This window comes from Sarcophilus harrisii, chromosome 1, assembly GCF_902635505.1.
Source record: "Sarcophilus harrisii chromosome 1, mSarHar1.11, whole genome shotgun sequence".
In the NCBI taxonomy this organism is placed as follows: domain Eukaryota; kingdom Metazoa; phylum Chordata; class Mammalia; order Dasyuromorphia; family Dasyuridae; genus Sarcophilus; species Sarcophilus harrisii.
In genome coordinates this window covers 648,100,402-648,230,318 of record NC_045426.1, presented here as the reverse complement: position 1 = coordinate 648,230,318, position 129,917 = coordinate 648,100,402, and the positions used below count along the sequence as shown (strand labels likewise).

Sequence of the window (129,917 nt, the reverse complement as noted above, 5' to 3'; positions counted from 1 at the left end):
ATTTGTCAAATATATATGAAGCCGTGTCAAACTAATAAAATTAAGAGCCATTCTCTAATTGATAAATGGTCAAAGGATATGAAATTTTTTGCAAATGATGCAATTTTCAGAAGAAACTAAAGCTATCAATAGTCATATGAAAAAATGCTCTAAATTAATAATAATAAAAATGGAAAGTGAAGCAACTCCAAGGCAGTATCTCATATCAATAAGATTGGTGAGAATGACAGAAAAGGAAAATGACAATATCTGGAGACATGTGAAAAAAAATAGGTACACTAAGAATGCTTGGTGGAGTTGTGAACTGGTTCAACTATTTTGAAGAACAATTTAGAACTATGCTCAAGGGGCTATAAAACTGCTTATCTTTTGACCCAGAAATATCACTACTAGTTTTGTATCCCAGAGAGATAAAAAAAAAAAAGGAAAAAGACCTTAATAAACAAAAAATATTTATAGCAGCTCCTCTTTGTAGTGGCCAAGAATTGAAAATTGAGAGGATACCCATTGTTTGGGGAGTGCCTTGAACAAACTGTGGAATATTATTGTGGTGGTTTGCCATTGTGCTATAAGAGATGATGGGAGAAAGGGGAAAAACTTGAAAAAAACATATGAACACATGCAAAGCAAATTGAGCAAAACCAGGAGAATAGTGTAAATAGTTACAACAAAATGATAAGGATGATCAGTTGTGAAAGACTTAGCCATTCTCATCAATACAATGATCCACAATTTCAAAGACCTCATGATGAAAAAAATGCTAGTCATCTCCAAAAAGAGAACTGATAAACTCTGAGTGCATATTAAAGCATCTGTTTTTCACTTTACTTTTCTTGCCTTTTTTGCAATCTAGCTAATATGAAAATGTTTTATAATATATAACTTCACAAGTATACTATGTATCAAATAACTGGAAGAGGGAATTTGATGGAGGAAGAGAATTTGGAACTCAAAATTTTTAAATGAATGCTTTAAAAAGGAATTTTAAAAAGCAGTGGTTTCAGAGAAATCTAAGAAGACATATATGAACTGATATAAATTAAAGTGACCAGAATTAAAAGAACAATAACAACAACATTGTAAAGACAATTTTGAAAGACTTAAGAACTCTGATCAGCACAATGACCAATCACAATTCTAAAGGACTCATAATGAAGCATGCTACTCACCTATTAACAGAGAAGTGATGGTCTCAGAGTGCATAACAGGACAAATTTATATATTAAAGCATATATATATATATATATATATATATATATATTCATACATATTTACATAACTAATAGCAGAATTTGCTTTAATTGACTATGCATATTTTAACAAGGGTTTTCTTTTTCTTTTCAAGAGGAAAAAACTAAAAGGAGAGAAAATAGATTTTTTCAATTGAAAAAAATTAAATTTTTAAGAAATCAGCAGCAGGCCAAAGAATCTCTGCCTTTGCTCTGCATACAGCAGGTATGACAGTGAGAAGACATCTAGATTTGAATCTTATCTTTAACACTTTTGATCTATATGGATATCAGCCACTTTTCCCTCTCAGTCTCAGAAGAATAGCTCTTTCCAGAATTCAACATTCTCTTGTCTCCCTACCTTACACATCCATCCTCCATTATTAAATTATATTCCCTATTATTGTTCTGTAAGAAATGACCAAAGGGATGATTTCAGAAAGGCCTAGAGAGACTTACATGAACTGATGCTGAGTGAAATGAGCAGGACCAGGAGATCATTATATACTTCAACAACAATACTATATGATGATCTATTCTGATGGATGTGGCTCTCTTCAACAATGAGATGAACCAAATTAGTTCCATTTGTTCAATAATGAATAGAACCAACCACACCCAGTGAAAAAATTTTGGGAAATGAGTGTGAACCACTACATAGCATTTCCAATCCCTCTGTTTTTGTCTGCCTGCATTTTTGATTTCCTTCTCAGGTTATTTTTACCTTATTTCAAAATCCTATTCTTCTTGTGCAGTAAAATAACTGTATGGACATGTATACATATATTGGTTTTAACATTTACTTTAACATATTTACCATGTATTGGTCTGACCTGCCATCTGGGGGAGGGGATGGGGGGAAGGAGGGAAAAGTTGGAACAGAAGGTTTTGCAAGGATCAATCCTGAAAAAATGACCCATGCATATATCTTGTAAATAAAAAGCTATAATTAAAAAAAAAAAAAGTATATCCCTTCTCCTTCCTGCCTCTTGAAACTCTGGTTTGCTTCTAGAATCAGTTCAAGGGCCATGTCTTTTATGAAGCTTTCTTTGATTCCTTCTCTAGCTATCACTTCTTTCTCACTAACTTTTATCACTGATTGAATATTGCTTCAGTCCAACCTGTTGAAGTCAAAGGCCTCCCATTGCCTTCAGGACCATCTCTAGTTATCTTGATCTATATCTGGCCACTGGACCCAGATGGCTCTGGAGGAGAAAGTGAGGCAGGTGACCTTGCCCAGTCCTCCCTCACTTCAAATCCAATTTATTTGCATGTCATGGTATCCCCTCTTTGATGTCACTTTGAGAATGAAGGTCAAACAACAACAATAGAAAACAACTGTGTCCTAGTTTTCTTTCCTTTCTCAAATGACCTTGTCCCTACTTATTTATTATCCTCCTTCCCTCAAAAGAAGGGAATGAAGATAATTGTTTTTGTGTCTGACTTTGTATACCTGAAACCTAAGAGTTATAGAAAGCATTTCCTTTGCAAGCTTTAAAATACTAAATAAATGTATTTTTTGACAGCTCCAACACTACTTTATGTTTTAAATAGAAATAAACATTCTGGATATGAATTTATTACTCACTTTAGAACTCTTATTTATTCTTATTGTTCTATAAGAAAAGATCAGAAGGGTCTGGAGAGGCTTACATGAACTTATGCTAAGTGAAGTGAGCAGAACCAAGAGAACGTTGTACACAGCAACAAGAAGATTTTGTGATGATCAATTCTGATGAACTTGGCTCTTTTCAACAATGAGGTGATTCAGGCTAATTCCAATGGTCTTGCGATAAGAGTCATCTACATCCAGAGAGAGGAATAAGTGTGGATCACAATATAGTATTTTCATATTTTTGTTGTTTGCTTGCTTTTTGTTTTCTTTCTCATTTTTTTCCCTTTTTGAGATGATTTTTCTTGTACAGCAAGATAACTGTATAAATATGCACACATATATTGGATTACTTGCTGTCCAGGGGAAGGAGTAAAAGAAAAGTAGGGAGAAAAAATCTGGAACAAAGGTTTTACAAGGGTGAATGTTGAAAACTATCTTTGTATATATTTTGAAAACAAAAAGCTATTATTAAAAAAAATAACTCCATTTATAATTATAGAGTCACATTTATTCATTGATGTGCTAATAGCCTGGGGCCCGCATTTTGTGTATCTGTCTCAATGTAACTTGCAAGCCTTGATGTGTCATAGAAATGTCATCATTATTATCTATAGAGGAGAAAATAGCCGGTTTCTATTTTCTTTAGATCTTGTCTAGCTCTAAATTCCACGTTCCTGTGTAATGGGCACTCTGAGAGGTTCTGTAAGGTTTTTGCTTGTTTGTTTTGGTTGATTTCATATGTATTTTAAAGTGTCCAAAATCCTACTGAGAAGTAATTCACTAGCTCAATTTGGGGTATCCTCTGGGTCCCCATAAGTAAGCTGTAAATGAAAAGATGGTATTTTCATAAACAGGGGCCCAGCAAAAGCATCTCTTACACCCCCTGCCAGCTCAAGTCTACATACGTCCAATACACTAGGGGTTGTTCTGTACGGAACTCCCTTCACTGATGCTGATTGCAGCACGTCTCTAATTCATAGACGCAGAAAGTTCCCTGAAGTTCAGAGGGGTTAAGTGGCTTAACCTATAATGGTGCTAGTAAGTTAGCAAGTATCAAAGGCAGCATCTGAATCCGGGTCTCCCTGATTTCCACTCGAGCACCTCTGACCACTACCTGTTGTCTCTGTCTTACAGCATAGAAAGGGTTTAATAAACGTCTGTGGGGTCGAATTTCTGAAGCGGGTGTAACAAATAGGGAGGTTTAAGGCCTTAGGTCACTCTGCAGCTCTGACGGCGGCATCCGGCTGTAGACAGCAGATAAGGTCGGTCATTTTCTGCAGTTAATTAGCCTCAGGCCTATTCCGGGCCGGAGCCCAAAGCCGCTGAGCCAGCGCCGCAGCAGCTCTGCCCCTCGGCCCACGCCGGCCCCTCCAGGTCCCTCTCAGGCCTCCATTGCCCCTGGAAGTCCCGCCGCCCCCGGCCCGGGGCCTCTCTCCCCCCCCCCCCCCCCCCCCCCCCCCCCAGCTCCCACAAGCCTCAGCCTCCCCGTGTTTCACATTTCCAAGATTAGTTCTCCCCGCTCGGAGAACAGCCGCAGGGCTCAGCGGGGCCGGGGTCAGGCGAGGAGCCCAAACGGGGAGGGGGCTTCCTAGGAGGGGCCGCAGAGACCGGAGAGGAAGCGCAGAAGCGGCCCGCCGCCGCGGCCGTTCCTGTGTCTCGGAAGAGCCATTGTCATGTGGAAGAGATCCCCGAGAGCCTGGGGGCTCGCCCGTCCCTCCGCGGGAACGCGGAGCGCTCTCCCATCCCCCAGCTCAGGGACGGGCCTTCAGCACCAGGAGGGGCTTTGGACCCTGTGGCCGAAGCCTTAGCACTGGCGCGGCCATTCCCAGCTCGGACACCAGAGGGTGCCATGGCCTTACAGGTAATGGCCTCCCGACTCCACGAGAAAGGGGGGGGGCTTCCTCTCAAATCGGACCCGCAGAGTCCGGTCTCTCCTGCTCACAGCGTACGCCCAGTCTGCGGCCCGGTCCCGTTGTGTGTGTACACCCTGGGGCGCCCTCATCTCAGGCAGCCGGGAGGACTCCTCCCCATCACACACTCACATACACACACTCACACACATGCACACATACACTCACAGTCTCACACACACACACTCACACACAATCAGTCACACAAATTCACACATGCATACATACACTCACAGTCACACACACACACTCTCACACACAGTCACACAAATTCACACACATGCACACATACACTCACAGTCACACACACAGTCACACAAATTCACACACATGCACACATACACTCACAGTCACACACACACACACACAGTCACACAAATTCACACACATGCACACATACACTCAGTCTCACACACACACTCTCACACAATCAGTCACACAAATTCACACACATACACTCACAGTCACACACACACATTCACAATCACAGTCACTCACACAGTCTCACACACACACACAATCTCACACACACAGTCACTCACATTCACACACATGCACACATACACTCACAGTCACACACACATTCACAATCAGTCACACACATGCACACACACATACACACAGTCACATAGAGTCACACACATACACACACACTCACACACACATACCCTCACACACATTCACAATTACATACACACGCGGACATCCCCTCATCACACCTGCACACATCTCTTCCCTCCTGCCAGTGCCCTGCCATTGTCTTCTCCCTTAGGGCTTCCCCGCTCCGGTCACCCGCTGACAAAGGGAAGCAGATGTGCTGCCCGCTGAGATTTCAGGCCGGCCACCGGCTCCCACCCCGTGTCTGCACGGCCGAAGAGAATGGGGACCGGAGAGGGAAAGGGAGAAGGGGGCGCAGACCTGAAAACCAAGCAAAGCTAAGGGAGGAAAGAGCAGTGCCATCAGAGTGGGATGGGAGACCGGTTTGTCAAGCTGGACTTTTCTGAATTCTCCCAACGCTAGAGTTGCATGATTAGGAGTCTAGGTTCCATTTGTTCTTGATGCGGGGAGGACCTACAGCAGGACCGGAGCCGGAGACCATCTCATCCAACCATGGAGCAAACAACAGGGGACTCGGACAGCTTAGGGCTTAGGAGTTGTCCAGGTGACCCTTGAGACACTGTCAGACCATTAGAATCTCATGTTTACTTCCCAAAAGCTGCTAGGAAAAAAAGTCACCATATGAATTAGCTAAACAGCAAGGGATCTCTGTGTGTGTGTATATATATGTATAAGTATACACATGTGTGTATAACAAGGGGATGTTTGGATTCTGGGTCTGATTGTCACTAACAAGGAGGAATCAGCTGCTATTTGGGGATAGAAAGAATGAAAATCCTTTGGGAAGACTATAGTCTGTGATAGAAAAGAAGAGAAAATTCAAATTTGGTCTCACATTCATCTAGATTTTAGGGAAGCGTTTTCAGAAAGAAAAAAAAAGGGAGCTTTCATGAACTTTAGCCTCCATCCCTGTTCTCTGAGGTATTTACTTTCCTCCAACCAACTCTGTATACTTATTTCACAAACAGCTCATTCTATGAATGCACACATTTTACTGGACATACTTCAGTAAAAATGGAAACAAACTTCCTCCTGAAATCATTATCCCACAACTTCCTCCCAGCTGGCAAATTGTGGGAAAGAATCAGGGAAGGGACTTTGTGTCTGGAACCCTCTGGGATCAGCCCTAGGAACAATCGGAGGAAGCTGGGGAGAAGCACAGGGTGGGGGAAGGGGAGTGAGCCTCTGGTGCAGCCTAGATGGAGGGTAAGGCTGCACAAGCCCGGCTCCACTGTAGCCTCTGCTGCTGGTTGTCTCACCACCCCCTGCCTTCAGCCCATTGTCCCCGACGAGCATCCAAACTCCTCAGGAGCCGTCCCAGCTCTGTCTTTGCCAAACAAAGGTAGCAATCAAAAGCTGGTCAGTCTCTGGATCCTCAGTTCTGGCTCTCCATCTCTCCGATTCAGTTTCTCTGCCCCTCCAGGGGTCCTCAAACTTTTAAAATAGGGGGCCAGTTCACTGTCCCTCAGACTGTTGGAGGCCGGGATTATAGTAAAAAACAAAAACTTTGTTTTGTGGGCCTTTAAATAAAGAAACTTCATAGCCCTGGGTGAGGGGGATAATCGTCCTCAGCTGCAGCATCTGGCCCGCGGGCCGTAGTTTGAGAACCCCTGAGAATCATAGAAGGGATGGTGGTGGATTGGCAGTCTCTCTCCAGCCTGGGAACTCTCCAACACCCTCCCCCTAAAAAAGGAGAGCAGAACTGAGGGGCACATGTGCACATCTGTCTCCTGTCGGCTCCCAAAGCTTTATCCCGGTTCTAAGCCCAGGCTTAGTGTTTTTCAATGTCCTCTGGACTCAAGTTTTCGCTCTTGCAGCCTTCAGCGGTCCAGAGAGGAACCAAGTTGTAGACTTCCCTACGATAGAGACAGGTAAACTGAGGCCCTGGAAGGTGACATTCATTCATAGCCCTTAACACAGGCAAAGATACTGAAGTAGTTTGCTATTTCCTTCAACAGCAAACAAGGTTAAGTGATTTGCCCAGCTAGTAAGTGTCTAAGGCTGGACTTGAACTCAGGCCCTCCTGACTCCAGACCCCGTGCTCTACTCTCTGCTCCATCTAGCTGCCAAATACCAGGCCCAGTGCTGCCAAATCTGACTACCCAGTTATTGACTGAGCTGTGACGACAGTCCAGGTCTCCTGCCTTCTAGAACAGTCAGTGCTCTTTAAACTGGAAGAGGGGAGGGGGTGGAATCAGAAAGGAGAAGAGAAGGGAGGAGGGAAAGAGAAGGTGAAGAGGGAAGGGAATGGTGAATCAGAAAGGAGGAGGAGGAACTGGGTGTGCCGGTGGTTAAATTTTCAGTGAGAATATACACATCATAGCTCGATTAGTTGTTTTGTTGATTGGACTTATGAAAGTGATGAGGGGGGAATGTTAATAATGCAGGTTAAATATAAGGCTTTCTCAGGGATTTAGTTGTTAAACATTTACATTTACAAAATAATGAAAGTAACTAAAAGTATAAAATTACTTTATAAAATAAAATAAGTATCAAAAGTAAAGTAAAAAATAAATATCAAAAAAGTTTAAGAGAGAAGGGGAAGAGGGATGGAAGGGAAGGGAAAGGAAGGGAAGGAAAGGATGGAAAAAATGAAGTGAACAAAGAACAACAGAAGAAAGGGGGGAGATCAAATTGAGAAGAGAGAGGGATGGAAGTAGAGAAACCCATGGGAGGGAAGCCAGGAAAGGCAAATCAGAGAGGAAAGGAGGTAAAGGACAGAAAGCCAGGTTGAGGAAAGTAAGAGAAAAGAGAAAGGGGTTGGGGGAGATGCAGAAGTGGAACAAAGACAAAGGAGAGGAGGAGAAGTAAATCTCTGCTATCCAGATCTCTTCCAAGGCTTAATCAAAGTCCAGGTGACATAGAAACCTCTTGGGCCTTAAGGAAGCAGCCACACCTATGGCCCCGGCACCTGGCTCTCTGTACTTCAAACCTTTCCAGAGGAAGCTCTTCCCAAACCACACCTGCCCCACTTCAGGCCCTGGCAGGGGCCACACCCATGCATGGAAGGAAACAGGCTCTTCTTCTTCTTCTTCTAGTGTGTCCTCCCACCTCCTCCTCCTTCCCATCAGATGCCCAGGCTTCCCCCAGAATTTGGCTCCTAGGGGCATGTGCCCATTCTGCCCTGTAGGTTTCCTCCCCAGCCAGCCAGACTGACCACCCTCTAGAGATGTGCGCTTGCTTCCCCCACCCCCATTCTAGATTTGACTTTAAATAAACTGTTCATTTGGAGGCTCAGGTCCAAAAATTCTGTCCAGTTTAAAGCAGTCTTTTAATTTAGCCTCCCAGGCTCCAGTTTTTTAACTTATGTTGGACTGTTTTCCAGGGTCCCTGTCTGAATATTGCCATTCTGCATTGAATTCTGCAGCTGGATCCCCCAAACCATCCCAATATCTCCGGGCATACTATGGTATTGCTCTGGTGTACATGAAATATTCAGAGAATCAGAGAAAGGTCTTCAGTACATTTGAGGAAACTCGGTGGAAATATTACACAGAATGTCTCAGTAGTAGTCAGAATTGGAGCATTTTGCACACAACCTGGCACATAATAGACCCTAAAAAAAAAAAAAAAAGAAAGAAAGAAAGAAAGAAAGAAAAGAAAAAATAAATCTTTGTTCCCTCCTCCTTCTTCCATAATAGGAATGAGGATCACTCTAGCCTTTTTGTTGGTTGGCCTTATCACTGCTGATTTATAGTGAACTTGTAGTCCACTAAAACCGTCAGATCTTTTTCAGATAATCTGCTACCATAACAATGAAGCCCCACCCTCAAGCTTCCAGCAAAAAATCCTGTGACTCGCAGAGGAAGTGAGTCTCTGAGGTTTTATGTTTCACGATGCATATAAACAAGGACACCACTCCTAGAAAGCACTGCCCGGCACACAGTAGGTGCTCAATAAATGCTTTTCGTTTCCTTTCACCTCCCAATATATTTCAAGGGCAGAACTTGGGACTTTCCCATCTCCAAGGGAGTTAGTAGCAAAGGGGGAAAAGACCGGAGGAAAAAGTCCCTCCCCAGGAAGGCAGAGATTGGACGGTTCTGTGGTTTTACCACGCCCCTTTCTGGTTGGGAGGGGCGGGAGTGCAGTGGTTGTTACAGTGCCACCTAGGGGTTAAGAACCGATATTGTCCAGTTCAAAGAACCTCCTAGTTGGGAGAAGTCTCAGCTGTCGATGAATCCTAGAATGAGCACAGATGTACAGCCCCACCCCGGGCTTCCACCTCCTCTCCCCTGTACAGATGGGGAATTTGAGACTGAAACAGAGAGGAAATTATCCAACCGCAAACTTCCCGACCACCAGTCAGCCAGTAGACATTTATTAAAGAAAAAAAAGAAGCAAAAGACGGGGTCTTAGCCGCAAAGAGCTCCCAGTCCCGCGGGGAACTTAACTTGCAGACAAATAGATACAAACTGTTACTGTGTGTCCTTCCTTCTCCGAGAAGTGCCGTGACATGGGGGGAGGGGGTGATGCGGTGACATGCAAGGGAACGGGATTTGCGTGACAGAGGCTGTGCAAAGTCACCTGCAGAGCCAGCCGCGCCCAGGGCCTGTTGTACACACAAGCTACATACAGATAAATAGGAAAGTCACTGGGATTAAGAGGAGTCGAGAAAGGCTTTCTATAGAAGGTGGGATTTTAGCTGGGACTTGAAGTTAAGGTTTTTCCCTCCACACTAGGTCTAGCGATGGAATCTAATTCTAGAAGGCTAGTGCTGGAGAATTTAAAGGGTGAAATTGTATCTTTGGAGCAGAGAGGAGGAAGAGGCTTTGGGGGGATCGGGAGAAAGCAAAAACACCGGGCTCTGGAGCCAGTCCATCAGAGCTCATCCCAGGGCGAAGTGGTTGGGTCAGTTCGGGGTGTGTCACTCGGCTCACATGTGTGTGTGTTACAAGCCCAAATGTAAACAGACCTGCTGGGTTAGCCAAGTAAGAAGCCAGAAGGACTGTAGCATCAGGTTCTCTTAAGCTCCGGACTATCGTTAAGTGTGAAGCATTTAAGACTTTGTGGTCCCTGAGTGACACCATCAGATCCTTGTCCCTACTGCCAAACTTTCTCAGGTGTGTCTGAATTGAGAGGAGAATCACGTAAACTAGACTAGATTTCACCTATAAATACCTGGTGATTTCTGGGATGCCTTGTGATCTCGGAATGAGTTATTCTGATAATGACATATAGGATCCTCACTAAAGTATCCTAGAACAGTAGTGCTCCAGTGAAAACAACCTTTCAAAAATTATTGATATCTTTTGTTTTCATATTTCTTTCATTTCTGAATATATCTCTCTTCCTCTCTCATCCCCTTACAAACATCCCTTAATATGTAAAATAAAAAAGAGAAGAAAAACAAAGTAACTCAGGGAAACTGACCAACACAACAACCAAGTGTACTTGTATGTGAGTCCCCCAGTTGTACAAAGGAGGGAATTGTATGATCTCTCTTTGTAGGGTAAAAGCTTAGTTATTAAAAATTTTTGTGTTTTTTTTTTTTTCACACAATATAGGAATTGTAATCTGGGTTGCCTCGTAGCAGCCTTTGAGAGGCTGCTTCAAGATCCCAGCCCACCTGAAGAACTCATCCAGCACTGATCCAAACTAGGGATGTGAATTTGGAAGATCCAATGTTATATAAGAGAATTCCCCCAAAGACAAAAATGGTAAAAGGAAGAGTATGCCCTGGAAGTACCAGTAGAAATGTTTGTTTGTTTGTTCTTGCTATATATTTGAAACAAATATTTCTTTGTAGAAGGTATCTGTTATTGTTGTTAAATGGAATTTGATTGCAAGTCACTGGTCACTGGCTCTAAGAAATAGGAGGAATGTAGCTTGTAGGGGCATGAGCTTTAAGTCAGGACACACTCAGTACATATATATTCTTTGTCTCTTGAAACACAGTGATATTCCATTACATTCCCATGCCATAATTTGCTTAGTTATTATTCAACTGATGGTCATCTATTTTAAGTTTTTTGAGAAGGAAACATTTAATTCCTACCATTCGGAGATTTGGAGTCTTTCCTGTCCCATCTTGGTCTTTTGGTGGTCTACTCCCTGTCTCATAGCCAATATGACTTGCAATTTCCTTTTATTTTTTCATCTTAATTGATTTTTCATTTTTGTGGCATTTTTTACATTGTAGTAATTTCTGATCTACCCTAATGCCCACAATGAACTCTTATTTGTAACAAAATAATTAAGCAAAACCAAATACTCTCATCCAACAAACACCTATTATTGTGCAAGGCTTAGGGGTTAAATAAAAATAATGCCTGCCTTGAAGAGGTTTATATTCTGCCACAGATTTCCTGGGCCAAGTGACTCAAGGCCATTCCCAGCCACCATCCCATCCAGATGGCATCAACCACAGCTCAGGACCCCTTTTGGCTATCTTTGAGAACTCCCAAAGGATCTACTGCACATAACTCAGATCTGAATCCCTTCTAAGGAGTCAAGACCTACTAGGACCACCATGTATAACCTAGGACCCTCTCAAACACACCAGAAAAGCTCACCCACCTCTTCAAAACCACTAGACATATTAAGGCAACCCCAGCTAATTCAGCACAAAGCACCAACCCTCCCAGCTTTAACCATTAGATAAGAATTGATATAAGACATCACCTGTAATTGTATGCAATGTTCTTCATCTGTAGTTCTCTCCCCATCCCCACCTCCATTGTCTTGCTGTTGATGGCGTTAAAGGAAGTATGTTTCATCTACTATCTCTTGAAACCAAAATTGGTCATTGACTTTCATTTGAATTCAGCTGTCTTTCATTGTTTCCATCCACACTGTTCACAGAGCTTCTTTAGTTCTGCTTTCTTTATTCTGATTCAATTCACATACATACTCATATTTCTCCCAGTTCCTCTTATATAGCTAGGAAACTGCTTTTGTTCTCTAATATTTGGAGTACCACAGTAATGGCAACAAAACCAATTGGTTCCTGTGCTTATTAGAGCACTGGGCCTGGACAGGAAGACCCGAATTCAGATCTGGTCTCAGATACATACTTAGCTGCATGAAACTGGGCAATTCACTTTACCCTGTCAGCCTCAATTTCTTCATCAGTAAAATGAGCTAGAGAAGGAAATGGAAGATCACTCCATTTCTTTGCCCTATATATATATATATATATACTCAAATTGGATCACAAAAATTCGGACACAACACAAGCTTCCTTCCAACATGTCACTATAGTAATTATCCAGTGAGGGAGTATAATATCTAATTTGCCCACCAGGTGTTGCTCCCACTTAAGAACACCAACGAGTAGTCATATGAATCTCAGATACACTGAAATAAGAATGCAGCATTTCCTCTGCCCACTAAAGGGCCTTCCATATTACTATCTACTACAGCTTCAAATGACACTAATGCTAAGTACATAAAAACCCACACTGACTAGATTTGGATATTGGAAAGAAGATGATTTAGAACATTGCTTAAAATATTTACTCTCCCACTTTACATCTAGAATCTCTTCCCTCCATCAATGACTTCCCCTAATCAGAGGACACAGGTATTTCACAGTGTGATCATAGTTTATTTCCCATCATAGGCTCTGATTGGTTTCAACTCCACCAGGAGAAGCTCATTCCTCAAAATCTCATCAACATAAAAAAAAATCATTTTTAAAATTTTTATAATTTTATTAAAAATTTTAATTTTTTAACTTTAATAATCAAGATCTTCTCATAACCTAAGTTTCTTCTCCCCTCCAATCAGAGGAAAGAGCAATAAACTCCTCCCAAAGAATTTTCCAGCTAATTTAATTTCCTATCAGTTCTTCTGCTTGCTTTCAAACTCCCACCCCCACCCCCAGCACTGGGTACTTTCTGATGCTAGATCCCAGCTTTTGAGCTTCCTTTTCTGTATAGTCTTCCCCTATTAGATTGTAAATTTTTTGATAGCAAGGATTGCCTTTCTTTTTCTGATTGTATCTCCAGCACTTAACATAATTCCTGGCACATATTAGGCACATAATAAATGTTTATTGACTATTAAACAGTGAAAGTGAAAAAGAAAAAAAAGATCAAATCCTCCTATATACAGCCACCTACTTCCTATTCCTGTTCACCCTCTCAGTTATTCAGGGGAATTGGAGAAGTTCCCAAACCACTCTCCCCTACAGATTCATGGAAAGGGATTGCCTAGGACCCCAATTTGGCTCTTGCTGTCTCCCAGTAAAAATCAAGGGAAACATGGCTAGAAAACCAATTTTTCCTTACAGACTCACAACTTCACCAACAATCATAGTAACTGTCTCACATGTTCTGCAACACTGATCTATCTCCTCCATCTTGACCTCCAGCTGACCCAGATTTAGGGGAGATCTAGTCACGATTTTAGTTCTTCCTCCTCTGGTGCTCGTCCTAAGGAAGGATCTTGACTTTAGCAGTTTATGACCCCCCAAAATCAGAAGATCCAATCTCAAAGTCAGCTGTCACTCACCTGCATGGGAATCAGAAACCCAAAACCCAAAGCAGTTATTCAAAGCTGTAATCCTTTACATACAAGCAGGTAGTTTGAATCTCATAATTCAAACCCAAACCTGTACACCTGTGTATATACCAAATTATTTCATGGTGTTTCCCAAATCTGCTTATCCCTGTGGTAACTTTTTTTTTCTTTTTCCAATTACATGTAGAGATAATTTTACACATTCATTTTTGTAAGATTTTGAATTCCAAATTTTTTCTCCTTCCTTCCCTTTCCTCCTCCTCCCCAAGACAGTAAGCAATCTGATATACATTATAGATGTTCAATCATTTTAAACATTTTTCCATATTAGTCATGCTGTGAAAGAAATATCAGAACAAAAGGGAAAAACCTCTCTGTGGTGACTTCTGGGTGTCTCAGGTTCCCTCAGAGATGAAACGGTCCTGCAGAAACACTCACTTTCCATCATTTCTTAGGTATACAATTTCTCAACCCTGTATTTTTGCTTAAATACTATCCTAATCTATAACCTGTTACCCATACCTAAAGGAGATCTTCTCCGCAAAGGAGTATTTACCCTGGGGGGTAGCCTGATCTCAAAAGGAATTGGTCTTTTCTCACCCTCTAAGACTACAACCAGCTAGAATCAGGTCAGGAGAGCTGGTTGTTAAATTTTCACGCTGAGCATTTGCCCCTCCAAAATTGGCAAGAATTACAAATCAGAGCTTAATTTTTTTGTTTTGCTGATTTCTAGACTTCAAAAAATGATGGAGAAAGTGTAAGTAACACAGAGTAAACGTTAGAAAACATGAAGGGCTCATTTTTGGAGAGCCAGTTAAGCATTCATCCTCACAACTCTGTTCCCTTCTCAGGACTGAACCTCAAGAAAAATCTTTTTTTTTTTTTTTTTAAATTATAACTTTTATTGACAGAGCCCATGCCTGGGTAATTTTTTTACAACATTATCCCTTGCACTCACTTCTATTCCGACTTTTCCCCTCCCTCCCTTTGCCCCCTTCCCCAGATGGCAAGCAGTCCTATACAAGTAAGAAAAATCTTTTATGCCAAATTTAGATATAGTATTTATATCAGAAGGGTAGAGAGCAGCTAGATAAGGCAGCAGGTAGAGATTTAGGGCTGGGGTCAAGAAGACTTATTTTCATGAATTCAAATCTGACCTCAGAGACTTACTAGCTTTCTATTTGCCTTAGTTTCCTCATCTGTACAATGAGCTGGAAAAAGAATTTTTTCTTTTTTTGCTAAGAAAACTCCAAATGAGATTATGAAGAATTGGACACAACTGAACAATAACAACAACAAAAAAAGGAGGTGTGGTTATGAAGGGTTTTCTAAGCCAAACCTAGAACTTTATATTCAATCCTATGTAAGCAATAGGAAGCAACTTGAGCAGATTGAAAGGGACATGGTCAGATCTGAACTTTTTGACAGATGAGGAAGGGATGAACTTGAGAAGGAAGACCAATCAACAGGTCATTGCAATAATCTAGGTATGAGATGAAGTGAGTTGTACTAGGTTGGTAGCAATGCCAGAGGAGAATATATATATATATATATATATATATATATATATATAGTGAAAATATTGTAAATATATATCATGAAAGTAGCATCAACAGAACCAATTGCATGGGGTAGGAGGGAAAGTAGTCAAGGATGACCCCTAGGTTTCAACCAGAAATAGGATGATGCCCTTAATAGTAAAAGAGAGTGTTTGAGGAGGGGGAATAAGGAGGTCAGTTTTGAACATGATTAGTTTGAGATGTCGGTAGAAGGTCAAATCGGACATTCTTAAACTTCAGTTTCAAACTTACCTAGGCTCATGTTCTCTTGTCATGTGCTGGTTGGGGAGCAGGAGTTGGAGAGAAATCTTCTGACTCACTTTAATGTAAAGTGTAGCCTTAGATACTTGACACTGTGTGACCCTGAATAAGTCACTTAATTCTGAGTGCTTCGCCAAAAATTAATAAATAGTAGAAGTCCCAGGGAGATCTAGCAGTCTCAAAATAATCAAAGGCTCCTCCACAAAAGTCAATCCCCATGATGATCTGTAGATAATTTTCTTTAACGTGACCCATAGACAGGAGTTTTGGCTCCAAGAGCTCCTACTACAAATCAATCCATCAGTATTTTTTTTTTCCTTCTTTTTTTAAATAGTAGCTTTTTATTTTCAAAATACATGTAAAAATAGTTTTCAGCATTCATCCTTGCAAAACTTTGTGTTTTGAATTTTTCTCCCTCCCTTTACCCCTAGCCATTCACCTAGACAGCAAGTATATATAAGTTAAATATGTGCAATTCTTCTAAACATATTTACACATTTATCATTCTGCACAAGAAAAATCAGATCAAAAAGGGGAAAAAATGAGAAAAAAAAGGAAGCAAAAAAGGTGAAAATACTATGTTGTGATCCACATTCAGTCCCCATATTCCTCTCTCTGGATACAGATGGCTCTCCCCATCATAAGTCCATTGGAATTGGCCTGAATCACTTTAATGTTGAAAAGAGTCAAGTTCATTACAGTTGATCATTACATAATCTTGTTGCTTGGTTCTACTCACTTCACTTAGCATCATTTCATGTAAGTCTCTCTAGGCCTTTCTGAAATCAGTTTCTTACAGAACAGTAATATTCCATTATATTCACATCCCCTCCATCAGTAAGTATTTATTATCAGTCTATTGTCAGTATTATCAGTAAGTATCTTCTCTGGGCCAGGTACTCTTCCAAGCAGGAGGTTTACAAAAACAGAACTAAAGCAGTATCTGCCTTCAGAGAAGGCTGACACAACTTGTACACATGGAAGCAGGTGCTTCCATGACCCAAGATCAGGTCATTTCTTTGGAGCATGGGAGGTGAGGAAAAGCTTCTCTTTTGTTCAGCTTTGAGGGGATTCTAAGAATGAAAGGTAAAGAGGGAGTGTATTCCAGGCACAAGCACAGCCTGTGCCAAGGCACTGAGACTGAAGATGGGATGCTGTACACGAGGAACAGCTAGAGTGTGAAGGGGAGTAATGTATGACAAGTCTGGCCCAGCTGGGAATGTTTGTATCAGATGCTGAGAGAGCAAATGGAGCTTGTTAAGCAGAAAAGTAACCATGTTACCTCCCCCCACAAGTGAGGGTCAGTGACTCCCCATGATCTCTGTGTTCTTTTCAGCACTTAAAGTCCTTTTCAGTCTAGCTGAGCCTACTTTCCCAGGCTGATTTCACATAACTCTGAGTCAAGAGCATTCTGAGTTCCAGTACTCTTTGTCTCAGAGCCTTTCCATTCCCAATCTCCAGCCTTTGCAAAGGCCATCTCCCATTCCAGAACACCCTCCCTCTTCCCCTCCTTAGGTGCCTTTAAGGATTACTTCTAAAAGACCTTTCTTTGTATCTCTATAGCTTGGGATAGTGTCTTACATACAGTAAGTGCTTAATAAATGCTTGTTGAGTTGACCTGACCTTTACAAAATGACTTCGTATTTATTGATTTGTAAACATGTTTACTGTCAATGAAATGAATGCAGCTAGGTGGAGCAATGGATACAGAGCTGAGACTAGAATCTGAAAACCTAGGTATGGATCCTCTCTCAGATGTTTACTGAGCCTGGGCAAGTCCTTTAACTGTTGTCTGCCCCAGTTTTCTCAACTGTAAAATGGGGATAAAAATACCAGCTTTCTCCTAATGTTGTTGTGACTTTTAGACAAGATAATATTTGTAAAGTGCACAGCGCCCAGCAAATAAAAGGTGCTTAATTAATGCTTTTTTCCTTTCTTGAGGGCAGGATTTTGTCTTTGCAATCTCAGGGCCTGGCATGTAGTAGACACTAAATATTTGTGAAATTGAACTCATTGACAATGGAAAATTGCATTTTAGTTATTTCTTTTATGTGTGTATCTTACTCACTACTAAACTTGAGCTTCGTGAAGATGACTGTAAGTACAGTAAGTGCCTAATCAATGCATTGTTAATGAATTCATTCATTCAACCATAAACTAAGTGGTTTAGTGGATATAGAGGAAGTGGGGAGGGAAGGAAGGAGTCAGAAAGATAATGGGTTCAAATCTTACCTCAGATATTTATTAGCTGTGTGAGCCTAGGCTAATCACCTAATCTGTTTACTTCAATTTCTGCATCTGTAAAATGGGATAATAATAGTACCTATCTGCTAGAATTGTTGTGAGGGTCAAATGAGATAAGTTTTTAGTTAGTTATTATTAAGCACCTACTATGTGCCTGGCACTAGGCAAGTCTCTGGATTTGCAAAAACAAAAGGTTGTATTTTATCCTAGAGTCAATTAAGAACCACTTGAAATTCTTGGGATGGGTGGGTAAGTGGAGTCAGTTAATCTATAAGCATTTATTAAGAGATTATGCTGAGTCAAGCTCCGTGCTAAAAGCCTGGGATAAAATAAAGGTAAATTTTTAATCTGACTTTTCTTGTGCAGCATGATAAATGAGGAAATTTGTTTAGAAGAATTGCACATGATTAACCTCTGTTGGATTAATTACTGTTTAGGGGAGGAGGTGGGGGGAAAGGAGGGAGAAAAAAAATTGGAACACAAGGTTTTGCAAGATTGAATGTTGAAAATTATCTTTGCATTATTTTGAAAATAAAAAAGCTATTATTAAAAAATAAAAGGAAGGTAAAAACATGGTCTTGCCTCAAGGAACTCTCAGTCTAATGGGGAAGAAACATACATAATTCTGATGTAGCTAGGACCACTCCAGGGAAAAGATCTGGAGGTGGGGGTGGGGGGGGGGGAGGAGTATCGATTTGTCCGCTGTAGAGAAGGGACCAGAACCCAGTTACGTCTAGAAATATTTATTTCTGAGGATGGATGGATGAAAAGTTTTAAATGAATGCCCATCGTGGGTAGGACGGTGCGTTAGAAACACCGGCTGGGATCGGGATAGCTGGATCCGAACCTCAGGCCTTTGGAAAGCCCGCTGCCTTCCTCTCCGGGGCCTCAGTTTCCTCTGTAGAATGCACTGATTGGACAAGCACGGGCTGGACTCCCGGGTGGAGGGCTTCGGAGCTGGGGCGGGGGTCTGCAGGGGGCAGCACGGAGCCGGCCTCGGGCACCCGGAAGGGCCCCGCCTCCGGCCCGCCCCGGCCCGCCCCGTCCAGCCCAGGGTGGCCGGTAGGCAGGCAGGCAGGCAGGCAGCCGCAGGGAGCTGTGCAGCAGCTGGGGCGGCTGCGAGCGCAGAGCTGCGGGCGCACTGACGGACCGACGAACGGCGCCTCCCCCCGCGCCCCCATGGCGGCCTCCGAGCGCCGCGCCTTCGCGCACAAGATCAACAGGTAACCGCCGGGCCCCCGGGCCCCTTCGGACGAGGGGCGGGGCGGTGGCCGAGCCCCCGCCACGTGCCCGGAGCCCCGCCTCCCTCGCGTGGGGGTCCACGGCCGTGCGCCCTTTCTTGGGTTTCTGGAGACTGGCGGGCGGCCGGAGTTGGGGGTCCGTGCGATCGCGCCCTAGCCTTTCCTTCACGCCGTCCGGTTCCAGGGGCCGGGAAGCCTCCGCCCTCCCCCCTTCACGGCCCCCAAATGTCCCCAGAGGCTGGAGGAAACCGACCAGTTTCTCCGTGGGTCCGCCAGTCCGACCAGTCGCGCGCCCTCCCCCGGGTCCATCCCTCGGACCAGCCTCCCCCGCTCTCCTGCTCCCATTTCCTGCTCCCTTTCCTCCCGAGCCTGTCCTGGAGGGAGGGACGGAGGAGGGGAGCTTCTGCACCGCCCGAGCCCGGGGACCAGCTGGGAGTGGGGGGAAGGGACGGCGTCTCCAGTGCCTACTTTTGCCCCTCTCTGCGCCCTCCTCGGGTCAGGAATGAGCCCCGCTGTTCCCCTGAGATTCAGAGGCAGCTTAGCCCAGCGCGCACACACACTGGGGAGGGGCTGGGGCTCCGTGGGCCCGGGACGCTGGAAGAAAGTGGAGAGAGTGACAGTTTGGGAAGTGGCTGCAGCTGGGCAAACAGGCATGGCCCCTTCCGAGTCCCTTTATCTGCCTCTCGGTGGATCTCCCTTTCTTTTCCCTTTTGCTTTCGGTCTCAAGTCGCCCAACCCAGCCTGGAGGAGGGGGAAGGTGGAGTCTTGTGATTCCAAAAGTTGCCGGGCCCTTGATAGTGGTGATGGGCTAATCGCTAACCCGGGCTGGGATAAGATGGGCCAAACTTCCCAGGCCAGACTGGGGCCCTGAGCCAGGACTTGGCAGCGCCGCCCCACGCCCTTCATCCTCAGAGATGCATCTTTTGGCTTCCTTCCACCCCACCCAGCACTAGTACTGATGGAAAGGGTGATAGATAAAGGTCCTCAGCTAATGTCCCAGAGTCACCCCCCCCAACCGGCGCTGATGGGGCAGGGGCTGAGTCGGGCCCACCTATTAGGGACAGGCTGGGGTTCACAGGGAACCGGCCTTGCCCTTGCAGAATTCAGCTTGGGAAAGAGCCGGCCTGGGCCTTGGCCCCCTGGAAAGACACAAGTCGGAGACAGAAGCAGCAACTTGGGTGAGCTCCTGCTCCTAGTCTGAGGGAAGAGATCGCCTCTGAAACAGGATGCTGTGATCTAGCAGTCCCAATGAGGCTCAGACAGTGAGGGGGATGGGGAGGGAGGCCGTGTCAGGCCCAGCTGGCCAACATAGGGAGTGGGGGCTGGGGGAGGGGGGAAGCGGGGAAGCGCAGGCTCCAGTCACCAGCTGCCTCCCAGGGGGATCTGGGCACCAGGCACCACAGGGTACGAGAAGCCCACACTACAGTGTACGGGTACCCATGGATACAGGGGCTCATGTCTCCAGTATCTCTGGGGGCCGAGGCAGGGGACAGACAAAAGTATGAGCACATGGGGAATGGTATTTCACTTGCCTTGACTCTTCTCTGTCCCTCTTGGTCTCAAGTGCTTTCTGCTCCACCCCAAAGAATATACAGCTGGGGCTTGGATTAGTTAAGGAAGCCTTTTCTACTCCTGAAGCTTAATAGAAAATGCCAATGTAAAGGTGGTCAAAAAAAATCTTGGGGGTCAGAAGGGACAGCAAGCCATGGAACATGAAAATCAGACCGTGTTGACTCTCTCCATTGGCCTGTCCCACGCTTGGGGCCCCCAGAAATCTATTTTCCTTCAGATCCTAGGATAGACCCCAAAGCTGTGTAGTTTAAGCCTTTAAGTTAACTGACTTGTCCAGAGATACACAGCTAGCAAATAGCAGAAATGCACAGGTGGTTATTCAGCTCCCTCTGCCCCCAGTCTCTGGAACTGGGTAAAGAGATCAGAAAAAAGCATCAGAAAACAGTTATTAAGAATCTGTTTATGTGCCAGGCACTGGGGGTACAAAGACCGAAATAAAGTCATCCCTGCCCTCAAGGGGCTTGTGTTTTATCTGGGAAAACAAAGTGTACTTATGTAGAAAATGAAATGTTTTAGAATAGAATGGAAATAGAAAACAAATCTAAAATCCTTTGGCTTCAGAAAGCCCTGGCAGCCTTGGTGATGGAGAAAGGGCTCGTGCAGGGAGGGATACCTGATTTTGGAAGGAAGCTGGCTAGTCTAAATCCAGGGAGGAGAGGGTTAACCTTAACCCTATCCAGCATGGGGCATCAATTGTGTCAAGATGACAGAAACTGGGGATAGAATATCTTAAATGAGAGACACACTGTGGGAGGGCCAGTTTGACTGAAACAGTGTATGAAGGAGAGCCATGAGCAATAAATTTGGAGCCAGTTTGTGAAACGCTTTAAATGCCATCAGAGGAGTTTGAATGTGATCCCAGAGATAATAGGGAGCCACTGCAGTTTATTGATCAGGGGAGTGATGTGTTCTAAGAGTGGAGAATAGATTGCAAAGGAGAGAGTGGAGGTAGGGAGATCAATTAAGGCAGTTACTGAAATCCAGGGGAGAGCTGATGAGGGACTGGATTAGAATCTAGGAGTCATCTGCGTAGATCATTGAAGTAGCTGATAAGCTTTACTTTAGAGAGTATGGGAAGAGAAGACTGAGCCTTGGGGCTAGAAGCCACACTTGGATGGTAGGAGGTGGGAGAGATGTGTATGATGGGCCAGCAAAGGATTAGCAAGAGAACTGGTTAGGGGCAGTGCCACAGAAACACAGAGAGAAAGAAGCAGCACGAAAGGAAGGGGTGAATGCTGCCGACGCGACATAATAACAGCTAGCACTTAGGTGGGGCTTTAAGGTTGCTCAAACGATTTCTGTTAACCCAGCCTGAGACACTTGGCAGCTATTGGAGTTTAGAGGAATTATAATCATATTTAAATAGCATTTACTGTGTGCCAGGCACTTTACAAATACTATCTCTTTTGACCCTCATAACAACCCGAAAGGAGGTGTTATTATTTATCTCCATTTTACAGAAGTGGGAACTGAGACAGAAAGGTTAAGTGATTGAGGCCAGATCTGAAGTTAGATACTCTTGACTCCAGAGTTAAATGTGCTTTGGGCTATACCATCTAGCTGCCCTCTTCACCACTGAGCTCTATAATTAGTCCTTTCTTTTTCTTTTCAAATTATTTTTTATTCTGAATTCAGTCATCAGTAAACATGAAACAGCAACTTCCAGTGGTTCTCCATTAGCTCAAGAATAAAATACAAACTCCTTAGTCTAGCATTTTCAGGCCCTCCATGACAAACATGAAAAATCGAATATTCAAAGAACAAAAAAGAATATTATAATATCTAAACCATGTGAACCTCTATGGCATATAGGGTTTTTTTTAAAGTATATATTAAGTTTTACATTGAAGTAATGAAATTCTCCTATTTGGGTCTCCTTCTTACCTTTTATGTATTTTTAAAAATGTAATTGATGTTCTTCTTTTTCTCTCCTATCTTTTCTTTCTTCCTTCCCTCTCTCTTTTCATCCTTTCTTGCTTCTTCATCTCTCTCCTTCTTTCCTTTATCTTCCTTTCTCTCTTTTTTCCTTTCCCTTTCTTTTCACTCTTTTGCTTTCTTTCTTCCTCCTATCTCTTTTTCCTTTCTTTCCTTTCCTTCCCTCTCTTCTTTTCTTCCTTCCTTCCCTTCCTCATTTCACTTTCTTTCCTTTCCTTTTTTCTACCCTTCTCTTCCTTTTTTTATTTCATTCTTTCTCTTTCCCTTCCTTTTCTTTTCCTTTCTCCCTTCCTTCCCTCTTTTTTCTTCCTTTCTCTCTTCTTTCCTTTATTTTCCTTTTTCTCCCTCTTTCTCTTTCCCTTTCTTCCCTTTCTTCCATCCACCTCTACCATTACCCACTATACTCCTTCTTTCCGAGTACATAGCTCCTCATCCTCTGCCTTCTATAAGAACCTCCTGCTCAGTCTCCCAGTTCCCAGCCTGTCCCCCCCACCAATCCAGCCTCCACAAAGCTGTCAGAATTCTCTTGCTGGGGCTCACTACTGTATCATTCCCTTTCTCAGAACCTTCTAGTGGTTCCCCACTGGCTCCAGAATAAACTACAATCAATTAGTATGACCTGGCTCTCACCCATCTTTCTAGCCTTGCTACGACTCCCTCCCAAAGGCCTGCCTTTTCTCAGTCTCCCTCCCACCCCCAGGTAGTCACCCTTCTTCCCCCACCTTGTAAATTACTTTGTATCCACTTACTGAGTGCATGGTGTACCTCTACTTCAACATCCAGCAAACTGTACAGAATCAGGAGTTACAGTTTCAGGTACAATCTTCTTTTTCTGTTCTACTGTAAATATAGAAATGTCCATTTTATTGAGTATTTAAGTTTAGATTTAAAAAAAATATATTAAAGCTTTTTATTTCCAAAACATATACATGGGTAAATTTTCAATACTGAGCCTTGCATAACCTTCTGTTCCAACTTTTCCCTTCCTTCCCCCCACCCGCTCCCCTAGATAGCAGGTAGTCCAATACATGTTAAATATGTTAAAGTATATGTTAAATCCAATAGATGTATACATAGTTTTTATGTTATCTTGCTGCGCAAGAAAAATCAGATCAGAAGGAAAAAAACTTAAGTTTAGATTTTTAAAAATTAAAAATAAATAAATCAAAGGAAGAACATAAACTTAAGAATAGGTGCAGTTTTCAGTTTTGTCCTTGTGGAAGAGTGGATAAGGGGGCTGCCCTTGGCTCCCAGGACCAAAAAGCCCTGAATTCAAATGCTTCCTCAGACACATTTGACCTTGTGACCTTGGACAAATCTGTGAACTTCTAGGTGATTTTGCATCTCTTTAAGATCAAGTTTTAGAGAACGTGCGTCTCCATTGGTAGAGAGTATCTTCCTTGGGAAATTACTAAATCATTGAAATTGCAGGTCTGAGACCTATCCCTAGCACCATGCCTGGTGCAGAGTGGGCGCTTTAATCATATTTATTGAATTTCTGAACTTGTTCTCCCAGTGCTGCTGGAGTGTGAACATCCCCTGAAGTGGAGACTCCATGGGCATTTCTGTGGGAGGTTCCCCCAGCTGAATGAGTCTCTAGCTCATCTCTACCTCTCAGAAACCTTAGGAGCCTCTACGGCTGAATTCTGCTGCCAGTTCCTCCATATCCCTGATTTTACCCAGTTATGTGCACTACGACTCACCTCCATTTCCCTTATATCCTTATATCCATTTCCCTTCTATCATACTGATTTCCAGGCTTAAGGCCAGGGATTGTTTCAGTCCTTGCACTTGTGTCCCTAACTCCTAGCCCCAGTGTCTGGGACACAGTAGGCACTTGATTTGGGGAATAGAATTGACATAAGGAAATAAGGCTGAGGGTTAGGTTTTTTAACAGACAGATCGGTAGATGCTACTACGTAGTTTACTTAGATTCTTTATTTTCCCTCTCTCTTTTTTTTTTTTTTAATTTCCCTTTATTTTATTTATAAGGCTACTGTTTGTTAAAGTGGCTCATGCTATTTTAGTGGAAAAGATGGAGATAGGAGCCAGGTGGTGAGGTGCACCTGTTTGGACATCCAGACCCACAGAGTAGGTAGGAGGTAATCTTCAAGGGAGTGCTCCCAGAAATCTGCTTTTAACCCAAATTTTTTAAACGCTATTGTTATTACATCAGTGATGTGGGTGAAGGTGTTGCTGGCATTAACCCCAGATTTACAGGTGACAAAGCTAAGGGTGATGGCTGCCATGTTGGATGAGAATTAGGATCTAAAAACATCTTAGTCAAATGGAAGAAAAGGAAATGCAGTTGAGAAATATAGAAATATATCATCTTTTAATAGGATTAAAAAAAAAGACTCCCCAAGTACAAGATGTGTGGAGTATGGCTATACTGCATGAAGGTTGGGGGGTTTTAGTGGACCAGAACTCACTGAAAGTGACTATAGCATGATAGGCTAGCTGAAAGATAAAATAAATCTCAGGCCTTTTCAGGCCACATTGAGCTTTCTGGAACATGGAAGTGATCATCCTCTGACCAGACCCACGTCTGAGCTGTTGTGGCCAATCCTGTGTGCCACATGTTAGGGGGGTCGTTGGTCCTTTGGTGCACGTCCAGAAGAAGGTACCAAGATGGCGAAGGCTCTTGAGTTCAGTAAGGATTGAGTAAAAGAGTTGGGAATGTTTAGTGTGAGAAGAGAAGATTTGGGGGACATAAACAAGTGTCTTTCAAAGTATTTGAAAAATCGAGGTCCCAAAAGGCAGCATTAGCAGCAGCCGGGAAAGCCGCGGACTCTGGGCGGATTCGGGCATCGGGGAAACCTTCCCTAGGAGTCTCCTTTCTTTGGAGGGCTTCATGTGAGGCTTTGGGCGCCTGGTTGGGGAGGTTGGTTTTTAGTGCTTCTGAGGCCCCGGGGCTCTGTGAAATCTATGGTCAGGGAAGAGGAAGAGGAGGACCCAGTGAAAGAGATGGAGAAGAGTAAATGGGAATTCTGAGAACCCCACAGAAAGCAGGGAGAGGAAGAAAGGTGGAGGACTGGGAAAAGGTCGTTCATTAGGCAGTTCAGAAGTCCCGGGGGGCCTTAATGGGACCAGCAGCGTCTGAATTCTCTTGCCAGTCGGTCCCAGGGCCCATTGTCATCCATCAGTCAGTCATGGGCGAGGAGTCCCCGAAGCCCTAGCTCTTTCCCAGGATCTGGCCATGGGGGGCAGAGAGCTGCGTCTGCAGGGGGAGACAGTGCTAAGAGGCCAGCCCTAGGAGAGCCACAGCGGGAGGCGGCAGCCTCTGTCCTGGAGCACCAAGCCTGCTGCTCCCCCATCCTGTCAGGCCCACCCCCAGCTCAGCTCTGGGGAAAGAACTGGAGCAGCTGGGAGCAGCCCAGGGAGCTGGGAGCCCGGGGAAGGGTCCAAAGGGGGCACAGAGGTCACTAGGCCAGAGAAGCAGTTCTCAGGCCCCAGTGGAGGGCGGGGCCGGCCTGATGTTTCCTGAAAGCCTCATCCTGGTGATGGGATCTTGGAAACCCCTCCCACTGTCCTGTCCTGCTTGTGTTTGGATAACAGCGTGTGTGTCTGTGTGTCTGTGTGTGTGTGTGTCTGTCTATGTCCAAGTTCCTATTTATCCCTCCTCTGCTGGGTAGACAAGAGAAGACACCTTTGATTAATTCACCAGTTAGTAAAAGTTCCCAGTCCTCCCCTTTTCTCTCCCCTTCACCCCACCAGTGTCCGACCTGGGAACGCTCAGGAAGAAGGGCCCGTTTCCTTGGGGTCCCAGGGGGCTCTCACAGCCTGGCCCCCAGGACCGTTAGGAGCGGCGCGGGGCTGTGGAATACCAGGCCCAGGGCCGGCTGGAGCTGGCCAGGGGAGGAGGGTGGCAGGTGTGACCACGAGCCCCCTCAGGCTCAGGGTCGGGGTCCCACACTCAGGCGCAGGCAGCGCTTCCGTGGCCCCGGGACGACCTGGCAGGGAGGATGCTTTCAGAAAGCGCCACACGGGTGAGAGCCCGGCCGCTAGTCCTTGCACGGCTGAGCCCGGAGACTTGGCTTCCCGGACTGCTCCCCTTAACTTTCTGGGAGAGGGCCTGGCCTGGGGAGCTGTGCCATCCTAGCCTCCCTGGGGCCGGCAGGAAGGAAGCCTTGGGGCCATCCGTCTCCTCCTGGTCTCAGTCTGCGTGTGAGGTCAGAGCAGGACTCGCAGGGCTGGGGCCGGGTTGGCTGGAGCTTCAGAGGGAGGGCTGGGTAACTGTCTGCATCGGAGATGTTTTGTCTGAGACCACCCGGGGCTACAGTCATTAATCCCCCTCGACCAGCCCCCCCTCTTTATGTCATTCTTTTGTTGCTGTTGCTCAGTTGCGCTGAATTCCTCATGGCCCTGTTTGGAGTTTTCTTGGTGGAGATGCTGGAGGGCGCCATTTCCTTCTCCATTTTACAGATGAGGAAACTGAGGCACACAGGGTTAAGTGACTGGCTGGGCCACCCAGCAGGGAAGCATCTGAGTCTGGATGTGAACTCCAGGCCAGTGCTCCAGCCGCTGCCCCCCCAGCTGCCCCTTTGCCCCATTTAACAGCCCACCAAAATGTAGGGCCTCTTGGTTCCTGTCTGACGGCCTTGTTTGTCCCTGCACTTTCCCACCTTTCCCCAGGAGTGACAGGGTCTGGGCCCGCTGAGCCTGGTGTCAGCTGGCAGGGGCAGTAGCCCCCCTGCTGGTGGGGTTCCCATGCTTCTCTGCCCTCTGAGCCCCATCGCCGCCCCCAGAAAGTATTCTTCCCGACCCCAAGGGGCTATAGAATGATCCACGGGAACGGGGCGGCCGAGGGGAACCTGAGGCCTTCTGCGGGGCGGCCGAGGGCAGAGCTGCAGTCCCAGCCCCACCAATCCGGCCCCCGGGTTGGCACACGTTGGAGTTGAAGTGCGCTGGGCCTGCTGACTCTCTGAGCTGTCTTGGCCCTCAGGATCCCAGCCTCTCGGCCTCCTGCTGGTTCCTCCAAGCAGAACGTGCCGGGGAAGCCAAGATGCCCCCCTCGAGCATGGGCCGACGCAGGTGTGGCCCCCCCGCAGGGCTGCTTGGGCACGAGATGGGCCAGTGGCTCCCTTCTCCTGTCACCGGGCTCCGGGGCCGGGCCCCAAAGCCAGCAGCGTGGGAGAGGGCTGGCCTGACTTCCTCTGCAGCCGGCCTGGTGGCTTTCTAAGGGTCCTGTGCTTGGAGCTCTTCCTGGTGCTTGGCCCACCCCCTTCCCCTCTGCCCCGGGCCCAGCCCTTTGCCTTCCCCTGGGACTCCCCTGGGGAAGCCGAGCCTGGAATGCCGAGCCCCTCCCTTCCCAGCCTGGCAGCTGCCGGGCGAGGGCAGGGGGAAGAAGGAGGAGGAGGAGGTATGCTCTGTTTCCATTGTTTCGGAAAGGCCGCAGCTCAGCCAGGCCCTGAAAGCCCCTGTCAGGCTCCTTTCCTCAGAAATCTCTCAGAGGGATCGCTGGGCCAGGGAGCCCCGCCAATCCCATCCCTGAACCCTTAGGCCTGTGGGATTCCCAGGCCCTCAGGGGGCAGGCTCAGGGCACGATAGGGACAGGGAGAAGGGAGCCCAGAATCCTGCTTGGGAAAGGGGGGCTCCAGAATGAGAGAAGGGCTTCCTAGGGTCAGCTCTGAGGTCAGAGAACCTGGGATTGAAGTTCCACTCCCTTATCTTCTCTCTGCACAGCTTGGGGCAAATTGAGAGAGAAATGACGATAGGGAGAGGAGAAGGAGATGTGAGAGACAGAGACAGAGAGACATGAAGAAAAGAGGGAGAGGGAAGAAAGGGAGTGAGAGAGAAAGAGGGATGGAGATGAAGAGAGGGAAGGGAAGGAAAGGGATGAGAGAGAAATGGAGAGATGAAGAGAAAAAGGGAGAGAGAGAGACAGAAAGAGGGGGGGAGGAGGGGGAGGGAAGGAAGGGATGGGAGAAAGTGAGACGTAGAGAGAGAAGGAAACGGAAAAGAATAGAAGAAAGGAGTCAGAGAAAGGAGGTGGTGGAGGAGAAAAGTCCCTGATGGGGACTCAGAGCTATTGGCCACAGAACCAGCCTGGCCCAGAGATCAAAGGAGCTCTTTGCTCTCCAGACACTGCTGACCCTTTCCAAAAGCATCATCTCGGTTCTGAAGCCTCCAGGAAGTGACTTCCGGACCAAATGGTGTGAGATGTTATCTCCCCTCACCAAATACAGGCACACACAAGCCTGGTTGTATATACATAGACTTACACACACACTCTTTTGCGCTCTCTCTCTCTCTGTCTGTCTCTCTCTGTCTCCGTCTCTCTTCCTCTCTCTCTCTGTCTCTCTCTCTCTCTCTCTCTCTCTCTCTCTGTCTCTCCCTGTCTCTGTCTCTGTCTCTCTCTCTCTGTGTCTCTCTGTCTCTCTCTCTCTCTCTCTCTGTTTCTCTGTCTCTGTCTCTGTCTCTGTCTCTCTCTCTCTCTCTCTCTCTCTCTCTCTCTCTGTTTCTCTGTCTCTGTCTCCCTCGTGCTTGTGGGTAGAGCAGAGGACCTGAGATCTGAAGGCTGGGCAGTTTCAGACCCGGCCTCGCCAGTGCTCTGGGGGCTCAGTCACTGTTCGGCCCCGGGGCCACAGCGATGCTCTGTGAGTGAGCTGGGCAGTGCTGCCCATAACCCGGCGACGGGGACTCTAGCCACAGCCGCCCGTGACGCGCCCAAAGAAATAGTGGCTCTGTTGTTTCCTCACCCACCCCCCACCTGGGAGGAGGCCGTTGCAGCTGAGGGTGCTGAGGGACCAGCGGCTCCCTGGGAGCTTGTGCGAGATCCTGGGCAGAGCCCACCTCTGAGCACAGAGCAGCGGGGGGAGGGGGGAGCAGCCCCTGAGCGCTGGGCCAAGGGGACGGGCCTTCACTTTACTCTGCTTCTCCACATGGGGAAACTGAGGCTCAGAGAGGGCAGGAAATAGCCGCCAGTCACATAGCAGTCTGGCAGAGTGGGGAGGAGCTGCCCACGACTGGCACACAGTGGGTGTTCCTTATCCCCAGGGTAGGGAGGACTAGAGCACAGAGCCCCTGCCCACCTTCCCCGTCTGCCATGTCGGAAGGAAGCAGAGCCCGGGCTGTTGGCTGGTCCCTGCTGGGCTCAAGGAGCCAAGGGCCCGGCCTTCCCACCCACCGCAGCTCCCAAAGCGCTGGCAAGCTGCTCTGCATCCCCAGTCTGGGCTGGGGCCAGGGGCTGTGGAGAATTCCTGTGCTTTATCTTCTGTCCCCACCTTTTCCTCTGAGTGTAAATAACGTGTGAGGACCCAGGGCGTTTCTCACAGTGCTCCCGGCCCCTCGTGCCGGCCCCGCCAGCAGGAGCCCCCCACCTCCCCCAGCCCTCTGTCCTTCTGAGCCCAGCTTGTACCCTGCAGGACGGTGGCGGCCGAGGTCAGGAAGCAGGTGTCCCGCGAGTACAGCGGCTCCCCTCAGCTCTGCAAGAGGAGAAGCGGCTCCCAGCAGGTTGTGAGTGGGGCCCGGGGGGAGGGAGAACAGCTGAGACCCCGCCTGGGGCCCGGCTGGGGGGTGGGGTGGTACTGGCCACTGCTGCCGGCCCTCCTGGGCAGTCAGGGGGCCCCCACAGCCCAGGCCCTTGGGGGGCTCGTGCGCCTGGCTGGCCGCTTCTGCGTGCCCAGGCTCAGGCAGGCTGCGGCTACTCCAATCCCTGACAACAGCCGGAACGGCCACTGCCCAGACACAGCCGCCCAGACCTCAGACAGCCCTTGGCAACCTGCCCCCTACCCATATCACAGATGGGGAGACTGAGGCAGCTGTGTGGGCCCCGTCTCAGAGCGGTGCTGTCCCTTGGGAGGGGAGGGGCATATCTAAGGCCTAAAAGAAGGGGAGGCTCAGAGTCCAAGGAGGTATCCAGAGGAATTCTCATCCTGAGAGCTGGTTCCATGGCCCCTGGGGGAGGGGGGAGAGGGGGGGAGAGGGGTTGTACATGGGAGGTAGCATTTTGGCCCACACATCCCCTCCGGCGTTTCTCTGCTGGGGACCAGTTGGGAAAAGGGGGGAGGGTCAGCAGTCTGACCGGAATAGCCTCTTAGCCGGCCGGGAAAGGCTGGAGAAAAGGGAAAGGAGGCCGGTGTGGACACTTGCTGCCTCAGCCAGGTCTGGTCTAGGGCTGAGGGCCCTCCCTGCCTCCCCAGTCCCCTGTGGTTGTTGCGGTCCCCTCCCACACTTCCTCCTGTGGCCGGGTATCTCCGCCTGTGGCTGAGGAAAGGGAACCCCGGAGGTCCGGCTCATTTCGTTGAGTTCTCAGGCTTTTGGCTTTGGGCAGGGATGGCCTTGGCTCCCATGGTCCTTCCCGCCCCACTGGGCTCTCCTCTCCCAATGAATGCGTGGGGTCTTCCTTCGATCTTCAGGCTTCTTCCCATTCAGTCAGGGCTGGATTTCCGTCTTTTCTGCCCTTCCTGTTTCCACACCCTCCTCCTCCCCCTGCCCTTTATTCTTCTCTTCTTTCCCCTCCCTCCTCTTCCTTCTCCTATCTTCCCCACACCTCCCCCTCTTTCCTCTCTCCCCCTTTCCTTCCTCTCCTTTTCCCTTTTCTCCTCCTTTTCTCTCCCTCCTCCTCCTTCCATCTCTCACTTTTCCTCCTCTTCTTCCTCCTGCCCTTCTCCATCTTTTTTCTCTTCCCCTTCCCCCTCTCTCTTCCCCTCCTTCCCTCTGCTCCCCTTTTTTCTCCTTTTCCCCTTCTCCACCTCCGCTCCCATCCCTCCCTTGCTCCTGCCGGCCTCCCTCCTTTTTCTCCCTCTTCTCCTCCTTCCCCCTTTTCTCCTCCCCGCTCCTTCCCCACTTAGTCATTATCAGCACTGCCCCCTGCTGTTTGGGTTGGCCTTGACAAGTGATGAGGCCCTCTGGGCCAGAAGCCGGGCTTGGGCAGGGGACCGGGAGCCTGGGAATGACCCACCTGGAAAGGCCCTTCGGCCGCTTCCAGAGGAAGCCCTCGGGACCAGGTGGCTTCGGGCCTGTGGGGGAAGAAGTGGCTGTTTTCTGTTGCCCCCGAGGGCATGACCCGGAGCAGTGAGGGAGGTCACAGAGGGCAGGATGTGGTCTGACTTGAGGAAAAGAGCTTGTGAGCGGTCAGCAGCGGCCGCGGGCCGGAAAGCTGATGGTCCCTGCCAACTGCAGGGCAGAGGGCTCGATCCCTGCCGGGACAGTCCGGGAGAGCCAAGCCCGACCCCTCTGCTCTTGGGGCCGCCCTCCTCCCGCTCTGGGGAGGAGCTGATCCTACATTGGGGGGGCTGCCCTCAGGTCCCCCTGACGGAGGTTGTGGAGCCCCTGGACCTGGAGGAGTTCCTGCTGAACCACCCTTTGGATGCAGAGCCCGGCCCGCTGCGAGACCTCATGGAGTTCCCGGCCGATGACCTGGAGCTGGTGCTGCAGACGCGCGAGTGCCGGACCACAGAGCCAGGGATCCCGGAAGAGGGGTGGGTGCCCCCCCCGTCCCACCCTTGGGCCTGGGCCTCCATTCTCAGCCCCTGACACCCCAATTCTCCTATCTCCTCCAAAAGGAAACTGGACGCTCGGGTGAGAGATGCAGTTGAAATCTATACTGAGGATTGGGTCATCGTCCGCAGAAAGTGAGTAATCTCAGAAGCGGGTCCTATTGGCTGGGTCTCTGGGCCGGTGTTCTAGAGGCCCGGACACTAGGACACTAGGCAGGCATTGAACCTGGCTCAGTTTCCCTCTCTGCAAAATGGGCCTTATCCATGGTCGCTGAAAACCAAGGTGGGCACTTGCCACTGCTGCTTGGGTGGAGAGCTGCGGCATTTTGGCAGTATTCGGGGGGTTTTACCTGGCCCCCAGCCACATTTTGGCAGTATTCGGGGGGTTTTAGCTGATTCCCCCAGCCAGGGTGGGTCTCTCTAAATCAGGCAGAGAAAAGTCCTTCACGGCTGAGCCTGATTTTGAGCTAAGCTGCTCTTCTGACCAGAGTTCCTGCTGACTTCCCTGCCTGTGATGTCGCCTCCCACCCCCGGGAAACTTCCTGTCTTTCTGTTGATCTTCCCCCTAGCTCCTAAAGGGAAGAGGACATGGGGACATTCCATTCCTTCTCCTTCCTCTTTAACTGAGGAAGAGGGTGAAGGCCCAGAGAGAGAATGGGCAGCCTGGCCCCGGTCACCCCAGGTCCCTGCCCTGAGCCGATGCCCTCTTGTGTACCGACATCTGGTACAAGAGGAGACCTACCTACCCTCAAAAGCTGGGCCATGTGGCCTTTGTGGGCAAAGCTGGCAGCTCCCTGGCATGGAACCTAACCCTCTCCCACTGCCCCTGCCCTCACCTCTGCCAGGTACCAGAACCTGAGTTCATCATACAGTCCCAATACCTCCGAGAGGCACCGAGAGCGGCAGAAAAGCCTGAGTCGACAAGTCTTTGAGATGGATTCAGCTGCAGATGAGAGGCTGGGCTCTGAGGACTTGGTAAGATCCAGCTGGAAACTCTGCCCTGGTCCCTCTCCTTCTAAGCTGTCCATACCAACTTTGTTTTTGCTTTTTATAATAATTGTTTTTTTATTTTTCAAAATACATACCAAGATAGTTTTCAAATTTCTCCTTTAAAAAACCTTGCATTCCAAATTTTTTCCCTCCCTTTCTCCTAGACAGCAAGTAATCCAATATAAGTTAAAACATCTGCATTCTTCTAAACATATTTCCATATTTATCATGCTGCACAAAAAAATCACATTGAATAGGGGAAAAAATGAGAAAGAAAAAAAAAGCAAGCAAACAGATACCATGAAAAAATGTTATGAACGACATTCAGTTCCCATAGTTCTTTCTCTGGATGTGGATGGTTCTCTCCATTTCAAGTCTATTGAAATTGTTCCAAATTAGCTCATTGTTGAAAAGAACCATATCTATCACAATTGATCATCTTCTTGTTGCCATGTACAATGATCTCCTGGTTCTACTCACTTCACTTAGCATCATTTCATGTAAGTCTCTCCAGGCCTCTCTGAAATCATCCTGTTGGTCATCTCTTACAGAACAATAGTTTTCTGTAGCATTCATACACCACAATTTACCCAACCATTCTCCAGTTCCCAGTTTATGGCCACTACAAACAGGGCTGCCACAAACATTTTTGCACATGTGGGTCCCTTTCCCTCTTTTAAGATCTCTTTGGGGTATAAGCCCAGTAGAAACACTGCTGGATCAGAGAGCTTGCCCAATTTGATAGCCCTTTGAGCATAGTTCCAAATTGCTCTCCAGAATGGGTGGATGTAGTCACAACTCCACCAACAATGTATCAGTGTCCCAGTTTTCCCACATCCCCTCCAACATTCAGCAGTATCTTTTCCTGTCATTCTACCCAGTCTGACAGGTATGTAATGGTAACTCAGAGCTGTCTTACGTTGCATTTCTCTAACAGTGATTTAAGCATTTTTTCATATGACTAGAAATGGCTTCAGTTTCTTTGTCTGAAAATTGTTCATATCCTTTGACCATTTCATCAATTAGAGAATGGCTTATACATACCTAACTTGATTCTGCAGGTAACACTTGAAATTAGGAAGGCCTGAGTTCAAATCCAGCCTCAGACACTTAATAGCTGTGTGACCCTTGGCAGGACACTTAATACTCTGTTTCCCTTTATTATTATTTAATTAGTTTTATTGTATTTTACTACTATTAATACTAGCCCCAAACTCCCAGGGTTGTTGTGAGGATAAAAGAGATAATATTTGTAAAGCACTCTAAACACTGGCTGTCACTATTTAGCCCTTTCCCTTCTGGGCTAACCACGCTCACTGATCCTTCAGGACTGGACACGCCTGCGTGGACCACCCCCTTCTCCAGTGCCCTAGGGTCAGTGCAGCTGCTCCGGGCTCAGGATTCTATTTCTGCCTGTCTCTGGTTGTCCAGTTTGGGAATGGAGTTTAGTGACTCCTCCTCCAGGGCCTGGCTGACCAGCAGGGTCTCTGGGCGTATAAACTTATTTAATGTTAACCACTGAATGCAGTGAAACACACGGAAGGAGAAGGGCCTGCCGGGGCGCGGGCAGCTCCCTCACTGACCTCCTCCTTGCCCCCCAGGATGACCTGAAGCACTGCTCGGCCTCCCTGGACGACACACCCCGGGGGAGCTGGGCTTCCAACATCTTCGACCTGAAAAACTCTGCTGCGGACTCACTGCTGCCGTCCCTGCTGGAGCACACAGCCCCCGAGGAGATCGACCGCAGGAACGAGGAGCTCCGGAGTCAGAACCGGCCCCGCAATCTCTTGGCCCTGTACCCCGCCCCGGATGAGGTGAACCCCGCCAGAGCTCCGCTCGCAAAGTCTTGGGACTCTGGGCTCAAGGGCCTTGGGGGGGGGGGCCGCGGGGGCGAGCTTGGGCGCCAATCTGTGGCCTTGGAAGAGAGGGATCCCCTCCCTAGCGGGACGGACGGTGCTGCAGGCGCAGACCTGGCCACAGAATCCCACTTTAATGCCCTTGTCAGAGCTCCGGCCCCCTGCGCAGCCCCTGCCAGTCCACGTCTCTGGGGCGTGCAAGAGTCACCCGCTCTGCGTTCTCCCGCAGGATGAGGCTGTTGAGCGTTGCAGTGTCCCAGAGCCCCCCAAAGAACACTTTGGGCAGAGAATCCTGGTCAAATGTCTGTCTCTCAAGTGAGTGTGGACTTTACCTTGCTCTCCCCACCCACGCCCTGCCCCTGCCCTGGGTCCCTGGAGGATGTCTCGGGTAACCAACCCCGTGCCCCCACAGCAGACGCTGAGGGCAAACACGAGGGGCGAGGTGGGGGGCAGAGAGACCTTGCTGGGAGAGTGGGCCCTGGGAGAAGGCCGCGGGAATGTCTGAACTCAGAAGAGACCGAGACCACCGAGGTGGGGAGTGCAGGGGCCTTTCTGGCAGAAAGCAGATGTGACGCGGTGCCCTCCCAAGGATGTGCTTGTTCAGAAAGAAGCTGCAGTTCCATTAGTGTAGCCCTGCCCTCCCGTGCCCCACCCGCCCAGTCTTGTACTCTGGGTCTGGGAGCTGTGAGTATTCTTGTGGGCCAGCCCCGGACTTGAGAATCAAGAATCCGGCCTCAGATGCTTGCGTTTATGAGCCGGGCCAGGCAATTTCCCGCTTTCTGCCTGTCTCCTCATCGGCCAGCACGAGGCTTGGCCAGCTGTGCTGCCCCCGGGGCAGGCCTGGTGATGGGGAGCCTCAGCAGCCAGGGAACAATCACATTTTGGGCACAGTAGCTGGCACATAATCCATGAGGGCAGAGGGAGGGCCGTGCTCTGAGCAGGTCCAAGCAATCCCCACCAAGAAACTCCAGATGTTAGAAATGCAAAGGGCGATCGGATCGGGGCACAGTGAATGGAGTACGAGTCCTAGAGTCAGGAAGGCCCAAATTCAGAGGTGACTTCAGACACTGGCTGTGTAACCTTATGCAAGTTCCTTAACTGTGATTGCTGGTCCTCTCCCCCCCCCCCCTGAAAAAAAAAAAAAAGACTCAGGATTTTTTTAAAGCTTTTTTTATTTTTTATTTTCAAAATATATACATGGATTTTTCGACAATGACCCTTGCAAAACTTTGTGTTCCAAATCCCCTCCCCATCCTCTCCCCTAGATGGCAAGTAATCCAATATATGTTAAACATGGGAAAAAAAAGTTAAATCCAGTATATGTATACCTATTTATATAATTATGCTGCATAGGAAAAATCAGATCAAAAAGTTTAAAAAATGAGAAAGAAAATAAAATGCAAGCAAACAACGACTAAAAGAGTGAAAATGCTGTGTTGGGAACTACCTCCAGTTCCCACACTCCTCTCTCTAGGTGCAGATGGCTCTCTTCACAAGATCATTGAAAATGGTCTGAATCCTCTCATTGCTGGAAAGAGCCACGTCCGTCAGAACTGATCCTCATATAGTCTTGTTGCCGCGTACAATGATCTTGGGGATTTTTTTTTAAACCGCTTTTAGAAATAAAAACAAAATCTCTTTATTGACCCATCCATCTGCTGGAGTTTTATAACCTGCTGAACCAAAGGGTTCCAAGAGCACTTACTATAAAAAACAAACAAGCAAAACAACCTTTGAACATTATTTTGTATCTAAGATACAGCAAAACACAAACAAGTTTTAAACATTTAGGGGGATAATTCCCCACAGGATCCTTCTTGCTTTGTGCCCTATTTTAGGAGTTTGTAGAATCTTTTTATACACATATAGATATAAACATATATAAGACTCAGGAAGTAAACATCAACTTTATCAGTGGGAGAGGTAAAAGAAAGGCCTCAAGCAAGCAACTCTTACCTATCCAAGCCTTCGCTTTCTCATCCATAAAATGGGCATTTGCTTTCTAGCTCTTAGGATGTTATGAGGAGAGCCACAAGTAAATGGGGGTGCTCATTATTCTTAGGACTTTGTGCCTGAAGTCTTCAGGGAGGGCTGCCGGGCTTGCTCAGGGCCAAGGGGCCGAGCCTGCGGGTGCAATGGGATGGGGGGGAACTTCTTCCATGTGATTCTTCCCATCCAGGTTTGAGATAGAAATCGAGCCCATCTTTGGAATCCTTGCCCTGTATGACATCAAGGAAAAGAAGAAGGTAGGCAGCTGCCCGTCCTCCTGGGCCTAATGGCCCTGTGGGGCTCCCTGGGAGGCCCTGCTGTCCTGGGACAGCTCACACCTGGAGACCTGCTATGTAGTAGGGGAAAGATCAGTAACAGCCCCTCTGCCTTCCCTTGCATGGAACCCTCCTCTGATTCCTGGCCGCCAAACCCCCCAGCTGTCACACTGTTCTCTCAGAATATATTCCGACTATTTCTATACATGGGGGAGTATGGAATGAGTTTGGGGCTTGGAGTCAAGAAATCCTAAATTTAAGCTTCCTAGCTGTGTGATTCTGAACAAATCATTTAACCTAGAAAAGCTTCTGTTTTCTTTCTTTTTTTTTTAATTTTCTTTTAAAAAATTTCCCCCTCTTTATAGTATTATATTTTTTCCAGTTACATGTAAATATAGTTTTCAACATTTTTTTCTCCCTCCATCTCCTCTACTCCTCTCCCTAAGATGGGAAGTAGTCTGATATAGGTTATACATGTACAATTATGTTAAATATATTTCCATATTAGTCATGTTGTGAAAGAAGAATCAGAACAAAAGGGAAAAATCACAAGAAGAAAAAAGTTACAATCCTGTGCTATTCTATTCAGACTCCATAGTTCTTTCTCTGGATATGGATGAAGTGTTAGTTTTCTTGAAAATAAAGCACTGTTTGGAATAAGGCCTGTCGGCCCTACTAGAGGTAGTTATCGAGAGGTACATATTGTACAAAGCTGGAAGCACCTTGTATTATTAACTGTGATCATTGCTGAGAGGCAGTAGCACAGTGGGCAGAGAAGTGGTCTCAGAGCCGGAGCAGGGCACTTGTGGAGTCATACCCTGAATGAATCTGCCTTAGAGCTCCCTATCCCAACAACATCACAGGTCTGGTCAGAAATTAATAAATATTAAACAACAAAACCACCTATTCCCAGAGGTTCTAAAATATAATCTCCTTGAGGTCAGAGAGCTGTTTTTTTCCCAAGGTCATGTCTCCAGCACCTAGCATAGAGCCTCGTATATAAGTTTTTTAAATGTTCAGATTGACCTGGCCCTGGGCGAGGGTCCAGAGGACTCCCTGGAAGCTGCCGCTGCTCTCCCATAATGTTTCCCCCCTACAGATCTCAGAAAATTTCTACTTTGACCTGAATTCTGACCACATGAAGGGACTGCTCCGGGCCCATGTGGCACACCCAGCCATCTCCACCCTGGCGCGCTCTGCCATATTTTCCATCACCTACCCCTCCCCAGACATCTTCCTGGTCATTAAGGTGAGCAAGTACTTGCTTGGGACCTTCTTCAGGCTCCTGGTCCCCCGGCCCCCAGCTGGCGTTGTTCTCTCCTTAGAATACTTTGTATTTACCTATTTCTGTACCCCAGGTGAACTAAAACGAGAATTGGGCCTGGGATGAGAGGTCTGATATCCCAGGCACTCCTGGTTGTGGGATAGTCATGGAACGGAGGGAAGGAGCAAAGGATGGATGGGACCGAGGGGCTGGCTGGGCAGCCTGGACTCTGGGAAGAGGCGGTCCTTCTGGGCTGGGCAGTCCAAGAATCCTTCCCATAAGAAGGGCGCCTTAACTTGGGCCTTTGGGGAACGGCTGAGACTTGGGTGGGGTAGATGGCAGCGGGGGTGCCATTGTGTACCAGAATGATGGCAGAGGAAGGAAGGAGGCGCGTCTTAAAGCCAGACCCTGCAGAGTTCTGAATTCCAGGACAGAATGGAGAGCCTCCGGGCAGTGAGCTCCGGTAGGAAGCCTGACTTTCGGTCAGGGGGCATCTTTTAAGTATTTGCTCTATAAGTCCTAGGATTAAAGACAGGCCCTACCCTAAGGAGTTCACAGTCTAAAAGGAAATATAATGTGTAAGTAACTATATCCATGTAGAATAAAAGCACTTTGCATGGAAGTTAGTCTCAGAGAACAGGTACTAGTGATTGGGGAAGAGGGGCAGTGTCAGGACCAGGAAAGGCTTCTCTTGGAAGATATGATTTAAGTCTTCAGTGAACCAATGAAAGTGCATGGAGTCAAGAGGGAGAACGCTACATCAGGCCAGTGTCACTCAATTGCAGAATCCATGGAGGAGAGTAATGTGTAAGAGGACTGGAAAGGTAGGAAGGGACTTTCAGAGTCAGGCCAAGGATTTTATATTTAGTTATGGAGGAGATAGGGAATCACTGATGTTCACTGAGTAGTTAGGAGATGGAGGAGTGGTATAATTTCCTCATACTTTAGGAAAATTATTTTGGTAGCTGAGTGAAGGTTGGACTCAGCAGGAAGAGAGATGAGGCAGAGAAATCATTAGGATATGACATGAAGTGATGCACGCCTGTCCCAGGGCATTGTGTATGACAGGAGAGAGGAGGACTTATAAGGGAGCTGTTCTGGGTAGAAATGGTGAGACTTGAACGTAGGTTAGCTTTATAAAGAATGTTGACTTGGGTCACAGGTGAGACTTGTCAGAAATGGGAGATTATTGGCGTAACTGGGAAAAGAGTTCAGGGGAAAGGTAGTGAATTCTGTTTTGGACTTGTGGAATTTGAAAAACCTACAAGACACCCAGTTTTAGATGTTCACAAGACAATTGGTGATGTTAAGACTAGAGCTCAAGAGACACAGTAGGACTGGATGTATAATTTTGGGAGAGATGATCATTGAACCTATAGGAGTTGATGAGATCACCAGATAGGATAAAGAAAGAGGGCCGGGACCGAACCTTGAGGGGTGCCCACAATGGGCATCCAGATGGAAATCCACAAGCTACTAACAGTTATTGATTTGGAGACACTGAATTACATGGTCAGAACTCTGAGTTGGGAGGTACATTAGCTGATCAGAACTTTGATTTAAAGGGCAACTAGATGGTTCAGTGGAGAGGGCATCAGCCTTGGAGTCAGGAGGACTGGGATACTCACTAGCTGTGTGACCTTGGACAAATCACGTAATCCCTCCAAAACTAAAACTCAGAACCTTGCTTTAGAAAGATCAGTTTGATAGATAGTCTAGTTGTCGGATGGATAGTCTAGTTGTTGGATGGACCCAAACAGGGAGAGATTTGAATTGGGAGACTGACTGTAAGATGGTCACACTGGTCTGGGACGGTGAGGGCCTGGTACCAGAGTGAGTGGGGAGGAGACTCGGATAGGAGGGGCTGTGAAGGGAGTGGATACGTGAGATGGGGTCTCAGTTCTCTTGCACACAACTTGCAGGCCTTGGTTTCCTGACTGAGGAAGAGAGGGAGCCAGATTTCATTCTCTCTGAGGTCTCTTCTAGCTCTCAGCCTCAGCTCTGTTTCTGAGAGGCCAGGAAGCAGTGGTCACCCTTCCCAGCAGCATCTCCCAGCTGAGGGACATCCCCAGGCTCCCTCTCCATGACCCCCTGGAGGGCTTTGCCTTAGGCGTGGGTGAGCAGCTGCAGGGACCAAGCGGGCTAGGAGAGATCTTGCCCAGGACCAGACCCAGCTCCATACTGGGTCTACTGCCTCACCTGCTCCCTTCTTGTTCTTTCTGAACCAAAGAGGCCTTGCGTCCTGCCCTGCCTCCTACCCCTTGAGCTAACTCATGCTATTCTCAACCCTCCCTTCTCCCACAGCTGGAGAAAGTCTTGCAGCAAGGGGACATCGCTGAGTGCTGTGAGCCTTACATGGTCATGAAGGAGTCGGATGCTGTGAAGGTGGGAGCCTGGCAGGTGGAGACTGTGGGCGGGGGTGGGGAATCCCCTGGGACGTCCCAGCCCCAAAGCAACCATCGCTAGCATTCTCTAGCCTGGGCCATGAGGGGATCCTCACTTTAGATAGAAAGATGGAGGCCCGGAATGACCCAGCTAGTGTTTCACAGCCAGGCCCTGGGAGAGCTGGAGCCAAGAACCCCAGCTTTGTAACCCCCAGCCCAACTGGGCTGTTCTACGGTGAGGAGGTGGGGACCAGGTTAGGATTCTAAGGGGAAACCATGTCTCGGGGGGGACAGAACAAGGAGAAGCTGGAGAAGTTACGTCACGCAGCCGAACAGTTTTGCAGCCGTCTGGGCTGCTACCGCATGCCCTTTGCCTGGACTGCCGTGCACCTGGCCAACATTATCAACAGTGCTGGCTCCACGGACCGAGATTCCTCTGACTCTGAGAGTGGTGAGCGGGGGGGGAAACCATGGAGCCCAAGGTGTGACCGCTGGGGGAAGCTGAGAGGGGGGCTCCTGGGCGCAGATGCTCCGGGGAGAAGCCTTATGAGGTGGGGGTGCTGGTCCCGGCCCCTGGGGGTCCTTCTCTGAGCCAGAGGGATGCTTTCGGTGATTCCTTCTTCAATAATCTTTCTTCTCTAATCCTTAATTGTGCAAAAGTCTTCCCTTTGCACAGCCCTCCCTCACAAAGGACAACAACAAGGAGGCTCTATAGATTTTGAGATTTCCTGCCCCAAGTCATGGAAGGTAGTGAGGAGCCAGGTAGCCACGCCTTTGAGGGGTTTCCCCCTCTCGAGCAGTAGAGAAAAACAGAGCGAGACAGTCTCTCCCCATCCTGCTCTTTGCTACTTTCTCTAGTCAGACCCCAGCTTCAGAACTTTTCCTCTTCAGGTCAGCTCCTAACGTCAAGGGCAGAGCTCTCTGGGTTCTAGGCAACTGGGCTCAGCTTTCATTATTTCCTCTCCTCCATCAGGTTCTGTCACCTCCCAGGTTCTTTGGCTACTTTTATTTGTCCTTTCATTCTGTGACTTCTCATTGACTCAGTCAAGGCCTCCTCAGGCCCACCTTACACTGAGAAAGTCAAAAATCTACCCTTCTTTCTAGTATGACACAGGTAATAGTACGATTTTCTCATGTCCCCAAACACTTTTTTGATTAGGTTTCCAGCATTTTCAAAATCCTTACAGTAATCATATTCAAGTTAATTGCTGGGAAACGATTTATTACAGCCAAATCTACTGTCAGTGGAGACCTTTCTTTCTAGGAGACATACTTTCTCTTGGCTTTTTTCAGAATTTTTGTCTGAGGTGCTTCAATTTCTCTCAGAATGGCTCACAATTTTCCTCAAGTAATTTTTTTTCTGTTTCTTACCAAAAAAAGCCCTTTTCCTGCCCCTTTCAATAAATAAAATATTCACATAAGAAAGATACAGTAACTATCTGAAGTAACTTTCCAGCTTTGATGTTTTATTTAGGATTTCTATGCCTCTTTGCCTGAGTTTTACTCCAAATACTGCTAACACTACCACTGGGAGAGGGGTGTGTGTGTGTGTGTGTGTGTGTGCACGCACGTGCCCATGTGCATATGGTCAGGACTGGGGTAGAACAGAAAATGTAGTGGATTTTTGGCCAAATGATTCCTCTTTCTCACTATATTTCCGTTTCTGTTTCAGTTTCTTTATTTCTATGTGTGTGTGTCCATTTCCATCTGTTTCTTTAGTTCTACATCTCTCTCCCATTTCTTTCTCACCCTATCTCTTGTTTTCTCTTCTACCTCTCTTTACAAATTTCTTCTTTTCTTCTTATTTCTTTCTTTGTCCATCTCTTCATTTCTTTTTTGTTTCCATCTTTTGTTCTCTTCTATTTCTCCTTTTCATCTTCCTTCCCATCTATCTTTCTTACCCATTTCTCTTTTTCTCCTCATCTCTCCAAATCTGTTCTTTCTTATCTCTCTCTTTCCCTCTGAGAGTCTCCTCTTGCACCACTTTCTCTCCCTTCCATCTTTCTCTCCTTCCCTTCTCATTCTCCTCCTCCTCGCTCTCTCTCTTTCCTGTCTCTTTCTCCATCTCACTGTCTCCTGAATCTCTTCCCCTGCCAGCCCCTCTTTTTACTTCCCACTCCTCTCTATTTCAGAGCGGAAGTCCACTTGGAATGAGAGGAAGAGGAAGGCCTTTGAGCGGGCCAGCCTCGGGGACGATTCCTGCAGCTTCTCTAACTTTCGCCCAGCTACCCTGACCGTTACTAACTTCTTCAAACAGGTAGGGGTGATCCTTAGGCTGAAGTGAAGCCTGGAGCCTCTGGAGGTGTGTAGGACAGATTCTCCAGTCTGAGGTTGATGGGAGGGCTAGAATGAGAGTCCAGAGAAGACGGGGTGGGCCTGGGGTCTTGCAGCAGGGCAGCAGCCAAGGCAGCCTGTTATTGGCCCACGTTGCAGGAGGGAGACCGCCTGAGCGATGAGGATTTGTACAAGTTCCTGGCAGATATGAAGAGACCGTCCTCTGTGCTACGGAGGCTTCGGCCTGTCACAGGTACTACTTGCCTCGTTATTTCCCCTACTATCCCCTGCCTCCTTTCTCATTTCTAGATCTGCTTAATTTCCCATCTTCAGACACCTTTATCCTTATCTTCTCATTGGCAGATACTGTCCCCTGTCCCCCTATTCCCAAGCTCCTCTTTCTCTCTCTTCATCCCCTGACATCCCAGTCCCCAGCAGTCTCAATCCCAGTGACTTTTGTCCCTAACTCTCTATTGTGAAACCCTCCCCCCCACATACACGCACATATTCCCATGACATCAGCTGGACTGCTGCAAGCGGAGTTGTTTCTGACGCAGATTCGCGCCTTCTGGTTAACTCTGATCCCCTCAGTCCCCCAAGGTTCTCGGATCTGTTGTGCTCTCGTTGGGCCAAAAGAGTATAAAAGCAATTTTGAAGATTTTATTGGGGGAGCTCCTGAAAACTACTGCTAACTATCCCTATGCCGACTGTTTTTCTCCCCATTCTATTACTTTTTTGTATATATTTTATTTTTTAAAAAATTGTTACTTGTTTTTTTGGGTTTTTTGCAAACCAGTCAGGGTTAAGTGACTTGCTGAGGTGACGTAGCCAGTGTCAAGTTTCTGAGGCCGAATTTGAATTCTGGTGCTCCTGACTCTGGAGCTGATGCTCTATCTACTGCACCACGTTACTGCCCCTATGTTTATTATTCTTTAACATTCTTTTCTTTTAAATTTCAACGTCCAGGTTTATTTTCTCCCTGCTTTTAACCTCGTTGCCAAGTGCTTATTTATCTTTATCTTTCTGGACTGATTTTTGGCTCCTGGAGAATTGCTTCTTTCTGCAGATAAACCAGGGTTTATGATTGTAGTAAAATGTAAACCAGAATTTTTTGGGTCTGGATCATTCATGATGCTAACCCTGACTGCTTTGCAAAAAAATAAAAATAAAAAACAAAAGTAATATTTTAAAAAGTAATAGAATGGGAAGCGAAATAGTCAGCAGTAGTTTTCAGGAGCTTCCCCAACAAAATCTTATCCCCCTATTCTCTCCCTCTCTCATATCTTTTGTTCCACAGAGAACACAATAGGTCCCAAAGCCTATCACTGACCCTCTTTCTCAGATACCTCTGTCCCTGGGCCTTCACCCCAGGAATCAGGACATGCAGATACCCTGTCCCCAAGCTTGGTTTGAGGCAGCTCAAGTAGAGCCATTAGCATCCAGAGAAAGCCCTCTGTGGGGCAAGGTGGTCAGGGAAAGCTTCCTTGGACAGGTGGAACTCGGAAGGCCTTCCCTGATGAAGGTAAAATGTTGGCGAAGACCTAACCCTTCCCTCTCCCTTGTTCCCTGCAGCCCAGCTTAAGATCGACATCTCTCCAGCCCCTGAGAACCCCCACTTCTGTCTGTCCCCGGAGCTGCTGCATGTGAAGCCATACCCCGACCCCCGTGGCCGCCCCACCAAAGAGATCCTGGAGTTTCCAGCCCGGGAGGTCTATGCCCCCTTCACCAGCTACAGGTGGGTTCCAGTGGTGAGTCCTGAGCTGTGCTTTATTCTGGGGGTGTTTCCTATCCCAGGACTTTCCATCCCCTTCTTGGACAGGGCTCAGAAGCAGGTTTGGGGCATTCAGGCGAGCATGGGCTAAGAGGTCCCAGTGAGAGCCTTGGGATCGCACAAGTCCCCCTCCCATCCCCAAGAAATAGGTCCAGGCGGCTACAGACCAAAACAATGGTTTAATGTCAGCTTTGCAGCCTGCCCGAGGGCCTAGCCCCCCAGCAACCTCTCCTCTGGCCGGCTTCTCCGCACCCGGCTCCTCAGCCTCCCGAGCTCTTCAGCCGGGCCCCTGCCATAGCGGCCCCTCAGGGAGGGAGCTCCGGGGGCCGTGCGGTCCGTCCCCCCATCCTGAGGTCCCGGGAAGTTGTGACTTGACCAAGATTACACAGACAGTCAGTGGCGTCCGGCCTCCAAACTCGGGTCCCCCGAGCGCGCTCTCCAGCCGTCCGGTCAGCCAGGACCCGAATGCTCTCCCATGCTGGGCCCTTGTCCAGGGTCGTCCTACTTGGGCTCAGTCTTCCTCCTGAGGCAAGCTCAGGATGGGAGTGCTACAGCTTGGAGCCTGGGAGGGGAGGGAGCCATCGGTCACTGGGGCTCTTGGGGGAGGCCTCCAGGCTGCCCCACTCCCCTTGCCCAACCCGGCCCCTTCCTCACCTGGCCCGAATGTGAGACAGCTGCTGCTGCTGCTGGGTCAGCTCTCGCTGCTGCCGCTGGACATGACCCATCAGGGACCAGATGATCTGGCTTTGTTTGTCCGCATAGAGCTGTGGGGGTGAGGTTGGCTGTTGGCTCCCCCAGCCCTGGCAGCCGACCTCGGCCGGCAGCCGCCCGCCCTCCCTCCCTCCATCTCCCCTTCTCTGGAGTCAGCTACGGCTGCAGGGGGAGATCAGTGCCCCCCCTCCTCCCGCCTCCGTGGGCCCCTCCAAACTGCCTTGTCCTAGTGGGGGACCCCGTTGTCCAGGGCATCGGCGCTAAGGAGATGCTCCGGCTCCGGGACTTTCCGGAGCCGTCCTGGCAGTGGGGAGCGCCCCGGCCCCAAGCCCCCTGCTTGACCCCAGGGGAAGCTGTCTGAGAGTGCAGGATGGAGCTCTAGGTGTTTGCCCCCATCCCCAAGGTACTCCCAGGGCTTTACCTTGAGGTCTTCAAGCTCCTTCTGGGGGCGGGGGGGCACCATGGCAGCCAAGGCCCCCTGGAGCTTCTCCACCCTTTGCTGGAGATCCCGGTGACCCTCCAGCACTTGGCTGAGGGCAATCCCGGCCCCCTGAGCTTGCAGCTCCAGGGTCTTCTCTTCCACCTGTGGAGGCAAGGCAGCTGTTAGAAGCGCTGAGGGCAGGTGAGCTGGGGAGACGTCTCCTGCCAAGCCCTCCGAGGGCCCTGAGCCGTGGGAGCGCCAGGAGCTGCGCAGGGCGTCCCGGCTGCGGCTGCCCCGGGGCCTACCTCCCCCGCACTCAGCTACCTGGAGCTCCCCCAGGTTCCTCTGCAGCTCCTGGGTCCCTGCCCGGGCACTGCCCAGGTCCTGCTGCATCATCAGCACGGTCTGCTCGTACAGGCCCAGGCTGCGGCTGGCCTCGGCCAGCTGGGTCTCTGTGGCTTTGTAGATGTGCTTGAGGGCCTGGCCAAACTGCAGGACGCCATGGAGGAGGATGTTGACTTCCTCTTGCAGCGCCAGCTCTGGGCTCGGCTTGGGGCGCGTGGGCATAGGCAGGGCCAGGCTGGGCATCAGGAGCAAGCACAAGAGGAGGGACATGGCTGTGGCGCAGAGGAGGCTGGAGGCTGAACTGGGACTGGTCTCGGAGCCACCGGCCCTTCCCTTTTATGCCTGGGGCACTGTCTGCTGGCCAGCCGCCAGCTTCAGCTCTCCCTCTCTTTCCTCTCCCCCAGAGATCAATCGTTAACTTGTAGCATAGGGAGGAGGTGGATCCAGCCTCAACCTCCTCCTCCTCATCAAGCAAGCCCTGAATTGTGCAAGGCCGGCATGGGGTGAGAGGAATTGCATCAGGGGCCGGGACCGCAGGATCTGGGCCAGCTGGACCCTTCCCTAACAGCTGGTCCGGGGTGGAGGTCAGGCTGCTCGCCAGGGGCCACAAACCGAGCCACACTCCCCCTCTGGCCCTGCTGGGGCCCTGGGCAACGAGGCTCCCTAAAGGCTCTCCCCCCTCCCACCCCCTACCCTGAGCCAGAAGCACTGGTCAGGGAAAGGGGGGAAGGGGCTATCCAAGCAGCTGCCCCCTTGTCACGTGTGCCCGTCCTGCAGCCCAGTGACCCTGGCTGTCGCCGTGACTTCTGGCCTTCTAGTCGCTGAGGAAGGTGCCCTAGGATGCTCTCCCTCTGCTCCTCCGGTACCAGGGAAGATCCCAGGGCTGGGGGCAGGGAGGCAGGCCTTCATTCCCACTTTTTGAGCCTGTATTCATCAGTAAGGGAGGCAGCCTGGCAAAGCAGGTGGCCACCAAGCACCGACTGTGCACTAAGCTGAACGCTGAGGACTTTAAAATTTAGGAGACAAAAACATCATCCCTGATCTCAACGAGGGGGGAGCAGAGTGGAAGGGGGCTGATGAGGAAGTGAGTGAGCATTCATGAAGCTCCTGCTGTGTGCTGGACACTGGGCTTAGCGAGTACAAATTCTGTCTTATTTCATCCTCACAACCGCCTTATGGCATAGATTATGGTCCCTGTTTTACAATTGAGTAAACTGAGGCAGGCGTCTTAAAGGGTCTGTCCAGAGTTACCCAGCCGGTAACACCTACGCTGGCTGAATGGCCCTGGGCCCTCGCGCAGGCCCGCAGGACCACGGGTCACAGAGAAACTGCAGACCTGCGTTGTTAGAGAATGTTCTCACTCAGCAGTTCCTCGTACTGATGAAATCCCAGGTCTGGTCCCTAGTTCTGTTCCTGTTCCTGAATAATCTATTCTTCAGTCATTATTCTTGTTATTCCTGAGGGAATAAAAATCCCCTAATCTTGAACTCACTCTACTTTGTCCTCCCCTGGCTCTGGTAATGGGCCTCTATTTAGCTTCTGAAAAGACTTTTGGCAGTTTTCTAGTTTTTGAGCATGATTTCTGAAGTCTGAGTGTTATTCCTTCAGAGTCTGCTCAGATCCCCCTGTAGCTCCCTCTAGTCCTGGGCCAGCTTCCTTCTCTGAGGCTTTCCCCTGCCTGAGCCTCAGTTTCCCCATTTGTCTGATGCAGACACTAGTCCCCAGCCTGCCTGCCGAGGGGAGTAGATTATTCTCTAAGGACATGGTGTGAAAGGTTCCAGTGAATTCTGGTTTCATAAGAGTAAAATGGGAAATCCCAGACGGCCTGTCCCCCGAAACTTCTCAGGGTCTGGGACCCAGGTAAAATCTTCCTTGAACCCACCTCTTTGGGTCTTCCCCTGCTCTGGGAAGGGGGCCCCCCCGTGGCGAAAGGCCCTTTCTTTTCCGGATTTGCAACAGCCTTTTTTCCCATTCTTTGCCCCCCCTCCGTCCCCCTCTGGGTTTCCCTGGCCTGGCTCCATTTTTACCTTACCCAGACTTTTCCCGTCCCCCCCGGTCCCCGGGGCTTCCTGCAGAATCCGGGCTTGTGGTGAGACCAAATGGGCCTTGGGGCAATGCAGGGCTGTTGGGTGGGGGGGCCACCCGGCCCCTTCCCTTGGGGGATCTGGGCATAAGCCACACCCACGATGGCTTCTTTGTTTCTAGGCCAGGACAATTTTCCAAAAATTTCTTTTTTCAATTAATCTTTTTCTTGCCTTTTCCCCACAAACCCGTTTGTTGTTTTAATTAAACAAAACTTCCCATTCTTGGTCCAAAGGAAAACTCTTTGCCAGGTCTTCCCGGGGGGGCAGTAGGGTTGCTTTGTAAAAGGTTTTAGCCTCCTCCCCTTCCCCAGGGCAGCCCACCCACTTCTACTTTCCTCTGGCCTTGGGTTGGCCTTGGAATTTTAATCCCCTGCTGTTTAATTTGGCTCCTCTCTCCCCTGGGCAAATGTAAAGGGCGGGCGGCAGCCCCAAATTCATTTGGGGGAAAGGCTGCTTTGGTTCAGAACCCCCGGGGGGACGTTTAGGCCTTGCCGGGTGGCTCCGGCAAAGCTCTGGGCTTCGAGGCCTCCACCCCCGTCTTCCATCTGTCCCCCGCCGGGCCAAGGTTGGAGGTTTTCAAGCCCCATGGGTTTTGGGGCCTTTCCACCCCGGAGGGTTTGACCCGCTCCCCAAGTTTCTTCGCTGAAAAGGACCTTGGTTGGGACCCCTTTTGCCTTTCCCCCTGGGGGGCGGGCCCAAAGCGGGCTGGGTCCCAAAGGGCTGGCTTCCCCCACGGGCTTTAAGGCCCCACCCCAAATTGGGTAAACAAGGCTGGCGGTTACCCCAGAGGGTCTCTAAACCCCTTCCCTTTTTCCTGTGTTGGGTTGGTTGGGGCTGGGCGTTTGGGGCTAAAGGGGTTGGCCAAAAAAGGATGGAACTGGAAAGGCCTTTTCCCCTTGCCTTTTGTTTCCACACAAGGGCACCCAATACTTGTTTGAAGGCTCACAATTCCCATGTTAAACCCAACCCTTAAAAAAATCTTGGTGCTGAAGGAGGGAAAAAGATAATTGTTCTTTTAGCACTTTTCTTCCCTGGGGATTTCTAGTAAAATGGGAAAGTTAAAGTCCTTTGGTTGGGTCTTTTAACTTAAATTCAAATAATTTTGTTTTAATGGGGAAAAAAGCCACCTCAACGTTTCCTTCCCCCACCAGAAACCTTATATCTCAACCCTTTGGGACCGCCAGGGCTTTGATTAAAACATCGCCCTAAAGTGCAGAATAGGGAGGACCCCCGGCCAGCCCTGAGCAGATCTGCTTTCTCCCATGGAGCATGGCCCCCAAACCCTTTGGGTTTCCCAAATCCCACCTGCTCTTTGCAGGGGGGACCCAGCCAACCCTCCCCTCCCTGGTCTCCCAGGGTCATTCAATAACCCTGGAGTTCCCAATCCAGGGCAATTTGGGAGACTGAGGGAGGGGTTCCTTGGTTGGGGGCAGGGGGTGCCCGGGGTCTCCCCACCCCTGGTGTTAGGTCTGAGCTCCGTTCTCTAGGGCCCCGGCCTGGCCCCAGCCATGGGCAGCGCCCTCCTACCTGCCGAGGGGGGCCCACCTAGCCCCTTCCCCCACCCCAGGGCTTTGGGAATCCAGCGCAGGGTTTTGGAGGCTACACAGTGGTGTATCACAGCAAGTATGGGGGGGCCAACATGGGGGGGGGTCTAGTAATGGGACTGGGAAGCTCGATGGGGGGCCAGAGGGCATGGACGTGAGGGGCCCACCTCGGGTGGTGAAGAGCCCCAGGCAGGACAGGCTGGCGGCGGGCTGGCGCTGGGGTGGACCCGGACCACAAGTGTCCTGCAGCATGGAGGTGGGCCGGGCCCCGGGGCTCCCACCCACCCCTCCCCAGGTCCCGATTCTTAAAGGAGTTGGGTGGCTCCCAGCCAACGTGACAGAGAACCACCACCCGGCGTTCTATCATCTTGGCCCGGCGCCTCTGGAAACCCTGGGTTTCTGGCGGGGCCCCTTCCCGGCAGTTGCCCCTCTGCCCGTCCCCCATTCCTAGCCCCCAGGGGGGGGCGTTGGGGTGGGGGACAGCCTTTAGGGCTCACCCTCCTTTTGTCCCTCCCGTGGTTCCCCCCTGCAGCACAGGGACGGGCCCTTCTTCTCCTGTGTCGGGTCGGCCCCCCGCCCCTGGTGCCCGGGTGGGCTCCCTGGGGCCCCGCCCGGCCTGGGGTTCCCAAAGGTCCCGCCCCCGGTTGGGGGCTCCCCCCCGCACCCTGGCTTGGGCTTGGCGGACCCCGGATGTTTTACACAAAGGTGGGGGGCCGGTGGGGTTCCCAATCAAAGGGCGGCAGCAGGGTTGGGGCCTTTCCCCCCCCCAGCTGGCCTGGCCCCCTCCCAGTGCCCTCCCGGCAGGGTGGGTGGATGGCCCTGAAGGGCTGGGCGGGACCTGTCCTCCCGTCCCCCAGGTCCCGGGTGGGGGGCGCCCCAGGCCACCCCAGGCCCCCTCCCAGGGTCCCTGGGGACTCATGTGGCCCAGAGGCCCTTGGCGGGGGCCCAGCCTTGGGTAATTGGCCGGGGCGGCGGCCTCGGGTGAGGGGTGCAGGGAAAGGGGCACCCCGGAGCTATTTCGCTTGGCTCATGGGCCCCTGGCGCGGGGTGGGGGGGGGCTCCAGGGCTTTGCCGTTGGTAAGACAGTGCCAGGCCCCCCACCCCCACCGCTGTAGGGGGGCATTCGGGGGTCGGGCCAGGGGGTCTGGGTGGGGGCCAGCAGGAAGCAGGGCCCCCCAAAATGGGTTTGGGCCCGGGGGCCCGGCTCAGCCTCCCCCTCAGGACCCCCTGGACGTTCTTCCGCTAGTCCCCGTTTGAGGGTTTCCCCCTTCGCCTGAAGGGCGGTCCTGGGGAAACGCGGGCGGGCTGAAAGGGACGCGTGGGGGCCCTTGGCGGCCGGGCCCCTTGCCTTCTCCCACCACGTGCTGGACAAGCTCATCCACCTCATCGTGCGGCCCCCCGTCATCGGCGGCCAGATTGGTGAGGGCCGGGCCCGGCTGGGCGCGGGGCCCGCACAAGGGCTGGGGGCAAGGGGCTGACCGGGGTCTCCCTCGCCCTCTAGTGAACCTGGGCCGCGGGGCCTTAAGCCTTTCCCTGGGGCTTATCCCCAAAGTGGAGGGCCCAGGAAGAGGGTCCCAAACCGCTGCTGGCCCCTTCTCCCCGCCTTCCCTCCGGCCGGGCGGGCCCCTGAGGAGGCCCCCAGTCCCTCCGTCCCCCCAGCCTCCCATCGGGGTCAGAGGGCAGGGTTGGAAGGGGGGAACCCTAGAATCTGGGGGGGGGGAGGGGCCTGGGGCCCGGCCCACCTCACGCCCTCCCCACCACCCCACTTTCGTGTGCTACCCTGTCCCGGGCCCCGGGCCGGCCCTCCAGCCTCCACCTGTCACGCTCCAAGAGCATCAGCAGCAGCAACCCGGATCTGGCCTCCTCCCCCTGCTCCCCGGACGAGGAGGTCACCCGCATCCTGGCCTGCAAGGTGGGGGCTGGGGGCAGGGCACCCACTTACTGTCCGGCAGGGGGCTGAGGGTGGGACGGGGCTGGGAAGGGTGAAGGCGGGCTCTTCCTTTGGATGGGGCGGTGGGGCCCGGGGACCCCCTCCGGTTGAGACCGGGGTTTTCCTCCCATGGCCCCAACAAGGCCCCTTCCTGTTGCCTGTTCCCCCCCGCCCCCACCTTCCTTCCCCCCCCCCTCCCCCACCCCAAAGGGGTTTACCCCTTTTCTTTCCCCCCTCTCCCCCTCCTCACCCCCCCCCCTCACTCCTCCCTGGGGAACTGTTATCCCAGAAAAAGGCCCTCTGGGCACCCCCCCCCTATCAAAATCCCCCTGGTATCCCCCGGGGCCCCTCCCCAACCGTCCCCCCAAACCTCCCCAAAACCTCCCCAACCCCTTACTCATCCTGGGCTGCCCTCCTAACCTGGGGCCCATTCCCCTCCAAACACCCAGGGGGGCCATTCCCCCGGCCCCCTCCCTCCCCACCCCCTCCCCCCCCCCTCTGGCTTTTAAATCCCCTCACCTACCTATCCTTCCTCTCCGTTAACAATAAAATCCCTTTGGGGCCCTTTCAAGGCAACTTTGGGGACCAAGAAAACCCTGGAAAGGGGGGAAAAAAGGGGCCGGGCCATTCTGGGGACTCCCCCGGAATATTAAACCACTCACCCCTTACATTAATATTTTTCTTTTTCTTAAACTTTCCACCTTTTTCCCTAACCCTCTCACCCTTGGGCCCCCAGCCCCTAACCTCCCTTTCCCCGCGGGCTCCTTCACCCCGAAAGTCTAAAACCCCGGGGTTAAACCCCGGTCAAGCTACTGGGATTCCCCTGGACTTTAGGAAAAAGGGGAGAGGAATAGGGCCGGGGTGAGGCATCCGGGTCCCAGGTTCCCCCAACCACCAAAAATCAATCAAACTCCCCCGGGAAAACCCCCCCTCCTCCCTCCCCCGGGGAAACACTGGAGATGGACCACCTCCCCTTGGGGGACAGTAACCTGTGGCCACCAGGGGCTCTGTCTCACCCTTGCCCCCCTCAAACCCTGAAACACCCCCTCAAAACCCCTTTCTCCCAACATCAACTCCCTCTCTTGCTTGTACTACCCCCAAAACCCGGGAAAGGCCATTCAACCCCCCTCCGGGGGCTCAAAAACCTATATGCCCTTTCCCCCCCTAACCCCCAAAATCCTTCTTTCACCCACATGTTTTTCTCCTCCGGGAGGTCACCACCCACAGGCCCCACCCTCCCCCCTCACGGGGACCGGGGGCTCCAGAAACCTGATCTCCGGGGCCCGGGGGCAAACTCCCCACTTTGGGTAACAATTTCCTCCTTACCACAACATTTGGCCGTAGATGCAGGGAAAGCCCAGTCTGGGGAACTGGGCTCTCTGAGGAAGGGATAAACATTACCCCTTAATGGGGCTCAAAGGGTTGGCGGGGCTCCCCACAAGGGAAACGGGGCTTTACACTTTACCCTAAAATCCCTTAGGGGAACCCCCCTAGGAACAAACCCCGCATGAGATGGGGGTGGGACTACCCACTTCCCCCGGATATCCCTCCCTCCTCTCCTCCTCCTCCTCCTCCGTCCTCCTTCCTGTGTTCTCTCCACACTAACCCTCTGCTCCATCATTCTTCCTCCTCCTCTCCATCCCCTCCTACAGGCCCTGGCGGGTCTAACCCACTTCCCTTCCAGGGCTCCCTCTCCCTCGCACCTCCCACCGCCCCACTAAATAAACCCACCCCAAACCCAGGGGCTGGGGAAAAAACCGCTTCCTCCACCTCTTCTCCAACCTCGCACCTCAGCCTTCCAGGCAGGGCAGGGCATGGGCAAGTGGGCGCGGGCTCTCGGGGCCCCCAGGGCAAGCCCCCACCAGGGTCCTGGGCCGCCATAAGAAACCAGACTTTAAACCCCAGGAAGAAAATTCTCCCCAAAGGGTACCTCTCCCTCTACCCTCCCTCTCCACCCCACTAAAACTGGCCCTCATTTCCAAATGACCTCCCCCCCTTTCTTCTTAACTCATGACCCTGGGTCCCGGGAACCTCTTCCGGCGTTCCCCATCCGGAGGGGTGGGTGGGATGGGAACCAAACAACATTGGGGTAATCGGTTTTCTTAACAAAGGGGTAAAAAATCAAAAAATTTAAAAGGTTTAGGTTAATTGGGAACTTTAAAAAAAACTTGGTAAAACTTCCTAACCCGGGACCAACTTTCATCCCCCCCATTTATAGGGAAACACAGTATTCATGGGGGGGACCCAGCTGTACCGAGCCTTCTAACCGAACCAAGGGATCCCAGGCCCGAGGGCCCCTGCTCTTTCTGGGGAATCCTCTGGGCCCCCAAGGTCCCTCCTTCCTCTGAAACCAAATCCCCCAGGGGATCCGTGTGCACAGGAGAGCATCATCCGCCCCCCAGATCTCAGCCTTCTCCCCCTCCCACAGGTAAAAAGCATGTCCTTCACTTTCGGGGCTCTGGCACTCCGGCCGCCCCAGGCTTTTCATGGAGCATCTCCCCGGTCCTCGTGGGGGCTGGGGCCCGCCCCGCCCCAAAGGGGGCCTGGCCCTCATCGTGCCGGCACTGACCTGTCATTGGGTCTGGGGGCTGGGCTGTCAGGCCACCCCTCAGGGACAAAAAACCCCCCTTTTCAGGGGCCGGTCTGCCCGTCCCTTTTTCCCCCATCCTGCCCTGGAAGGAAACAGAGGCAGATAGGCCCCTCCCAAGGAGTCCCAGAATTCCCGTGAACTCTGGGGCCTCAACAAGTCAGTGCAGGACACAGGGAGGCTTCCTGAGAACCAGGAGAGAGGCAGTAGGGGCCTCCCCCAGCCCAAGTGGGGAGGCCTGGAGGCCCTTGAGGGGAGGCCAAACCCTTTTCTTCTCTCTTCTTGGACATGATTCGGGCCCAGGATCTCATCTTTCCCAGTGGGAAAGGGGAAAAGGGGACTCTGGGACTGAAGGTCCAGGGTCCCCACAGAGGGATGGTAAAGGCCCCCAGGGCCCAAAAATTCCCTAAACGGACCCCGCTTCTAGGACTACCGGGGCCCAATCCCCCTCCTTCTTCCTCCAGTACCTCCTGTCCCTGGCGGACCGGGGCTTTGTGTTCCTCCTCATCAGGGCCTATTACAAGCAGGTGTCGGGGCAGGTACTGGGGCCAGTGGGAAGGAAGGCGGCCCGAAACCCTCCCCCCTACCTCCCCATATCCCGAACCTCCCAACGGGCTGTCACCCTCCTGGACCAAGGATCCTCTGTCCCAGGCACTGGCCTGACGCCCCGCCCATCTCCCCCCGGCCTCCCCCCCTTCTCCCTCAACCTCCAGGTAAAAGCCGGGTTGCCCCCCCCTCTCAAAGGGGGCCCCAAACTTTTGGGGCCTACCCTGCCTCCCCTCCCCCAGGCTCAGCCCTCCGGGTGGGACCCCGGTGATCAGCATGTTCGAGCTCTCGGGCGCCTTTCGGCAGCAGCACTTCCTGGCCGGGCTTCTGCTGACTGAGCTGGCCCTGATTCTTGAGCCCGAGGCCGAGGGGTGAGTGAGGGGCCGCGGGCTGAGAGGGCCGAGGGCCCGGGGCTGCCTGCTCACCCCCAGACCTCCCCAGGGTGTTCTTCCTGCACAAGAAGGCCATCAGCGCCGTGCACAGCCTGCTGTGCAGCCACGACGCCGACGCCCGCTACGCCGAGCCCGAGGTCAAGGCCCGCGTGGCCCAGCTCTACCTGCCACTGCTCACCCTGGTCCTGGACACGCTCCCTGTGCCGCCCCTGGGTGGGGGCCCCCGGCGCCGGGGGACCCGGCCTTTTCTGGGGCCCCTCATTTGCCGGAGCCGGGAGCCCTTGACAATCACCCTCTGAGCAGGGCCGCTTCCGCCTCAGGGCCCTCTTTTTGGGTGCCCGCTTGGCTCCCAGTTTTAGCTGTAAATAGGGATAAAATCGGCCCGTCTCCGGGGAACTGTTAAGCAGGCGTGGGCCCTTTCTGGAGGGGGCAGCCTGGCATGCCCAGCCCCGAAGGGGGGGGCTTTCCCCTCCTTCCCTCCCAGACAAGGCCTCAGCCTTGGAGGGCACTCCCAGGGCCCAGGGCTCACCCCCTCCCGGAATCCCCGCTCCTCCTCCCCACCCCCAGTAACAGCCCTCCCGGCCTCTGCAGAGAGCAGCGGACAGCGCTCCCGGCTGGCCTCCATGGCCGAGGTGGACATGGACATGGATGGGAGCAGCACCATCAGCCCCTCCGTGGCCATGGCGATCGCGGGGAACCCCCTCCCCCCCGGTCCGCGACCCAGCCTCCCCCTGGGGCCTCCGGCTGTGAGTACTGAGGGGGCTCTGAGACGCCAGAGTGGGGATGGGGAGGTAAGGGAGCACACCAGCTTTTGGAGAAGGAGAAGGCTCCAGAGACAGCCTCACCCAGACTTCCTGGGAGCCGGCCTGGCAGATGGAGGGTGGAGGGTGGTCTCCCTGCGCTTTAGTCCATGACCTGGTTGTCTGGGCCAGGATAGGGACAGGCCTGCCCAGCTCAGCTTCCACCCCCCCCCCCAGACCCCCTTCTCCCCCCCAGCAGCCTCAAGCTGGGCCCGCCCAGTTCAGCTTCTCCCCCTCAGCCCTCCCGCACAGTTAGCCCCCTGGCAGCAGACACAAGCCGGACCCTGCTGATCTGCGCGCTGTGGGTGCTGAAGAACGCAGAGCGAGGACTCCTGCAGCACTGGACCAGTGACCTGGGGCCTGCGCAGCTGGTCCGCCTGCTGGACCTCCTGCACCTTTGCACATCCTGCTTCGAATACAAGGTCGGCCTCCTCCCGTGGGATTTCCCAGCAGCCACTTCCCCTCCACCTTCAGTTTCCACACTGTTGAAATGACCAGGTCGCGCTCAGTGACCTCCAAGCCCGGTCCCCAGAATGCTCTGGGCAGGCCCACGAGTCCCACACCCCGGTGCTGCCGTCGCAGGCAGGGGCCACTCGGAGGCGCTCGAGGCCTCTGGTAGTGACCGGCCCACACTGTCCATTGTTCTCCCCGGGCACTAGGCCCACCCCCCGACTCTGCCACCAGAGTTCTCCCTGTCAGTCAGTCAAGCATGTATTAAGTGCCTACTGTGTTCTAGGCACTGGGGATACAAAGAAGGACACTAACAGCCTCTGCTCTCAAAGAGCTCACAGTCCAGTGGGGAAGACAACACTGTAAACAGCTGTCACAGACTAAAAGGATTCGGTGGGGCTGGGAGGGAACTTCAGAGAGGAGGCCCGGGGAGCTGGGAGGAGAGCAGGAAAGGCCTCTGGCGGAAGGTGGGGTTTGGCCTGAGTTTTTGGAGGATTTAGAAGCCAAGAGGAAGAGTCGAGGAGGGATGGCATTCTAGGCATAAGGCACAGCCAGGGCAAAGGCTCAGAGAGGAGAAATGTACTAAAAACACAGGCCGCTGTGGTCTGGTTGTCAAGTATGTGCAAAGGAATAAATAACTGGAAAGGGAGGGACCAAGGGACAAGAGCTTGAGATGCCAAGGAAGGTTTTCTGTTTGATCCTGGAGATTATCAGTGAATTGGGCACGTGATTAAAAAAGCTAAAAAAAGAACAAATTAAAAACCCCCAATTAGATGCCAAATTTGAAATTCTAAAAATAAAAGGGGAGAGTAACAAAATGAAAGTAAGAAAGCTATTGAACTGAACAAAACTACAAGTTGGTCTTGTGATCCTGGAGATAATAGAAGGCCGTGTTTGATTGGTGCAACGAGGGCAGGGAAGGATGCCTCGAGGTTGTGAGTCTGGAGGACTGGGATATGCTTGACAGTGACCAAGAGTTGGGAAGGCTTGGAGGGGTCTGTTGTCTGTTGCATGTTGTTTGTTTAAGCTTAATTTCTTCCATACTGAGAAACAATTTTCTCAGCCATTCTTAGCCAATAAAAAGTTCTTTCTCAGGTAAAACCGTAATAGAAAGAAAGAAAGGTGAGAAGAGGGGCAGAGCTTGTTAGAGAATATAAGTTCTGATTGGATAATAGTGAGTTTGAGCTACCCATGGGACATTCAATTCAAAATAAATACGAGGCAGGTGGTGATAGGAGATTGGAGCTCAGGACCTTAGGGGTAGAGCTGGGAATCCCTTAAATAGAGGCGATCATTGCACCCTCCTAGTCTCCCCGTGGGGAGTTAATGAGATCACCTAGCGATAGAGTGACCAGAGAGCACCAGTAGAATAAAATGAAACTGTTCGAGGACTATGAAGAGACCTTTGGTGGGGGACACTTGTGTGGTAAATGTGACCTGAAGACCGAGAAAGTGGTTAGAAAAATAGCAGAACCTGGAGAGAGCAATGTCCTAACGGCCTGAAGAGGAGGATGTGGCCAGGGGCCAGTGGTCAGCAGTATTGAGGACTGCACAGGGGTCTTTGGCACCTTTGGAACTGAAAGTCACCTTCCCCTGCCCCGAAATGGTCTGTTTCCACAGTCCGTGTTAGAGACCCTCACAGGAGCTTGGGAGTGGGGGAGGGCCCAGGCAGAAAGAGTTGGGGGGAGGGGGCCGAGCCTATCAGCCCAGGCCCCTTGTTTTGAGACAGTCTCCATCCTTTAACCACCACCCCCACCCCCGCAGGGGAAGAAGGCCTTTGAACGGATCAACAGCCTCACTTTCAAGAAGTCACTGGATATGAAAGCTCGCCTAGAGGAGGCTATTCTGGGAACCATTGGGGCCCGGCAAGAGATGGTGCGTCGCAGCCGGGGTAAGTTACGGCTGCCTGAGAAGCCAGCCAGACCCTGCCTGTTCCCTGGCTCCCGGCCCGTGGCCTCTGTAGGTCCCCTCTGCCCGCCACAGAGGGGGCCCAGTGAGCCCCGTGCGCACCTGGCCCATTCCCCAGCTCCCGGCCTATGGCCCTCACAGGACAGTCCACTCTGCCCACCACAGAAGGGACCTCATGCGCACCTGGCCTTGGGAGGCCCCCAGTGACTGTGGGACTGTATCCGTACCTCCGTGTTTCAGAGAGAAGCCCATTCGGGAACCAGGAGAACGTGAGGTGGAGGAAGAACGTCACACACTGGAAGCAGACCTCAGACAGGGTGGACAAGTGAGTGGCGCAGAAAGGGCCGGAGGGCAGTGGACGAAGAGCCCGGGCTGGGGCGGGATGGGGATTCTGGACCTGAGCCGCCCCCCAAACTCACCAGGAACCTGAGGCAGAGTGGTCCCATAACCCTCCATCCCCATTTCTCTACAGAACCAAAGATGAGATGGAGCATGAAGCCCTTGTCGATGGGAACCTGGCCACGGAGGCCAACCTCATCGTCCTGGACACCCTGGAGGTCATAGTGCAGGTAGGGGCCCGGGGGCATGGCGCCTGCTGAGGCCCTCTTCCCCCACCCGTCCATCCACAAATCTCCCCCTCTCTCTTTCCCACAGACAGTGATCTTGTCGGAGGCCAAGGAGGGCCTCCTGGGGGCCGTGTTGAAGGTCCTACTGCACAGCCTAGGCTGCACCCAGAGCGCCCTCTTCCTGCAACATGGCCTGGCCACCCAGAGAGCCCTCGTGTCCAAGGTGAGGGGGCCCGGGCAGGCCCCTGAGTGCTCCCTCCCCTTGGCCCAGTGTCCGGGCCCCTGCTCATTCCCAGACGTGGCAGAGGGGCTGCAGAATCGGCCCAGGGCCCAGGGCCCCGGTCCCGGTGTCTCTCTCTGCAGCCCCCGGGGTACGGAGGTGGGGGGGACTGGGGAGGAGCCTGACCCTTTGGCCCCGAGGGAAAGGTGCCCAGGGCCCCAGGCCCTGCATCTCTCTGTGGCCCCCGGGGGGAGGACACCCAGGGCCCGAGGGCAGGGGGGCTGTGGCAGCGAGTGCCTGACTGTTCCGGGGCTCGGTGCAGTTCCCCGAGCTGCTGTTTGAGGAGGACACGGAGCTGTGTGCAGACCTCTGCCTCAGGCTGCTTCGCCACTGCAGCAGCCGAGTCACCACCATCCGCACCCACGCCAGCGCCTCCCTCTACCTCCTCATGCGCCAGAACTACGAGATCGGAAACGTGAGCAGGCGGGCAGGGACGGTGAGGGGCGGGGAGCAGACCTCGGCAGGTGCTCGTGGGACTCCCACCTCGTCCCTGCTCCCCACAGAACTTTGCCCGGGTGAAGATGCAGGTGACGATGTCCTTATCGTCCCTTGTGGGGACAACGCAGAATTTCAATGAGGAGCACCTGCGGCGCTCACTCAAGACCATCCTCACCTACGCCGAGGAGGACCTGGAGCTGCGGGACAGCACCTTTGCCGAGCAGGTACCGGAGCCCCGCCCCCCCTCGGCTGCCCTGGGCCACCCTCGGCCACCCTCCAACCCCCTCAATTGCTCCCAGGTCCAGGATCTTATGTTCAACCTGCACATGATACTGACAGACACCGTGAAAATGAAGGAGCACCAGGAAGATCCAGAGATGCTCATTGATCTCATGTACAGGTGAGGAGGGAGGGATGGGGGTCCTGGTGGGGACGGATAGATGGCCAGGAACCTGCTGGGGGTGCACAGATGATCCAGTTGGAGGGTGGGGATGGACAAGTGGTCGGGAAACAGTTTGGTTCTGAGGGAAAAAGGAACAAATGATCAGGAAGCTGGGGCGTGGTGAGCTGGTGCTCCTAGTTAGGGGGTGAAGACAGATGGGGGGCCGGAGGCTGGGGGGGGCACAGATGAGGGGGATGAGACTGACCGGGGGACTCCTGCTTGGTGCTAGGATTGCCCGTGGGTACCAGGGCTCCCCGGACCTTCGTCTAACGTGGCTTCAGAACATGGCCGGCAAGCACGCGGAAAGGGGGAACCATGCCGAGGCGGCTCAGTGCTTTGTCCACGCAGCAGCCCTGGTGTCTGAGTATCTGGCCCTGCTGGAGGACAGCCGCCACCTGCCTGTGGGCTGTGTCACCTTCCAGGTGGGCAGGAGGTAGCGGGCGCGGGGCCAGGCCGGAGGCGGAGGGTGAGGAAGGACACCTCCGGCCCGAGCCCCCCGATGGACAGCGGGTCGCCTTTTTGCCTAGAGCATCTCGTCCAATGTCCTGGAGGAGTCGGCCATCTCCGATGACATCCTTTCCCCTGACGAGGAGGGCATCTGCTCCGGCAAGCACTTCACGGAGCTGGGGCTGGTGGGGCTGCTGGAGCAGGCGGCCACCTCCTTCACCATGGTCAGCTGGGGCCCAGGGGAGCGGCCGGTGGGGAGGGGAAGCAGGCCCCCGAGCAGTCCCCCAGGGCGGGCCAGCCCCTGCCCGAGGGAGAGGGAGTGTCAGAGGCCAGCAGAGCAAGCCCAGGAATTCGCTTTTCTCTGTTTTCCTGCTCCCTGCGGCCCAGGGCGGGCTGTACGAGGCTGTGAATGAGGTCTACAAGATCCTCATCCCCATCCTGGAGGCCCATCGAGACTATAAGAAGCTGGCCATCGTCCATGGGAAACTACAGGAGGCCTTTACCAAGATCATCCACCAGGTTAGCGGGAGCCCCCCGGCCGTCAGCCTTTCAGCCCCTTCTCCAGACGCCGGCTGAGCCCAGGCCCTCTGATCATCTGGGCCCCCAGGACACCCTGCCCACCAGCCCTGGCCAGGGGCTCCCACACTCCCCCGACACAGGCTGCTCCCTGGGGCCAGAGCAGGTTTGGGGGGATCAGGGGAGCTGGGGTGCAGGGCAGTGGACTTCCACACCTTCACCTCACTTTGTTTCCCTCTTCAGAGCTCTGGTTGGGAGGTAAGCGGAGTCCCGGTCTCTGCCCGAGCTGGTCACCCCAATGTGGAGCCTGCTGGGACGGCCCTGCAACCACCAGGGGGAGCTCACGGACCTCCGCACCCACCCCCACCCCCCACTCCCCAGGAGCAGCAGCAGCTGTGGCTTGGCAGGGGAAGGGAGGCATTAAACCCTATCCAGTCTCCACCCCCCCGCCTGGCACAGCTGTGGGGTGGCCACTGCCAGGGTCATGATCCCCTCCCCCCAAGTCCCGTGGGCAGCGCCTGAGCCCAGATGACTCACCCGGCTCTCGCTGCTGCCTCTGGGGAGTCCCCGAGGGCTGGGTGAGGGGGGGCCTCCCCGGGCATCCTCCTCATGTGGGCAGTCACCCCCCTTCTCCCCTCCCGGCCTGGCTCTGGGACTGTGGCTGGGTAGTCCAGATGGGGGATGGAGAACAATGCCAGTATCCTGGCAGTGCCCGCCGGGGCTGCTGGCACCCACATCAGAGCAGCCCTCCCCCACTGACTCCCTACAACCCCCTGGCGCCCCCAACTCTGAGCAGCCCCCCAGAAACCAGGCAGCCAGTAGCCCGAGCCTCTGTTTCTCCTCGCATTATCTCACCCATCGGCCCCCTGGTGAGGGCTATTTTTAGGCCCCTCTGGGGTTCTGAGAGAAGTTTCAGTCCTAACATGGTTTGGGTTGGTTTGGGCTTGGGGGCCACCTGGCTCCCCTGGGCCTGCCCCTACCCCGTCCTTTCTCAGCACTCCCCCCGCGGCTCTTTGTTGGAATGGCTGGTTCCCAGGCCCCGGGCTTGGGAGCTCTGGTCCTTTTGGGGTTCCCTACATGTAAGTCCAGGGCTCACAAGGAAAGCACACTTGACTTCTCTCCCTTTTCTCCATGCTCCCTGCGACTCGATCTCCCCCCATCTGGACGTGCCATTGGTGAGTGAATTACTCTCGGACCCAAGCAGCCCCTCCCAGAAAAAACGAACCGTGACCTCCCTGTGCCTGTTTGGCCTCCTGTGGTCCGGACCTCTTGTAGGGAGGAAAGGCCGGGAAGCCTCGAGTCCGGAGGGCTAGGTTTGGGGGGGCTGGTCTTGAGGAGCCCCCCTTGGGGCAAGGGAGGATCAGGTAGTGTCCATTTCTCCATCTCCCCGGCTCCGGTTATCTCAGATCCTATCCTCCCCAATATTCCCATCTGTGGGCTGGTGCTGAGAGGGGGTCCCTCTCCCAGTCCGGGGGAGTGCCTCCTTAACTAGGGAGGGCCCCTGGTAACTTGGTGCCCTGGGGGAAGGGAGATTAGGCTCCCTGGGGCCTGCCCTTCATGGTCCCCTTCCCCCAGCTGACCCGAGTGCCTGGAGGCCAAAAACCAGGAGGAAACCACCTTCCCCAAGGAGGTGAGCCGTTCTGAACCTCCCTCCTGACCCCCCCAGGTCCCAGCGCATGTTTGGAACCTATTTCCGCGTTGGCTTCTACGGCTCCCGTTTTGGGGATTTGGATGAGCAGGAGTTTGTATACAAGGAGCCATCGATCACAAAACTTGCTGAGATCTCCCACCGGCTTGAGGTGACTCGGCAGTTGGGCCCCCCCTTCCTAGAGGCAGGGGCATGGACTGAATGGCCCCATCCTGGAGGCCCCAATCCCTTCCATGCCCCGCTTCTCCCTCCCCCCTGTCCCATCCTCTGCAGCTCATTAGTAAGGGAACTTAACAAGGTGCGGATGATGAGATCCAGGGGCCAGTGGGGCCTGGGCAGGCCCTGGACCCCAGTCAACAGCTTTGTACTCTGTTCCCCAGGAAGGGAGGGGGAGAAGGAAGGGGTGGTACAGCCCGGGGCTGGGAGGAGACTGCCAAAGCTGAGGACGGAGGGGGGCCGGGCTCAGACATTTGTTATCAATTTAGCGGTGGATTCCAGGGCCCAGGCAAGGTTGGGCTGCCCACGTGACGAGGGAGGGGAAGGGGGGGCGATATGGTGACTCAGGGGAAGGGGGGACGCTGTGGGCTGCGGCTGGGCCGGCCGGAGCCGGGCTCATTAACTGTCTGACCAGTCATGAAGCAGGAAATTGGGAGCTGAGGAGAAATGCTAGGTCCTCCTTGGCCCCCTGCCTTTCCCAGGCCCAGTCCAGTCCCACTCCCCAAAGTGACTCCCATACCCTGCCCCCCCCCCCAGGAATTCTACTCAGAGCGTTTTGGGGATGATGTGGTTGAGATCATCAAAGATTCTAACCCTGTGGACAAAGCCAAGCTGGAGCCCCACAAAGTAAGAGGGGTCCCCTAAACACAAAGCCCGGGGCATCCAGGAGGTGTCACCTCTGGGGCATCGGGGGGCCTTGGCTCGGTGCAGTAACCCCGGGGCACTGAGGGACTTTGGGGGCCCACATTGCCCCCCACCCCTCAGGCCCTTAGATCCCCCATTGGGCCCTGCGCCTTCCCTGAAAGACCGGTGACCTCTTTGCAGAACTCGATCTCCGCACCTTCCTGTTCTGCACCCCTTCCGACGGCGGCCCAGGGAGCTCCAGGCGGCCAAGACACTCAGGCACGGCCCCATGTTCCCCACATCAAGACCCGAATTAATGTCATCCACAAGGAGGAGGTGCCGGGCCACGAGGGCTGGGCGGAATCCCACGGGGGCAGGGCCCCCCTCGGGGCCAAGGCCTTGTCCCCTAAAGCCCCTTTGTCCCAGACGTCCCTGGAGGTGGCCATCGAGGACATGCAGAAGAAAAGCAGGGGCTCCCTTGCCACCGAGGGCCGCCCCAAGATCCAGATGGGCTCCCAAGGCTCCGTGGGCCCCTGGGCCAGGACGGCTGTCCGCCCAGGCCCTGGGCTGGCGGGGCCACCAACCGAAGGGGCCTCAGAGCCCGGGAAGGGGGTCTCACTGGGAAGAGTGAAGGGCCGGGTCAGGCACGACTGAAAAGGGGTCCTGGGCCAGACCGAGTGAAGATGGCTCAGGCCCAGATGGAAGGGGTCTCACTGGGTCAGACAGACTGAAGGGGCCGGGTCAGAGACACAGACTGAAAGGGGTCTCACTGGGCCAGACACAGAGTGAAGAGGCCGGCTCAGAGACCCAGATGGAAGGGGTCTCACTGGATCAGACAGACCAAAGGGGCCAGCTCAGAGACCCAGACAGAGGGGGTCTCACTGGGTCAGAGAACCAAGCATGAGTGTGGATGGGCGGGCAGGGGAGAGTCCAAGGCTAGAGAGCATCTCGGCAAAATGAAAAGGGTGGTCTCTGGCGGGCCTCTGGGTTGGGGCTGGAGGTCGGAGATGGTGGTAGAAGTCTGGGGTGAGGGGTCAGTCCAGGCCTCAGACGGTACCCAGGCAAGGCCCCAGGTTGGGATATTACCTCTCAGCTCCCTCTCTTCAACCCCAAACAGGGTCCTCTGGAAGTAGCCCAAGTGTTTCTGGCTGAGATCCCTGAGGACCCCAAGCTCTTCCGGCACCACAACAAGCTCCGTCTTTGTTTTAAGGACTTCTGCAAGAAGTAGGTCCCCCGGGGCCCCCTGCTCCCACCTCCTGGTCTGGGCCTTCCCAGTGAGCTCCTGGCCTCCCCTGGAGCCTGAACCTTGAACCCCACTCCTGGCCCCAGGTGTGAGGATGCCCTGCGGAAGAACAAGTCCCTGATTGGCCCTGACCAAAAGGAGTACCACCGGGAGCTGGAGAGGAACTACAGCCGCCTGAAGGAGGCCTTGCAGCCTTTGCTGACTCAGCGCATCCCCCAGCTGTTTGCCTCCCTGGCTTCGGGCCCCAGCCCCAGGTAAGGAGGCAGCAGAGAAGAGCCCACCTCTGCAGGGTTTAGCGAAACGAGGCTCACCATACCTTCGCTCCTTTGATTCTGCACAGCTCGGAGCTACTGTGGGATGGTTCCTGATGAGGAAACCAGGGTTGGGGGGCGGGTTAAGTCCCAACACCCCCCCCCCAGCTTTTTATGAGAATTAAAAGGGATAAATCAGAGAAGGGGCTTTGCCAACCCTGGAGCCGATTGTTTTCCTAGGGCTGCACAGCTACTGAGCCCCTGCTCTTCCTGACCCCCAGACACTGTGTCCAGTACCTTCCATGGTCTGGGGGGCTGTGAGTGCAGAAAACTTAGAAAAGGCTGAAGGCAGGAAAAATGGGCAAATAAATTTAGTCACTTTTACCTTTCATTGTATGCCTAGCCTGTCACCAAATGTTAAGAGCTTAATATATGTTTATTGATGAGCTGCCAGTGAAGGAATAACCCTAATGATATGGGGAGGGGGCTCCCTGGAGGGCTGAGGAACTCGGGGTTTTTCTAAAAGGAAACCTTGGAAGGCTTCCTTCCAAGGAAGGGGGGAGACACTGTTACTCTGATGTATCTCTTTCCCCCCTCTCGGTTCTCCTCCCACCCCAGGAACTCTTTGAACAGAACAAGTTTCAGAAAATTTGAAGGCTGATTGAGAAGGATGACAAAGGACTGTGGCCAGCCCAGTGGGTCTGGGACCCTTGCACACACAGTGGAGGCCTGGCCTGGGGTGGCCCCCCTCCCGCCACGGGGCCACTCTGGTGCTTTTGTCTTCCATGCCCCTCACCCTGGTTCCGTCTGGCACTGTGCCCAGTTGGGGGAGAAGGGGTCACACCTGTGTTTACGTTTTCTTTTTTTTTTTTTTTTTTTTTTTTAATTTAAAGTGACTTTTCAAAAAAAATCACCCAGTGAGCATGATTCCTCCCTTGAAGGGGGTTGGTTGGGGGGCAGCTTCCTGGGGGGGACTGGGAGAGACTACTTGTAAGTCACACTTCGTCTCCGTGCTCCCAGCGGAGGGGCGGAGGGAGCGGGAGGCAGGCGCCCCTTCCTGCCAGCTGAGCCCGGCTTGGAGAAAAACAGTGGGGCACAGTGGGGCACTGGGCCCTCCCTCCGGTTGGGTTGGGATGTTTGGAGATGTTTTGGTAACTGTCTCAACGCCGCCTTCCCCCACCCCGACAGCTGGCCCGCTGTGGATAAGGAAGGAGAGAGATGCACGACTACGGGGGTGTTATCGCCCTCTGGGGAGGGTGCGAGTTCTGGCAGAACCCCAAGATGCCCCGACATTCCGCCCCGCACCCTCCTCCAGGAAGGGCTAGCGGCCGAGGGCCTCCTTGCGGGGGGAGACCCCAGGGCAGCGCTGGCCGCACAAGTCCTTCCCTTCCACTGGGGAAAGGTGCCGGGAGCCCCTCCCACACACACCTGTTCCGCAGGTGGAGCCCGCACCTGCCCCCCGGGCTCAGACACCTCCAACTCCCGCCCCACCCCCAGCCCAGGGCGCTGAAGTTAGTGGACTCGGGCTTCGGGAGGGCGGTGTTACACGGGGAGGGGAGCGGGGGCGGGGCCGGGGAGGGGAGGGGGATCTCGCACCGCCCCTCCAGCGGCCGGAGCCGGGCAGGGGGAGGAGGAGGTGGCTGCCGAGGCTGCGAGCCCAGCGAAGCCCGCGCAGAGCAGACGGGCCGGGACGGGGTCGGGGCTGGAGAAGGAAGCGAGGGGCCGAGCCAGGTACCGGGCGGGAGGAAGGGACGGGAAACATCTGGAGCTCGGAGCGAGGGCCCCGCGTCTCCAGCCTGTGTGCCTCGGACTGTCTCTCTGTGGAGGGTCTCTCCCGCTGTGCGTCTCCTCTCTGTCCTTTTCATGTCTATTTCTCTATCTCTTTTTATCTCTGTTTCTTTCTGATCTTTTCTCTCATCTGTTATTTCGAAGTTTCCTTCCTTCTCTGTCCCTCTCTTTTTCACTTCTATTTCTTAATGTTTTTGACTCTCATCTGTTATTTCAAAGTTTCCTTCCTTCTCTGTCCCTCTCTTTTTCACTTCTATTTCTTAATGTTTTTGACTCTCATCTGTTATTTCAAAGTTTCCTTCCTTCTCTCTGTCCCTCTCTTTTTCACTTCTATTTCTTTCTGATCTTTTCTCTCATCTGTTATTTCAAAGTTTCCTTCCTTCTCTCTGTCCCTCTCTTTTTCACTTCTATTTCTTTCTGATCTTTTCTCTCATCTGTTATTTCAAAGTTTCCTTCCTTCTCTGTCCCTCTCTTTTTCACTTCTATTTCTTAATGTTTTTGACTCTCATCTGTTATTTCAAAGTTTCCTTCCTTCTCTCTGTCCCTCTCTTTTTCACTTCTATTTCTTTCTGATCTTTTCTCTCATCTGTTATTTCAAAGTTTCCTTCCTTCTCTCTGTCCCTCTCTTTTCCTTCTATTTCTTTCTGATCTTTTCTCTCATCTGTTATTTCAAAGTTTCCTTCCTTCTCTCTGTCCCTCTCTTTTTCACTTCTATTTCTTTCTGATCTTTTCTCTCATCTGTTATTTCAAAGTTTCCTTCCTTCTCTCTGTCCCTCTCTTTTTCACTTCTATTTCTTTCTGATCTTTTCTCTCATCTGTTATTTCAAAGTTTCCTTCCTTCTCTCTGTCCCTCTCTTTTTCACTTCTATTTCTTTCTGATCTTTTCTCTCATCTGTTATTTCGAAAGTCTCTTCCTTACGTGCTCTGTGCTCCAAAAACCAGTCTCTCTCTGTCCCAGACAGAGAGGCTGCTGGATGTGGGGCTGAGAGGCAATGAGGAGGCCAGAGGCCTCCCTGTGGCCTGGGCTGGGCTGGGGCCGGAATTGGGGAGGGAGTAAGATCCAGCTGTTTGCTATTAGCTGAGGCTGGCTAGGAGGCCCTGAAACTCCATCCTGTCTCATAGCCCCCAGTTGTCCCCACTCAGGCCTTGATCTGTGTCCTCCGATCCCTTCAAGGGAACCCAGTCCTTCTTTCTATCCTCTAGTCCCTGGTCAGGTTGGGTCCCCCAGGACCCTGGAAGTTGGGGGGGGGAGGGTTAAAGAAGAAACGGGACCAAGTTCTCCCTCCAGTACATACAAGCCTCTCCATCAGCCTCATCTCTAGAAAGAACTAGTTTGAGACCCAGGGTGGGCTTGTCATCCAATGGAGGGAAACGGGAAGAAGAAACTGTCTTGTGACTGAGAACTGAACTCTGATATTCTGCTCTAAAGCTTGCAATCTGTCCTTTCCTCCTTATCTCTCCACTCAAATTTAGCAGGAGACTCCCTCTGAAAAGTTTAGATGGCCTCCTGCCAGGAAGTAGGGGAGATAGAATGTGTCCCAGTGCCCATCTCTAATATTGGAGGATGGGGCAAGATTCAGGTCAGAGGGAGGTGTCCTGGCTTAGGGAGAGGACAGCTTGCCAAAGAGAAAGTATCTGTGTTCTGGGAGGGTGTGTCAAACTAGGAACGCTAGTGTCCGAGCCGAGGAGAGGGTTTGGGGGCCGGGGAAGCTGGCATCTTGACTTAAGGGAAAATGGTCCAGCAAGAAGGGGGCATCCCTGCCAGGTAACACAGCATCTGGCTAAGAGTGGGGTATTTGCTGACAGGGAAAAGGGTTATTCTGCTGAACAGGTAGTCTTTGGGTCTGGGAAAGGGTTACCTACTCAAAAAGGGGGTGTGGGAATCAGGGAAGGAGGTGCAGCTTGGCCCTTAGAGGGGACATCCAGTTCAGGTAATATCAAGTAACAATTTGCTAGGGAGGAGCTCTGATAGGGGAAAGGGCATCCAGTAGGAAGAAGTGTCTGGCCAGAGAGGGAATGTCCAGTGTTAGGGAGGGGGAGCCACAGTTAAGGAGAGAGTTGGGGCCAGGCAGAGGACATTGGACTGGAAAAAGAGAGCCTGGGGAGGGGGTGTCCAACAATTCTGGGGCGGGGTGTCCGTCCGGCTCGGACTGAATGATCCCATTGAGGGAGGGGGCGGGCGGGACCAGTGACTGGACAATTGGTGCTTTCAGGCCCCTGTAGGAGATTTCCTCCCCCTGAGCCCCTAACTCTTGCCCTTCCTTTGCTTAATTCTGTTTGTCTCTCTCCCCCAGTGTCTCTCTTCTCCTCTTGCCACTCTGTCTCTCTCTCTCTGTAAGACTGAGGGCTCCGAAGGAGAGTTCTCACTCCCTTCCTCCTCCTTCCCTCCCCATCTGCCTCATGTCCATTAGGGTAGGGCAGGAAATGGTGATTCTGTAGATCAGAAGGCTGACCTAGCCTTTAGGCCCCCTCCCCTTGGCTCCTACAAGCCCCTTCCCCCTCCAACATCTGGTTTCTGTTCCCATCACACCATCCATCTGGGGGTCTGAGTCACTGGCCACTAGGTGGGGGAGGGGAAAGCTAAAGGGGCCCCTGCTCTAGTTGCCAGAACCTTGTCCCATCCGAGTACCTAGACCTTGACTTCCCAGGTGGGGACTGAGGAGATGGGAGAAGGAAGGGTGATGGGGCTGCTGGGGAGGCAGACTAGCGATTCTTCTCTAGCCCCCAAGCGGTGGGAAATGTGGTGGAAGCAGGAACAGTCTGTTCCCCCATATTCCAGGGACAAGAGGGACTGGAGGATGTAGACAGAAAGCCAGAGAGAGAGAGAGAGAAAACCGACAGAGCTGAAGGGAGAGACAGAGCGACACGGAGAGACAAAGTGGCTGAGGAGAAGACGCCCGGCCCCGGCCCCTCAGGCCTCACCGCCTTCCCCTTCTGTCCCAGGTAGGGGCCTGCATTGGGCAGACCTGGCAGGGTCATGGGCTTGGATATCAGGAAGTAAACCTCCTCCCGAGGGCCATGCTCCCTGCCAGCCAATCTGAGCCTTGTCCCAAAGCCACGGGCAGCTAGAGTGGGCCTGGGGCAGGGGCGAGAGCGTTGCCCCCCATGGCCAGGACTGAGCAGGCTACCTGAGCCACCCACATGGCATGGGAGGCCATGGCCCCCCGCTGACCTCCCAGGGCTCCCTCAGGCTCGGGGTCCCAGGAACTGCCTCTGGCCAGGAAGGACGATGTCCTGGGCCAAGGGCCAAGGCCCTTCTCCACCCATGGCCAGAGTTTTCCCTTCTCCTTCCTTTCCTTCCCTCCTCCCAGTCTGTGTCTCTTCCCTCTGCCCCCTCCCCAGCTGCCCGCCCACCAGGCCCCCCAGTCCCTGCTTTCCCCTGGGGTGGGTGTGGCTGAGCCTTGAGCCAAGACTTGTTCTGTGGTGGCAGGAAGTTCTCATGTAGCCGAGGCAGCGAAACTGTTTATTTTTAGAGAAAATTGTTTCCATATAGGGGAAAGGCCTCATTCCTTCTCACCCTCACTCCCTCACTTCTCTCCTGCCCTCCTCACCCACCAGCTCTGCCTCCTGGGACCATGGTCCGTCCCCCTCTTATCTCCCAGTCTTTCCTTATCCCCCTGTAAGAGTACCCCCCTTGATGCTCATTCACCCCCTTCCACCACCACCACCTTCCCGATGCCCCCCAAGGGCAGCATGGGTGTCTGGGACCCCTCGAGGGGCAGGTTGGGGGCTCCAGCCTTCCCTGGAGGGCAGGATCGGGGCATTGTTGGGAGTGGGAGTGCATTTGAGGGGCCGGGCAGGGAGAAGGGCAGGATGATGTGCTTCCCCATAGATGGGCATCTCTAGGATCCAGAGAAGGAGGCCCTTGTGTGGGGAGTGGGGTGGATGGGAATTGTGGGAGCGGCTGGAATCTGTCCAGGAAAGGCTAAACAGGACAGATTTGAGGGAGGTAGAAGCAGGGAGGGCTGGTTAGCTGGGAAGTTTATGTTTCTTAGGAGATGTCCTATCATCTTCTGGCCTCTTGTCCCCATGCCTGTCCCGTAGACTATGGCGAGTGGGTGTTTTCAGGGCAGCGAGGCGGCAAGAACTGGTTGTTCATTCGCCTCTAATTTATTTCTTGTTTGCCCGTGCCCACCCTGATCTGTCCCACCCGAGCCAGAACAAACACTAGCTCCATGAGACCCGTGGAAAACAAGCTTTGGGTCTAACCCCCTGGGAGGGCTTATCAGACCAGCTGTTGGAATGTTCCTCCTCCAGCTAGAGCCATCATTCGCGCTCAGGGGCGTCCCCTACCCCACAACACCCAGGGAACCCCTGACTCACTCATCCCCTCCACACCAGGCTACCCTGACCCCACCCAGACACTGAGACAACTCCTGGGATCTGATTTGGGCCTTGGAAGGATCTTAGAAATTGTTCTCATTAGACTCGCTCATCATGACTAAAAGGGAACCTCAGACTCCAAGAGTCACAGAGCTGGCAAGTAGCAGGGACAAGACTGGAGAGTCTGAGCCCGCTACTCTCTGCCATGGCACCTGGCCATATGCCTCTGTCCCTGCCAACGGCTCAGACCACTTGCCCCCCTGTGGCCCAGAACTTCCCTTAAAGACTCAGGGGAGAGAATCCTCATCCATGCACTCCTCCTGTGCCCCAGGGTCAGCGCTTGCCAGCCTGCCCTTCACCCCATACACGGCCTGCCACCAGGTGGAGGGGATGTTGAACATCCTCCCTTCCCCCACCCAGCACGGCTTAGTTGCTGCAGCCCAGCGTCCTCGCTGAAGCCCCAGGGACAGAGGCCCAGCCTTCTCTCTGCCCAGTCCCCTCAGTGTGTACACACACACACACACACACACACACACACACACCATCTCATGATTGTCCCAAATGGAGAAAGGGGAATCAGAGGCATGGGAAGAATGTCAAGTGACCCTTGTCAGGCAGAGGGAGTGCTGCCAGCCTGGATTTCTGTCCTCCACCCGGGGCCCTGAGGGACACTTGTGGTCTCTGACTCCTCGCTGTTTGTCCCCTTCACAGGAGGCTCTTGGTGCCAGAATCTAACTCCGTGCTAACCTGCTGACCCCTGAGAAAGACTGAAGGAGAGGAGATGGCCCAAATTCTGCACATGGAAGCTGCCTTCCCAGGTCAGAGCCCTCTCACCCCCATCCCCACTCGTACTTTCTGGGATTCTCAAGCAGGGGTTTGGGGTGAGGGGGAGAGAAAATGACTATTCCTAGGTGGGAGGGCCCAGGTCCGGGTTGGAGGGCCCAGGCCCGGGCTGGAGGGCTCAGGTCCGGGTGGGAGGGCTCGGTCCCGGGCTGGAGGGCCCAGGCCCAGGCTGGAGGGGGAGGGCCCAGGTGGGAGGGCCCAGGCCCGGGCTGGAGGGCTCAGGTCCGGGCGGGAGGGCTCGGTCCCGGGCTGGAGGGCCCAGGCCCAGGCTGGAGGGCTCAGGCGCAGGCGGGAGGGCCCAGGTCCGGGCTGGAGGGCTCAGGTCCGGGCAGGAGGGCTCAGGCCCGGGCGGGAGGGCCCAGGCCCAGGAGGGAGGGCCCAGGCCCGGGCGGGAGGGCTCGGTCCCAGGCTGGAGGGCCCAGGTCCAGGCGGGAGGGCTCGGTCCCAGGCGGGAAGGCTCTGTCCCGGGCGGGAGGGCCCAGGTCCGGGTTGGAGGGCCCAGGCCCGGGCGGGAGGGCCCAAGCCCAGGCGGGAGGGCTCGGTCCCAGGCAGGAGGGCTCGGTCCCAGGCAGGAGGGCTCAGGTCCAGGCTGAAGAGCTGAGTAGTCCACTTTCTCTGGATCAGTTCTTTAGAGCTCCAGACACTGACCAAGAACAAAGCTGCTCTAAGTGGGAAACACAGCCCATGTGCTCCTGGGGGACCAAGGTGGACAAAGCCACTTACCCAGCATGTGAAGATAAATTTGGGTCTGACTGTGTCCATAAGCTCTAGGGATAGATGAGACTAACCAAGGAGGGCTTCTCGGGAGAGGAAGATTCTGGGGGCGGGGGGAAGGGCCATTGGAGATGTGAGGGTACCTGAGCCTGAGGACAGGAAATAAATAACACCCCACCATCCTCTCATACCCCTTCAGGGAAGCATGGACCCACGTCGCCCACAACTTTCCCAGGGAAGGATCCAGAGCCCCCTTACTCGGTCGAGACTCCCTATGGCTACCGGCTAGACCTGGACTTTCTCAAATATGTGGATGATATTGAGAAGGGCCACACCATGAAGCGGGTGGCTGTGCACCGGCGCCCCCGACTCGGCTCCCTGCCCCGAGGGACTGGCTCCTGGTGGACCTCAACCGAGTCCTTGTGTTCGAATGCCAGTGTGGACAGTCGCCACTCTGCCTACTCATACTGTGGCAGAGGCTTTTACCCCCAGTACGGAGCCCTTGAGACTCGAGGGGGCTTCAACCCCCGTGTGGAGAGGACCCTGTTAGATGCCCGCCGAAAGCTGGAGGACCAGGCTGGCAGCGAGTATAGTCGGCCACAGGCAGGTGGGCTGGGCAGCCTGACCCCCAGTGCGGCTGGCTCCACGGGCTCACTGGCCGGCGCCGGGCTCCCCCCACGCCTCTTGTCCACTCACAATGGTGGCACACCACTGAGCACCTCCGGGCTGTCCACGCCTGTGTCGCCCACGCCGGGCCACCTGCAGCACGTGCGGGAACAAATGGCGGCTGCCCTGAGGAAGCTGCGTCACCTGGAGGAGCAGGTGAAACTCATCCCCATTCTTCAAGTCAAGGTGTCCGTGCTGCAGGAGGAGAAACGGCAACTCAGCGTCCAGTTGAAAAGCCAGAAGTTCCTAGGTCACCCCGGGACCCGTGCTGGGATGGGAGGCCATGGCCGAGGGGAGCTCCACCTGGACCTGCCGGACCCTGCTGATCCCTTCTCTGACCTGGACACAGATGGGGAGAAGAAGGAAAGCCGCTCTGTGGGCGTAGGGCCAGAGGACGCCAACAGCCAGAGAAGCGTGGGCACTTGGGTCCGAGAGAAGGACCTTGGGGTGCCTGAGGGCCAGGTCGCCCTGACTGCTAAGATTGCCGTGCTGGAAACGCAGCTGAAGAAGGCCCTGCATGAACTGCAGCTGGCCCAAGGTCAGCAGGCGTCGGCCCCGGCCCTTGCTACTGCACCTGGGCTCACCCAGGAAGGCCCTGAGCTTCCCGAGGTGACAGGAGCCCCTTCTGGCCAGTATACCCCCAGTGACTCCCGGACCTGGCCACCACCAGATGGGCCCATCAGGGTCGACACTGTGAAGGTGGTTCAGGTACAAGGGGAGCCCAAGATTGCCGCCAGCACAGCCACGGGCACCCCAGCCCAACGGGCCCAAAACCTGGAACCGTCTGGCCCCGGAGGGCTCCGGGCCCTGGTGACACGAAGTCCCGATGGGAATACCTGGAAGCAGCCCTCTGCAGCTGCGCACTGTGCCCGGGAAGTGGTGGAGACCACCTTCCCAGGCCCAGTCATTCCTGTCGTCCCGGCCAGCCTGGCACCTAGCACCTTCCACGTGGCCAAGAAAATCAGCATTACCAGTGAGCCCTACCGAGTCAGGGAGAAAGACCAGGAGACCGCCTCCAGCCTGGGCCCTGGCTGCAATGGGCTGGCAGGTGAGCCCCGGGCAGAAGGAGGAGGGGCGGGGGTATCTGTGTTCTTCCTTCATTGTCATAGCATCACAGTTTGGCGGTCAGTCTGGAAAAGGCACTGGGGCGGTCACGGCTTCAGGGGAGGCTGGGCCACCAGCCCTCGGGTGTCTGCTGCCTGGCCCAGCCTACGGTCACCCCAAGGGAGTATACTGAAAGGGTAGGTCGAGGGGCTGTTGGGCAGGGAAACCATGTTACCGACCTCTTGGGACCCCCACACGATCCAGACAGCTTCCGCTAAGCTTGAATTGTGAGGAAAGCATAAGAGACACAGAAGCAAATTTAAAACTGGCATAAGGAAACCCTTTTTTTTCCCTTAAACAAGTAGAATCATCTAGTAAAGGTAGAATGGGTTAACTCAGAAGAGGAGCTCCCTATCTCTTTTTTTTTTTTTTTTTTTTTTTTATTTAATAGCCTTTTATTTACAGGATATATACATGGGTAACTTTACAGCATTAACAATTGCCAAACCTCTTGTTCCAATTTCACCTCTTACCCCCCCCACCCCCTCCCCTAGATGGCAGGATGACCAGTAGATGTTAAATATATTAAAATATAAATTAGATACACAATAAGTATACCTGACCAAAATTATTTTGCTGTACAAAAAGAATCAGACTCTGAATTATTGTACAATTAGCTTGTGAAGGAAATCAAAGATGCAGGTGTGCATAAATATAGGGATTGGGAATTCAATGTAATGGTTTTTAGTCATCTCCCAGAGTTCTTTTTCTGGGTATAGCTAGTTCAGTTCATTACTGCTCCATTAGAAATGATTTGGTTGATCTCGTTGCTGAGGATGGCCTGATCCATCAGAACTGGTCATCATATAGTATTGTTGTTGAAGTATATAATAGGAGCTCCCTATCTCTAAAGGACTTCAGACAGAGCTGCCGGCCGATCCCTTCTTAGGGATGCTGTAGAAAGGGATTTGTCCTCGGGTGCGGGTTGGCCCAGAGGCCTCTGAGGCCCATTTTTAGCTCTGAGCTTCTGTGTTGGACCCACATGTTGAAAGGGAGGACAGCCATGGATCGGTAGATAGTAAGAACAAGGATGAATTTGGCTGAGGGGCCACACTTTATGGAGAGTGATGGGGGATCCACCCTGAACCCATCTTCCAGGCCATGGATCCAATGTGACTTTGTCTCTCGCTCCCATTATCAGAATCTTTGATTTGGTGGATGGGAAGGGCCGTGGCCCCCCCTGCCCTGATCCAAGTCTCAGGCAAGGGCTAAAGTCACCGTTTAAAGAGGGAGTGCCGAGGGGGAGGAGGCCACAGCTGTGTTTATTTATCTTACTTCTGGGTGTGTTTATCCCAGTCTCCCCCAATTCCAGTATTTTTCCTGGTGGCCTCCTAGGGTTCAGGCGCCTGTGTTCTAGGTCCATCCCAAACAGAACCAGACATAGCTGCCTCTCTTGGGTTACAGCTCCTGCTGGCCAACTCCTTGGATTAAGAGCTCCTTGTCCCTTAGTTTCTAGGTCAGCCCCTTTCCCAGATGGGAATATGTTGGGAGATAGCTCTTCTGGAGATGGCCCCCTCCTAAGAAATTCAGATCCCATTTCATGCAGGATGAGAAGATACCCCAAAAGGGAAAGACCCGGTTGGGAAGAATGAATGCACAATTGGAGAGGATTTAAGGGTGTAAATAGGGGTCCTGGCTGTAAATGCAAAGTGAAGTAATAATGGGGGCAGTCTGGATGGAGGCAAAGAAGGGGGTTAGGGGAATGACACACACAGAGCCCAAAGCGGGTGGCAAACAGGAACAGCTGGGTTCAGCTCAAACTTCCTAGGAGTTTGGGATTTTTCCCTCCCCCGACTGCGTTCTTCTTGCACCATGACTAATGGGAGCAGGCAGTGGTCTGGAGGAGGTGGGGAGAGCCTACAGCGTTCTTGAGGCTTCCAGGGATGGGGGGGCTAGAAGGTCGGGGGCCAGGGGGTTCTCAAAGAGCTACAGCTCTCCCCAGGGTCTCCTTGGCGCCAGCAGCCTTTTTGGGCTTGGAGCAAGAGGAAGAGGAGAAGGGGGGACCATCGCTGGGAGGGCTGGGCCAAACTAGGCTTCTTTCCCAGAATGCCAGGCAGAAAAGGCAGGCAGCGGGCCAGGGCTGATCCGGCCCTATCCCCTCCCTCCTTCCCTGCTAAGTCCTGGCCTCCGCCTCCTGCTGGACAGAAGGGGAAATCTGAGCCCATGTTTTTGGTTCAGAGACGACCAGAGCCTTTGTCTTGGATCTGATTTAAGGTCCTGTCTCCTACTAAATGTCTTTGGGCCCTATCTCTGTGAATGCTCATCTTTGTGGGTGAATGGGGGAAGGTGTGCGATGGGGCAGGGGGACAGAACAGAAATAATCACAGAACCTCAGGATGCTGGACCTGGAAGAGCTCCTATTTTGTTCACTTCCCTTCATTTGCGAATGGAGATGTGGGGACCCAGAGAGAGCATTGACTTAGCCCAGCTCACCCAGGGAGTAACAGAGCCCGAGATTTGAACCTGTGGCTTCTGGCTCTCAAGCTAGCGCTCTCACATTGTCCCTCACAAATCTAAACCAATACCCCCTCCCCTTATTTTGCAGATAAGGAAACAGACTTAGAAAGGGAAGACTTCCCCAGAATCCCACAGTCAACCAGCAGGCATTCGTTAATCATTTACAAAGCACCAGGCATTGAGCTAAGCATTAGGGATGCAAAAACACAAGCCCCCAGTCCCTGCCCCCAAGAAGGGGAGATCATCCAGCCACCACATGTGGGTGCATGTAAATACTATGGCTACATACGAGATATAAGCAGAATAGATGGAAATTAATCTGAGAGAAGACACTAGCCACTGGGAAAGGCTTCCTACATCAGCTGAGACTGGAGCTATATCTTAAAGAAAGGCAATGAAACTAAATGGTCTAGGAGAAAGGGCACAAAAAGCCCCGGACCTGGCCACCACCGGATGGGCCCATCAGGGTCGACACGGTGATGGTGGTTCAGGAACAAGGGGAGCCCAAGATTGCTGCCAGCACAGCCACAGGCACCCCAGCCCAACGGGCCCAAAACCTGAAGCCATCTGGCCCCGGAGAGCTCCGGGCCCTGGTGACACAAAGTCCTGAGGGGAATACCTGGAAGCAGCCCTCTGCAGCTGAGGATTGGAACTCAGGTCCTTGAATTTTGGTCTCAGGATTTATTTCACTATCATGTTATCTAAACAGTACCAGGCTTCCTGTCCGAGCAGATGACAGAGATTTATTTTTTTTTTAATACTAATAGCTTTTTATTTTTCAAAATACATGCAAAGATAGTTTTCAGCATTCATCTTTGCAAAACCTTGCGTTCTAAACATTTCTCCCACCCCCTTTCCTTAGACAGCAAGTAATCCAATATAAGTTAAACGTGCAATTCTTCTAAACATATTTCCACATTTATCATGTTGCACAAGAAAAATCGGATCAAAAAAGGAAAAAAATGAGAAAGAAACAAAACAAGAAAGCAAGCAAACAAATACTATGGAAATATGTTGTGATCCACATTCAGCCCTCTCTCCGGATGCAGATGGCTCTCTTCATTGCAAATCTATTGGAATTGGCCTGAATCACCTCATTGTTGAAAAGCGCCAAGTCAGATGGCAGAGATTTAAAGGGAAAATTATTTTTCTTGTAGCTAATGCATCTAGATTTTATGGGGGTGGGAGGAAGGTCACCCCACTGTAGTCAGAAAAAAACAGTATTATTGATGTAGATGACTTTAAGGGATCCTAACTGCTTTCCTCAGAACAATTGAGGGGCCACACAAATACTCTTCTGCATATTTTGTGACAGAGGAAACTTGGTCTTTGAGAGGTTAATGACTTTGAGTCATAAATGAGAGTTATATAGGGGCTGCTGGGTCTCCAAGCCTGGAGTTCAAATCCAGCTTCATACTCTTACTGTGGCACCCTGGGCAAGTCATTTAATCCTAATTGCCTCAGTTTCCTCATCTGTAAAATGAGCTGGAGAAGGAAATGGCAAACCATGTCAGTATCTTTGCCAAGAAAACCCCCCAAATGGATCCATGAAGAATCAGCAACAACCAAACAACAAAGTCCAAACTCTTTTTTTCTACATAGAAAGAAATTAAGACCCAGGAGGGTCATTATTTGATGGGGATCACACCAATGCTAAATAACAAGAGACTAGCAGCCAGCAGCTAGTATCGTGTGGTCAGTAAGTGGCAGAGCTAGCATTTAAAATCAGCTTTCTGAAACAAGTCCAAACCCAATGTTCTTTTCACTGCATTTCACAATATAATTGTGAAATCTTAATGACTTCTTTAAAATGTAATTGATAGACTGTTTCTAGATGAATTATGGTGAGTTATTAAAGTTAAAAAGTATTGCTGTTCAGGTGTTTTCAGTCACATCCAACCTCATTTGGAGTTTTCTTGGCAAAGATACTGGAATGGTTTGCCATTTCTTTCTCCAGCTTATTTGTACTGAGGCACATAGGGTTAAATGACTTGCCCAGGATCACATCACTAATAAATGTCTCCTGACTATGGTCCAGCATTCACTACCAGGAGTTCTGTAGAGGAAAGATGGCATAGGATCATAGGCCAAGGTTGAAAGAACCTAAGAAATCATCTAATTCTCAATCTTTATGGTCTTACAATTCCTTTATACACTTAAAAATTATTGAGGATCTTATGTCCTTTAAAAAAAAAATAATAGCTTTTTATTTTCAAAATACATGCAAAGATAGTTTTCAACATTCACTTCGCAGAGCCTTGTATTCCTTTTTTTTCTCCTCCTTTTCCTTTGCCCCCCCCCCCCCAGACAATAATTAATCCAATATAGGTTAAACATAAGCAATTCTTCTATACACATATATTCTTAAAAAATGATTGAGGACTCCAAAGATCTTTTGTTTATGGAGGTTATATCTGTCAATATTTATCCTGTTAAATATTAAAACTATATTTTACATATATTTTAAATATTCATTTTAATTAATAAATAACTACATATTATCATAAGTGATGTTTTAATGAAAAAAATTTTATATTCCAAAATGAAAAAAAAATTAGGGAGAATTGCATTGTTTTAAGCACTTTTTGCAAATCTCTTTAATGTCAAATATAATTTAAAACTGCTGGGTTTTTAGATCTGCTTCTTAATGCTGCCTGTTGTGACATGTTCTTTGGGTGGAAATATATTAAGAAAATCCAAAAAACCAAATACAAAAATTAAAAAAAAAGAAAAGAAAAAAGAAAATTCAGCTTTCCACGGCTATGTAGTTAGGAAAAGGAGGAAGAGTATTTTAATAGGCATATTTGACTTAATATTATTAAAATGCTAAAAGAGGGTTTTTTGGTTTTTTAAATTTATGTATTAGTTTTTGACATTTATAAGATTTTGATTTCTATTTTTTCTTCTTCCCTCCTTCCCCCCTACCCAAGATAGCAATCAATCTAATACTGATTATACATGTGCAATAATATTAAATATATTTCTACATTAGTCATATTGTGAGAGAAGAAGCAAAATAAAAGGGGAAAACCATGAAAAAAAAAACTCAACAAAAAAGTGAAAATAGTATGCTTCAATCTGCATTCAAGCTCCATAGTTCTTTCTCTGGTTGTGGATGGCATTTTCTATCATCAGTCTTTTAGAATTTCTTAGATTATTGTAGTGCTGAGAAAAGCTAAGTCCGTCATAGATGATCATCATACAATGTTGCTGTAACTGTGTACGATGTTCTAGTTCTGCTCAATTCACTCAGCACCAGTTCACCAGGCTTTTCACTAAAATAGTTTTGATTGGGGCAGCTGGGTGGCTCAGTGGATAGAGCACCAGCTCTGGAGTCAGGAGGACCTGAATTCAAATTTGACCTCAGACACTTAACATTTCCCAGCTGTGTGACCCTGGGCAAGTCACTTAACCCCAACTGCTTTAGCAAAAAAAATAATAATAATAAAAAAATAGTTTTGACTTTGATAGCCTTGGGGTCCACAAGAGTCTACAGACCACATTTGTAGAAGCAGCCTCCTAAGAAGAAGATGGAGAATGAGAGAAATAGTGACTTGTTCACAGTCACACAAGGGGTAAACATCAGAGAGAAGGAAAGAAACATTTATTTGTTTCAGGCACTGTGCTAAGCACTTTCCCGATCATGGAGGTAGAAGAGTGGAGTGATGTCTCAAGGCCAAAGGAAAACAGCTTCTTCTTTTCAAAGAGAAATTGGAGAGAATTGAATGAGTCTTTTCATGATAGAACCTTACTTTTCTCCTTCATTTCTTAACCATTTTTTACTTCCTCCTTTACTTTCTTTGTCCCTTCCTTCTCCAGCTCCCTTTAGGGGCCTCGTTAAGCCTTCAGAGATAGCCCCAGTGCCAGCAGCTACTCTTCCTACTCGGGCTTTGGAAGAGCCAAAAACAGTATCTACCACCCACAGCTTTTCCAGGGAACAGAGCGGGAATGTGACACTGTGTGAGAAGGATGAAGCTGAGGAGGATTCAGGTAAGGAGGATGGGAAGGGCCTGGGAAGGAGTAAGGGGGCACCCCTGGCATCATGAAGGGCCAAGCTCAGGTGCCAGGCTTCTCTGTCCCTTTAGTCTCCCTGGCACTCCTGCCAGCTAGGATTGGAGGAAGAGAAGTAACAGGGGACCGCAGGCATCTTGGTACCTTCCCACCTCCCATGTAGCAGAGCAGCCTGCTTCCCTGGCTCTGTGGTGGCCCACCTTGCACTTCCCATCCTCCCATCCCCGTTGCAGAGTCGGGCAGGGAGGGTATCTAACCTTGACTTTCCCCATTCCCCAGCAGCCCTACTGCAAGCGGGAATCAAGTCCATCATGAAGAGGAAGGAGACCAGTACAGATCCTGTGTCCAATAGGAAGAACCTCCAGTTCATAGGTGTCAATGGCGGGTAAGAAGAACTAAGAATGATGGTTCCTCGGCTCCCTCCCTGACCTATGAAATGCCACTTGCTTCCAGAGGCTTCAGATCCAGCCTCAGACACTCATTAGCTGTATGACCCTGATTGCCTCCCCAAATCCCAGCTCTATTAGGGCTATCTGGGGGAGGTGATGAATTGGGGTGGTCACTTAGAGCACAGAAGGGGAGCAGGCAGGGGAAGGATCATCACCTGGTATTCCCAAAGACCTCATGCTCCTGTGGACAGGTCGACAACCCATAACGGGAGACACTGGCTCTCTCCTGTGTGGTACATTCTCCCAATTTAGCTTTGTTGATTTGTGATGTTCCTTCCCCTTTGAAGCTGCCCTTTATGGACACTTCCACTACAGTTTACCTGGACACCCCTATTAGGGGAGGCAAACCTTGTCCAGTGTGGCTTACTACCTACACTGTCCCCAGAGGTGACCAGTTTCAGTTAGCTTGATGATCCATTTGTTTATTCATTCATTCACTAAACTTTTATTAAACACTTAATCCTTAGGTAAGCTTAGATAAGACAGAGTCCCTGTCCTCATGTATCTTATAATTGAATAAAGGTCAAGACCCAACCATCACTGTAATATGCAACATTCTATTCCAAGTAGGTTAGGGAGCTACAAGGTTTACAATTCTATCCAAGGTGGTTAGGAAGCTACAAGATACAGAGCTTTTTATTTTTCAAAATACATGCAAAGATACTTTTTAGCATTGTGTTCCTTTCAAAACCTTATGTTCCACATTTTTCTCCCTTCTTTCTCACCTCTTCCCTTTTCTAGATATCAGGTAATCCAATATAGGTTAAACATGTGTAGTTCTTATAAATATATTTCCACATTTATAATACTGGAAAAGAAAAATCAAATCAAAATGGAAAAAAAAATGAGAGGAAAAAAAAAAGCAAGCAAACAACAGCAAAAGTAAAAATACTATGTTGTGATCCACATTCAATCCCCATAGTCTGGATGCAGATGACTCTCTGCAATACAAGTTTATCAGAATTGGCCCGAATCGCCTCATTGTTAAAAAGAGCCAAGTCCATCACAGTTGATCATCACATAATATTGTTGCTGTATACAGTGATCTCTTGATTCTACTTACTTCACTTAGCATCAGTTCATGCAATTTTTTCCAGGCCTTTCTGAAATCATCCTGCTGATCATTTTTTGTAGAACAGTAACATTCCATTACATTCATATACTCTAACTTACTTTAGCCATTCCCCAGCTGATGGGCATCCACTTAGTTTTCAGCTTCTTGCCATTACAAAAAGGGCTGCTATAAGCATTTTTGCACATGTGGGTCCTTTCCCCATCTCTTTGGGATCAGACCCAGTAGAGACACGGCTGGATCAAAGGGTATGCACAGTTTGAGAGTCCTTTGGGCACAGTTCCAAACTGCTCTCCAGAATAGTTGGATCATTTCACCAGTAATGTCTCAGTATTCCTACATCCCCTCCAACATTTATCATTTTCTTTTCCTGTCATCTTAGCCAATCTGAGAGGTGTGAAATGTACCTCAGAATTGTCTTATTTTGCATTTCTGTAATCAATAGTGATTTAGAGCATTTTTTCATATGACTAGAAGTGACTTTAATTTCTTTATCTGAAAATTGTCTGTTCATATCCTTTGACCATTTATCAATTGGAGAATGACGTATTATAAATTTGAGTCAATTCTTTGTATATTTTAGAAATGAGGTCTTTATCAGAACCCTTGGAGGTAAAAAAAAAAAAAAAAAATCCCCAGTTTTCTGCTTCCCTTCTAATCTTGGCTACATTCATTTTGTTTGTACAAAACCTTTTTAATTTAACATAATCAAAATTATACATTTTGCATTTCATAATGTTCTCTTCTCTAGTGCTTCTTTGGCTGTAAATTCCTTCTTTCTACACAGATCTGAAAGGCAGACCATCCCTTGTTGTCCTAATTTGCTTATAATATCACTCTTTATGTCTGAATCATGAACCTATTTCGACCTTATCTTGGTATAAGGTGTTAGATGTTGGTCAATGCTTAGTTTCTGCCATACTGTTTTCTGATTTTCCCATCAATTTTTGTCAAATAGTGAGTTCTTATCCCAGAAGCTGGGGTCTTTGAGTTTATGAAACATTTGCTTACTATAGTCATTGATTATTTTGCTCTGCAAACTAATCTATTCCACTGATCTACTACTCTATTTCTAAGCCAGTACCAAATAGTTTTGGTGACCACTGCTTTATAATATAATTTAAGGTCTGATGCAGCTAACTAGCAAGACTTGTAAAAGCAAAGTGTCCCAGGACCACAGGCTTCTGATTCGTTCTGTCCACAGATGACCCATTCCTGACCTGTCTTCCCTTTTCTCCAGGTATGAATCTACGTCATCTGAGGATTCCAGCACGGCTGAGAACTTCTCAGACAATGAGAGTACAGAGAGTGAATACCATGAAGCTAACGAAGGGCTCCCTGGGGCCAGTGATGGAGGCCGGCCTAGGGGATTGGGCTCCGTGGCAGAACCCATCTGGGGAGGCAAGGCTGGAACTGTACAGAGGAAAGAGCCTGTGACTGAGGCAGCCCCCAGCCCAAAGGCAGATGATGAAATCAGGTAAGTATTATACTCCAATGGGTTCAGGCTTTCTACTCAGGGCCAGGGCTGGTCAGGATAGGCCAGGCACAAAACTGGGTATCCTGGACAACACACACAAGGACTGAGACGCTAATCCAGTGATGGCATCTGTTTATAGGTAAAGTTTATTTGAATGGCAGTAAGATAGCTCACACACACACAATAATTGTGCCCTGGACATACTTTACTGCTCCAATAATCATTATTAGAAATTCAGGAGCTAAGAGTTGAGCCTCTAAGCAGTTCCTTTTTAAAAACACAGACTCACTGATTCTTTTTGTACAGCAAAATAACGTTTTGGTCATGTATACTTATTGTGTATCTAATTTATATTTTAATATATTTGGCATCTACTGGTCATCCTGCCATCTGGGGGAGGGGATGGGGGGGGGTAAGAGGTGAAGAATTGGAACAAGAGGTTTGGCAATTGTTGATGCTGTGGAGTTACCCATGTATATATCCTGTAAATAAAAGGCTATTAAATTAAAAAAAACAAAAAACAAAAAACACAGACTCAGAAAGGTAAATGTGAAGTAGTTTATCAGAAACTGTCTCTAAGACAGTTTTTAAAATAATACTTTATTTTTTTCCCCAATTGCATGTAAAACCAATTTTTAGTATTTTTTAAAAAGTTTTTGGATTCCAAATGCTATCCCTCTTTCCCTTCCCTCACTCCTGAGAGAGACAGTTCTGAAAGAACAAGGACTTACACAAGTTTTTCCTGTACTTTCCCACCTTGTGGAGGCCAGGTAACGTGGTGGGTGACAGCCCTTGGCTACAGGGGCTGATGTTTCCTGTCAACCATAGGCAATTTGGTACAAGTAGAAAGGGGGCTAGTCTGTTTGTGTGAAGGCCCAAGTTCAAGATGGCTTTGTCCCTTACTAGCAGGGTGAGAGTGGGGTCAGCAGCCTCCCTGCAAAACAGGTATAACTAGCTCTGTTCTACCTTCTCATAAGGTAGTTGTGCTCTCGCAATGTGAGCTCTACTTATGATAATCCTATTTGGGCAGCTAGGTGATGTAATGGATAGAGGACCAGGTTGGTATCAGGAAGAGCTCCCTTCAAATCTGGTCTTACTGTGTGACTCCGGACAAGTCATTTTCCTCATCTGTAAAATGAGCTGGAAAAGGAAATAGCAAAACATTCCAGTATCTTTGCCAGGAAAACCCCAGATGGGATCACAGAGAGTTGGAGTGACTAAAGAGGCTAAACAGCAACTAAAATCCTGTGGGCTGAGCCCTCAGATGTCCAGTCTCTCATGGTCTTTCCCCCTTCTCTCCTCCAACTCCATCATGATCCTCTCGGTTCCATACTCCTCAGTCTAAATGTCTTTCTGTGACCTGGTCTTGAAGGAGGGATGGCAGGGATCACTGACAGGTCCAGCTGAGGAGTTGAAGTCCTGGCTTTCGGTGACTGCCTCCATCTTTCAATCCTGCCAGGTTGGAACTGAGCTCAGAGCTCATCTCTGCCTGCCTGACCCTGCAGAAGTACCTGGAGAATCCAGATGCCCTCACTGAGAAGGAGATGGTACGGAGGGCAAGTGTGGGGGACAGTGTGGGGGAAGGGACAAAAGTACTCGAGAACAAAAGCCCAGATGGAGAGATGGGGACCCCCTTAATGTTCTGCCACTGGTGGGGATCTCCTGCACTTTATCTGTGGGTAGCCTTTTGAAGACCTTCGAGATCCCTCTCAGCTCCAAGGTGTTGTGATACTGAGGAAGGAGGCAGTGGGGTGCAGTGGGAAGAGAGCTTTTGTATTTGCTAACGAGGGAGAACAAGACTCGGTCTTGGAGCAAGTTTGATAATTGGGGCAAGGAGAGAAGCACGTTTCTAAAACAGTTTTGCTTTGCTTTTGATCTTATAAGAATGTGCTTCTTGTTGTGCCAGTCCTAATGGTCAAGGCTGCTCCAGGATGGAGTCAGTAGTGCTACTTTTCAGTGGACAAGTCACTAAACTGTTTCTTCGTCTGAAAAACGAGAGGGACAGATTGAACTCTGAATACTGTATTCTTGGATCCTATGGAGGGGGCAAAGTGGGAGTGAGGAGATGAAAGGGAGAGAGGCACAGCATTAATTATTAAGTGCTGAAGGGACCCAAGGAATCTGACCTAGCCTACCTAACCCTGCTGGTGTCTGATGGAACAGCATTGGGTCTACAGAGATAGGAGCCTCAATTGGTCACTACATGCTACTCCTTGCCTGGTCAAGTCCTTTCCATTCTCTGGGTCTTAGTTTTAACTGTATATAAATGAAAAATGTTAACTAAAATGCCTTTAAAGCCCTGAGGGACTCTTTCCCCGGGCAAAGGCCCACCCCAGCATAGCTCTAGCCCAAGCCCAGGGGCGTGACAGGGAGCCTGAGCACTCCTCCCTGATCCTGCCACATTCCAACCATCCTCCTCTCCTTTCCCCCACTGTGATGCCAGAAAGCAGCATACAGCACAGTGCTACAGGACTGGCTGAGGCTCTCCTGTCACAAGGATGCCCACCCGGAGGTGGTCCGCAGGCACATGGTCACTTTCCGGGCCATGTCGCCCCAGCTGCTCCAGTTCATCGTCAACATGGCCGATGGCAATGGCAACACTGCCCTGCATTACACTGTGTCCCACTCCAACTTTCCTGTGGTCAAGCAGCTGCTGGACACTGGTGAGACCATTCATACCAGGGAGGAGATTACACACTATGAGCAGTCTTGTTCCAGGCTCTGTTTGAGGTGGGGGTGGGGGTGGGGGAAGTTGGAGATGAGGAATTCAGAAAAAAGGCATAGAAGTAGTCATTGACCCTCCAGAGCTCAGGTTGAGAGAGAAAGAAATAAAGAACAGATTTGATAAGGATCACTGAACTCCAAATTTGATTTGATCCTTATGATAACTCTTTGACATAGGTGCTATTTGTTAGAAGACACCATTCCTTAAGATTTAGACAAATAGAAAGTATAAAAATGCTTCAGAAATAAAGTTAATTGCAGATTATTAAGTTATCTGGAGAGGGAAGTGAGTTCAGTCTAGTTTAACAAGAATTTATTTATTAAGCATCTATTAAGATTCAATGAAGAAAGTCCCTTGGTATAAAGGAGATGAGGTGGATAAAACAGGAAGGTTCTATGAGGCCAATTAGGAATGCCCTGGAGTCCTGAAAAAGGCAGGAGGTGGCGGGGAGGGATCTGTGTGGCCTGCCTAGGACAAGCAATGGCCCAGGCAGGAACTGGGCCAGAAGGTTCATTGACATTTTCCTCCCCATAGGTCTCTGCAATGTGGACAAACAGAACCGAGCTGGCTACACAGCCATCATGCTGACTGCATTGGCAGCCTTTCGGGCAGAGGGAGACATGGACACCATCCTGCAGCTGCTCAGACTCGGGGATGTCAACTTCAAAGCCAGCCAGGTGCGTAGCCGTCCTGCAGGAGTCTAGAGGATGAGGCGGGAGGTCTTAGGGGGTGGGACCTTTGGGCTCTATCAGGCTGCATGGCAAAATCATAGAGTGCTTGAGCTGGAAGGGACCCGAGCCCCTCATTTTACAGAAAAGGAAAGTGAGGGCACAAGAGGGAAGCCTCACTCTGCAAGCTGGTGATGCAGCTGGGACTCCAATCCTTTCCAACTTCCCATCTGTTGCTCTTGGTTGCACCCTCATCTGGTCCATCTAGGTGGGATACTGGATAAGAATGCTAGACTTAGACTAAGAAGATCTCCTTTAGATACTTACTAGCCAAGTGATCCCAAGCAAGAGGTTTCCTCATCTTAAAAATAAGGGAAATTATAAGACCTACCTTTGTGGTGGTTGTGAGCATCAAATGAAATAATATACATAAAACACTTTGCAAAACTTAAGGTGCTACATAAATACCTACGCATACTCTCTAGCCTGGTCTGTGAGAGGGAACTCCAGTCCCCACCCAAGTAGGAAGAGATCAGCCTTCATAGTGACTCCTATGTACCCTTCACTGAGTTTCAGGAAAATCCCCCTGCTACCTCCTAGCCCAGAACTCTCAGGGGCCTTGGTTCCATTGGCCAAAGTGTGGGCAAGCCTGACCCCCTTTTCTTGCTTTGGCTCAGCTGAAATACAAGATTAGCTATCATCAAAAGGCATTTCAGTCAGAAAACATTTATTAAGCATCTGTCATTAAGTAAGTATCTCAGCATTGGACCGAGAGCTGGGGATACAAAGGAAAACAAAAGTCACCCCTATCCTTGAGGAGTTCACAATCTAATGAAAACAAGGAGCAAGCAGACATGTGCAAGCCAGCTATATGTGTCATAAATAGAAAATAAATAATGGAAGGCACTAGAATTAAAAGTTGGGAAAGGATTCCTATGGAAGATAGAATTTTGGCTGGGACTGAAAAGAAGCCAAGAAAGTTAGTAGGTATAGTTGAGGAGGGAGACCATTCCAGGTATGGGGGACAGCCAGAGAAAATGCCTAGGGCTGAGAGATGGAGTGTCTTATTTGTGAAATGGCAGGAAGCCTGTTTATGTATATGGGGGGAGGGAGGGGAGGTTAGGTTATGAAAGACTTTGAATGCCAAACAAAGGATTTTATATTTGATCCTAGAAGTCCTGTAGTCACTGGAGGCAAGGTTCTCTGTTGAGAGTAATGAGAGATGGAGCCATGAGAAGTTTAAGAAGGGTTTGGAAGAGCCTTATGGAGAGCAGGATAGTGATTCAATAAGGGTTGCCTAATAGCAATGAGCACCCCTTTGAGGATGTATAACATGAATTTGCAGGGTACCCAGTCAAAATGATTTCATTATTTTCTTCATCTTTGTTTAGCAGTACATATGTAGTAAGATGGAAGTCCATGGATTCTGAAGGAGTCTGAATAAATTTCAAGGGAACTGTGATTTTTAAAAAAATTAATAACTATTTCGATATAATTGCCTTCCTCTTATTTTATTTTTTGAATTTAAAAATATTATTCTAAAAAGGAGTCCATAGGTTTTTGCCAACCACCAAAGGGTTAAGTACCTTGATCAATTAGTTTGACTTCAGAGAATGGACTTTTTTGTTTTGTTTTGTTTTCCTGAAGCAGTCCTCGGTTGGGATGTACATAAGGAATGTACTGACCTTGGTTTTTTCCATCTAAGAGACTGTATTCTAAAGCCGTCTCCTCTGATGGGGAGTCCTCCCCTCACTTCCAGGAAGGCTTCAGTGTGGTCTTCCTGAGAGCCAACATGTAGTATTGCATGGAGTGCTGTGAATTACCCAGGGCCATGGATTAGATAACCTTTAAGGTCATGCTTCTGTAGCAATAGTGGAGCTAACAAAGCAAAACAGATCAAGAAAGAGACCCTCAGCCTGCTCTGGGGAGCGGCCTGACCAACAGGATACATGGCAGATGCTGCTTCTCCTTCCTCCCCTTCCTGCATGCCCCCATCAGCACGGGGTTTGACCAGTGCAGTAGGAGAGCATCAGGGAGGGAGAGTGGGAAAAACTCGGCCTAGACAGAGCCCAGAGGCCCAGGTTTGCATCCACATCAGCCACTAGTTACCTGTAGAAGCCCGAGCTAGTCCCATCGTGTCCTCACCTGGATGTGACAGGATAATATATAAGATGCTCTCAGTTCTAAATGGATGATCCCTGATCCCACCACCAGGGATGGTTTCTTGGGGAAGGAACCCTTTCTTAGTCCAGCACCTGTCCACCCAGCCACCTCCCAGAGGAGAGAGCCAGGAAATGCCCGGCTGTGTCCGGCCTGCGCGGGTTAGAGATGCATCCCCACCCCCTGGGCTCCAGGGAGGCTTGCCCAGCTCCCTCGGAGGCTCAGACTGCCGCCCCTCCTCCAGGCGGGACAGACGGCACTCATGCTGGCCGTCAGCCACGGCCGAATCGACATGGTCAGGGCCCTGCTGGCCTGTGCTGCTGACGTCAACCTTCAGGACGACGACGGCTCCACCGCCCTGATGTGCGCCTGCGAGCACGGCCATGTGGAGATCGCCCGCCTGCTCCTGGCAGTGCCCACCTGCAACGTAGCGCTCACCGACCACGTGAGTCCCAGGGCACGGGGGGGAGGGGGGCTTAAAGACCCGCCACGGGATGGGCAAAGACCCTTGGCAAGGCACAACTCCCTCCTGGCCGGCTCTCCCAGCCCAGCCTTTTGCCTTTCAGGATGGCAGCACGGCCCTCTCCATCGCCCTTGAAGCTGGGCAAAATGACATTGCTGAGATGCTGTACACACACATGCACTTGGCCAAGTCCTCGGTGAGTCCCAGGACCGCAGTCCTCGTCCTCTTGCCCAGGGATTCATATCTCATCGGGACCAATCTTCCAAACCCCGCAACAGCCTCTGGGATTTGGGCTTTTGGCCACAAGTCAGGGCAGAAGCGGACAGCTTGTCCTTGAGGTGGGGCGAGGCAAGAAGGCCAGCCCCAAACTGAGCCAAACCCTCAAGTCTTGTCCTTGTCTCATGGCTGCGTCCCCTGGGCAACCCAGTTACCTCCCGGGCCCCCGGGCAGCTCTAAGACCATAAATTACATTTGTATTTCTGGCATTGGTGAATGGAGTTTGCCCACGAGGGTGAAATAACAGATCCAAGACCCTCAAAAGAGGGGGGGGGGGGGAACAGTTTAAGAACGGCAGTTAATGGATAAGTGAATAATTGAAGTCTAAGTTGTGAGAATGGTGTTATGGAATTAAGTTAGCAACTACATCCACCCCCAAACGGATCCAACACCCCTTTCAGAGGCTGTGCAGGCCTGTATGCAGAACTAATGAGGTTCCACAAAGCATTGCTTAGGTTTTTTGAAAGCAGCTTTAGATAAATGACATTTCTTAGCTTCTTAAAAATAGAGTGGGAATAATAAAACCTCAAGTTGAGAGAGGTCCTCTCTGCTGTCAGTGGATCCTGTTACATGGTCTACTGGCTGGTAAAATCAGTGAAGTAATATCTACAGAATGACAATTCTACATCTTATTGAAATGGGTAAACTTCAGCAAAAGAACCTGAATTTTTGTATGGTTCATAATAACCACTTTATAGTAACCAGAAAAAAATTCATGTTTTACTGAGCAAATTTGGCCAGTACCTCAATTTCCTGTAGTCTGTTGGAGTTCTGAGAAAAGCAGATTGAAACATGTATTTATTTTACCCTCAAAAAAAAAAAAAAACAAAAAAAAAACAGTGGGGTCAGGAGCAGAGGGCGAAGGGCAGAGCAGGCCATGGTAGCTGTCCTCCTTCCTGTAGAAGGGGAGTCAGACTTCTGCTTGGCCCCAGAGGGCAGAATCAAAAACATGGGTGGAAGTTGCAGAGAAGCTCGTTTGGATGGTGTAAGGCAAAATGTCCTGATAATTCAAACTGTCTTTAAGTCTACTTTTGGGGATAATTGAGAGCATCACTAGAGCTCTTCAAGGAAAAGGTAATTTCTTAGGGATGTTATAGATAGAATTCCTGATCAGGTAGGTGGATTGGATGAGACGGCTGCTGTCAGCTTCTGCACAATGCCGAGGCCCCCAGTTAAGCACCTGTACTAAGTGCAGTGCCACAACGGGGAGCATTGGGAAATGGAGAGCCACCAAACTGTCTAAGGAGGGAGAAGCCAGCCCAGACCAGAAAATGGAACAGATTAAAGCCTTCTTACGAATTAGTATTGGGATTGGGATTAGTCTCTTGGGGTGAAAAATGGCTATTGTCCCTTCCCACTCTGTGCTTCGATGATTCTCTCCTTCCTCTGTATTTACGAGGCTTAACTAAAAGGTTTCTAACGAAATCTTCTCCTGGCTTCTCCTTTCAGGGTGCTCCAAATCAAACAACCGTCAAGAGTGCAGCTATTTCATCGAGCAACACTCAGAAGTGATAGGACCTGCTGGCAGGATGGGGGACACAGGATCCACAGTACCTGCCCATCAGCGGGGAAAAAAGGGAGGGTGTGAAGGAAATGTTTGGGGCCCCTCGCCTACCCTTGGGCGGGGAGCTAGCACTGTGCCAGAATCCTATATCACACCTTCCCACCTTGTCCCATGTCCCTGACTGCCTGACTCTTGGCTCTATAATGACTGTGTCCAAAGGGCATTTGGATTTTTGGAGACCTCCTTCTTCAGCCACCAAAAGAGACCCTCGTGGCAGGCAGCAGGGTTTACAATTCTTAATGCTTTTTTTCCTGTTTTTCCCCAAAATTTGCAAACTCAAGCCAAAGCAAAGATGTCTGTAATTGGAAACGGAGTTCTGCTCCCATTATGTGTGAATTAAGCAGAAAGGATCTAGGTCTGAGCATGGGGTGTTACCCCCAGGAACCAGCTCCATGGGCACAGAAGACATTGGAGTTTTATGTAAAGCTATGAGGGAGGCCTCTTTCAGAGAAATAAGCTTGAAATAAGGTAGATGTTTGAGGAAGTTGTGAAAGATTATTTTTTTGTTTTTAAATAAGAAAAAAAGCACTATGTTAAAGCCTGACTTTTATATTAAGGATTAAGCTTGAGCTTTCTATTAGGGTTTTATGAAGTTGTGCATGGTTTAGAATGGGATTTTGCACATCTGGCTGGCATCCCCTCTGTCTGCACGCCTGTGGCCCGTCCACCATTCTGCTCAGTCTTCAGAAGTATGTTTTTCAAACTTCTTTTTGTATTTGTGTTTTTATGCCGAGCATAGTAGAGTCAGTCTGTATCAGACTGGGAGGAGAACTTAGTCCTTTTCTCCCAGTCCTTTTTGCCCTTTCCCTGTCAGACCCAGGAGACAAGGCCAGGATGCTACCAGAGACGAGGACGACAGAAGTTCTGCATTCAGGGTCACGTTGAATGTGTCGGAGCTCAGCAGAGGAGCCAGAGATAGCAGAAAGAGCCGGGCGTCTTGGCACAGCACTCCATTCCTTAGAGCACTAGGCAAGGGATCTTCGAGGTCCGCTTGTCCAATCTGACAGTTTTATAGATAGGAAGATGAAATCTTCCAAGACCCAGGTCATAGATACCTCACTGGAAACTGCCTGACCAGAAAGGCAGAGAGTAGATGAGCATCAGGCAAAAAATAATGCCTTAAAGGTAAAGAGGCTGTTCTTGGGTCTGCTGGTCAGTGTTTACGTGTGACTAGTGACTGCCAGGGCCCAGTGGCTCCTGAGGTCAGCTTGCCAGGCCATTTGGACAGAAAAGTTTATAAAAGGTGACCGCTTTTTAATACCCCTGCTCCTTTGTCTGTGACTTGGGTAAAAGAAGTTTGAGAAAACTACGTGCTCCTCCACCACTTGTCCTGCCTCTGGAACCACTTCTTCCTTGGTGTAGGGAGTAGAAGGGAACTACTCCCTTCTTCCTTGGTGATTCCAGGGGAAAAGCCTTAAGCCAGGAAACAAATTCCTCATCTATGACTGTGCCTAGTGTACAGCAGATAAACTCCAGCCCAGCATATGTCCTGCCATTCACCTTAGCCAATTTGTATTGAGTTATTTCACTGCCTTGGGATTGAGATCTGAGGACAGAAACCTCTGCCAGTCTGGTTTTTGAGTTTTTGTTTTTTTTAACATAGCATGGTAAAGAAAATAAACTGACCAGAAATGTTGGCCCCTTTCCCAGGATCAGAGTTTCTGTGCTAGATTTAACCTGAATGGTTAGGATTTCAAACTGACCGTGTTAAACAAGAGGTTGCCATGTGCGAGGTGGAAAGGGTTCGGGCTTTGCTTGGCTTTAAAAATTAAAACTGAAAGGATGGGGTAGTGGGCAGCCTGATTCTTGTCCAGTGTTATCATGTCCTGATGGATGTCCAACAAAGGTGACAGCCCCTGGCTTTCATTTAAGAAATGGTACGTGTCTGTGTGTGTGCGTGTGTGTGTGTGTGTGAGAGAGAATTTGTGTTTGTGCCCACGTGGTTGTTTCAAACTCTTAGAGATGGCAGATACTTGCCTTGCAGCATGTACCACTCCCCGAACAGGTCCATATTTATCTGTTTTGTACAGTCCCAGACAACTGGCTTGGCCCAGTGTGCTGTGGAGGTTGGCATTTTGGTTTTGTGTTCCTGCACTCAGTTATTATATACATGGGTCTATTCTCACTATCCTGCATTGGTATTTCCATAAGACAGTATTACACATAAATAAAGTATTCATTTTATAATCTTAAAAAAAATGAATAAAGCTATTAAAGTTACTGTGTGTATGCGAGTATATGCAATGCTGGTTTTTAGTTTGATCCATAAGAATTTTTGTAGCTGTCATGAAGATGGCCAGAAAAAAAAAGAAAGTGACCAGGACTATGTCACAGAGATAGGAAGGGGTATGCTTTCCTGGTGTGTGGGATAGCAGCGACCCCAAAAACAGAGACTCAGAATAAGAAAAAGCAAAAAGGAGTTTATTACAATCTCGTGAGAAAGGGCATCTCCCTGATGACAAGGTGTTTGTCAGTAAACAGAAGTGCCAAGTAAAAACTTCAAAACACAAGATTAAATATACCTGAATGCAGAAGTCCCTCTCCTCCAGTCTGGCTTTTTTTCCCATTGTTTGAGGGAGTCTGGCTTTACAGTCTAATCCAGAAACAAAAATAAATTGCCTTTAAAAGAGATACTGAAATGCTAATTAAAAGGTGGTGGGAACCAGGAGGGGACAAATACCTATAACTTTTTGAGCTATAGCTCTACTTGTTATTATAAAACCTCAAGTCACAATAAAGGTATAGTTTCAGGCTATATTCCCAAGAGTCTTCTCTCAGTTAACTCCACACACAGGCATAGAGGAAGAGCACTGAGGCAAGAATATCTTATCTGAGTCTAGGAAGATACACAAAAAAAGGTAAAAGGAACCCTTGCCCTCAGGGAGTTCATAATCTAACTAGAGAATACATGCAAACAACTATGTACAAACAAGATTTTTTTAATTTTTATTTATTTTTTTGCTGAAGCAATTGGGGTTAAGTGATTTGCCCAGGATCACACAGCCAGGATGTGTTAAGTGTCCGAGATCAAATTTGAACTCGGGTCCTCTTGACTTCAGGACTTGTTCTCTATGCACTTCACCACCCAGCTGCCCCCCACAAACAAGATTTTACAGGAAAACTGGTAGACAATCTTAGAGGGAAAGCACTGGCATTAAAGGCAAGGATTCTTGAAGAAGATGGAATTTTAAGTGGGATTTAAAGGAAGCCAGGAGGCAGAGAAAAGCAAGAAAACTATTCTAGGGTAGGAGTGTAATGCTGAAGAAACTGAGCAAGACAGATTAGTGACCAATTCAATAGTTTATTAAATGGAGAGAGATACTGGGACCAAATGAACCCATGGTTGGTCCAAGGGCTGGAGGAGACCCTAGTATTGGGACAGCAAGCTTTTTTATAGGATAACAAGAACAGTGACATAATGGGGGAGGTACCTGGGTGGGGATAACCTAATGGGGGGGAGAGGTCCCTAGGATGACACAATGGAGGGAGGTTACTATGAGTAACCTCTATTGACATCTAAATGGATAAACCTTTATCCTGTCAAACATTAAGAAGGAATGTCTATAACCTAAAGATAGAAAACCTTCATCTCATCAACCATTTAAGAGGGAATGATTATAGGGTTTGGGGGCAGAGCAACTGAGGTAGACCTTTATCTTATCAAACATTAAGTGGGAAAGGTTATAACCTGAGGCAGAGTAACTAAATAGGACAATTGGAGAAACTGGGTCACGACATTAAAAGGGAACTTTGGCACAACAGGAGACAACAAAAATGGACCAGGTCTGGAGAGGGAGTGCCTTGTGTAAGGAACAACCTGGGGGCCAGTGTCACTGCATCATAGAGTGCATGGAGGGGAGAGGAAGGTGAAAGTAGGAGAAGCCAGGTTATGAAGAGCTTTTAGAGCCAAATGGGAGATTTTATATTTGATCTGCTGGTAATAAGGGAGACACTGGAGTTTACTGAAAAAGAGAGTGAATGGTCAGACCTATACTTTGGGAAGATCAATTTGATTCCTAGGGAGAGGGTGGATTGGAATGGGGAAGAGACTGCAAGCAAAGAGACCACCTGACCAGGTGTGAGGCAATGAGCACCTGAACCAGGGGGAAGGTAATGTCTGAGAAATTTTAAATTTTACATCAACCAGACTTGGCAACTGCTTGTGTTGTGAACTCTGATCCCGTCAGTTTCCCCAGGCTGTCTACACATAATAACCATAATGGGAGCTTAACTTCCCATACTATTACCTTAGTTAAGGCAGCCATAATGTGCCCAGAGTGCCTTGTGACCATCTTTATAATAGTATAATATTCATCCTTGTCCCTGACTTTATTTCATGTTCTCAACAGATTATTATCAATTAATGCTAAAGACACTGACCATATGTCTCAGGTTGAAGTCTATCCCATTCTAGCTGAACTTCCAACTAACAAAAATGTTTTGAATTCCATTTAGCGCCTATCTTGTGGCAAAGCATCTGAACTGAGACTAGAAAACGCAGGGGGATTCACTGATCACACAAAAACTGACTAAAATTTTTTATGTTATATAGCAATGATGTAATAAGGACTCCATCCCCTGATCTTTGTGGAGAATGGGCCACCTGGCCTGGGGAAATTCCTAAAAATGATCACCACCCACCTGAATCTCCCGGCTCTGAGAAACCTACCTGGTTCTTGCAGGAATCTCCCACTTCCCAATTGATCTAGGAATCACTTTGGCCTGGGAAACAATCTTCACCCTTTATTGATTTGAAAATTAGTGTCTAATTCCCTAACCCCAAACCATAGAAGGCTAATAAAAAACATGATTCTGTATCCAAATCTTTACTATCTTCCTAACTAGGAAGCATCCGGCTGAGGAAATAGTTTCTCAATGAAAATAAACCCTTCTTTTTTTTTTGCCAAAAAAAAATGTCACTTGTAAATCGGGACTGAATTTTTTCACAAAAACCTGAGACACCATGGGATCCCATTGCTGTTAGGGTATCTCTCACCCTCAACATTTCTCACCCCTCAAAAGCAATAAACCGGGCAAACATTTTTACATTCAAAGGGACTGATAAAGGCCTCATTTCTAAAATATATAGAGAATTGACTCAAGCTTATAAGAATTCAAGCCATTCTCCAATTGATAAATGGTCAAGGATATGAACAATTTTTAGATGAAGAAATTGACATTATAGCCCCATGAAAAGTTGCTACAAATCACTATTGATCAGAGAAATGCAAATTAAAACAATTCTAAGATACCACTACACACCCCTCAGATTGGCTAAGATGACGGGAAAGATAGTGGTGAATGTTGGAGGGGATGTGGGATAACTGGGACACTGATGCATTGCTGGTGGAATTGTGAACGAATCCAACCATTCTGGAGAGCAATTTGGAACTATGCTCAAAGAGTTATCAAACTGTGCATACTCTTTGATCCAGCAGTGCTACTACTGGGCTTATATCCCAAAGAGATCCTAAAAGAGGGAAAGGGATCCACGTGTGCAAAAATCTTTGTGGCAGCCCTGTTTGTAGTGGCCAGAAACTAGAAACTGAGTGGAATCCCTTTTTTCTCCTCAGGATCCTGATGCAGCCATCCCTTTTAACCTCTGCCTCATAAGAGAAGCATCAGACTCTCAGGGAGAGACACTCAAGGTACAAGTGCCTTTTTCAATGTCAAATCTCTCCCAGATTAAGGATCTTTCCTGGGGAGATGTTAATATTAAGCAATCTACCAGCTTTGGGCCCTCAAATTTCTCCCCTCAGCTGTTAGAAACAGCTTTTGGAGTCTTTAATAATAGGGACCAAACTGCAGCAGAGGAGGAAGACCGCAGAGTCAGAGTGAGAAACAAAGAACAGGCCCAAATTTTACCTGCTGCCTTCATGCTTCAAGTGTCATGGACAGGGCCATTGGGCCCAGAACTGCCCTCTGAGGAAACTCCCCAGTCCTTGCCCTGAGGGGCACTGGAGGAGAGACTGCCCATAGGGAACCAACTGCCCCGCCAATGCCCTGCACTCCAGCAGGAGTTTGGAGCTTGGTCAGGCTCCCCCTCACTCCACCACAACAGCCGAACCCTGGGTATCCTCGGATGTGGTCGATAAGACCACTGAATTTCTTTTTGATACGGGTCTCGCCCGCCTCTCCCCCCATATAAAGGGGATTGAAGGGAAATTTAAGAATTGTTTGGAGACCTTCCCTCTGCCTTGCTAGTTTGGTGACCTGTTATTTAAACACTCCTTTATTGGGTTGCTTCTTCTTTGTTCCTGCTCCCTTATTGGGGCATGATTTGATGGCGAAATTGGGAACCCCATTCTCTCTTCTCAGACCTCCAGGTGACCATTTTGTGCTTCTTTCAAAGCTCTCCCATATTCCCTCTGAAATCTGGGAGGAAATAGATTCCTCTGAGATCAAGGAATCCCTGGGCGACCACCCACACTGCCCCAGCCTTAGTCAGGCTGCAGGACCCCAGTGTATTCTCCCATAAATGGCAATACCCAATAAAAGCAGAGGCTGGGGAGGGATTGCAATCCCTGATTGAGAAATTCCTTAAGCACAAACTTTTAGCACTGGCTAAAGATTTAAGGGATTTGGAGCCACTTAACAGCAGTCTCATCCAGTATGTGGATGGTATCTTGATTTTAAGCCCCACCTTCCTTAGAAGCAACCATAAAAACTCTTAATTTTCTGGCTTCTAGGGGCTACAGGGTCTCCTTATCCAAAGTCCACATTGCCTGCCAGTCTGTCAAATATTTGGGCCAAAATCTAACCCCTACTCAAGGCCCTGACAACCTTCCCCTTGCCTGGGGCCCCAACCAGGCAAAGCTTTTTAAGACCCTGAAAGTCATACTGACTTCTGCCCGAGCCCTGGCTCTACCTAATTTAGAAAAGCCCTTAAGTCTGTATGTAGATGAAAGGTGGGGCCAGGCCCTGGGGTCTTAACTCTGGATCTTGGACCTGATATCAGACTCTTTACCTATGCTTTTCATATTTTGCATGCTCATGGGGCTATGTGGGAAAAAAGGGGGACTTTTGACAGCAAAGAATTTTCCCATTAAATATGCAGGAGAAATTCTACAGCTGTTGCAAGCTGTCCACAAACCCAGAGAGGTCTCAGTCATATTTTGTAAAGGACACCAGGAGGGAAATTCACTTCAGGCCAAGGGGAATAGGTTTGCAGTTTCAGCTGCTCAAGCTGCTGCCCATTTACCCCTGACTAGGGCACCTTTAATCCCCCAGCTCCCTAGTTCTTACACCCCTTTCTATAGTTCACAGGAACAAGCCCTTGCAGTATAATGCCAGAGAAACTGAACAAAACAGAGGTTAGAGACCAATTCAATAGTTTATTAAATGGAGAGAAATACTGGGACCAAATGGATCTTGGTCCCAGGGCTGGACGAGACTATCATCTCAAAGAGTCCAGCCCTCAAGTATCAGAGGGCAAACCTTTCATAGGATAACAAGAACAGTGACATAATGGGGGAGGTACCTGGATGGGGATAACCTAATGGGGGGAGGCCCCTAGGATGACACAAGGGAGGGAGGTTACTGATATTCTAATGACATCTAAAATGGATCAACCTTTATGCCAGGAACTTTGTTCCTGGCGTTTTCCCTCCGACTTTTCTTGCTGTCATTCTGTGGCTCCTGCCAGTAGTTAACTCCTTAACCTTTCATCTAGGGAGTTCTGTGGGCAGTGGGGGCATTCAGGATTGTTGGGTGGGCCTTCAGCATCCTCAACGCAGCCCACAGATGTGACTTGATGCATTATTTGCAAAGGCCCGATTCCCAAATGTCCCCATCTGACCCTGGATGTCACCCCACTTTTAACCTGCTTTCAAGATTTGTTTCCTCCAGACTCCAAGCTACAGACTTCCAGCTACTTGTTCAGTCTGAAGATCAGGGAACAACTGGCTTGGATACTCAGCATCCCCTAGATATTGCTGCTGCCATCTTCAAATTGAACACTTCCCCTCCTGGCCTGAACCCCATTGAGCATAGGGACAGCTCTATGGCAACTCTGGAAGATGAGACCTTTATCCCTTTGCCTCAAATGAATTTGGGGTGACTGCTTGAGGGGGAAATGATGTAATATGACTCTGTGTTTCCCTGATCTTTGTGGAGAATGGGCCACCTGGCCTGGGGAAATTCCTAAAAATGATCTCCACCCACCTGAATCTTCCAGCGCTGAGAAAGCTGTATCTGGGAATATCCCACTTCCCAGTTGATCTGGGAATCACTTTGGTCTGGGAAACAATCATCACTCTTTATTGTTTTGGAAATTAGCCTCTCAACTCTCCCTAGCCCCAAATCATAGAAAGGTAATAAAAACAAGGTTCTGTACCCAAACTTTTGCTATCTTCCTAATTAGGAAGCAGCCTGCTGGGGAAATAGTTTCTCAGTGAAAATAAACCCATTTTTTGCCAAAAAACCTCATTTGCAGATTGGGACTGCAAATTCTTTCACAAAAACCTGTGACACTGGCTTGAGGATTCCCGTTGTGAAAGGGTATCTCTTATCCCTCAACATTTCTCAACCCTCAACAGCAAGAAGAGGTTATCCTCTAGGAGTTCAAGGATGCTTCCATTGTCTATCTCTATAAAGGTCAAAGAAATAGATTGTGCTATGACCGATCAGAGAAAGAGGTGTCTCTCTTTCAGTCACTGCTGGCAAGACTCTTGCCAGAGTTCAGATGGAAGGTGGTCATCTACCCAAGAGCCAGTGGCTTCAGAATGGGTCAAGTAACATTTGACATGGAGTTTGTTGCCCAACAACTCCAGCAGAAATTTCAGGGGCAGAACAGAGGTCAGTAAATATTTTCTGATTTGACCAAATCCTTTGATGCTGTCACTTATGGGAAATTTTGGGTGTCCAGTGATGTTCATCAGTACTGTACATCAGTTTCACAACAGCATGCTTGCTTGAGTTCTAGATAATGGACAACACTTTTGTGTTTTCCCATTCACCAATGGAATAAATCAGGGCTATGTGCTTCTTCCATGCTTTTTAGCATGATGTTTAATTATCTTCAACACGGACAAAAATGGCAATCAATGTCAGTTACCACGCTGATGGCAAATTATTTGACTTGAAAAGGTTATAAGCCAAGACTAAAATGGAGGAAGAATTGGTGTATGATTTTTGGTTCACAGATGATTATGCACTCAATGCAACCTCTGAGGCTAAGAAGCAACAAAGTATGGATCTGTTCTCTGCTCTGGTGATAATTTTTGCCTCACACAAGTTAAACACTTATATGAAGGTAAGAAGTACTACAAGGACTTTCTTAAGGATTCTCTGAAGAACTCTGAAATTTATTGAATGACATAGAAAATCTGGACAAAAATCCACCCAGCACAGCATGTCCATCAAGGAAGGCACTGTCTCTGAGAATTAAACTGCAAAAGAAAGTTCGAAAGGAAGACCCACCAGAAGCTATTGCAATAACCAAGGCTTGAGGTAATAAGAGCCTACATCAGAGGGGTAGCAATGTCAAAAGAGGGAAGGGAACATATACAAGACATGTAAAAAAGGAAATCCACAGGCCTTAAGAGATTGGGTATTGAGTGTGAGAGACAGTAAAGAGTTAAGGATGACACTTAGATTGGAAGTTTCCAGGATGGTGTCTCCCTTTACAATTATGACTCATAAAAAGGTTGAGACACATAATTTCTGGGCAATTAATCATTTTATTAATTATGGCGAGCAAATGATTAATGAAAGGATGGTCATTTGGTTGTCTCTCATGAAACAAAGACAGATTAGGCTGGTCTATTGAGGCTTGGAAGAGTGGGTACTCTCAACAGACCCCAATCAACTAGGATTGGTTCATAATTAATGAGAAGAATGAATACTATAAAGACAGGTAGACTTTTTCTAAAGAGGGGCTGAGGGAATGTGACTGATTCTGTCCCTTTTCTTCCAGACCACTCCAAGTCCCTGGGCAATCTAGACAAAAGATCTAACCCTTATTATTCAACTATTATATATATATATATATAACATATATATTATAATATATAGTCTACTATATACATGAGACAGAGAGTCTGCTATAGCTCTAACCCCAACTACTCAAACCCTAGTTGTCATCCTTCATTTTCAAAAAGTACCAAAATGACATCAGTTTGTTAGAATTGAGTTATTATGTCCAACTGTGGCTAATCAGACCAATACAAGCTACAGGTTAGACACAAATAGTTCCTATGAACTAACTTTGTGCATCTCCCATTTCTTCTCAGCCAATCCAATTCTGTTTTGCTCATAAAACCCAACATCTTCTCTGAAAAGAGCACATCGTGCTGGGCGGTCCTGTGCCAGTGTCTCCCATGTCCTACAATTGAGTTCTTGAGAATGTCCTTGTATCGCTTTTTCTGACCACCTTGTGAGCACTTGCCCCATGTGAGCTCTCCACAAACTATTTTTTTGGGCAGGCTTACATTTGGCATTTGAATAATGTGGCTGGCCCAATGGAGTTGTGCTCTCTGCAGTACAGCTGAAATGCTTGGCAGTTTAGTTCAAGAAAGGACCTCAGTGTCTGGTATTTTATCCTTCCAGACGAACTTCAGAATCTTCAAATGGAAGCGATTCCGTTTCCTGGCAGGGCACTGATACCCTGCCCAGGTTTCACAGGCGTGCAATAATGAGATCAGTACAACGCTCTAGAGACCTTCAGTTTGGGAGTCAGTCTAACACTTCTTCTCTCTCACACTTGCCTTCAGAACCTCCCAAACACTGAGGTAGCTCTAGTAATATTAATCTCATTGTCATTATGGACATTCCTGAAAAGTATAAAGGTAAGTCAAGGTAAGTGAACTTATCCATAGCATTCAAAACTTCACCATTTACTGCAACTGATGGTTCCACAGATGGATGGTATGATATCAGCTGATGGATAACCTGTGAATTATTTGGTGTTTCTTGTTAGACCCAAGTTAACACAAGCAGCAGAGAAGTGATCCCTACTTTATTGCATCTCTCCTTTGTAGCCTTAGAAGAATACAACAGGCCTTTCCAGTTGTGTGGGATCTAAACAAGATTAAAAAGAATATTAAATCCAATTTCATTATCAGCCCTATTTCTCAGGGGCTGATTTCTGAATGAGGAAATAGGAAAAACCTTAGTCCTAATTCAGTAATTAGTTATTAAGAAATAATCATTCCTCTTATTATAATATGAAAGTTAAGAAGAAATAGCAGGTATGGGGGGGAATAATGAATTTTGTTTTAGACTTTTTTTTCCCCTCAGTAGTATTTTACTTTTTCAATTACATGTAAACCAAACTGAAAAGTTTTTGTACAAACAAAACTAATGCAGACAAGATTAGAAGGGAAGCAATAAACTGGGAAAATATTTTTACAGTCAAAGGTTCTGATAAAGGCCTCATTTCCAAAATATATAGAGAATTAACTCTAATTTATAAAAAATCAAGCCATTCTCCAATTGAAAAATGGTCAAAGGATATGAGCAGACAATTCTCAGATGAAGAAATTGAAACTATTTCTAGTCATATGAAAAGATGCTCCAAGTCATTATTAATCAGAGAAATGCAAATTAAGACAACTCTAAGATACCACTACACACCTGTCAGATTGGCTAAGATGACAGGAAAAAATAATGATGATTGTTGGAGGGGATGCGGGAAAACTGGGACATTGATGCATTGTTGGTGGAGTTGTGAACGAATCCAACCATTTTGGAGAGTAGTTTGGAACTATGCTCAAAAAGTTATCAAACTGTGCATACCCTTTGATCCAGCAGTGTTACTACTGGATTATATCCCACAGAGATTATAAAGAAGGAAAGGGACCTGTATGTGCACGAATGTGTGTGGCAGCCCTTTTTGTAGTGGCTAAAAACTGGAAACTGAATGGATGTCCATCAGTTGGAGAATGATTGAATAAATTGTGGTATATGAAAATTATGGAATATTACTGTTCTGTAAGAAATGACCAACAGGATAATTTCAGAAAGGCCTGGAGAGACTTACATGAACTGATGCTGAGTGAAATGAGCAGGACCAGGAGATCATTATATACTTCAACAACAATACTATATGATGACCAGTTCTGATGGATCAGGCCCTCCTCAGCAACGAGATCAACCAAATCATTTCCAAAGGAGCAGTAATGAACTGAACCAGCTATGCCCAGAAAAAGAACTCTGGGAGATGACTAAAAACCATTACATTGAATTCCCAATCCCTATATTTATGCCCACCTGCATTTTTGATTTCCTTCACAAGCTAATTGTACAATATTTCAGAGTCTGATTCTTTTTCTACAGCAAAATAACGTTTGGTCAGGTATACTTATTGTGTATCTAATTTATATTTTAATATATTTAACATCTACTGGTCATCCTGCCATCTAGGGGAGGGGGGGGGGTAAGAGGTGAAAAATTGGAACAAGAGGTTTGGCAATTGTTAATGCTATAAAGTTACCCATGTATATATCCTGTAAATAAAAGGCTATTAAATAAAAAAAAAATTAAAAAAAAACAACAATTACATGTAAAGATAATTTTCAACATTCATTTCTGTAAGATTTTGAGTTCTAATTTTTATTCCCTGCCTCCTTTTCCTTCCCCTTCCCCAAGATAGCAAGTAATCTGACACAGGGTTATACATGCACAATCATTTTAAATTTATTTCCATTATGGACATATTTATTTTAAGCTATTACAGGACATCCGGTTCAAAATGTCTGAAATGAAATTGGAGCGGCAAGATTGGAGACTGGCAGAGAGATAAATCTGAACCACGGGCAAGTTTGTGAAGGATCGAGGAGGTTTGGAGGAGTGGAGCTGATAAAAGATGTATTATTGTAGGATTGCCTGGCAGTAGTGAGGGCCCCGATGAGCCTGGGTAACCTATTTGCAGAATGGCTGCATTTTTCTCCCCTTTTGCTCAGTAGCATAAGTGGGCAAAGGCTGAGGTTAGGCTAAACATAGAGTGTACAAGGAGAGGGTGAGAAATCGGCTTATGGGGGGGAAGAGAATGGCTGGTTCAGGAATGACCTGGGAGGGAATGTAATGCCGGAGAAACTGAGGCAGGAGAGAGATTAGAGAGTTTTCAATAATTTATTAATTGGAGAGTATAAGTGACTGGACAGTCCAGTCAGATAGAGATAAAAATGTAATGGGACCAAGGAAACCATGTTGGTCCCAGGGCTAGAATTCAGCAATGAATGGGAGTGACCCAGCTTCTTAAATACTCTTTAGAAACAAAGAACCAAGGGGATGGGGGGAGACCATAAATCCTAAAAGCCCAGAGACAGGATGTCTGAATACCCAGAGATAAAGATGTCAGTGAGGTCTTGAAGGATATTGTGAATTCTTGAGAACAGGAGTTCTGCTCTCTTGTTTATCTTGCTGGCAATTTATAACCTTAGAGTAAACGGTTCCCAATCTTAGTGGACCAGAGTGGGTTTTTACGACTAAAAGGATTTGACAGAACAGTTAAGGAAACTGAGACAAAGGAAACTAGTTCAGGGAAACCGAGTCAGAACAGTTAAAGAGAACTGAGGCATAACAGGAATGAGGGCTTGGAGGCGAGGCTGGAGAGGAAGGATAAGCTTTTGCAAGGGAAGCAGGAGGAGAGGGAGAATCCAGTCGGTTACAGTTGGATAAGGAGTTTTTAATCAACAAGCACTAGTAAAGCGCCTCCTGCGTCGGGTGTCCAAGCTACATAGCAATGGAACCGGGCAGGAGACCCAGTTAGGAGGCTCTGGGCTAACCCGGGCGCGGAGAGGCTCGTTTTCCCTCACAGAGGGGCGCAGAGTATTTGATTAGGGGGCTCAGGATGCAGAAGGATCCACCCAACGGACAGCAGCCGCACGAAGTGGTCTCAACTATTCCCTGTCAGCTGGTGAGACGCTGCCACGCATGCGCATCAAGAACAGTTCCACCCTCCCACTAACGATTGGCTCTTTTGTGCGTCTGTCGCCCCGGAAAGCCAATAGGAAGCGAAGAAAACAAACGAGGCCGACTCGGGGAGCTTTTGAGTTTGGGCGGGCTGGGGAGCGGCGGTCATTTTTCGCTTCTTCCTGCCCCGGCCATGGCGGTGTTTCGAGACATGGAAGAGGTGAGCCAGGGACTGCTGAGTCTGCTCAGCCCGAGCCGGGCCGGGGCGCGGGTGCGGCGGCTCCTGGGGCGGCAGGAGCGGATGGTCGAGAAGCTGCTGGACACGAAGAAAAACATCCACGGGCTCCTCTCAGGTGCTGGAGCGGGGCGCGAGGGGCGGGGCGGGAGGGGCGCCAGGCGCAGGCGCAGGCGCGGGGGACTCTGGCGGGGGGCGGGGCGGGAGGGGCGCCAGGCGCAGGCGCGGGGGACTCTGGCGGGGGGCGGGCCTTGCCGTCCCTTTGCGTTGCCTCAGATCGCACGCCCTGCTGCGTCTTCTGCTGATGAAACTAACGGTTTTGTTCCCGCCTCGAATCGCGTTGCTCCACCAGGATCAATCCGTCGCGAATATTCGTTAAACGCCTACAGAGTCTGGGTCTGTGCCAAGTGCACGGAATGAAACGGTCTCGACGCACCACGAGCTTCAGTTGTAACGAGACTGACGGGTCCTAGTTAACATACTCAGAGTAATTAAGTACAAGGTTAATTAGCACGGGAGGACGGGCGAGCGAAGGGGGGTATGGGAAATGCCTTTGTCCCGAAGGTCTCTAAAGCCGCAGGGGGGGGGTGCGTTCCCGCCTGGGGGGGCGGCCCCTTTAAGGGGAGGATGAGGAACCCAGGGGGGCAGATGGGGGGGGGGTCATGGGTGTGACTTCAGGCAGGGCATTTAACTCAACTTGGCAGAGCTGTAAAGAGAATGGAACGAAAGGTCTGCAGAGAGCGTTGCTGAACGCCTGGCCCTTGGTCGGCATTGGATAAATGGCACCCTCTTAGTCCCGGCCCACTTCGCTTCTTACCTGTACTGTTAATGCCCTAGATTTCAGATTGGTCTCCCCGACTCTGGTTTCTCTCCATAAGAAAATGGACCCTCGTGTCTTTTTTTTTCCCTGAAACACAACCTGGTCCTAAGCTCGCTCTCCACCTCACTGAAGATCAAATGACATAATAACTGTTAAGTGTGAACCTGGCACGTAGTGGGTGCTATATAAACACTTAATCCTTTCGCTTGGCTCTGTGGCTTCAGGCCTCAATCCCCCCTTCTTGTGAAACTGTTAAGTAGAATAAGTGTTTTATACATGCTTGTTGGCTACGTTTTTTAGTTATGTATTTACTTGTCTATTATCCAAGTGCCTAACATTTAATTAATACTTGTTGGAGTTTGTCACAAATTTGTCATAAAACTGTGGAGCTTGAGGGCAAGGAAAGAGAAGGATATATATATATATATATATATATATATATATATATATATATATATAGCACCTGTTATCTATCAGGCACTATGCTAAGTACTATGTATATATTACATAATATGTATTACATATTATGATATGTAAAATATATTACATACATTTGCATATATTATCTCATTTGATCTTCTCAACAATCTTGTGACATAAGTGCTGTTATTATTTCCATTTATAATTAAATAAACCAGGGTATCAGGTGTCTGAGATTTTGAACTCTGGTTTTCCTGACTTCGAGTCCCATCGTACCACTCGGCTACCTTCGTGTATCTTCCAGTCCAAACTCCTGACTTCATAGTGGGAGAAAGGCATCTGTGACAGGGACCTGCTTATGTCACCCCTCAGCTAATCAGTTCTTGGCAGAGCTGGGACATCCCAACTCCCAGCCTCAGGCTCTTTCATATCACCAAAGTCTTTCCCCATAGGGTCATAAAGTAACAAAGCTGGGAAGACTCATAGGCTTATATACTCTGAGCTGGAATCCTCTGGTCCAAACTTATTTGACAAGTGAGGATACTGAAGTCCAGAAAGATTAATTTGTTTGCACAAGGTCACATAGGCATAAGTGGCAGTGCTGAGATCTGAACAAGGTTCTCTGACTCCAAACCTAACATAGGCTTTTTATACTCTATATTTTTCTATATTATTGCTACCAAGTAAAAGTGAATTTTTTTATCCAGATGCCCGCTTTCCTATTTCTGCAACGTTTGAAAATAATAATAGCTAATATTTATATAGCACTTTTAAGATTTGCAATGTGATGCCAAAGAAACTGAACAAGACAGAGGTTAGAGACCAATTCAATAGTTTATTAAATGGAGCAATATTGGGACCAGATGGATCTTGGTCCCAGGGCTGGACAAGACTATCATCTCAAAGAATCCAGCCCGGAAGTACTCAGAGGGCAAACCTTTTATGGGATAACAAGAACAACTACACAATGGGGAGGTACCTGAGTAGGGATAACCTAATGGAGGAGGTTACTGATATTCTAATGACATCTAAAATGGATAAACATTTATCCTGTCAAAAATTAAGAAGGAATGTCTATAACCTAAAGATATAAAACCTTTATCTCATCTACCATTTAAGGGGGAATGATTATACCCTGGGGTTTTGAGGCAGAGCAACTGAGGTAAACCTTTATCTCATCAAAAATTAAGAGGGAAAGGTTATAACCTGAAGCAGAGTAACTAAATAGGACAATTGGAGAAACTGGGTCACAACATTAAAAGGGAACTTTGGTACAACAGCAAAATGCTGTACATATGTTATCTCATTTGACCCTCTGACATAGTTGCTATTATTATCCCCATTTTGATTGTGCCCTTCATTTAAAGAAGACCAGAACACTGTTAGAGTTAGTGTGTCCGACTGTGGCTGCTCAGACCAATAAGAGCTCACAATGCTCTGCCACAGATCGGACACATATAGTCCCCAAGGACATTGGGGTAGCTTCTCCAACTTTGCTCATCTCCCGTTTCTCCTGAGCTAATTCAATGCTGGTTTGCTCATAGAGCACAACGCCCTCGCTGATGGGGGTCCACCATGCTGGGGATCCTGTGCCAGTTTGTTTTTGCTGACGGCATTTGGGGTTAAGTAACCTGCCCAGGTCACACAGCTACTAGTAAGTGTTAAATGTCTGAAGTTCTGACTCCAGGACCAGTGCTTTGTCTAGCTGTCTCCTAAAATTCTGACCACTCTGGGAGTGGCTCCCTTGTGTGAGTTCTTTTTTTTAAAGTGCCTTCTATATGCAAGGTAATGGAAATACCAAAGCAAAAGCAAAATGATGCATTCCTCTCTCATTCTCTTCTACTCCCAGAGAAGAATGACATATATACACTCATTTGAGGAAATATAAATATGTACAAAGTAATTTGGGGAGATCACTAATAACTTGGAACCATATAAGGAAGAGCAGTCTATATATAGCTGTGAGACTCTGGGCAAGTTACCAATTACCTCACCAAAAAAAATTTTTTTTAATGTACCGCATATATATACACACACACACACACACACACACACACACACGAGCAGTCTATAGAAGTTGTTACCTGACCTGAACCTTGAATCTTCAGCTTCAGCAACTTTAAATAGAATGAGAATATGTTAAGCACATAAAATTTCACCGAAAGCAGGTGGGGAAAATAAAAAGATACATGTCTGGAAACAAGTAACAGCAGGGGGAAGAAAAGGACATCTGCGGTGGGTTAAAACTGAAACTGTAGCTTGTTTCTCTAACTTGATTGTGCAGGTGGTATGCCCTTCTAACTTTCAGGAGCAGAGCCTGGGGCAGCACCCTCTTGTCAGGATGTTGGCAAGAAGCACAATCTTTCTCTCATCACAGTGACAGCAAGAAGCCTAAGCCAGAACTTCTCTTGGTGTAGACGGATTCTGAGATTCCAAGAAGCAAAAGGAAGAGGAGAGTGCTCTAGGCACGACAAAAGACCACTGGATGTTATTAACTAACAAGTAGCACACAATTTGACTGAAAGGAAAAGCATATAAAGGGGGAGTAATGTTAAATAAATAAATAAAATAAAACAAAGCAAAGCAAAAACCCGGAAAGGGAGACTGAAATTTGTGAAGAGTTTTAAGGTAAAGACTTTGTCTTTGATCTTAAAGGAGGGAAAGGGACCCACATGTGCAAAAATGTTTGTGGCAGCCCTTATTGTAGTGGCTACAAACTGGAAACTGAGTGGATACCCATCAATTGGAGAATGGCTGAATAAGTTGTGGCATATGAATGTTATGGAATATTATTGTTCTGTAAGAAACGACCAGCAGGATGATTTCAGAAAGGCCTTGAGAGACTTACATGAACTGATGCAAAGTGAAATGAACAGAGCCAGGAGATCAGTGTACACAGCAACAAGAAGGTCATATGATGATCAATGCTGATAGATGTGGTTCTTTTCAATAATGAGATGATTCAGGACAGTTCCAATGATCTTGTGATGAAAAGAGCCATCTGCACCCAGAGATAGGACTATGAGAACTGAGGGTGAATCACAACATAGCATTTTCATTCTTTTTCTTGTTTGCTTGCATTTTGTTTTTACTCAATTTTTTTCCTTTTTGATTTGATTTTTCTTGTACAGCAAAATAATTGTATAAATATGTAAGCATGTATTGGATTTAACATATTTTTACCGTATTGGATTACTTGCCATCTAGGGGAAAGGCAAGAGTAAATTGGAACGCAAAGTTTTGCAAGGGCTAATGTTGAAAATTTATCCATGCATATGTTTTGAAAATAAAAAGCTTAAAAAAAAAAAAAACTTTGTCTTTATGGAGTCATTGAAGTTTCATTTCATCAAGAATGCTTGAAAGTTCTATTCAATTAAAAATCCATTTTCTCATATATATACTCAGCCTTTCAGGGAAAGCAATTAATCTTGGTTAAAGCCTATCTTTTTTTGCTTTTTTGAATATTGCATTCTAAGATATTTTTATTGATAGTCAAGATGGAAGGATTGATTCTTTTTTTCTTTTTTTTTTTTTAATTTGGAAATTCTGGATTTTGATTATGACATTCTTAGACCATTTTCTCTAGGAGGTGACAAGTAGATTTTCTATTTTTACTTTGTCTCATAGCTGTAATAGGTCTAAGCATTTTTTGTTTATTATTTCTTGAAACAGAATCCTCAGGTTTTGAGTTGTTGTTGTTTTGGTGTTCAGGGAATGGAGTGATTCTTAAGTTATTTCTCCTTGACCTTTTTTCCAGAGTAATTTTTAAAATATTAGATATTTTAGTTTCTTCTTTTTAAAGAACATTTTTGTTTTAATATTCTTAATCTTATAGAGGCCAAGAGGCCAATCTGTTTGGCCTATTCTAATTTACAATGAATCTATTACTTGAATAAGATTTACCACTTTCTCTTCTAACCTATTGTTCCAATTTTTTCCTCTGGGTTTTTTATTTCATTTTTAAAAAATCTCTTTCATTTCTTCTAGATATTCATATAGCCCTGATTTTTTTCTCACTTAGTATTTTTCCAATTACTTGTAGGATTTGTGAGTTCTAAATCTTTTTCTGTTACTCTTTTCCCTCTCCCCCTCCTCCCCACAGCAAACAATCTGATCTAGGTTATACACGTACAGTCATGTTAAACATATTTCCATATTAGTCATGTTGTAAAAGAAAAATCGGAATAAAAGAGAAAAACCATGAGAAAGAAAAGCGCATCGATTCATATTCAGTTTCCATAGTTCTCTCTCTGAATGCGGATACCATTTTCCTATGCCAAGTCTATTGGAACCGTCCTGAATCACCACATTGCTGAGAAGAGCTAAGTCTGTCATAGTTGATCATCAGACAATCTCGTTACTGTTTGCAATGTTTTCCTGATTCTGTTCATTTCACTCAGCATCATTTCATGTAAATCTTTCCAGATTTTTCTGAAATCATCCTGCTCATCATTTCTTACAGAACATAAATATTTCATTATGCTCATACACCATGATTTATTCAGCCATTCCCCAATTGAGGGCTATCCCCTCAATTTATAATTCCTTGCCTCCATAAAAAGCTTTGGCACAAGCATTTTTGCACATGTGCACATTTTTATTATCCCTTTGGGATACAGGCCCAATAGTGTCATGCTTTCCTTATAGATAAACCATTTTTTGATTTGAGTCTCTCCTCGCAGTTGTTAGAGTTGTTCTTTTGTACGTTCTAGCATTTTTTGGTATCTCTGGATTTATAAATCTTTGTAGCTGTTGGTGTTTTCTATGTGGTCTAACTTCATTTCCTGAATTGGGACGGAGTGCCAGGGCCAGACTTCGCCACTGCTGTGCTTTGGGTGAGTGTCTACCTACTCAGTCTCAGCCTGGGTCACCTGTACTTCTGCACTGACCCAGGGAGCATCTACTTTAAAAGCGCTGGCAAGCTTTAGGGCTCCTCTACACCCCTCCCCCCCAGGTCTTTGGGGTTCAAAAAGGGCTCGCTCTTCAGAGTACTGTGGTGTCTCAGGGCAGAGGTCCCTGTTACAACGCCTCTGCTCTTCCAGGTTATGCACTGAGGAAGATTAACTACAACCTGGGCCTTTCTTGTGGAAGCTTTTGCTCTTCCCACCTCAAAATGTAGAACATTTCAGGCTACAGGTGTCTCTCACCTATCTTTGGTCATACTGGCTAAACTTCATCTCGTTTGCTGTCCCTGGCCTTCTGAGATAGGTAAAGTAATTAATTGCAATTCTTAATGGGATTTTTATCAATCATTATTTGGTATAGTGTTTTGTTCAGGCTTTTCTGGAATAGATGTGTGAGAGCTTGCCTGCCTGTTTCTATGCAAATAGCTGTTTCTTCCATTCAATCCCTCCCTAAAGTTTCTCAGCTGGGAATGAATGTGGTCAAGCATGATGTTTTAGCAACACTGTTTTGACTGTAATAAAGGCAGTTTGAAATGAACCTCTTCACTAATGCACTGTTGGTGGAGTTTTGAACTGATCCCACCGTTCTGGAGAGCAATTTGGAACTGTGCCCAAAAGGCACATAGCCTTTGATCCAGTAATACCATTACTATATCTATATCCCAAAGAGATCATAAAAAGGGAAAAGGACCCACGTGTACAAAAGTGTTTGTGGCAGCCCTTTAAGAAACTGGAAATTGAGTGGATGCCTATCAGTTGGAGAATGGCTGAATAAGTGATGGTATATGAGTGTAATGGAATACTATAAGAAATGATGAGCAGGCAGATTTCAGAAAAACTTGGAAAGATCTCTATGAACTGATACTGAGTGAAATGAGTAGAACCAGAACACACTAACAGCAAGATAGTGTGATGAACTATATTTGACTTGGATCTACTCAACAATACAGTAATCCAAGACAGTTCCAATAGACTTGTGATGGAAAATGCCATCTACATCAAGAAAAAGAACTATGGAGATTGAATGTAAATCAATATATGCCATGTTCATTTTTTCTGTTTTTTTCTCATTATTTCTCCTGTTTTAATTTTTCTCTCCCAACATGATTCATAAAGAAATAGCTATTAAAATAAATAAATTTAAAGTTGGGGGGAAAAAAGATTATAGATCTGGAGCTAAGCAGGACCATGGAAACCATCTAGACCAACCCTCATTTTGCAGCTGGGGAAAATGAAGCTTATGGTGGTCAATGATTTGTCATTGTAACAAGAAGCTATCAGATGTACAATTTTAACTCCAATGATCTGGAAAAAAATTTAAAAATTAACTAAAATAGAAACTCACTATTTTCATGGAGTTTATAATACAATCAGAGGAATTGTTATGTACAAATATTTAAAATAAAAATAATATATAAGCTCAAAAGAAACCTTATATCAGATTGCTTGCTGTCTTGGGGAGAGATATGGTAAAGGAGGAAGGGAGAACAAATTTGGAATTTAAAATCTTACAAAAATGAATGTTGTAAACTTTATTTTCATGTAATTGGAAAAAATAAAATACTAATGGGAAGATGAACTTCTTTTCCACTTGTTCTATGTATCTACAAATGTTCATGATTGAAAATCAGAATAATAAAAGGAAAAGAAAAAAGGAATATCAATTTAGCAGCTGGATGTAGTATGGTTTGAGGAGGAGAGAGTGTGGGAGTAAAACCATCTAAGTGATATTAGGAGGCTATCAGCTATTGAATTAGTACAGGGAAGAGGTGATGAGAGCCTGGGATATATTTGAGAGGAGGTGTTACGGGATCAGAATCACCAAAACTTGACAGCTGACTAGATATGAATAGTGAGAAGGCCAGGAAGACTCAAGGATTGCACGCCTGGGTGACTGGAAGGATGTTGATGAAGTGAGGTGAAGAAGTGGAATAGACTTAAAGAGAATGTTTTGTTCATGTTGCATTGGATATTCCTGTGGGTTATCTTGATAAAGAAATAGTATAGGCAGTTTTTCACATGTAGCTGCAGCTCAAAAGAGACTTGAGAGATGTGGATTTGATAGTTTTCTGCATAAATTTATTTTATTTTATTTTATATTTTATTTTATTTTTTATAATTATATAAATTATATAATTATATAAAATATATTTTATTATATTTATTTATTTTAATTAATTATTGGGGACTGTTGAGCTCCCTGAAAAAGACACAACAGAAGAGAATTAAAGAGGATGTAAGACAGAGCCCTGCAGTAAATAAATACCTTCAGAAAGAGGGGAGGTTGGATGTGGAGGTATCCTGTTTGTCCTTGGTTCTGGAAGAGCACCATGACATCAGAGAGGCAATGCCCTGACATGCAGGTGAATTAGATTTGAGGGAGGGCTGGGCAAAGTCCCCTGTCACTTTCTCCTCCAGAGCCATCTGAGTCCAGCAGCCAGAGATAGATCAGGACAACTGGAGATGGCAGAACAATGGGGGGCCAGTGGAGGCACCCAGGCTATCCCAGGGAAGTCACTGGTTATCCTGTAAAGGAGAATGAGAAGAAATTGTCAGGGAAGGAACTATGGGGAGAAACAGGAAAAACTCGGGAAGAAAAGATTGTCCAAAGGAGGAGTTCCTTGGTTGTTAGAACAAACAGACCACTGGAAGTAGCAATTAAGAAATCATTGATAAACTTGGGGAAAGCAGCTTCAGTCAAGTGCTGCAGTTGAAAGCCAAAATGCAGGGAACTGAGTGGGGGATGAGTAAGTAGGAACAATCAGTGGGGACACCTTTTTTCCCTCCCCAGGAGCTTGTCTGTAATGAGAAGGGCAAGGTGGGACAAAGAGAGACCAAGAGACCTGGGCATATTTGTAGGGAAGGATCCAGTCAATTAGAAGAGATTGAAGTTTAGAGTAAAGAGAAAACATTTTCCACTACACCATACAGAAGCCTTTGGCACATGAATCCATCCCCAAAGCATTCTCTGATGGTACCTAGAACTTGGAGAAGAATCCAATAAAATACTAAATTTTATAAAGCAAGTCGTTCTTCAACCCAACTGTCACTTAGCTATCAGTTCCTTTCTCCCTCCCTTCATTCCTTCCCTGCTAAGGTCTGTAGAAGTGTGACATTATTGCAGCCTAGAAAATGGGGATACTTGATAAATAGGGATAATTAAAGGGAAGGAAACACAGAATAGGTGAAGGAAGGGGATAAGTTAGGATCTTAGAGATTCCAAAGTGTTAAACTGGGAGTTAGGAGAAAATTGGGTTCAACTATTGGCTCTGGTACTCCTTAACCCCCAGCTTCCCTCTCTCTAAAAGTGGAGATAGTGACTCTTTCACAGTATTGTTAGAAAGTATATACTATGAAACATATTTATTAAGTAAGTGCTACAATGTACTGTACTAAGTGCTAGTGATAGAAAAAGAGGCAAAAAAAAAAAAATGGACTCTGCCCTCAAGTGGATCACAATCTCATCGTGTAAGCATGTATATCCAAAGTAAGCTATATACAGAAGAAACAGAAAATAATTAACAGACATTTTACAAACCTTAAGAGCCATGTTTCAGGCGCAGTTGTTATTACTCTCTTGTCTCCTCTCAAGAACCTTGAATGTTGGAGAACTTTACTCTCTCATGAAGCAGCCTATCCTATTTTGGGACAACTCTAATAATTAGAAAAATTTTCCTTCCCTCTAGCCAAATTTTCTGCAGTTTCCACCCATTATTACTAGCTCAGCCTTCCAGTCCAAGAAATAGCCTGACTCCTCTTCCAAGCATTAACCTTTTTATATGCTCGAAGACTTAGAGATTCAGTTGCTCGTAGCCATATGGCAAGTAGAAGTCAGGTCTCAAATGCAGGTCTTTTCACTCCAAACTCATTGTTCTTTCTGTTATAAAGAGCTGCTTACCCTGATCATAATTTGTATACTGCCAACTAAGTTCCACCTATAAGGCAGGCAAGCTGAAGCAGCAAGACACTCTGAGGGAAAATCAGAGAATAGGGGATGGAAATACACATTAAGTGCCTACTTACATGGGCTTACTGTACTAAGCACATTATAAATGTTATCTTTTACTAATATTCATTGTTTTAGTAGCACTTTAAGATTTGCAAATATCACTTCATTTGATCCTCACAGCAACTTTGGGAGGCAGGTGTTACTATTATCACAATTTTACACTTCAGGAGACTGAAGTAGACAACAGTTAAGTTACTTGCCCAGAATCACACAGCTAGTAAGTATCTAAGTTTGAATTTGAAGTCAGGACTTTCTGACTCTAGACCCAGGTCTTTATCCACTGTGCCACCTGCCAGAAGGGAGACAACATGTGGCAGGAGATCAAGAAATTATCACCACCTTGACCATCATCTCCCCTCAGACCCTGAGGGAGGTAGCCAGAACCCTGAGCCCAAGAGCCTTAGTAATAGTGACATTAAATAATAACATCAGAGAAAGACCATCTGCTTTGCTATTCTGTTATTAAAGGTCATGGAACCTTTCCATCCAGTTTACAACTGGAACCTTCCCTATGTGTGATCTTTCCCATTAGAATGTGAACTCCATGTTTACTATGTTCAGAAAACTACTAAAATTCTAATATTCTTTGACCCAGAAATAATGCTACTACATCTTTACTTCCAAAGAGAGCAAAGAAAAAGGAAAATAGCTTATATATACAAAAATATTTATATTACATCTTTTTTATGTAGGGATGCTCAACATTATGGAATAGCTGAACAAATTGTAGCATATGATAGAATACTATTGTGCTGTAGGAGATAATGAAGAGAATGATTTCAGAAAAAACATGGAAAGACTTGTATGAACTGATGCCAGATGAAGTGAACAGAAGCAGAACATTGTACAGAAAAAGCAATATTGTAAAGATAATGTTGAAAGACTTAGCTACTTTGAACAGTACAATAATTAAATATATTTCCAAAGAACTCATGATATAAAATGCTATACATCTCCCAAATTATGAACTGATAGACTCAGAATGAAAATTGAAGCATTTTTTCCCTCTTTTTCTTTTTTTCTGGAACATGGCTAATGCAGACTTTTTGTGTGACTTCATTTTTTTTTATTATAGCTTTTTATTTATAAGCTATGCATGGGTAATTTTTCAGCTTTGACAATTGCCAAACATTTTGTTCCAATTTTTCCCCTTCTTCCCCTCACCCCCTCCCCCAGATGGCAGGTAGACCAATACATGTAAAATACGTTAAAGGATATGTTAAATACAATATAAGTATACATGTCCATACAGTTATTTTGCTGCACAAAAATTGGACTTTGAAATAATGTACAATTAACCTGTGAAGAAAATCAAAAATGCAGGTGGACAAAAATAGAGGGACTGGGAATTCTATGTAGTGGTTCACACTCATTTTCCTGAGTTCTTTCACTGGGTGTAGCTGGTTCAATTCATTACTGCTCTATTGAAATTGATTTGGTTCATCTCATTGCTGAGGATGGCCACATCCATCAGAATTGATCCTCATATAGTATTGTTGTTGAAGTATATAATGATCTCCTGGTCTTGCTCATTTCACTCAGCATCAGTTCATGTAGTGACTTCATTTTGCAATGGATTTTGTATTTCTCATTGAAGGGATGGGAAAGGGAAAGAATTTGGAAGTGAAAATTAAATTAAATTAAATTAGAGAAAGAAAAAAGGCTTCTTGTTTGTGCTGCGCATTTCTTGTACTAGTTTGCTGAGTACTTGTTTTCCCAGAAGGAAGGGCAACCTTGGCTATTGACTATTTTTCTTAATTAAGCATCTGATTTTAAATATATCCTCTCTTGTCTTTCTGCAGAGGTCCTTTCTATGGAGGAAGATGTGGCCCAGAAACTTATTGATGAGGAAGAAACAGCACAACATATTGAATCCAAGTTACAGAAAATTGAATCTGAGCTTCAGAAGACCATTGAGAAGGATGCCAGTCTAAAGACTGATCTCCAATATCCTTGTCATTTTTTCTTTTAAAATATTGTATTCATTTTACTTTAAAATCACTGTACCTTTCTATTAACTACCCTCATGCCTAGAGAATTTCCTTTATAACAAATAACTAGGAATAGGGACTAGACCTATGATTTCATTGATATAGGAAATCCCTTACTGAGAAAGCTCCCTCTACTGTTATGGGCCAGAACTTGAAACAAGCTACTAAGTGGAATTGAGGAAACAATGGTTAAATTTAGTTTAGCATTGATTTAATCCTACAACAAATAATAGTTTCCTAGTGATATAATGATTGGTTTGTACTCAGTGTGGAGGTTATAAGCTAGAAGCCTCAGCCAGAGAGATTCAGAGAGACAAGCATACAGAAGGCTGTAGGCTGAAGGCTGGAAATGGATTTATCCCATCTCACACCACTTGGGTGGTAGACTCTCCTCCTTCGCTTCTCCACTGAAACCAAAACTCCAAAAGGCTCCCAGAAAACTAGCCGAGCCCCAAGTAAAGGAAATAAGACTTTGAAGGAGACAGTAAAGGATTTGGACTTCAACACCTGGATTGTGGTGATGACTGAACTGAAACAAAGGCTGCTCCCAGAGACTCCAAGAAAACCCCAACAGAGAACATTACATTTTAGAGAAAATATTATACTCTACCAAAGCAGGTCAGCACCTCTCTGTAACTTACAGTCTTAGCTACCTATAGTACTGAGAGGTAAGTGACCTGTTCAGGGTCACCTAGCCAGTACATGTCAAAAGCAGGTCTAGAATATGGGCCTTTCTGGCTCCAAAGGCCAGCTCTCCATCCACTACACTAAGCTGCTCCTCTAACACATAAATGAAGTCATGGAAAAGCTAATTAAACTATTGACCATGTCTAAAAGTTCTACATCATTCCACACTTATAATCTGCTACCTTTATACTGAGAAGCAGGGAAATGGTTTCGTCATCCATCCTCAGAAGTCATGTTTAGCTATCAGATCAATCAGGAGTTCCAGAGTTCTCTGACATTTTTCTTTACATGATTATGGTCATTGAGTTAATTGTTCTACTGGTCACTCTTACCTTTCTCTGTATAATGTTCATATGTATTTTCCTAAGAGTATAAATTCTTCATACTCTTCAAACATTCTCCAAGTGACCTTATCTACATTCCTTCCAGTTCTTTGCTACTTCAGAAAGTACTGCTAAAACATTTTTAGAAATAGGAAACTTTTCCCTTTGTCTTTGATTCCCTTGGAGTATATGCCTACTAGTAGAATTATTGGCTCAAATAACTTTAGTTAGATTTTTAAAGTATAATTCTCAAGTATTCTCCAAAAGGGTTGAAACATTTTAAAGTTCCATCAGAATAGTGGTGCACTCATTTTCCCGTAGCCCCTCCAACATTTATCATTTTCATCTTTTGTCATCTATATTCGTTTGGAAGTGAGGTGAAACCTCATTTGCATTTAATATATTAGCAATTAGGAGGATTCTTTCATATAGTTGCTGGTAGCTTATATTTCTTCTTTTGAAGCCTGTCTGGTCAAACTCTGACCATTTATCTGTTGGGATGGCTTCTAATATCCTTTCCCACAAGCTTGAATTCAGAGCCAATTTCCAGCAAAGACTTGTCCTTTGAAATATAGAGTTTCTTGTGGATTTTGGAGATGGTCCTCATATTAGATACAATCTTGTGATTTTCATAAGATCAAGGGGAATATTCAGAAAATGAATAGCTCTATGACAAATAGGGAAATATGTTTGGAAGGATGCACATGTTTAACCTATATTGGATATCTTGCTGTCTAGGGGAGGGGGGAAGAATGAAGGAGGGAGGGAGAAAAATTTGGAAACCCTGATTTTTCAAAGGTGAATGTTGGAAACTATCTTTGCATGTATTTGCTATTTAAAATGTTTTTAAAAAAGAAAATGAGACCAGGAAAAAAAAAAAGAGTCCTCTTTAACTACCTGTTGTACTCTGTTGACAAAAGAGCTGGAAGAACTCAGAGAAATGGAACAAGACCTCATGAGGACAGAGGGAGAAATCGATGAAGATTCAACTGTTGTTATCCCTTCTGCTATGTAAGTCCCATAATAAACATCACCAGGAAGCCGTAGTTAAGTTAAATGTGATGTGTTTGACCATAATAAAATGGCCTTCATTTTCAGCAGAGATTTTTTTTGTTTGTTTGTTTATATTATTATTTTTAATTTTTGATTTATGGAATAAAACAGGCATTTTCTTAACCTAATATAATTTAAAAGATGATTATACATGAAACTACAAATCTACTATAGACAACTTGTTATTCCTTTCAAACATATAACAAAATTATCTTGTAAATTTCTTTTTATTCCCCCTCATGGCTATCATTAAACACAAATAATTCTGTATGTGTAAAATTATTCTATACGTGCTTTTGGCTATCACTTCTTTCTTTGGTTGGATGCCGCTAGCCTCTTTCTTCACGTGCCCTTTATACTTAATTTGGGCATTTATAATAGATAAAATAACCTATTTGCTCAAAGTTGTTCCTAAAACAATATTGCTATTACTATATACAATGGGTTTTTTTTGTTGTTGTTGTTGTTGTTCTTCAGCAGAGATTCTTAACATTAAGTCCCATTTTGATGCCTCATAATGGTATAGAGGTGACTATGGGTTCTCAGGGCCATTATCAGTGAAGCATGGACTCTGTTGGGTCGCACCAGGCTAGACCCCAGAGCCAGTCATCCAGAAGATTGGCTACCACGGCTCATGAAACTCTATTAACTTGGGAGGATCATAGCAGAGCAGAAGGAACCTTGGCGGCCATCCCATCTGGTCCCTCTCGTTTTATAGATGGCAAACCTGAGGGCCAGTAGGTTAAGGGATCGATGTCTCTTTCAGTGGGTGAAACTACATCACTCCTCATAACTTAGAACTAAAATATTAACATTTCCAGTCACCAAACTTTTTCTGTTTTTCTTTTGCAGATACCTGTCTCAACTTTACCATCGAGTCAGTAAAATTGAATGGGATTATGAATGTGAACCGACTATTATCAAAGGCAGTATCCTTCTCTGACTGTCAAGGGACCAAGGATCCCAGTGGGAGGGATTGTAAATAGAAATTTGTTTTCCTTTACTCTGGCTCCTCAGTTCATCATGGCCCCAACATTGCCCAGCCTATTCATTTGGACAGTACCCAGCACTCTAAGAAGTTTATCAGTGACTATCTCTGGAGTTTGGTGGACACACAGTGGTGACCATCCAGAGGCCTCATCGTGTGTGGTGGTGGGGGTGACACCCCCCCCCCACGTGAAGTGGGAGGGTTTAGGATGGGTAATTGTAAAGTTCGTTTCAGCAAGATGTGGTTTCCCTCATTCCTTTAAATTAGATCTATTTTTGCTTTTGCTTTGTATAAGATCATGATTGTTAACTCTGCTTTTTTTTTTTTTTTTTTTTTACTTCAGCTAAAGCATAATAGATCCTGCTTTAGCCCTTCTCCACTTCAAGTGTGTTTCTTGTAAACAGTATATTGAAGGATTTGGGTTTTTATTCTATCCTATTATCTGCTTCTCTTTCCCATTATTTCCCACAGTTATGATGACTGTATTTCTCTCCTTCTCTCCTTTCACTGTTTCCTTCTTCACCAGTGTTACAGAGGAATGTAGGGAGGATTTGAACCCATGGTTTCACTTATAGTCAAGCTAGACCAACCTGTCAGCTCCCTGAGAATAAATGGCCATTTGAGACTTCAAGTCTCCAGATTAGGCTGCACAGAAAGGGCTACGCCAACATTGGAAGCACCATTAGCAAGGGCAGGTGCAGAATCGTTTCTTAGCTTCTGCTTTGCTATCCACTACTGCCAGAAGGTGGCACTAAGAACAAGGTCCTGGGTCTTCTTCTGTTCTTTCAGGAATTTTAGGCAAAGCAGTAACTAGCACTTAGTCAGCACCAGCTATGTGCCAGCTACATGCAAACCTCTGGGGTTTATTGTATTTCTGTCAGCCCCCGTAGGACTTAGAGTCCTGGAAGAATAGTAATGATTTAATTTCCCAAATGGCTCTCTGCCCCAACAGGGAAGCAAAGAATTCAAGCCTATCTCCCGGGACTGGGTGTTACATTAAAAACTAAGCATTTAATGATTCCATTTTTCCTTTAATTATCATTTTGTGAGACTGTTTCTGCTGCTTGTAAGTCATCCAGTTTTGGAGGAGTCACAAGATCATTCCCCCTTCCAAGAGGAATGTCTCCCTCTCACCTCAGTGTCTCCAGAAACCCTCCACCACTGAGAAACCAGATGTCTCTATGGCTATAATCCTGTTTTTCACTCCCTCTAAACTGGGTCTTAACTGTATAGAAACCAAGCTTCAGGATCCCTGACTACAGAAAGCCCTCGTCCCAATTTGTTTCGCAGCTGCATGTATTCTTAAATAGTTTGCATGAGACTTGTTTTCCTTATTCCATAGTAACAGTAAGAAAAGAATTAAACCTAACCCAGGGGATGTGGCCCACAAAGATATTAGGCCGGTTCCCAAGGGATGAGTTTTTTTAAAAGTATTCAATGTTATCAGCCTCCGGAGTCTGACTGAGTTATGACTGGGGATTACCTGAGCCCAAAGACCTCATGCTTCAGACTCGCACGTCTCAGCCAGGTTCTACTCCGTGGAGAGGAGCCGCGCCCATCGCCTGAAAAATGCTGACTGGAAGATCAAAGTCAGGGATGCAGGACGTGTGTGGGGCCTGGTGGGGCCTAGATGTGCAGAAGGCAGGAGGGCCCGGAATGTACAAGCGGCTGAGGAATGGGGCTTGGTCTCCTCCCCGGCCCTAATCTGGGAGCTGCCTCATCCCCAAGGACAGCCGGGAGGAGGGGCCAATGTGCGGGCTCTGACTCAGAGGGGGCTGCGGACCCTCGGACAGGCTGGGGCGAGCTCCTCCACGCCCGGCCCGGGATCTGGGACTGCCTTCACACGGGGGACAGACGGAAACCCCTGGCCCCCCAAAGCCTCAGACGGAAGCAGAGCTAGGCTCTCAACGTCCCCCGGAAGTGCTGGATCAGGGCGCCCCTTGGGCCTGGGCAGCTGCTCCCCTCTGACTAATGTTTGTTCTGTGTGAGTCACATCCCATTCCCGGGGATCCTGCTGGCTCCGCCCACATACTTCGGGAAACTCGCTCTTCCAGGGCCTGGGCTCAGAAACAGCGGGTGTAGAACTGGAGGGCTCCTAGGGGCCGGCCGGCCGCTCCGTTCCTGCAGGAGTGTGGAGGGCGTAGATTACGTGGATGAAGGAACCGGGCCCATGGTCAGCTCGAGACCCGGCTGAGGGCCGGCCTCAGGCCGCTGCTGTAGCCAGAGGCTCCCCTGGGGCTTAGGATGGCCTGAAGGAAGGTGCTTCCACATGGCTGAGTTAGAGCCGGCATTTGGGCTCCCCGCACTGGGACTTGGGGAACCCCTTCCTGGGGTGGAGCAGGGGCCCCACTACCAGCATAGGGATGTCCTTGCCTTCATGTCCCGTGTCCGGCCGGGGTCCAGCCTCCAGCTGTTCTGAGCTAACCCTGGGCTAGGCCAGCAGGGGTGGGGCAGGGGAGAGTCTGGCAGGAATGTGCAAACTGAAACCTGTTTGGGCCCTTGGGAGAGGAGGCCCCCTCCCCCAATAATGTCTCTTGTCCGGGCATCAGGCAGCAGCCACTGCTGTCCTAGAATGAGACTTGAGACTGTCCCTTTGGACTCCTCGTGTCCCCAGGACCCACCCAGGCCGGCTCTGCGAAGGATGGGGTACAGAACCCGCCCCTGCCCCCACTAGTCACCTAGCATTCTGCTGCCTCAGTAGTATGGAAAGGCAAAGTTTCCGAGGAAGTGGGAGAGAGACCGACAGAGGCCTGGGCTGAAGGGACAGTGTAGTATCCAGGGCAAAGGAGAAGGAGAGGGGAAACATTTAAAGACTGGGCACCACAAGCAAGTTCTGAGTCATTTCTCGGTCATTTCTTCCTGGGGGCTTTGGAGTCACTGAGTTGTAGGATGAAAGAAAGTCGGTCACTAATAGCTCCTCTTCTCCCATCTTGCTGCCTTCACTTCCACCTGTGTCCCACTCACTCCCTGCCCTGAGCTAGGAGGGTATCATCCTCATTACTGGTCAGAAAGGCTCCCCTGGTAGGCGCTGCCCTTGCAGGGAGATGAGGGTTCCGGATCCTGCCTTTGGCTCTGACTGGGCCCAAGCCCAACGTGTTCCCTCCACATGGAGAGGGCCTGTCGGGTGCCCTTGTGGACCTAGAATTCCCTCCCACCAAGCACCTTGTACCACTGTGAATGACTCACCCGGGCCTGCTCTCCACAGGCTGCTTCAGGTCCTGGATTTATTTACTTGGCTCTGCCCAATCCCTCGGGCAGGTCCTGTTCTCCTGGAACTGAGGAACTCACTCTTTGACCAGAGCTCCATGCCTCCCCCTCCCCAATGCTCCACACCTTTTCCCCCTGATTAACATTTTCAGTTCAATAGGGGACCTTCTGCAATAGAGGGTCTTGTCCAAAAATGCAATAATTCTCTTTGCTTGCCCACATTGATCTGTTACAAGAGAGATTTTTTTGTAATGCCGGAGAAACAGGCAAGATAGAGATCAGAGAGTTTTTAGTATTTTATTTGAATGGGAAAGATATACTGAGACTAAATTAGGATCCGTGGTTTGGTCCCAGAGCTGAATGAGACTATCGTCTCCAAGAACCCAGCCTCCAGCAGCCCATGGGAATTCTCCATGACATATTTATACACAGTAGCTAAACAAAGGCAGGGAGGTGGAGTCCAAACTCTGGTGAGCGGGAATCTCCAGGCAGGAACCATCAACTCGGCTCTGACAGAGGGAGGGGAGTTAGAACCATAAATTCCTACTAACAGGGAGGTAAGAAAATGTTGGACTCCAGACACAATGTCTGGAGTTCCCCTTTCTGAGTTTACACATTGATAATTTATAACCTTAGAGCAAATAGCCCTGAGTTATATCAGTCTTCATGAACCAGAGGCAGGGTTTGCAATTAAGGGGATTGAGGCAGAACAATAAGGGAAACTGAGACAGGACCAATTAAGGAAACTGAGGCAGGACAAGAAGAATTGTGGCACAACATTTTTTTAAATTGGGGGGGGGGGGTAATGGAGCCAAGATGGGAGAATAAAAGCAGAAACTCACTTGAGTTCTCTTGAATTCACCTCCAAATAACTTTAAAATGCCATCTCAAGTTGAATTCTGAAGAAGTAGAACCAACCAAATATCAAGGTGAAACAATTTTCCGGGCCAGGACAACTTAGAAGGTCAAAGGAAAGGTCTGTCTCAGTGGCCTGGCAATCAGACCTGAAGCCCAGCTCAGAAAGTGCCAGCAGCAGACTTTGGAGGCAATTCATTGATGACAGTCACTTTGGGAATATTCAGAGGGGTCAAACAACTGGTCAGAAAATTACAGGGGATCATTTGTTGGCACAGAGTGCGAGACTCTGTCACTCTGCCTATATTCAGTTATTAGTCACAGTCCCAGAGCTAAAAAGGGTACTAGCTCACCAGTGAATTACATGAAAGCCAGGATCTCCCCCCCCCCCCAAAAAAAAAAAAAGAGCCTAGAAATCATATTTCAAGAAATTATCACAGAAAACTGTCCTGATATCATAGATAGAGGGTAAAATAAAAATCGAAAGAATCTACTCATTACCTCCTTAAAAGATATCCAAAATGAAAACTCTAAGGAATATTTTAGCCAAAGGCTAGAGTCCCTAGTCAGGGGTCCTCAAACTACGGCCTGCGGGCCAGATGCGGCAGCTGAGGATGTTTATCCCCCTCACCCAGGGCTATGAAGTTTCTTTATTTAAAGGCCCACAAAACAAAAGTTTTTGTTTTTATTATAGTCTGGCCCTCCAACAGTCTGAGGGACAGTGAACTGGCCCCCTATTTAAAAAGTTTGACAACCCCTGCCCTAGGTCAAGGAGAAAATACTGCAATCAGGAAAAAAAATTTCAGATATCATGGAGCCACCATTGGGATAGGACAATATTTAGCAGCTTCTACATTAAAGCATTAAAGGACTTGGAATGGGATATTCTGAAGAATAACAACTAAGAATAATTTACCCAGCAAAACTTCATATAATCCTTCATGGGGAGGGGAAATGGATATTCAAGGAAATAAAGTCCAGGCATTCTTGACAAAAAGACCAGAGCTAAACAGAAAATTTGACTTTCAGATACAAGACTTGGGAAGATTAAAAAGTAGACAGGGAAAAGAGCTTTTATAGTGCCAGGGAAAATCTTACTCTCATTGAAATTGACTCAAAAAGGGAATAATATACACACTCAGTTGAGTATAGAAATCTATCTTGCCCTATGGAAAATTAGAAGGGGAGAAGGATAACAGAAGGGAAGGTGGATTGGGGGAGGTAGAAGTCAAAAGCAAAACAGACCTTTTTTTAATTAAAGCTTTTTATTTTCAAAATATATACTTGGATAATTTTCAACATTCACCCTTACAAAATCCTGTGTTCCAAATTTTTTCCTTGCCTTCCCCTAGACAGCAAATTTTAAACAAATGCACTTCTTCTATATATATTTCCACAAATATCATGCTGCACAAGAAAAACCAGATCAAAAGGGGAACATGAGAAAGAAAACAAAATGCAAGCAAATAACAAAAAGTGAAAATGCTATGTTGTGATCCACACTCAGTTCCCATAGTCCCTTCTCTGAGTGTAGATGACTCTCTTCTATCATAAGACGATTGGAACTGGCCTGAATCGTCTCTTTGTGGAAGAGAGCCACGTCCATCAGAACTGATCATCGTATACTCTTGTTGCCATGTACAATGATCTCCTGGTTTTATTCACTTCACTCAGCATCAGTTCCTGTAAGTCTCTCCAGACCTCTCTGAAATCATCCTGCTGGTCATTTCTTATCGAACAATAATATTACATAACATTCCTATCCCATAATTTACTCAGCCATTCTCCAGCTGATGGGCATCCACTCTGTTTCCAGTTTCTGGCCACTACAAACAGGGCTGTCACAAACATTCTTGCACATACAGGTCCCTTTCCCTCCTTTCTGATCTCTTTAGGATATAAGACCACTAGAAACTGATGGATCAAAAGGTATTCAGTTTGAAAGCCTTTTGGGCATGGTTCCAAATTGCTCTCCAGCATGGTTGGATCCATTCACAACTTTACCAACAATGCATGAGTGTCCCAATTTTCCCACATCCCCTCCAACATTTGTCATTATCTTTTCCTGTCATCTTACCAATCTGAGAGGTGTGTAGGGGTGTCACAGAGTTGTTTTAATTTGTATTTTTCTGATCAATAGTGATTTAGAACATATGAATAGAAATGGTTTCAATTTCTTCATCTGAAAATTGTCTGTTCATAGCCTTTGACCATTTATCAATTGGAGAATAGCTTGAATTCTTATAAATTTGAATCGATTCTCTATATAGCAAAACAAAGGGTAAAAGGAGAGAGGAGGCTAAATGAGGAAAAATAGGATGGAGAGAAATACAGAGTAATTATAACTATAAACTCACTCATAAAACACCTGAATAGCACAGTAGGTCAAAAAATCAGAATCTGACAATAAATTCTTAAGGTTTTTTTTTCTTTTTCTTTCTTATAGTTTTTTATATACAAAACATATGCATGGGTAATTTTTCAACATTTACCCTTGCAAAAACTTCTGTTCCGACTTTTTCCCTCCTTCCCCCCCTCCCCTCCCCTAGATGGCAGGTAGTCCCATACATGTTAAATATGTTAAAGTATATGTTAAATACAATATAGGTATACGTATTTATACAGTTATCTTGCTATACAAGAAAGATCAGATTTAGAAAGAAGGTAAAAATAATCTGAGAAGAAAAAACAAAAATGCAAGCAAACAATAACAGAAAGAGTGGAATTGCTATGTTGTGGTCCACACTCATTTCCCAGTGTTCTTTCACTGGGTGTAGCTGCTTCTGTTCATTACAGATCAATTGGAACTGATTTGGATCCTCTCATTGTTGAAGAGAGCCACTTCCATCAGAATTGATCCTCATATAATATTGTTGTTGAAGTGTATAACAATCTCCTGGTTCTGCTCATTTCACTTAGCATCAGTTCATTGAGTTCTTAGGGGGTTTTTAAATTTTTATTTTAATAGTATATTACATGTAATTTTCAATTACATGTAAGGATGGTTTTCAACATTTATTTTTGTAAGATTTTGTGTTCCACAATTTTTTTCTCCCTCCCTCCCATATATTCCTTCTCCAAAGACAGCAAGCAATCTGATACAGGCTATACATGTACAATCATTTTTAATATTTCCATATAAGTAATGTTGTGAAAGAAAAATCAGAGCAAAAAGGGAAAATCATGAGAAAGAAATAAAACAACAATAACTAAAAGGTGAAAATAGTATGCTTTAATCTGCATTCAGTCTTTATAGTTCTTTTTCTGGATATGGATGGTATTTTCTATCCCACATCCACTGGAATTTTCTTGGATCATGATCCAAGTCTGAGAAGAGCTACGTCTATCACAGTTGATCATCATTCAATTTTGATGTTGATGTATATGATGTTTTCTTGGTTCTCACTTCAGTTTGATAGGTGTTAGGTAGCACCCCAGTAAATTTGCATTTCTCTAATTATTAGTGATTTAGAGCATTTTTCATATGATTACAGATGGTTTCAATTTCTTCATCTTTGATCATTTGTCAATTAGGGACACTAAGTTGTTTACAAGAAGCACACTTGAAACAGAGATACTTGGCATAAAGGTAAAGGGCTGGAGCAGAATCTATTATCATCAGTTGAAATAAAAAAAGTAGGGGCAGCAATCATGATCTCAGACAAAACAAAAACAAAAATAAATCTAATCAAAAGAGATAAACAGGAAAACTAAATTTTGTTAAAAGTTACCGTAGACAATGAAGTAGTATCAGTATCGAACATTTATGCTCCAAATGATATGGCATCCAAATTCGTAAAGGAAAAACTATATGAGTTACGGTAAGAAACAAATGATAAAATGATACTACTGAGAAATCTCAACTTTCCTCTCTCAGAACAAGGTAAATCTAACCAAAAAGTAAAGATGAAATTAAAGAGACAAATAGAATTTTTTTAAAGTTAGATATGATAGACCTCTGGAGAAAACTGAATGAGAATAGAAAGGAATATGTCTTTTTCTTAGTGATACAAGACACCTTAGACAAAAAATGTCTGTGTGTTAGGGCATTAAAAACCTCACAATTAAATGCATAAAAACAAATACTAAATGCATCCTTTTCCGACTATAGTACAATAAAATTATATTCCAATAAAGGTCCAAGATCAGAAAGAAAGCAAAAAGCTTTGAGGGGTGGAATTTTTGTAGCAAGAGAGAATTGAATCCAATTGATCAATGATGGACAGAAGCAGCTACACCCAAAGAAAAAACACTGGGAAATGAATGTAAACTGTTTGCATTTTTGTTTTTCTTCCCGGGTTATTTCTACCTTCTGAATCCAATTCTCCCTGTGCAACAAGAAAACTGTTTGGATCTGCACACATACATTGTATCTAGGATATACTAGGACATATTCAACATATATAGGACTGCTTGCCATCTAGGGGAGGGGGTGGAGGGTGGGAGGGAAAAATCGGAACAGAAGTGAGTGCAAGGGATAATGTTGTAAAAAAAAATTACCCTGGCATGGATTCTGTCAATAAAAAGTT

The 129,917-nt window shown here is 48.2% G+C and overlaps 4 protein-coding genes across 9 annotated transcripts; 3 read left to right on the top strand and 1 right to left on the bottom strand.

Annotated features, from left to right (window-relative positions):
• The first annotated feature begins 18,949 nt into the window (after positions 1 to 18,949).
• DOCK6 (dedicator of cytokinesis 6) lies at positions 18,950 to 66,626 on the top strand. Its single transcript, XM_031947737.1, has 46 exons — positions 18,950 to 19,122; positions 30,015 to 30,105; positions 31,897 to 32,072; positions 32,157 to 32,225; positions 32,936 to 33,065; positions 34,682 to 34,894; positions 35,166 to 35,251; positions 37,116 to 37,182; positions 38,300 to 38,449; positions 40,769 to 40,849; positions 41,143 to 41,299; positions 42,981 to 43,105; positions 43,282 to 43,375; positions 44,695 to 44,979; positions 45,158 to 45,342; positions 45,568 to 45,665; positions 46,346 to 46,584; positions 47,390 to 47,454; positions 49,942 to 50,077; positions 50,856 to 50,979; positions 51,278 to 51,417; positions 51,500 to 51,569; positions 51,721 to 51,953; positions 54,357 to 54,483; positions 54,943 to 55,239; positions 55,304 to 55,432; positions 55,503 to 55,666; positions 56,027 to 56,199; positions 56,493 to 56,675; positions 58,468 to 58,594; positions 58,852 to 58,936; positions 59,084 to 59,180; positions 59,266 to 59,400; positions 59,720 to 59,872; positions 59,961 to 60,119; positions 60,195 to 60,295; positions 60,567 to 60,759; positions 60,865 to 61,008; positions 61,172 to 61,303; positions 61,544 to 61,558; positions 62,974 to 63,099; positions 63,702 to 63,806; positions 63,930 to 64,432; positions 64,827 to 65,012; positions 65,118 to 65,285; positions 65,901 to 66,626. Exons 1-46 carry the CDS (start codon positions 19,079 to 19,081, stop codon positions 65,941 to 65,943), a joined length of 6,603 nt encoding a protein of 2,200 aa, XP_031803597.1. The 5' UTR covers positions 18,950 to 19,078; the 3' UTR covers positions 65,944 to 66,626.
• ANGPTL8 (angiopoietin like 8) lies at positions 44,994 to 47,010 on the bottom strand. 3 transcript variants are annotated; one of them, XM_031947565.1, is made up of 4 exons: positions 46,350 to 46,640; positions 46,026 to 46,187; positions 45,548 to 45,657; positions 44,994 to 45,455 (listed from the first exon to the last, which is right to left on the bottom strand). In XM_031947565.1, exons 1-4 carry the CDS (start codon positions 46,638 to 46,640, stop codon positions 45,428 to 45,430), a joined length of 591 nt encoding a protein of 196 aa, XP_031803425.1. In that variant the 3' UTR covers positions 44,994 to 45,427. The 3 variants fall into 3 exon arrangements, with proteins under 3 accessions (XP_031803425.1, XP_031803423.1, XP_031803424.1); XM_031947563.1 differs by having other exon boundaries at positions 46,026 to 47,010; XM_031947564.1 differs by lacking the exon at positions 44,994 to 45,455 and having other exon boundaries at positions 45,592 to 46,187.
• Positions 66,627 to 66,883: 257 nt separating the features above from the next.
• Positions 66,884 to 94,269, top strand: KANK2 (KN motif and ankyrin repeat domains 2). Of its 4 annotated transcripts, none has more exons than XM_031947561.1 (13): positions 66,884 to 67,013; positions 69,850 to 70,013; positions 72,105 to 72,211; positions 73,150 to 74,664; positions 80,997 to 81,167; positions 81,471 to 81,573; positions 83,950 to 84,186; positions 85,646 to 85,733; positions 86,630 to 86,849; positions 87,446 to 87,588; positions 89,984 to 90,184; positions 90,306 to 90,398; positions 91,928 to 94,269. In XM_031947561.1, exons 3-13 carry the CDS (start codon positions 72,175 to 72,177, stop codon positions 91,988 to 91,990), a joined length of 2,871 nt encoding a protein of 956 aa, XP_031803421.1. In that variant the 5' UTR covers positions 66,884 to 67,013; positions 69,850 to 70,013; positions 72,105 to 72,174; the 3' UTR covers positions 91,991 to 94,269. The 4 variants fall into 4 exon arrangements, with proteins under 4 accessions (XP_031803421.1, XP_031803420.1, XP_023352315.1 ...); XM_031947560.1 differs by having other exon boundaries at positions 81,468 to 81,573; XM_023496547.2 differs by lacking the exon at positions 69,850 to 70,013 and having other exon boundaries at positions 81,468 to 81,573.
• An 11,626-nt stretch (positions 94,270 to 105,895) lies between these two features.
• SPC24 (SPC24 component of NDC80 kinetochore complex) lies at positions 105,896 to 122,344 on the top strand. The gene is made up of 5 exons (XM_031947559.1): positions 105,896 to 106,249; positions 118,087 to 118,231; positions 120,192 to 120,296; positions 121,191 to 121,267; positions 121,356 to 122,344. Exons 1-5 carry the CDS (start codon positions 106,090 to 106,092, stop codon positions 121,460 to 121,462), a joined length of 594 nt encoding a protein of 197 aa, XP_031803419.1. The 5' UTR covers positions 105,896 to 106,089; the 3' UTR covers positions 121,463 to 122,344.
• The last annotated feature ends 7,573 nt before the right edge of the window (positions 122,345 to 129,917 follow it).

Bases quoted from the DNA above. Each gene is read 5' to 3' on its own strand.
- DOCK6 (XM_031947737.1), top strand. From the start codon at position 19,079: ATGGCGGCCTCCGAGCGCCGCGCCTTCGCGCACAAGATCAACAG. The intron at 41,300-42,980 runs GTGAGCGGGGGG...TCTCTATTTCAG, and splicing joins TTCCTCTGACTCTGAGAGTG to AGCGGAAGTCCACTTGGAAT. The intron at 65,013-65,117 runs GTAGGTCCCCCG...TCCTGGCCCCAG, and splicing joins TTTAAGGACTTCTGCAAGAA to GTGTGAGGATGCCCTGCGGA.
- ANGPTL8 (XM_031947563.1), bottom strand. From the start codon at position 46,640: ATGTCCCTCCTCTTGTGCTTGCTCCTGATGCCCAGCCTGGCCCTGCCT. The intron at 45,658-46,025 runs GTAAAGCCCTGG...TCACCCCCACAG, and splicing joins AGGAGCTTGAAGACCTCAAG to CTCTATGCGGACAAACAAAG. The intron at 45,456-45,547 runs GTGAGGAAGGGG...CTCCCCTCCCAG, and splicing joins CTGTCTCACATTCGGGCCAG to GCTCCAAGCTGTAGCACTCC.
- KANK2 (XM_023496547.2), top strand. From the start codon at position 72,175: ATGGCCCAAATTCTGCACATGGAAGCTGCCTTCCCAG. The intron at 74,665-80,996 runs GTGAGCCCCGGG...TTCCTTCTCCAG, and splicing joins TGGCTGCAATGGGCTGGCAG to CTCCCTTTAGGGGCCTCGTT. The intron at 90,185-90,305 runs GTGAGTCCCAGG...TTTGCCTTTCAG, and splicing joins ACGTAGCGCTCACCGACCAC to GATGGCAGCACGGCCCTCTC.
- SPC24 (XM_031947559.1), top strand. From the start codon at position 106,090: ATGGCGGTGTTTCGAGACATGGAAGAGGTGAGCCAGGGACTGCTGAGT. The intron at 118,232-120,191 runs ATATCCTTGTCA...TACCTGTTGTAC, and splicing joins AGTCTAAAGACTGATCTCCA to TCTGTTGACAAAAGAGCTGG. The intron at 120,297-121,190 runs GTAAGTCCCATA...TTTCTTTTGCAG, and splicing joins GTTGTTATCCCTTCTGCTAT to ATACCTGTCTCAACTTTACC.